Source organism: Oncorhynchus tshawytscha, linkage group LG19, assembly GCF_018296145.1.
Source record: "Oncorhynchus tshawytscha isolate Ot180627B linkage group LG19, Otsh_v2.0, whole genome shotgun sequence".
NCBI classification, from domain to species: Eukaryota; Metazoa; Chordata; class Actinopteri; order Salmoniformes; family Salmonidae; genus Oncorhynchus; species Oncorhynchus tshawytscha.
The window spans coordinates 44,905,025-45,013,914 of record NC_056447.1 but is presented as its reverse complement, the minus strand read 5'-3'; the positions used below and the strand labels follow the sequence as shown (position 1 = coordinate 45,013,914).

The 108,890-nt window shown below is 42.1% G+C and overlaps 6 protein-coding genes and 1 long non-coding RNA gene across 14 annotated transcripts; 5 read left to right on the top strand and 2 right to left on the bottom strand.

Annotated features, from left to right (window-relative positions):
- The first annotated feature begins 5,455 nt into the window (after positions 1 to 5,455).
- On the top strand, positions 5,456 to 34,129 carry gpia (glucose-6-phosphate isomerase a). Its single transcript, XM_024380029.2, has 18 exons — positions 5,456 to 5,685; positions 7,096 to 7,186; positions 11,429 to 11,497; positions 12,118 to 12,237; positions 12,899 to 12,982; positions 19,238 to 19,384; positions 19,677 to 19,748; positions 19,958 to 20,002; positions 20,118 to 20,171; positions 21,128 to 21,188; positions 21,404 to 21,447; positions 21,583 to 21,735; positions 22,310 to 22,439; positions 22,604 to 22,680; positions 22,950 to 23,078; positions 23,347 to 23,422; positions 33,493 to 33,559; positions 33,642 to 34,129. The coding sequence occupies exons 1-18, from the start codon at positions 5,567 to 5,569 to the stop codon at positions 33,763 to 33,765; spliced, it is 1,662 nt and encodes a 553-aa protein (XP_024235797.1). The 5' UTR covers positions 5,456 to 5,566; the 3' UTR covers positions 33,766 to 34,129.
- LOC121840084 lies at positions 17,482 to 19,231 on the top strand. 2 transcript variants are annotated; one of them, XR_006079379.1, is made up of 3 exons: positions 17,482 to 18,032; positions 18,428 to 18,550; positions 18,609 to 19,231. It is a non-coding gene; the product is annotated as an uncharacterized LOC121840084 (long non-coding RNA). The 2 variants fall into 2 exon arrangements; XR_006079378.1 differs by having other exon boundaries at positions 17,482 to 18,073.
- Positions 34,130 to 34,791: 662 nt separating the features above from the next.
- hsd17b2 (hydroxysteroid (17-beta) dehydrogenase 2) lies at positions 34,792 to 38,757 on the top strand. Of its 2 annotated transcripts, XM_024380030.2 has the most exons (5): positions 34,796 to 35,230; positions 35,480 to 35,692; positions 37,028 to 37,213; positions 37,497 to 37,634; positions 37,860 to 38,757. In XM_024380030.2, exons 1-5 carry the CDS (start codon positions 34,954 to 34,956, stop codon positions 38,219 to 38,221), a joined length of 1,176 nt encoding a protein of 391 aa, XP_024235798.1. In that variant the 5' UTR covers positions 34,796 to 34,953; the 3' UTR covers positions 38,222 to 38,757. The 2 variants fall into 2 exon arrangements, with proteins under 2 accessions (XP_024235799.1, XP_024235798.1); XM_024380031.2 differs by lacking the exon at positions 37,028 to 37,213 and having other exon boundaries at positions 34,792 to 35,230.
- mphosph6 (M-phase phosphoprotein 6) lies at positions 38,460 to 40,289 on the bottom strand. The gene is made up of 5 exons (XM_024380035.2): positions 40,018 to 40,289; positions 39,452 to 39,564; positions 39,160 to 39,250; positions 38,950 to 39,050; positions 38,460 to 38,861 (listed from the first exon to the last, which is right to left on the bottom strand). Exons 1-5 carry the CDS (start codon positions 40,063 to 40,065, stop codon positions 38,732 to 38,734), a joined length of 483 nt encoding a protein of 160 aa, XP_024235803.1. The 5' UTR covers positions 40,066 to 40,289; the 3' UTR covers positions 38,460 to 38,731.
- A 132-nt stretch (positions 40,290 to 40,421) lies between these two features.
- snx20 (sorting nexin 20) lies at positions 40,422 to 72,900 on the bottom strand. 5 transcript variants are annotated; one of them, XM_024380034.2, is made up of 5 exons: positions 72,542 to 72,900; positions 72,232 to 72,395; positions 71,185 to 71,673; positions 41,481 to 41,554; positions 40,422 to 41,349 (listed from the first exon to the last, which is right to left on the bottom strand). In XM_024380034.2, exons 1-5 carry the CDS (start codon positions 72,660 to 72,662, stop codon positions 41,268 to 41,270), a joined length of 930 nt encoding a protein of 309 aa, XP_024235802.1. In that variant the 5' UTR covers positions 72,663 to 72,900; the 3' UTR covers positions 40,422 to 41,267. The 5 variants fall into 5 exon arrangements, with proteins under 5 accessions (XP_024235802.1, XP_024235801.1, XP_042157665.1 ...); XM_024380033.2 differs by having other exon boundaries at positions 40,422 to 41,554; XM_042301731.1 differs by lacking the exon at positions 41,481 to 41,554 and having other exon boundaries at positions 72,542 to 72,899.
- On the top strand, positions 50,491 to 66,083 carry LOC112218827 (terminal nucleotidyltransferase 4B). Of its 2 annotated transcripts, none has more exons than XM_024380027.2 (12): positions 50,491 to 51,210; positions 54,656 to 54,779; positions 54,972 to 55,018; positions 55,135 to 55,264; positions 55,405 to 55,512; positions 60,006 to 60,134; positions 60,391 to 60,604; positions 60,944 to 61,070; positions 62,685 to 62,788; positions 62,869 to 63,041; positions 63,999 to 64,133; positions 64,264 to 66,083. In XM_024380027.2, exons 1-12 carry the CDS (start codon positions 50,552 to 50,554, stop codon positions 64,450 to 64,452), a joined length of 2,139 nt encoding a protein of 712 aa, XP_024235795.1. In that variant the 5' UTR covers positions 50,491 to 50,551; the 3' UTR covers positions 64,453 to 66,083. The 2 variants fall into 2 exon arrangements, with proteins under 2 accessions (XP_024235795.1, XP_024235796.1); XM_024380028.2 differs by having other exon boundaries at positions 50,493 to 51,210; positions 62,890 to 63,041.
- Positions 72,901 to 89,843: 16,943 nt separating the features above from the next.
- sall1b (spalt-like transcription factor 1b) lies at positions 89,844 to 94,387 on the top strand. Its single transcript, XM_024380025.2, has 2 exons — positions 89,844 to 93,075; positions 93,513 to 94,387. The coding sequence occupies exons 1-2, from the start codon at positions 89,929 to 89,931 to the stop codon at positions 93,936 to 93,938; spliced, it is 3,573 nt and encodes a 1,190-aa protein (XP_024235793.1). The 5' UTR covers positions 89,844 to 89,928; the 3' UTR covers positions 93,939 to 94,387.
- Positions 94,388 to 108,890: the final 14,503 nt, after the last annotated feature.

The following is a 108,890-nucleotide window of genomic DNA, read 5'->3' as shown; positions in this document are numbered from 1 at the left end:
ATACAGATATTATATTAATGTCCTAAAGCAAATATTTACACAAATAATACATTTTCTGAGGAAATTGCTTTGAAAGGGGCACAAGACAGGGATGTCCCCTCTCCCCCCTCCTGTTTTCACTGGCAATTGAATCTCCAAGACCCAAATGTAAGAGGTATGAGTAAATATGAATATAAACTAAACTTATTTGCAGATGATCTCCTGATATATCTGACTAATTTTAAAAACTCAATGCCTCCTTTGCTAAAACTATTTTCAGACTACTTTAAAATAGCAGGATATAAAATGAATGTGAAAAAATAATGGAAATAAGAAACATAAAAATAATAACTCACAATCTACAGCAATCCTTTTAAGTAGCACAAAATATATTAAATACTTAGGATTCTTAACAAGTGACAACAAATATATAAAGAAAATTTTATTCAAGTTCTGAATAATATGAAAGCTGTTCCATTTAATTAGACCTATCTTCTCATAAATCTTACAGGTGGAATAAACCTCTTCAGAATAGTATGGCTCCCAAAGTGAATACCTATTACCCCAGTGAAGTATGCTCAGTTATAACATACTTTTTATATGGGCAATTAAAATTCATAGAATAAAAAGTAAAGTTTTACATCTTCCTAAAATCTGAGGGTGGTTTTAACCTTCCAGACATTTAATTGTATCAACTTGCTACCCAAGGCTTTTACTTGCGACATACTGTATAGTTAAATGCACTAAAGAAGAACAATGGGTACACCTTGAAGATGCACATGCTCATCCCCAGAATCTGTTTGTGTCTATCTTCAAAGGATAAAGCTAAGAACATTAACAACTTCATAGTTAAGAACACTATAACAACATGGAAGAAAATGAAAATATTCTACAATAACCAATATCACTCCCTAAAAAACACAGGCCTATGGAACAATCATTGGATAGCTTTTCAGAATCCACTGAAAGTGGTCCACGTGGAAAACTAAAGGCATAGAAAAGGTAAATGACTTGTTAACAGGAAATGCATTTATTTCCATGACAGATTTAATAAGTAATAACGTTGAGGGAGAGGTTGCTGTCCTGGCACCACACTGCCAGGTCTCTGACCTCCTCCCTATAGGCTGTCTCATAATTGTCGGTGATCAGGCCTACCACCGTTGTGTCGTCAGAAAGCTTTTGTTAAATGTTTGTACTTTTACTCCTTTTCCCTCCCCAATTTCGTGATATCCAATTGGTAGTTACAGTCTTGTCCCATCGCTCCAACTTCCCTACGGACTCGGGAGAGGCGAAGGTCGAGAGCCATGCATCCTCCGAAACACGACCCTGCCAAGCCACACTGCTTCCTGACACACTGCTGGCTTAACCCAGAAGCCAGCCGCACCAATGTATTGAAGGAAACACAGTCCAGCGGGTGACCATTGTCAGCTCGCAGGTGTCTGGCCTGCCACAAGGAGTCGCTAGAGCGTGATGGGATTAGGCAATCCCAGCCGGCCAAACCCTCTCCTAACCAGGACGACGCTAGGCCAAATGTGCCGCCTCATGGTGTTGGAGTTGTGCTTGGCCACGCAGTCATGGGTAAACAGGGAGTACGGGAGGGGACTAAGCACGCACCCCTGAGGGGACCCTGTGTTGAGGATAAGCGTAGCAGATGTGTTGTTGCCTACACTTACCACCTGGGTGCGGCCCGTCAGGAAGTGCAGGATCCAGTGAAATTTAGTCAGGAAGTTTAGTCACAGTGTTCTTAGCTTAGGGATGAGCTTTGTGGGCACTATGGTGTTGAATGCTGAGCTGTAGTCAATGAAGAGAATACTCACATAGGTGTTCCTTTTGTCCAGGTGGGAAAGGGCAGTGTGGAGTGTGATTAAGATTGCGACATCTGTGAATCTCTCATGGCTACCAACGTGAGTGCTACGGGGTGGAAATAATTTATGCAGGTTACCTTCACTTTCTTGGGCACAGGGACTAGGGTGGTCTGCTTGAAACATTACAGACTCTGTCAGGGAGAAGTTGAAAATATCAGTGAAGACACTTGCCAGTTGGTCCGCGCATGCTCTGAGTACATGTCCTGGTAATCCGTCTGGCCCAGCGGCCTTGTGAATGTTGACCTGTTTAAAGGTCTTGCTTACATCGGCTACGGAGAACGTGATCACACAGTCGTCTGGAACAGCTGGTGCTCTCATGCATGCTTCAGTGTTGCTTGCCTCGAAGCAAGCATAAAAGGCATTTCGCCTGTCTGAGAGTCTCGCGTCACTGGGCAGCTCACAGACTACCTTTGTAGTCCTTAATAGTTTGCAAGCCCTGCCACATCCGACGAACGTCAGAGCTGGTGTAGTAGGATTCATTCTTAGTCCAGTATTGACGCTTTGCCTGTTTGATGGTTAGTCTGAGGGCATAGCAAGATTTCTTATAAGCATCCGGATTAGTGTCCTGCTCCTTGAAAGCATCAGTTCTAGCCTTTAGCTCAGTGCAGATGTTCCCTGTAATCAATGGCTTCTGGTTGGGATATGTATGTAGTCACTGTGGGGACGACGTCGTCGATGCACTTATTGATGAAGCCGGTGACTGAGGTGGTATACTCGTCAAATCCATTGGATGAATCCCAGAAAATATTTCAGTCTGTGTTAGCAAAACAGTCCTGTAGCGTAGCATCCGCGTCATCCGACCACCTCCGTGTCATCTGACCACTTCAGTATTGAGCAGGTCACTGGTAATTCCTGCTTTAGTTTTGGCTTGTAATCAGAAGGGTAGAATTATGGTCAGATTTTCCAAATGGAGGGAGGGAGAGCTTTGTAGGTGTCTGTGTGGAGTAAAGGTGGTCTAGAGTTTATTTATTTTTTCCTCTGATTGCAGATGTGACTTGCTGGTAGAAATTAGGTAAAAACAGATTTAAGTTTGCCTGCATTACTAGTGTTGCGCTGTTGGTGCACTGGGTTGGCAAAGTTTTCCCATTTTTAACCATTTAATTTGTCTTAAAAGACCGACTCTGCCTTCCACTCCTGCTGCAATGAATGAGTAGCCAAGTGTGTGAATAGCCCTGTGTTTGTATTATTATTAGCAGCTCCTCATGTCTGTTTTATATTGAGGAATATTTCACTTTCTCTTGTAATAAGGAGTTTCGTCATCAGGTGGACGACAGTGTCCGTTCTCTCTGGTCAGTCTCAACAGAGGAAAGGAAGGAGAGAGTCGGGACCGTGAGAGGCGGACCCTCTGCGCTCTCCCTCCCTCTGCTGAGACTAATTCCCCATTCGAAACAACTGGAAACTCTGGGGGGAAAAAACGTGAAAAATGTATTTGAACGGTCATCCAACTAGAAATTCCAACTCTGGCCTCTTTCTAGAGCTCCGACATTCCGACCTGAAGATCATTGACATCATGATTGGACCTCGTATTATTCAGAATTCCCAGTTATTTTGAACGCGGCATTATGCCTTGTTCAAAACAACTCAGGAATTATCCGAGTTCAGTGCGTTCAGGACAACTAGGAACTCAGAAAAAAATGTGATCTGATTAGAAAGAAACGGTTTGAATGGTCATCCAAACTCGGAATTCTAAGTCGGAAACTCCGGCATCTTTCTCGAGCTACGACCTGAAGATCACTCACGTCATGATTTGACCAATTTTTTTCACAGAGTTTCCAGTTGTCTTGAAAGCACCATGACCATCAGATGCAGGTATCATCAGTCCAGTGAAATAAAAAAAGCTAATTATTTGAAAAGGATTTCAATTTATGCTCAACAGTACCTCGCACGTCCTCACCAACTGATCTATTTTGTTGTATTTATTTAAAATATTTATTTTTATTTAACCTTTATTTAACTAGGCAAGTCAGATAAGAACAAATGCTTATTTACAATGATGGCCTACCCCGGCCAAACCATAACCCGGATGACACTGGGCCTATGGGACTCCCAATCACGGCCGGTTGTGATACAGCCTGGAATCGAACCAGGGTCTGCAGTGACGCCTCTAGCACTGATTAGATTCGGAAAGCTCAATTAGTGAAAGATTATGATCGTGGAGGTTTACAGGCTATTGATTTTGAGTCGTTAGTGGGTGCATTTAGAATTAAATGGTTGAAATTACATCTGTCTAATCCTACATCTGTGGTATCATATCCCTAACAGTTTGTTTAATAAACTTGGTGGACTTGAATTCCTAATGAAATGTGATTTTGAAGTTTCCCCCCCACAAAACATTGATTTGGAACAATAGAGTTATTAAATTAATAGAGGAAATCAATTTTAAATGGCGTTTGACAAGGGTATTAATTTTGTATGTGATTTGTTAGACAGCACAGGGGAGGTTTGCCATTTGATTTCATTGGTAAATTTCAGGTCAATATTACTCAGAGAGAATACATGAAGGTTTTCAAAGCAATTTCACTTCCTTTACTTGGACTTATTAAAAACACGTTGTTATATTATACAGTTCTTCCCTCTTTTCCAAGTTTACAAATTAATGACTTAAATATTTTGGATTAAAAAATCAACAATAAGTGGATACGATTGGCAGTTAAAGAAGTCATTTTTGGTGACTATAATTCAAAATATTGCTATGGAAGTGACCAACCCATGCTATGGTCAAAAGCGACTTCCTTTTACGTTAATTGTACAGTTAAAAGTTAGTTCAACTTGCTTAAAAATATTTTCTTCCATCTACCCTGTTAATGACTTCTGTCACAAAAAGGCATTTTGTAAAAATTGAATCTGTTTTTTTGTTCCTCTGATTCAGAATCCATATTTTTTTAATGCCGAAAAAATATTAGAAGCCATGTCTCAATGTCTCATCGCCTTGTCACATACAAATTATGTTCTGAATTAGGGGGTTCGCCTGGTGTTCTATTGTTTAATTTTTCATTGTATTCACAGAAATGTCCCTGTATTGATGTGTAATATTGTTATTATTGTTGCAATAAAAAAAAGTAGTAAATCTGACATTTTCGAGTTTCCTAGTCCCGGCTAGCACTTGAACGCGGCAGAGTTTGCCAATTTGTATTCCTAAAACCCGGAAATAAGTCACCTCTGGCTTTCCATCTCTATGGGAAACGTTTATGTGGAATTAATAGGGATTTGGAATAAAGTTCGAAAATAAGGTATGAGGTTAACACAGGTTTAAGAGATCGAATGCGTTTTGTTCTGAGATAATAGCTGTCAGTTAACATGACCTAAATGAATTATAAAGCCTTTATGTGCGTTTTTTTTTTACTATAATATACGTTCTTCAAAATTCACAAAAATGGATGTGAGGTGATGAGATCATATAACAAAAGGTATAAGATTTCCTAAGCCTGTGTTTACCACAGACGCTATTTTAGGCGTTTATATAAAAACCTTACAAAATCACAATTTCCCCATAGACTTTGTCCAACTACTAAAAAGACGCCATTGCTATCAAGACGACTGATTTAACTGAATTTGTCCGTCCCCACACGACACTCGCTGTGCGACCTACGTCATCAATTTGGGCAGCAGGCGTGTCCGCATAGCCCGTTCTTATTCCCCAGCCTCTCACACTGAATTGCCCTTTCATCCTACACGCACGGAAGTGGGGTTTTAACGCGATCATTATCAATTCAACCGCCACCATGGGGCTTTCAAGTGATCCACATTTCCAGAAACTTGAACAATGGTACAAATCCAAAGCTGGGAACCTCAACATGAGGGACATGTTTGAGGCTGACAAGGATAGATTCAGCAAATTTAGGTAAGTAAGCGTTCGATTGTTATTATGACCAATAGCCGATACTATACAGACATTTGGCACGGTATCTTGCATCAGTAACGGTATAGGTCAAACAATTGAAAACGGAGCTAACTACCTCAATAGAGCCAGTGCATGGGATGCGTTTTTTTGTACACCTTGGTACCAATCAAATGTGATTCCATAACTAACTTACAATGTAAGCAGGGAAGCAAGAATAGTAATTTGTCTTTTAGCTATGTAGTTATCCGGCTAATAGCAAGCGCTTCATACTTGCATGAGTACACAGTACAAGGTCATCGTTTGTGATCGATTGTTTTTCCAGTCTTAAAACAGCTTCGTATCTGCTTTGTGAATTGTTCATGTTCCATTTCGCTAAACTACACCCAGTTACATTATAACTAGCTATATTGTTATCGAGCTGTCAACTATATTCGTTTTATGTAGGGCCCCATTTAACTGGGTTAGCTTGCTAGGTAATGTTAGCCCCAACTAGCTAAAGCTGTATGCTCGCTTCCTTTCATTCAGCAGCTGGCGTTGGCTATCTACGTGCAGTTTTGCACATACATAGACTACCAGTAGGCGTTTTAAGTCTAGCTAACGAGGGACCTAAACCCGGTATAGACATCTTTTAGGTACCACTGACAAATTTACTGTAACAATGTAACCATCAAGATTGCTGTCACGGCGTTCTAACGGAGGGGTCTGCAGTCGCACGTACGCCAGCCGTTAAGCAACAAGGCTAGCTAGCTACGCCCCTACAATAAAACCTGCACCATCTTCCGTAATTAAATCCAACTTTATTTGTTACATGCGTCGAATACCACAAGTGTAGACCTTACCGTGAAATGCTTACTTGCAAGCCCTTAACCAACTGTGCAGTTCAAGAAGAGTTAAGAAAATATTTATCAAGTAAACCAATGTAAAAAGAAAAATGTTTTATTATATTTAAAATAAAGTTGCATAACAATAACGAGGCTATATACAGTGGATACCGGTACCAAGTCAGTGTGCGGGGTACAGGTTAGTTGAGGGAATGTGCTTTGAGGGAATGTGCACATGTAGGTAGGGGTGAAGTGACTATGCATACATTATGATAAACAGCGAGTAGCAGCATACAAAACAAATTGGTGGGGTCAATGTAAATAGTCCAGTGTCCATTTGATTAATTGTTCAGCGGTCTTGTGGGTTGGGGCAATACAATTGTGTACCTTGTCTCTCCAAGCCACACTGTAGCACTGCAACACATAGTCAGTAACATGTAATCTTGTTACAATTCAGTATAAATTATGTAATTGACACAGGAAGATGCATTTTATCACTGTACATAGAAATGATAAGTAATTTGTTAGAAACCCTACTTGATCATTCTAGATTATTACATTTGTTTTCTGTTATCTCTTTCCTTGGTAGCACAACCCTTGAGACAGACGATGGAGACATCCTGCTTGATTACTCCAAGAATCTTGTCAATGAGGAAGTCATGAGGATGCTGCTGGCCATGGTAAACATATCAATGTTATGTCTTCTCATAACTAATAAGAAAATGTTGTTTTTTACTCCATACATTTTCCCTGACAACCCAAAGTTCTCAAATCAAATTGTATTAGTCACATGCGCCGAATACAACGGCTGTAGACCTTACAGTGAAATGCTTACTTACGAGCCCCTAAACCAACAATGCAGTTAGAAAATATATAGATAAGAATAAAAGTAATAAGTCATTAAAGAGCAGCAGTAAAATAACAATACCGAGACTATATACAGGGGGATACTGGTATAGAGTCGATGTCCGGGGGGCACTGGTTAGTAGAGGTAATATGTACATGTAGGTAGACTATGCGTAGATGATGACAACAGAGAGTAGCAGCGGTGTAAAAGAGGGGGGGCAATGCAAATAGTCTGGGTAGCCATTTGATTAGATGTTCAGGAGTCTTATGGCTTGGGGGTAGAAGCTGTTTAGAAGCCTCTTGGACCAAGACGTTGCTCTCCAGTACCGCTTGTTGTGCGGTAGCAGAGGGTTGCTGGAGTCTTTGACAATTTTTAGGGCCTTCCTCTGACACCGCTTGGTATTGAGGTCCTGGATGGCAGGAAGCTTGGCCCCAGTGATGCACTGGGCCGTTCGCACTTCTCTCTACAGTGCCTTGCGGTCGGTGGGCGAGCCATTGCCAATTCCAGGCAGTGATGCAACCAGTCAGGATGGTGCAGCTGTAGAACCTTTTGAGGGTCTGAGGACCCATGACAAATCTTTTCAGTCTTCTGAGGGGGAATAGGTTTTGTCGTGCCCTCTTCACGACTGTCTTACTCGCTACATTTCGAATGATCCCTTAGCAGGAAAGGAAAATTGTGAAATTAACGCACTTATCAAGAGAACATGTGGTCATCCCTACTGCCTATGGTCTGGCGGACACACTAAACTCAAATGCAGCTTTTGTAAATAATGTCTTAGTGCTGGAGTGTGCCCCTAGCTTTCTGTACATTTTAAAGACAAGGAAATTGTGCTGTCTACTTTTATTTTTTATAAGGAATCTGAAATTATTTATACTTTAACATCTACTTTTGATACTTAAGTATATTAAAAACCAAGATTAAGTCCAAGTTCACCATCCAACAACTAATATATGGACAGCTTTCCTTTGGGTAATTCGCAACGCAAACTGCATAGCATTTCACAATGGATTTGCAATTCTTCCAATGCACTGCGTGCACAATCACACACAATATTATGTGAAATATTTTTACACATTTCCATATCAACAATAGAAATGACTGAAAAAGTTAAAACGTTAGTGTCTCATCAAAGTGAAATTCTAGCTTGATAAATCAAATGCATTCAATTGATGTCTTTTCTCATTAATCAACATTAGTCCAACCTGCAAATTTGATAAGGAAAATGCATTTAGGCCTGTCTTTACTTGTTAATTTTTGTCTGGTGAACCTCTGTGACAGCGCTGTAGAAGTCACAGCAGAGTCCCATGTCCATTATTTTATTCTGCATGGGTCATTCATTCAGAAAGCCATGACACCCACCATCTCAGATTGTTCTGAAATCATTTCTGTTGTTAGAAACATAAGATTAGCATTCCTGAAACATTATTTTGTTGAAATTATAATTTGATCTCTGAGAAATTAAGCTAAATGGGCCGTTTTCTTATTTTTAGGGTTCATATAATCCTCAATAAATATAGTACCTGACATTTTATTTGGACCATAATTCTTCCTAACATTGAGTAAGACATGAGGAATCTAATAAAATGATCAAAAGCCACCGCGGACCCCGGACCCAGTGTTTAGAGAAATTAGCCATTGAAGTCGCTTACATTATTTACCCTAAATTCGTGTGAAAGTATAATGTTTTGCCCACTAGATGCTGCTGTTCCTGCTACTACCACCACACTCTTTTATCCATTTAGCTGGTCGCTTGTGTTCATTAAATGTTTAACAACATTTGGTTAGAAAACCAATAGCTTTTGTTGCCTGGCTAACCAAACTCCTTGCGCCGGTCAAACGCTACTCCAATCCCACAGATGTTAGGTTCTTCTCCGCATTGAGTCTGGATCTGAGTACCTCCCTGACAGTTTCTAGAACGCAAACTCTTTCCAACCGTTCTGATTGGTCCCAGAAAGCGATGAGTTGGGCCAGAGCCAGAACACACACGGGTAAAGCTGCGTTTTGAAAATGTGTCATTGGCATTGATACTCTGATTGGTGATTTTACTTTATTTTGTACAAAACTCTTCATTTTGATGTCACCGCAAATAACCAACGATGGTGGTCTCAGACTGAAGTATGTAGCGAATATAGAGCAGTGGAAGAATTCAGTTTGAGTCATCAGGCAATAGCTTTTTAAAATTATGAAAATAAATTGTGTGGTGAAGTTAGTCCACCATAAAAGTAATTCAGTTTATCCTGCTCTTAGTAACCTAATGCTTCTCCTTGAATAGTCCAACAAATGGCGGCTCTCTGAGAGGACTATCGTAATGGTGCAATTCTCTATTTCAACTACATCGCACCAGTCCAGACCCACCCCCATCTCCAGTGCCATCATCACTCATCCGCCACATAGCTTCAAACTGCACAAGTTGGTTTCTCGCCGTCGCCCACGCACTTACAAAATTTGATAAAAAGCATTTGACCTTTCCATCGTCTTAGCGACAAGGGACGGGTTGATTTCCTGTTGATGGACGAGAAAATGATCGTCCAACCCTTCGGGTGTCTTACTGCGCCCTCATATGCAATGTCTTGAAATATGCAATTCTCATATTGAGACTTATCCTACAGGCCTGAACGTTTGGAGAAATGGGCTAGTGGCTAAAATGTTGTGACAACCCTAATATAATGATACAATTATTTGGCAGTTGTATGTTTTTCACAAAAGATATTAGAAAACATCTCTATATGTAGTGTGATTTTAATTAAATGTACCTTTTTTAAACCCAACACCATTACAAAACAGTGTGTTTGGTACTTTATTGGTTTGCTTGTTTGCCAGGAATGGTCTTATTAATCCAGACCTTTTAAGAGGGGCTGTTTCCTCAACACAAATAAAGCCCAAGAGAAGGACAAACTGAATTGCTTTCATATATATATATATATATATTTATTTATTTATTTATTTATTTATTTATTTATTTATTTATTTATTTATTTATTTATTTATTTATTTATTTATTTATTTATTTATTTATTTATTTATTTATTACTGGTCCTCCAACACCACTTCCAGCAGCATCTGGTCTCCACCCAGGGACCAACCCTGCTTAGCTTCAGAAGCAAGCCAGCAGTGGGATGCATGGTGGTATGCTGCTGGCTTGATCTCAGGTATCCTATGGAGAGGAGTCAACAGATAAGGTAGGACAGCCGTGAGTTGGTGAGGAATTTTGGCCGAGGTCAGATAAAGTGAGAACGATTTGAATGGCTGGAAAGGAATTCCCTGGCGCCTTTCTTTTTTTGTTTTTTATGCGGTTTTAGCAAAGTTATATTTTGAGCATAAAAACCACCACAATCGTAAAAAAAAAGCCTTAACACAAAATATATATATATTTTTTTTATATATAAAATTGTATTTTTTCATTTGACTTTTCATAACCGCTTTTTTATTCTATTATCACAGGTTAAGCACTACCCACCCTGACTGCACATCACTGATGTGAACGTATCATGCATGGCTCCAGCTGTCAATCCTAATCAACCTTAAGCCTCTTCGCTCTTAGTGAAAGTCTATTTATAGTCCTACCTCTGCATGTCAACTGATTATTGTTGTGCTAGCTACCAGATGGCTGTGAGAAATGTTGATAATGCAATGCATCTAGTAGCATTTAATACTTCAAATTGTCTCTTCATATTATAGTCACATCAGCAATACCGGTCCATTCCCCAACAATAGAACCCCTGAGAGTACACCGTTGACACACACATTTGACAGAAATGGAAAATGTCCTTGTAATTGGAGTTTGGCCAGCCCACCCACTTCTATTCATTCATCCAGAGTATTATGCTAGACTAGTACCCTGGGAATGTGGTGAAACGGACATTACATTCAGACCAACACTTCCTTCTTATGTTTAAGGAAGAAGGATTGCTAAAATCAAGACATTTCTAGTCCTACCGGTATATGCTGTCGCAAATGCTACGTATGTTGTAATAACCTGTTTGTGGGCATTGAGTGATTGCAGATGTTAGCAACAATGCTGCTATTCAATGATTGCAACAATTAACTCTCATTAAGTTTAATCTTTCTTGTGTAGGCCAAGTCCAGGGGAGTGGAGGAAGCCAGAGACAAGATGTTCTCTGGAGAGAAGATTAACTTCACTGAGGTACCAGGACTACCTGAGTTCTTTTCTCTCTATTGTGGTACTTTGCCTGAACATTTTAACTTTTTTAACACTGGCAGATATAGAAAATTAAAGTTGAGAAGTTCTGATTATACTGCGGTAACCTTACAAATATAATCATTGTATTGTAATAACACTATACTACCAACGAGATGAGAGGAGGCTACTCTGAAATTTGACAAAGTAGAACACTCTCACAATAACTCTTTTCTAAACAGTGGGCAGTTGTTGCACACTTTGTGGTCACTATTGCAAAGTCATTCAGGGAAATTGTGGTTCCCACCCACTCTCCAAACACCACTCATGACGCAATGACAACATTGTGCAGTCTCATTGAGGAAGTGATTGCACGTTATATACACATAGGTATATATACACATTCAATATGTTTGCACATGCGAAGAATGGTTTTCAGATTTTGATATCACTATTTGTATTGTATTGAGATGATTATTTTCTATTTCTTAGAGGCTTGGGCAAAAAAATGTTGCACTATCCCTTTAAGTAATAAACATCTTAGTCATGATTAATAAGGGTGTTATAATCAAGTTTCTTCCCCCTCCCCTAACTGTGTGTGTGTCTGCATGTCTGCGTGCGTGTAGGGCCGTGCCGTCCTCCACATTGCCCTGCGTAACCGCTCCAACACTCCCATTAACGTAGATGGCCAGGATGTCATGCCCGAGGTCAACAGGGTCCTGGACAAGATGAAGGCCTTCTGTCATGTGAGTGGAGTCCAGTTTCAACTGTTACCCCAGCATTTATGCAAGGGCATCTTTACATAGAGATAACAGCTTCTACCCCCAAGCCATAAGACTGCTGAACAATTAATCAAATGGCCACTGGACTATTACATTGAACCCCCCTTCACCCCCCCCACTTGTTTGCACACTGCTACTCAATGTTTATTATCTATGCATAGTCACTTCACCCCTACCTACATGTACAAATTACCTCAACTGACCTGTACCCCCGCACATTGACTCGGTACGGGCTTGTAAGTAAGCATGTCACGGTAAGGTCTACACTTGTTGTATTCGGCGCATGTAACATGTAAAGTTTGATTTGTTCCATCTCTATGCATCTATAGGGAAGTTTCCAGGACAACAGTGTCTGGGAAATTGCCATTTATATTTTTTTTATTGGGTGGTCTTAAACTAAATCTGAATGGATTAAAATGCAACACAGTCACTACACAAAAAAAATGTAAGATTTGTGAATAAATTAATTCATATAGTTAATTAACTGTATTGTAGTTGACGTTGTCAGCTAATGGCCGTTGGAAATAAGAGTATTTGAAAAGGAGGTAGATTCTCTCATTGTTCTTAAATTGAGATGTATGCACACATCTGTCATGTGCCTCTTATTTTTGTGTGTGTGTTGCAGAAAGTGCGTAGTGGCGAGTGGAAGGGCTTCAGTGGAAAGGCCATCACTGATGTTGTAAACATTGGGATCGGTGGGTCTGACCTGGTGAGTGTGTGACTTGTCAAACAACTATTTTCTTATTTCCAATCCATTGTATTTTCTAAAGCCCTTTTTACATCAGCAGTTGTCACAACGTGCTTATACAGATACTCAGTCTAAAACCCCAAAGAGCAAGCAATGCAGATGTAGAAGCACAGTGGCTGGGAAAAACTCTGTCTGTGCTGGGTGGAGATAAGAGTACATGGTCATTTAGACCAAATTGTTCTTCAAGACGTTCAAATGTTCATAGATGACCAGCAGGGTCTACAGTTCAACACCTTAGGAGTAAATGCGCCCTAGGGACGGCATGGGAGAGAGTGAGCGAGCAAGCCAGTGATTCAGCCCCTGCAATAGGATCCGAGGCAGACACTCCCAGTGACGAGTAGGAGCCGGCCAGGCATAGACCGCAAGGATGGTTTGTTACTCCAGTTTCTTGCCATTCACTTTCACAGGACCTCTCTTAAAAAAAGGTTTTGTAGTTTAGCAGATGCTCTTATACAGTGCGACTTAGAAGCGCAATTAGGGTTAAGTGTCTTTGCTTAAGGGCACGTCGGCAGATTTTTTTTCATCTAGTCGGCTCAGGGATTTGAACCTGCGACCGTCTTTTTGTCTCTCACGTGGATCGGCAGATCATTCAATAAAAAAAACAGCTCTATAGGAGAAATCCCTGCCTACAGCTGTTTGCTTAGAAATTCTCTGAGTAATAAGGAGGCCTGCGTCTTGTGAGCGTACGTTTAGGTATGTGCGGCAGGACCAAATCGGAGACAAGAATACCGGGAAGTCCATACAATGCTTATTTTCTTTTTTCTCTTTTCTTATTTTCTTCTCTTGTTCCCACTTATTTAAAACAATTCAAATGAAGATGTAGACGTGTCCTATTGTAGTGTGAGCTGTATTGGATGCTTGACTGAGTCATGCTGAATATTATAAACTGTAATGATTCATTATTTGAGTCAGATCCTCTGAGCTATTCAATAGTCTCACAGAGCCATACAGTGGGGCAAAAAAGTATTGTCAGCCACCAATTGTGTAAGTTCTTTAGTTTTTATACAGTGCGACTTAGAAGCGCAATTAGGGTTAAGTGTCTTTTTAAGTGTGAGAACTTGCACAATTGGTGCCTGACTAAATACTTTTTTTGCCCCACTGTATATGGCTTTGGTACAGACCTGGGGTAACTATAGTTTTAACTAAGCTTTGTGGAAAGTATTTTTTTGGTGGGAACAAATAGTTACGATTTTAATACAGATCCAACAAAAATATTACTTTTTTTAAAAACTATTTGAAATCAAATCTCAGAAAGTGACGACTTTTTTTTTTTTTAATTACTATTTGAGTACAAATATGAGAAAGCAACTACTTATTTGAGCAACTACTACTAAATATTTGAGTACAGATCATAGGAAATTACTACTTTTCTGAAAATATTGGATTGGCTGCCTTCAACTATGACAGGGCTATATCTGGAACTGCATGTTGAAGATATACTGTAAATATAATGAATAGAGCACACACAATCTCGTATACAATTCCAAAATGAGTGACGCAGCGGTCTAAGGCATTGCATCTCAGTGCTAGAGGTGTCACTACAGACCCTGGTTTGATTCCAGGCTGTATCACAACCGGCCGTGATTAGGAGTCCCATAGGGTGGCACACAATTGGCCCAGCGTCATCCAGGTTAGGGTTTGGCTGGGGCAGGCTGTCATTGTAAATAAGAATTTGTTCTTAACTGGCTTGCCTAGTTAAATAAAGGTTAAATACAAATAAAAAATGAAAGTCATATTTGATCTACACTAATTTATATCTGAACATTTTGTAAATGTTCAGTCTCCTGACTGTCATTGCCCCAGGGGTACATAATCAAATCAAACCAATTAATCAATGATATTATGTATAGATATAGTGCTTATAGACAGTTTACACTCCTTTTTTTCACATTCGTTACAAGGTGGCATTGAAATTTAAACACCCCTGAGTCAGTACATGTTAGAATCACCTCTGGTAGCGATTACAGCTCATCCTAATATTTATATATTCCTTCATTTCATTCTTTAACTTTTAGGTTTGTGAATTGTTAGATTTTACTGCACTGTTGGAGCTAGAAACACAAGCATTTCGAAACACCTGCAATAACATCTGCTAAACATGTGTATGTGACCAATAAAATTGAGTCTGTCTGGGTAAATCTCTAAGAGCTTTGCACACCTGGATTGTACATAAACATCTATGGTAAGTCATGAAAATGGCAGTCTAGCATTGATCAACAACCAACTTGACAGAGCTTGAAGAATTAAAAAAAGAATAATGGGCAAATATTGCACAGTACAAGTGTTTTGATTATATTGACAATTAAATCAATTTTAACCCCACTTTGTAACACAATAAAATGTGAAGAAATCCAAGGAGGTGTCGACTTTCTATAGGTACTGTAAGTATAAATACGTTGACGCTCAACTACTGTATGGCACTTTCAACATGCCACTGAAAAGTTTGAAAGCCACAATTTTGAATCTCTTTGTCCATCAGAGGGTAAGTGTTTTTGTTTTGAACACACACTATACCATATTTCAAGGGATAGTTTACTCCGAATACAAACTAGCGTGATTTTTCCACCTACCTTGGCTGTAGTTGATTCAACACGGCAGTTTGGGGATATTTTGTTTCCCTTTGACACTTCATAGCCATGTTTCTACTGTTAGCGTTTTCAGTAACACTTAACATTAAACTGTTCTTCTGCCTCTGTAATAATAAAACTGTAATTACTTTTGGAGCAACATTCCTTCTATCCCCCTTCTATGCGTTTTATTAAATTTTTTGCTGGTAACTGCTGTTGTATTTAGTAGTTGCATTATTTTTTTATTTCACCTTTATTTAACCAGGTAGGCTAGTTGAGAACAAGTTCTCATTTGTAACTGCGACCTGGCCAAGATAAAGCATAGCAGTGTGAACAGACAACACAGAGTTACACATGGAGTAAACAATTAACAAGTCAATAACACGGTAGAAAAAAAGGAGTCTATATACATTGTGTGCAAAAGGCATGAGGTAGGCGAATAATTACAATTTTGCAGATTAATACTGGAGTGATAAATGATCAGATGGTCATGTACAGGTAGAGATATTGGTGTGCAAAAGAGCAGAACAGTAAATAAATAAAAACCGGATGAGGTAGGTAAAAATGGGTGGGCTATTTACCGATAGACTATGTAAAGCTGCAGCGATCAGTTAGCTGCTCAGATAACAGATGTTTGAAGTTGGTGAGGGAGATAAAAGTCTCCAACTTCAGCAATTAAAAAAAAAAAAATTTGCAATTCGTTCCAGTCACAGGCAGCAGAGAACTGGAACGAAAGGCGGCCAAATGAGGTGTTGGCTTTAGGGATGATCAGTGAGATACACCTGCTGGAGCGTGTGCTACGGGTGGGTGTTGCCATCGTGACCAGTGAACTGAGATAAGGCGGAGCTTTACCTAGCAAGGATTTGTAGATGACCTGGAGCCAGTGGGTCTGGCGACGAATATGTAGCGAGGGCCAGCCGACTAGAGCATACAGGTCGCAGTAGTGGGTGGTATAAGGTGCTTTAGTAATAAAACGGATGGCACTGTGATAAACTGCATCCAGTTTGCTGAGTAGAGTGTTGGAAGCTATTTTGTAGATGACATCGCCGAAGTCGAGGATCGGTAGGATAGTAAGTTTGGCGGCGTGAGTGAATGAGGCTTTGTTGCGGAATAGAAAGCCGACTCTAGATTTGATTTTAGATTGGAGATGTTTGATAGGAGTCTGGAAGGAGAGTTTACGGTCTAGCCAGACACCTAGGTACTTATAGATGTCAACATATTCTAGGTCGGAACCATCCAGGGTGGTGATGCTAGTCGGGCGTGCGGGTGCAGGCAGCGAATGGTAGAAAAGCCTGCATTTGGTTTTACTAGCGTTTTAAGAGCAGTTGGAGGCCACGGAAGGAGTGTTGTATGGCATTGAAGCTCGTTTGGAGGTTAGATAGCACAGTGTCCAAGGACTGTCCGGAAGTATACAGAATGGTGTCATCTGTGTAGAGGTGGATCAGGGAATCGCCCGCAGCAAGAGCGACATCATTGATATATACAGAGAAAAGAGTCGGCCCAAGAATTGAACCCTGTGGCACCCCCATAGAGACTGCCAGAGGACCGGACAGCATGCCCTCCGATTTGACACACTGAACTCTGTCTGCAAAGTAGTTGGTGAACCAGGCATGGCAGTCGTCAGAAAAACCGAGGCTACTGAGTCTGCCGATAAGAATATGGTGATTGACAGAGTCGAAAGCCTTGGCAAGGTCGATGAAGACTGCTGCACAGTACTGTCTTTTATCGATGGCGGTTATGATATCGTTTAGTACCTTGAGCGTGGCTGAGGTGCACCCGTGACCGGCTCGGAAACCAGATTGCACAGCGGAGAAGGTACGGTGGGATTCGAGATGGTCAGTGACCTGTTTGTTGACTTGGCTTTCGAAGAACTTAGATAGGCAGGGCAGGATGGATATAGGTCTGTAACAGTTTGGGTCCAGGGTGTCTCCCCCTTTTGAAGAGGGGGATGACTGCGGCAGCTTTCCAATCCTTGGGGATCTCAGACTTTGGTAATTGCACAGCAATTAGCTGAGTTGGTGTCTGTTTCTTATTTGACTTATGTAATAACAATGTTGCTATTGTAAAGAGTTACACATGTATAGGAACTTGATGTCAAGTGTTACTGTATTACCTTGTCTCACTCATGAAAATATGTTAGTCATTTTGAAGCTGCAAAAGTAATCTACTCTAATGTTGAGGTGATTCCATGTCCCTCATGTATTTTAATTATAGGTTCTATAAAGATGAACATCTAAGAGCCATCCAAACTATGTGCTTATGATCATATATTTAGACTGATTCAACTAACTGTTATAGTTTTTGGTACTTCATCAAATATGTAGATGCCATCAAATACTTTTTAGGTTTCAAGTAACTTGCGTATATTAAAATACCTTAAAATATGATTTGGTTTTCTGAGAGGTATTCAAAATCCTTTGAAATATGATTGGGTTTTCTGAGAGGTATTCAAAATCCTTTGAAATATGATTGGGTTTTCTGAGAGGTATTCAAAATCCTTTGAAATATGATTGGGTTTTCTGAGAGGTATTCAAAATCCTTTGAAATATGATTGGGTTTTCTGAGAGGTATTCAAAATCCTTTGAAATATGATTGGGTTTTCTGAGAGGTATTCAAAATCCTTTGAAATATGATTGGGTTTTCTGATATTCAAAATCCTTTGAAATATGATTGGGTTTTCTGAGAGGTATTCAAAATCCTTTGAAATATGATTGGGTTTTCTGAAGGTATTCAAAATCCTTTGAAATATGATTGGGTTTTCTGAGAGGTATTCAAAATCCTTTGAAATATGATTGGGTTTTCTGAAATTCAAAATGAAATATGATTGGTTTTCTGAGAGGTATTCAAAATCCTTTGAAATATGATTGGGTTTTCTGAGAGGTATTCAAAATCCTTTGAAATATGATTGGGTTTTCTGAGAGGTATTCAAAATCCTTTGAAATATGATTGGGTTTTCTGAGAGGTATTCAAAATCCTTTGAAATATGATTGGGTTTTGAAATATGATGGGTTTTCTGAGAGGTATTCAAAATCCTTTGAAATATGATTGGGTTTTCTGAGAGGTATTCAAAATCCTTTGAAATATGATTGGGTTTTCTGAGAGGTATTCAAAATCCTTTGAAATATGATTGGGTTTTCTGAGAGGTATTCAAAATCCTTTGAAATATGATTGGGTTTTCTGAGACCTGTATTTGAAAATCAAAGAAAATAGTTGACTTTTAGTTTAAACTCTAAACTTTCTTCTACCTTGAGTATTTGGAAAGTTATTTTCAAACTACAAAATACAGCTGTTTTCTGCCCTGCTTTGGTATTACAGTAGTGAGCTATAAAGGAATTATTACTGTGCCGCTAAGCTCTGGTATAAGCAGAGCATGTTGATGCAAAGCTACAGTATGCTGTAGGTGGCACAGTAGGCCACAGAACAAAGAGTATGCTTGAGCTGTTGGCTTGGTACTTGTAGTTACTGGGATTTGATTCAAATAATTTTGTCATGTTGTCATATCTCATATTGTGTATCCTCTCTAAGGGCTCTCATGTTGACAGGCTCTGAAGTCCTAATGGATACAGAAAACGCAGTTACATTTTAATTGCACACAGGATAGAGGGAAGTTGAAATGGTAACACCGTAATGTTGTGCATCCTCCTCTCAGGGTCCTCTCATGGTGACTGAGGCCCTGAAGCCCTACTCTAAGGGTGGCCCCAACGTGTGGTTCGTGTCCAACATTGACGGTACACACATGGCCAAGACTCTGGCCCAGCTCAACGCTGAAACCACCCTCTTCATCATCGCTTCCAAGGTGAGACTGACTCAACACACACACCACCTCCTGTTGCCATGGTTACACACATCCTAAAGCCATAGGGCTCTAGATGCTTAAATAATTCAATGCTATAAATCAATGTCTCATTCAGTGCTATCGGGGTTAATAATCTGTGTGTACATTCTTGTGTTCTGGTAATGTGTGATTCATGTTTGAATAATAATTTATGGTTTGAAGCTGGAAAAGGTGGCAGGCTAATGATGCTCCTTCAGTGTCACACGCTGTGTACTACTTCCACCGGGACTCATGTCACACTGTCCTTTTTCAGACCTTCACCACCCAGGAGACCATCACCAACGCTGAGTCTGCCAGGGACTGGTTCCTCCAGACAGCCAATGACGTGAGTAGACTCCTGACAGCCAATCACAAGACACCTTTGTCTGTAACCAATGCCGTTATAAGTTCCGCTTAAATTCAGCCAATGATTTTAATAGTTTCTCTGCGGACAATACAGAATTTTAGCCACACAGGTCAGTTTAGAACAGTCCAAAGCGCAGCTGGAGTGTCATATCACATTTGGATCGACTAACTCTATTTTCTTCTTCACAGCAATCTACTGTTGCCAAGCACTTTGTAGCGCTGTCCACCAATGCAGTAAGTGGCCATTTTGAATGACACTTTCCACCTTACATTGTTACCTGCCTGCCGACCTATGTATTGCACAAGTCATTTGACTGTTACTCTTTTTGCTGTCTCCCTTCTCTTCCAGCCCAAAGTGCAGGCGTTTGGTATTGACACAAACAACATGTTTGAATTCTGGGATGTAAGTATACATTTCTATGCAGACTGAGTTAGCCGCTGACCCCCTATTTAATAATTGAATGAATCTGAACTAAAGTAAGGCTTTATTTTACCAATGGTTTGAATAAAAATCATTTCTGCATTTATTTTTCTGCTGGGAGATATTTTGACCACATTCTGGGTGTAGTATTTATTTCAAAATAATTTGGAATGCAACTGTTAAGCGTATGAATTTGTGGATATGGTATCGACACGTTACATTCTAAACCATAGACTCATGCGGTAAAGAGGTCATTTGAACTCGATCAAAACAATGGAAATGCCATTGAAACACATTGGGGAAAGATGCAGTGGAGGAAAGATCCAAAATATTCCTCATTGCTCTCCAGCAAAGTTGGCCTACATCTAGGGTATTGTTTGTGTATTTCACACTATGTTGAGGTAAAAATCAGAGTATAATGCTTGTATAAAAACCAGTCAACTGCATTACAGTTCAAAATGACTGACTACCACCACCGATTTCTCTATGCTACCAGCTTATATGAACCGGAGTTAGCATTTAGCAGTCACTTCTCAAACTGAAAAGGGACTACTTCTCAATGTTATGTAGCAAAAATAGTCAAATATATTCAAATCGTATTTTAGTAACCACATTGTGGGCCTGTTACAATACATCAATCATGATGAATATCCACAGATTTGTTGTATGGGTGCCAATCCGGCGTTCTTCTGTCCCCCATGGTCTGGTCATCTGTTGGAAATTAGCGATGTTGACGAATTGGTGTCTTTTTTTAAAGAAAGGGTGCATCGATTCTGTGTATAATTGCAGTATAGTTTGACTAGTACACTGTCGAGGTGATGGCCATTGTCTGTTTTTGTATAACTTTTCAAGGTTTTGAGTAAGAAAAAGGAACCTTGCCGCTCTGTAGTGGTTGATTTTTATTTTTTTTGACTGATGTCATGTTGGCTTTCTCTCAGTGGGTTGGAGGGCGTTACTCCTTGTGGTCAGCTATTGGGCTGTCCATTGCACTGCACATAGGTATGTATGTATGTATGTATGTATGTGTGTCTGTTTGTTAATATTAGAACTCTATGGATGTAGTGTATATTGCAGATTTGCGCTTTTTGTCAAATGCAAGAAGTTGTTATGTGAATTGAAATGTAATTCACCGAAAGCAGCATAAATACTACTAGTGATTTGACTTTCAGAATGGATTCTAACACTTTTTTTCTACCTCTCTTGTCACCATGCAGGGTTTGAGAACTTTGAGCAGCTTCTGGCTGGTGCTCACTGGATGGTATGCACATGTCTCCCTCACATAGTGTCAATTCAACCCAACTATTTATCCCCTCAGGGGCAATTGAAAATAATCCCAAACTAAATAAATTTAGAAATGGTAATATGTTAACAATGAATGGGTTGTCCTTCCCAGGACAACCATTTCCGCAGCACCCCCATTGAGCAGAACGTCCCAGTTCTGCTTGCCGTGCTGGGTGTCTGGTACATCAACTTCTTCCAGGCCGAGACCCATGCCATGCTGCCCTACGACCAGTACATGCACCGCTTCGCTGCATACTTCCAGCAGGTCAGGCAGGCGGCCGTACATGGGTTCAAATACTATTTGAAATCTTTAAAATACTTTTGAGCGTTTGGCACGCCAAGCATGTTGAAGCAGGTGGGTGGGGTTTGCACTTTGGAAATGTTATATTGGTTCCATTCAACAGACAAGTCCGAACAACCGCAGCTGAAGTGATTTGAAGTGATTTCATATTTCAACCCAGTTCTGAGTAATACAAGCAGGCAGGAGCCAGGAATGGCCATATGCTAGGGCTGTATGGACGGGGCATCTGTTTGGGCTAGACAAGAGAAACCAGGGACAGGATCATGTTGAGTAGACAATTTGAATTTAATTGGATAGGTGATAGTAAGTAATATGGTGAGAACTTGCTGAAGCTTTTACTTACACCTATCCAGTCTGTCAGATCTTCAAAAGGAAGGAAAACACTTTCTATTAACTGACTTGCAGGTGCACTAGAATATAAGAAGGGATTCATAATCATAGATTACCTTACACCGCTTCCTTTCAATGTTTCACCTTTTTTATTTATGAAGCAAACATTTCAGTCTAACCAACAACTTTAACTGTCTTTCATCCACAGGGTGACATGGAGTCCAACGGGAAGTACATCACTAAAGATGGAGCTCGTGTCAACTACCACACTGGACCCATCGTCTGGGGCGAACCCGGAACCAACGGACAGCATGCCTTCTACCAGCTCATCCACCAAGGTAACTGCCACACACATGTCCTGTCCTCCAGACCCTTGTTCATAATATAGACTGTTACAGTATATGAACCAGTTGTTATTATATCATTCCCTAATAACTGCTGAAATGAGATTAAAATAAAACGTGACCTCTCCATGTAACCTTTTGTGTGTTGACCCTTCCAGGCACACGTATGATTCCTGCTGACTTTCTCATTCCTGCCCAGACACAGCACCCCATCAGGGACAGCCTCCACCACAAGGTAGTGCACCCTCATGGCTCCCTAAATGTATTAGTACTCTAATGGCTAATCCAACATCCTCTACGCTTACACCCTCACTCTGCCACATAAGCTATTCTATCGTTCAACCATTGAAACTGTCAACTCTGACTTAATTTATTCAGACTTGAATTAATTTCTAGTATTCTTTCTCAGTAAAACCCAGAATTATGTGAAATGTACATACAGAGCTTGATTTAAAACAGTTCATTAATATGTATGTATTTGACTATACCTCTGGATCTCCATAGATCCTGATGGCCAATTTTCTGGCCCAGACGGAGGCCCTGATGAAGGGGAAGACTTCAGACGAAGCCAGGAAAGAGCTGGAGGCCACTGGCCTGGGAGGAGCAGAGCTGGAGCAACTGCTGCCACATAAAGTGAGTGGATTTACTCATCAGACACAGTTGCATTACTTTTGACCAGAGCCCTATGGGCCATGAGGAACTTATCAAAAGTAGTGCACTATAAAGGGAATAGGGGACACAGTAACTGCCGCACTTACCAGACAGACACTGGGCCAGTCTATAATCTATTGATAAAAAGATATGCACCATTTGATTGTTAGTGTTGTTTCTGGATTATGCTTTGATGTATAGCATTTTTGGTCAATTATTGTTAAACACTGTATTTTACCCTCAATGAAAGGTCTTCCAGGGGAATAAGCCCAGCAACTCCATTGTTTTCAAGAAGCTGTCACCCTTCATGCTGGGAGCACTGGTTGGTAAGTACTGTAGTAGCTGTTGTCATGTCAACAGCCAATCCCTGCCCAGAATGAAACCTTAGTATTTTATAATATTGATTTATAGAATCGTTAAGGAAGAGGTGCACATGTACGTACCGATAGGACACATGAGTGAGTAGCTCAATTTTGTACCACCAAAACTATGGTTATATGTAGAAGCCAGACAACCGTTTTTAAATTAATTATTTAAAATCGATAGATCAACATATCCCCAAGCAGCGTGAGCGGTCAGTTATGTACAACAGAGAACCAATCAGTTGGTAAAGCGACTAGGCAACACAACCCAAACAAGCCATGGCTTCCCTCAGAGGAAAAGACAAGGAACAACTTGGAGATGCAAATGAGAGTAATGAACAGCTAAAGGTTGTCATTTTGTTAAAATGCTCTCAATGCACACCAAAACAAACAAACTGTTACAATCAATTGTTAAAGTAGATTCGCTGGAAAATAAAGTAGATTCTATAGTTGTAAACATACAAGGTGTGCGCATGAATGAACAAGACAATGAAATTAGCCTTCCGGAAACAAGTTTGCGAACAGCAAGAAAACAGAATGAGACGAAACAACATGAGAATATTGTCCTTACCAGAAGATAAGGAAAAAGGAGACTTTTCCAGCTACGTGGTAAAACTGATATCAGAGGAGCTTGGCGTAGATATATCACAGAAGGATCTGGAATGATTCCATCGGCTCGGCGTGAAACGGAAGAACACTAAATGACCTCACATAGTTCCACAGCTTGAGGATTACCATCAGACCAAAGTCAACATTCTGAAGGTACAAGGGGAAAGGAGATTAAACTCCATGGCCAGTCCATTCGATTCGTCCAGGACCTGTCTGCTAAGCTGAGAAAAAAACGCAAGCAATTCATTCCAATCGGACAGTCAGTGGAGGAAAAAGGAATTGAGTCTCAACTCCGCTTCCCGGCAGTGCTGTGGGTATAGGAAGGAACACAAAAGATGGAATTCACAAGTGCCGATGAAGCCCGAAATAGGCTGCAAGAAACCATTCCAGTTGAAAGAGAGCCCAATGCCCTGAGAGAACTAAGCTGGGCTACACTAGTCTACATGCAGCGATGCCCAAGACCAGCTTATTGTAACTTGAGACAATATTTTTTAATTTAACTAGGCAAGTCAGTTAAGAACATATTCTAATTTACAATGACGGCCAGGAACAGTGGGTTAACTGCTTTGTTCAGGGGTAGAACGACAGATTTTTACCTTGTCAGCTCAGGGATTCGATCTACCAACCTTTTTTGGTTACTGGCCCAATGCCCTGCCCACTAGGCTACCTGCCACCCTCCCCCTAATACAATCTAAACTCTATTTTCCCCAACTGTACTTCTCTAGGAAGTAACAATAGACATAGCTGATACCAATGAGCTACATGGACACTGAAAAGATAATACAAAAGAGTGGGCGTGAAGGGGTGTGTATGTGTCTGCATGTGAATGGGAGGGTGAATATGTATAGGAGGGCTCGAGAGAATGGGTATGTGAATGCATGTGAATGGATAAGTCGATATATTGATGGGTGTAAATGTGTCTGAGAAGAAGAATGGGTGGGAAACAATGGGAGGTTGGGATAAACTTTACCTGGGTGGATAAGGGAGGGCAAAGATGGGAGGTGGTGATTGGCTTGGATGGTAGGTTGGAACAAGCTTGGTAAATGGGAGTGAACTGGGAGGGTGAGGTGGAGACAGGTTGGCTTGTGAAACAGAAGGAAGGATTTAACTATACTACAATGTATTTTGGTGACTTGCAAACCTGCTATAAAATGATTCAAAGTTCTGGACAGATTAGGAGAGGATGACAAGTCATTATTATTCCTTGTTTGTCATTTATAGTTAAGATTCAATGGTGATTATTAGTGAGAGTGGAGAGGGGCTTATGCGATTGGGACGGGTTGACTGGGAGGACATCAGACACTTCTGTATGTGGGGCCTCTACTCATCCCACTTCAGTCTCTCGGTGGACCCACTCTCCCCAAGTAGACCCCCAGCCACTATACTTTCATTTACAAGGTATTACAAACTGACCACAGTATGTAATTGGCAGTCTTCCTCCATTGTATGTACAATGACATAATCCACAGACTGTTGGTAAATTAAGGCCGAAAAAGGCATAGCGCCTCAAAGTTCAAAAGGTACTTTGCTTTATTTTTTGTGTTTTCTGTTAAATGTCTGCTCAGTTCACTCTCTCTTTTTTTATTATCATAATTATGTATTCATACTATGATATTTAATACATTTGTAACCTGTTTCTGCTTTGTCATTATGGGGTATTGTGTGTAGATTGACTGGGGGGGTAGAATCCATTTTAGAACGTAATAAAATGTGGAAAAGGTCAAGGGATCTGAATATTTTCCTAATGCACTGCATACACTGAACAAAAATATAAACGCAACACGCAAAGTGTTGGTCCCATATTTCATGAGCTGAAATAAAAGATCCCTGAAATGTTACATACGCACAAAAAGCTTATTTCTCTCAAATTTTGGCCAATAATTTGTTTACATCCCTGTTAGTGAGTATTTCTCTTTTGCCAAGATAATCCATCCACCTGACAGGTGTGGAATATCAAGAAGCTGATTAAACAGCATGATCATTACACAGATCCACCTGGTTTTGGGGACAATAAAAGGCCACACTAAAATGTGCAATTTTGTCACAATACCACAGATGTCTCAGGTTTTGAGGGAGCGAGCAATAGACATGCTGACTGCAGGAATGTAAACCAGAGCTGTAGCCAGAGAATTTAATATTAATTTCTCTACCATAAGATGCCTCCAAGGTCGTTTTAGAGAATTTGGCATTACGTCCAACTGGCCTCATCCGCAGACCACATCAGCCCAGGACCTCCACATCCGGCGGCTTCTCCTGCGGGATCGTATGAGATCAGCCACCCAGACAGCTGATGAAACTGAGGAGTATTTCTGTCTTTATTAAATACCTTTGGTAAAAATAGAAAAGAGTAGAGGGCCTAGAGAGATGCCCTGCGGTACACCACACTTTACATGTTTGACATTTAGAGAAGCTTCCATTTAAAGAAAACCCTTTGAGTTCTATTAGATTGCCATACCGTGGATTCAGAGCTGAGGTTGAAGAACTCTACGTTTTTTTTCAACTACAGGTTATGGCCAATAATATCAAAGGAACTGAAATCTAACAGTACAGCTCCCACAATCATCTTATTATCAATTTATTTCAACTAATCATCAGTCATTTGTGTCAGTGCAGTGCATGTTAAGTCCCCTTCTTTATAAGCATGCTGAAAGTCTGTTGTTAATTTGTTTACAGAGAAATCGCATTGTATTTGGTCATACACAATTTTTTCCAACAGTTTGCTAAGAGCTGACTGCAATCTTATAGGTCTGCTGTTAGAACCAGTAAAGGCCGCTTTACCACTCTTGGGTAACGGAATTACTTTGGCTTCCCTCCAGGCCTGAGGACAAAGACTTTCCTCTAGCCTCAGATATAAAATTTGACAGATAGGAGTGGCTATAGTCAGCTACCATCCTCAGTAGCTTTCCAACTAAGTTGTCAATGCCAAGAGGTTTGTCATTATTGATCAATGATAATTTTCCCACCTCTCCCACACTAAATTTACAAAATATTATTTATTTGTTTTTTTATGCATGAATACAATTGCTCACTGTTCATTGTTGGCATTTCCTGCCTAAGTTTGCCCACGTTGCCAATTAAATAATCATTAAGGTAATTGGCAACATCAAATGTTTTTGTGATGAATAATCCATCTGATTCGATGAAAGATGGAGTTGAATTTGTCTATAGTATTAGTAAAAATGTGATTGATACATGTGGATGCTTGTTCCTGTAGTGTTTGTAAACACCCTGGTAGGTTGATTAATAACCTGAACCAGATTACAGGCACTGGTTACAGTAAGAAGCTTCCTCTTGAGTGGACAGCTTGATGGAAACCAGTCTAGATTCAGGTTCCAACGGAAGTAGACCTCTCTATTTACATCACATACACTATCAAGCATTTCACACACATTAGTTAGATACTGACTGTTAGCACTTGGTGGCCTTTAGCAACACCCCAAAAGAAAAGGCTTTAGATGTGCCAAGTGAACCTGCAACCACAACACTTCAATAACACTTGACATAAGATCTTCTCTTAGCATGACAGGAATAAGTCTCTGAATATATACAGAAACACCTCCCGCATAAGCATGTATTCAGGACATAAAGTTAATTTCTTAGCCATATTTTTTGCAGTTTTACTTTTGTGCCATATTCCAAACAGGATGCATGTTTTGGAATATTTGTATTCTTTACAGTCTTCCTTTTCACTCTCATTTAGGTTAGTATTGTGGAGTAACTACAATGTTAATCCTTTCTCAGTTTTTCTCTATCACAACCATTAAACTATAACTCTTTTAGTGACCATTTGGCATTATGGTGAAATCCCTGAGCGGTTTCCTTACTCTCTGGCAACTGAGTTAGGAAGGACACCTGTATTTTTGTAGTGACTGGGTGTATTGATACACCATCCAAAGTGTAATTGAATATCCCTTTGAGCATGGTAAAGTTATTAATGTCGGCTTTTTTTTTAAATGTATTTTTTTACACCCATTTACCGATACATGCCCTTCTTTGAGAGGCATTGGAAAACCTCCCTGATCTTTGTGGTTGAATCTGTGTTTGAAATTCACTGCTCGACTGAGGGACCTTACAATTACCTCATCTCTGTATCCCACACATAGTCATTCAAAAATCATGTTACACTATTATTGCACATGCAACTTATGTAAATTTTTACTCCTGAATTTATTTAGGCTTGCTATAACAAAGGGGTTGAATGCTTATTGACTCAAGACATTTAATCTTTTCATATTTTATTAATTTGTAAAAATGTCTTAAAACAATTCCACATTGACATTATGGGGTATTGTGTAGAGACCAGTGACACAACATCTCAATGTAATTAATCCATTTAAAATTCAGGCTGTAACACAACTACATTTGGAAAAAGTGAAGGGATGTGAATACTTTCTGAAGGCACTGTAACTAATGAAATTACAGTTCGTGAAAATGTACACTTAGTCCAGTATAAAGTAATGTATAGAATTTATTATACAAGAGACAAAATTCACAAATTCTACAGTACAACGGCAGTCATGTCTTAAGTGTAAAACTAACAATGACTCAATAATCCATGCCTTTTGGGAATGCTATAAAGTCAGTTATGGGCGGAGTTAGAAAGTAATACAGAAGTATTACAATGTAAATGTACTTTTAATCCAGCAAATCAAATTTATTTATATAGCCCTTCGAACATCAGCTGATATCTCAAAGTGCTGTACAGAAACCCAGCCTAAAACCCCAAACAGCAAGCAATGCAGGTGTAGAAGCACGGTGGCTAGGAAAAACTCCCTAGAAAGGCCAAAACCTAGGAAGAAACCTAGAGAGGAACCAGGCTATGAGGGGTGGCCAGTCCTCTTCTGACTGTGCCGGGTGGAGATTATAACAGAACATGTTATTATTATTATTTGACCCTGCTGGTCATCTATGAACATTTCTACATCTTGGAGAACATGGCCAAGATGTTCAAATGTTCGTAGATGACCAGCAGGGTCAAATAATAATAATCACAGTGGTTGTTGAGGGTGCAACAGGTCAGCACCTCCAGGAGTAAATGTCAGTTGGCTTTTCATAGCAGATCATTCAGAGTATCTCTACCGCTCCTGCTGTCTCTAGAGAGTTGAAAACAGCAGGTCTGGGACAGGTAGCACGTCCTGTATACAGGTCAGGATTCCATAGCCGTAGGCAGAACAGTTAAAACCGGAGCAGTAGCACAGCCAGGTGGACTGGGGACAGCAAGGAGTCATCATGCCAGGTAGTGCTGAGGCATGGTCCTAGGGCTCAGGTCCTCAGAGAGAGAAAGAAAGAGCAAATTAGAGAGAGCATACTTAAATTCACACCGGATAAGACAGGGGAAGTACTCCAGATATAACAGACTGACCCTAGCCCCCCGACACAAACTAATGCAGCATAAATACTGGAGGCTGAGACAGGAGGGGTCAGGAGACACTTTGGCCCCATCCGATGATACCCCCGGAGAGGGCCAAACAGGAAGGATATAACCCCACCCACTTTGCCAAAGCACAGCCCCCACACCACTAGAGGGATATCTTCAACCACCAACTTACCATCCTGAGACAAGGCCGACTATAGCCCACAAAGATCTCCGCCACGGCACAACCCAAGGGGGGGCGCCAACCCAGACCGGAAGATCACATCAGTGACTCAACCCACTCAAGTGACGCACCCCTCCTAGGGACGGCATGAAAGAGCACCAGTAAGCCAGTGACTCAGCCCCTGTAATAGGGTTAGAGGCAGAGAATCCCAGTGGAAAGAGGGGAACCGGCCAGGCAGAGACAGCAAGGGCGGTTCGTTGCTCCAGAGCCTTTCCGTTCACCTTCACACTCCTGGGCCAGACTACACTCAATCATATGACCCACTGAAGAGATGAGTCTTCAGTAAAGACTTAAAGGTTGAGACCGAGTCTGTGTCTCCCACATGGGTAAGCAGACCATTCCATAAAAATGGAGCTCTATAGGAGAAAGCCCTGCCTCCAGCTGTTTGCTTAGAAATTCTAGGGATGATTAGGAGGCCTGCGTCTTGTGACCGTAGCGTACGTGTAGTTATGTACAGCAGGACCAAATCAGAGAGGGGGGTACGAACAAGCCCATGTAATGCTTTGTAGGTTAGCAGTAAAATCTTGAAATCAGCCCTTGCCTTGACAGGAAGCCAGTGTAGGGAGGCTAGCACTGGAGTAATATGATCACATTTTTTGGTTCTAGTCAGGATTCTAGCAGCCGTATTTAGCACTAACTGAAGTTTATTTTGTGCGTTATCCGGGTAGCCGGAAAGTAGAGCATTGCAGTAGTCTAACCTAGAAGTAATAAAAGCATGGATGAATTTTTCTGCATTTTTGGACAAAGTTTCAGATTTTTGCAATGTTATGTAGATGGGAAAAAAAGCTGTCCTTGAAACAGTCTTGGCATGTTCGTCAAAAGAGAGATCAGGGTCCAGAGTAACGCCAAGGTCCTTCAGTTTTTTTTTGAGACAACTGTACAACCATTAAGATTAATTGTCAGATTCAACAGAAGATCTCTTTGTTTCTTGGGACCTAGAACAAGCATCTCTGTTTTGTCCGAGTTTAAAAGTAGAACGTTTGCAGCCATCCACTTCCTTATGTCTGAAATACAGGCTTCTAGCGAGGGCAATTTTGGGGCAACACCATGTTTCATTGAAATGTACAGCTGTGTGTCATCCGCATAGCAGTGAAAGTTAACATTATGTTTTCGAATGACATCCACAAGAGGTAAAATATATAGTGAAAACAATAGTGGTCCTAAAACGGAACCTTGAGGAACACTGGAATTTACAGTTGATTTGTCAGAGGACAAACCATTCACAGAGACCAACTGTTATCTTTCTGACAGATAAGATCTAAACCAGGCCAGACCTTGTCTGTGTAGACCAATTTCGGTTTCCAATCTCTCCAAAAGAATGTGGTGATCGATGGTATCAAAAGCAGCACTAAGGTCTAGGAGCACGAGGACAGATGCAGAGGCTTGGTCTGATGCCATTAAAAGGTCATTTACCACCTTCACAAGTGCAGTCTCAGTGCTATGATGGGGTCTAAAACCAGACTGAAGCATTTCGTATACATTGTTTGTCTTCAGGAAGGCAGTGAGTTGCTGCGCAACAGCCTTTTATACATTTTTAGAGAGGAATGGAAGATTTGATATAGGCAGATTTTTATTTTTTTAAATATATTTTCTGGGTCAAGGTTTGGCTTTTTCAAGAGAGGCTTTATTACTGCCACTTTTAGTGAGTTTGGTACACATCCGGTGGATAGAGAGCCGTTTATTATGTTCAACATCGGCGGGCCAAGCACAGGAAGCAGCTCTTTCAGTAGTTTAGTTGGAATACGGTCCAGTATGCAGCTTGACGGTTTAGAGGCAATGATTATTTTCATCATTGTGTCAAGAGCTATAGTTCTAAAACACTTGAGTGTGTCTCTTGATCCTAGGTCTTGGCAGAGTTGTGCAGACTCAGGACAACTGGGCTTTGAATGAATACGCAGATTTAAAGAGGAGTCCGTAATTTGCTTTCTAATAAACATTATCTTTTCCTCAAAGAAGTTTATGAATTTATTACTGCTGAAGTGAAAGCCATCCTCACTTGGGGAATGCTGCTTTTTAGTTAGCTTTGCGACAGTATCAAAAATTTTGGATTGTTCTTATTTTCCTCAATTAAGTTGGAAAAATAGGATGATCGAGCAGCAGTGAGGGCTCTTCGATACTGCACAGTACTGTCTTTCCAAGCTAGTCGGAAGACTTGCAGTTTGGTTGGCGCCATTTCTGTTCCAATTTTCTGGAAGCTTGCTTCAGAGCTCGGGTATTTTCTGTATACCAGGGAGCAAGTTTCCTATGAGAAATGTTTTTAGTTTTTAGGGGTGCAACTGCATCTAGGGTATTGCGCAAGGTTGAATTGAGTTCCTCAGTTAGGTGGTTAACTGATTTTTGTCCTCTGGCGTTCTTGAGTAGGCAGAGGGAGTCTGGATGGGCATCAAGGAATCTTTGTGCTGTCTGACTTTTGATGCTCCTTGGTTGTGGTCTGAGCAGATTATTTGTTGTAATTACAAACGTAATAAAATGGTGGTCCGATAGTCCAGGATTATGAGGAAAAACATTAAGATCCACAACATTTATTCCATGGGACAAAACTAGGTCCAGAGTATGACTGTGACAGTGAGTAGGTCCAGAGACATGTTGGACAAAACCCACTGAGTCGATGATGGCTCCGAAAGCCTTTTAGAGTGGGTCTGTGGACTTTTCCATGTGAATATTAGTCACCAAAAATTAGAACATTATTTTCTTTGACTACAAGGTCCGATAGGAATTGTGGGAACTCAATGAGGAATGCTGTTTTTGGCCCAGGAGGCCTGTAAACAGTAGCTATAAAAAGTGATTGAGTAGGCTGCATAGATTTCATGACTAGATGCTCAAAAGGTGCAAATGTATTTTTTTGTGTGTAAATTTAAATTTGCTATCGTAAATGTTTGCAACACCTCCGCCTTTGCGGGATGCATGGGGAATATGGTCGCTAGTGTAACTAGGTGAGGCCTCATTTAACACAGTTAATTCATCAGGCTTAAGCCATGTTTCAGTCAGTCCAATCACATCAAGGTTGTGATTAGTTCATTGACTATAACTGCCTTTGAAATAATGGATCTAACATTAAGTAGCCCTTTTTTGAGATGTGAGGTATCACGATCTCTTTCAATAATGGCAGGAATAGAGGAGGTCTTTATCCTAGTGAGATTGCTAAGGCGAACACCGCCATGTTTAGTTTTGCCCAACCTAGGTTGAGGCACAGACACGGTCTCAATGGGGATAGCTGAGCTGACTACACTGACTGTGCTTGTGGCAGACTCCACTAAGCTGGCAGGCTGGCTAACAGCCTGCTTCCTGGCCTGCACCCTATTTCATAGTGGAGCTAGAGGACTTAGAGCCCTGTCTATGTTGGTAGATAAGATGAGAGCACCCCTCCAGCTAGGATGGAGTCCATCACTCCTCAGCAGGCCAGGCTTGGTCCTGTTTGTGGGTGAGTCCCAGAAAGAGGTCCAATTATCTACAAATTCTATCTGTCTGCATATTTCAAGATATGACATGTGAGGGTGCAGTGGGATACCTGATGGGTTGGACAATACTTTTCTCGTCAATCATCTTGAAAAAAAAATATACTCAACAGGAAATCGACCAGTCCTCCGTCTTTAACAAAATGGAAAGGTCAAATGCTTTATCATATAAATGTTGAAAGTGTGGAGAGAAACAAAATGGCCGTTTTGAGGCCATGTGGCAGAGAGTGATGCGGGCGCTGGCGATGGGAGTGTAAGTATGTGGCTCTGGGAAGGTGTGATGTTTGTTGTATTTGTATGTTTTTTTTTTTTTTTATACGTTACGTTTTCTATTTACATTTACCGGTACTAAGTTTTCTTTTCTGTTTTCCAGCCATGTACGAGCACAAGATCTTTGTGCAAGGAGTCATCTGGAACATCAACAGCTACGACCAGTGGGGGTAGGTTTCAGCGAGAAGCATATATTTAATTCTAAATATATATGTTTGCGTATATTTGTAATATTCTCCTTCCTACCCTCAGAGTTGAGCTGGGCAAACAGCTGGCCAAGGCCATTGAGCCGGAGCTGAGGGACAGTTCCGAGGTCCACACTCACGATTCCTCTACCAACGGGCTCATAAACTTTCTCAAGAAGAACTCAGCCTAATTCCTTCTCTTCTTCATGGCTGACCTTTGACCTTTACCCCCTGGCTGATCCCTATTGGAACCATACTATTGCCTGAACTATTCCACATTGTAGTCCTGGCCCCAACTTATAGCCCCTTGACCCGCATAAAGGAGCACTTTACAATTGTGATCACCAGTCTGTTTGAGTGTTTAAGTGAATTGTAAGATTTAACTGTATAATTAAATGTGTATTACAGCTCACCTAATAATGGAATCAATCACTTTTGGGAGGAGGGGAAACTCTTGCTTAATATTAGAATGTGCCGATATTACTGTAGGTGACAAGGCCACCTCACTCTAACCTAGTCAACACTGACTTACCAAATAAATGTAAATTGTCACTACACGGTTGTCTTGTTAATTTTGAGTAAATTAGGGTTTTATATGCTACGTACACGAGAATGATTTTCTGAAGCAACGTCCTATCTGTTTAAAAGTAAGGCCTACTTCATTTAATGGCAAACCAACTACATATGAAATGTTATTTCAGTTGATATTTAAATATTTAGGTTTAATGAGTTTGTCTTGACTAGATGTTATGAGAGAATTTAGGGAGCGTAGTTTTTTTCAATGACATGTTTTATACTTGAAATGGATTGTAGCCCCGACCCCAGCAATAGTAACAGCACCGTCAGATACATTTTGGGGAAAAAATAGCAAGCCATTATACGTTTTGTATAGACCCTCAGGTGAGTATAAATAACTCCATTATCAGTGGTGAGTGAACTGGAACAGACACACCTGCTGATGTTATGATAAGAACAGGACAGTAGGCGTTTGCTGTTATCACACATCTGGGATGTATTCACCAGAAACCAAACTAGCAAATGGGCCAAGACGAGGAGGGGCTCACCCAAACTTGTCCAATAAGAAACTAATGAATACACCCCCGACGTCTGGTTTAGAACAGGTTTCATTCAGAGCCATGCCTGTTTCCACATGTACTAATGTAACAGTACTGTTGATTGGCGGTGTCGGCTGGCAGTGACCGAGGGGTGGGGTTAATGTTTCTTTAAAGGTTACAGACAGAATGCTTGGGTTTTTCAGTTGAGGATACACTTGATATGCACATGCCAAAGAGCCAAGGGGATATCCAACCAAGGGGACAGGATATTGATACCTCTGATATCAGGAAAGTAAGAGCAAGACCAACCTGCCAGTGGATAGAATGGAGAGTGTTGACATTGAATTCTGGTATTTCTCTTCTCTGTATACAATAGTTACAGCCCTATACATTGGGGCAATTATAACTAAGGCGAGAGGGAGTCATGATAGGGAATACTGGACCTTTGCACTTTTGGCTCTTGGGGGGCCTCTGTGCTTTTTGGCCCTTCCAGGCTACCGCAGTCTGCTCTTTCTGACCTGCAGCCTCTGGTTGTGCTATGTGGTTCTGGGCAGACGAGTGGACATGCTGACGATGCATGGAAGAGCTGTGCTGATTACAGGTAGGTGATGTGGGTATATGGGTGCCATACACTGACATTATCATACCAACCACTGTCAATCAAACATGACTGATACTAGTCTATTCATAACATAGTCATGATGGGGGCCCATTAAATCTTCTGTACAATGTTCTTGAATGTGGTTTCAATACTGCTGAGTGCTTTGTGTACTCATGAATGAAGTACATGTGAACATTGGAACAGTATGCTCTGGTGTCCCATTTATTTGTTTCTCTTCAACATGAACAGGTTGTGATACAGGTTTTGGTCATGCCCTAGCGAGAAGGATTAGTGACTTGGGAGTGACTGTGTTTGCTGGGGTTCTGGATGAGACCAGCCCAGGAGCAGTGGAGCTGAAGAGACTGGGGTCTGAGGGGCTACAAGTCCTTCAGCTAGATGTGACAGACGCTGCGCAGATAGAGCGGGCTCACCACTACATTTCCACTCAGGTTGGGGACGCAGGTAACGTGTTGTTCACTACAAGAACTATAAGGCACTGAGGACACAAGGTGCATTTCCACTAAGGATTTACCCCAGTGTTGAACCCAAAAGGCATACTTTCCTGTTTCCATCTATGCGTGCCAGCACCCTTGTCTCACTGGGCCATGGCTCCGGCAAACTGGCTCTGACGTGGAACCCGAGGCAATGCCCACTCAGTGGCCAGTTTATTAGATACACCACCCAGTTCACAAAAATGGTTTGATCCTATAGACTGTAAGTCAAATGGCCATGGCTTGCTATATAAAGCAGGCAGACAGGCATCGAGGCATTCAGTTACTCTTCAATTGAATGTTACAATGGGCAAAACGAGTGACCTAAGCGACTTTGAGCGTGGTATGATCGTCGGTGCCAGGCACGCCAGATCCAGGATCTCAAACGGCAAGCCTTCTGGGCTTTTCACGCACGAGTGTCTAGGGTTTAATGAGAATGGTGCGACATACAAAAAATATCTAGTCAGTGGCAGTCTTGTGGGCAAAAACAGCTAGTTGATGAGAGGTCAAAGGAGAAAGACTAGAATTGTGCAAGCTTATACGCGGGCCACAAACAGGCAAATAACGGTGCAGTACAACAGTGGTGTGCAGAACAGCATCTCGTAATGCACAACTTGTCAGTCTTTGTCACAGATGGGCTATTGCAGCAGACGACCACACTGGGTTCCACTCCTATCAGCTAAAAATAAGAAGCAGCAGCAATAGTGGGCACGTGATCACCAACACTGGGCAATTGAGTAGTGGAAAAACATTGCCTGGTCATGATGAATCCTGGTTCTTGTTGCATCATTCTGATGGCAGAGTCCATTGCCCTATCCTACCTGGTGTCAACGGTACAGGCTGGTGGCGGTGGTGTAGGGAATGTTTCCCTGGTACACGCTAGGTCCCTTGATACCAATTAAGCAACGCTTGAACGCCACAGCCTATCTGGATATTGTTGTTGACCAGATGCATCCCTTCATGGCTACAGGCCATGAAGGGATGCAGTACGTAACCATGGCTAACTGAACTTTAACACCTTCTCACAAAGAAAGTCTTGCATGATGCAGAGGTTGTTAATCTGCCTGCCACAAGTCTTTAGTGTCAGACTCCTAATGGAAACACCATAACAGAGCTTACATTAACATAAAACACCGGTGACGCACTAGTTTGGGGGTAAGTCTCAGTGGAAAAGCACCAATAGATGTCATTGGAAAAGGCACCAAACTTAACATATAAGGACAAAGAAGTGATCCTTTTCTGATCAAAATAATGCTATAATGCACATGACATGGAATGTCTCAAGTTCACACTCCCTTTGACTCAGGTCTTTGGGGGATTGTGAATAATGCGGGAGTCCTGGGCTATGTGGCAGATGGAGAGATTATTCCTGTGAGAGTATACAGGAACTGCTTGGCAGTGAACTTCCTTGCTGCAGTAGAGGTCTCTCAGGTGTTTCTTCCACTGCTCCGACACTCCAGGGGCAGGCTAGTCAACGTCTGCAGTATGGCAGGTAACATATCTGGACTGATTATTGTCAAAACAAAAGGGTTAGGATTGACCTTGAGCAGTCACTTGCAAGTTATACTGGCTACTATCCCACTTATGACACCAATGCAATTTCAAAGCAAGTACAGTTGGCCAAGAACCCCCACTACTACTCAGACAGCCTTTATTAGGTGAGGAAACTGTAAATATAACTAATATTCTATCCGTAGCCAGCTTGACTTGCAACTCTGTGCTCAAGGTTAATCCTATCCCTTTCCTGATGATAAACCTAAAATCTGTTTGTGCAGGTGATGTGCCCGTTCCTGGGTTTGTGGCCTATGGAGCATCCAAAGCAGCCCTGAACACCTTCTCTGGAGTGATGAGACTAGAGTTGGCCAGATGGGGTGTCAATGTATCCACAATTCAACCTGCAGGCTTCAGGACAAGTATGTATAATAAATAATGATTATTCAGTTATATGACAGTTTAAAATGAAAATGCTATGACCTGAGACAGCGAAGAACTTCAGCGCTCTTAGTTGTTGAGGAAATTGACCCTCTACTGCTGTTGACTTTGTGTATTGCTAAGTCTACTGTACCTTTCATTGTTTTCCCCCTTTTGATTTACTTAATCAACAAACAGACTTGTCTATCATTTGGTTGAAAACGCAGATATTTTCGGTAGCAGTGATGACTGGAGCCGTTACCAAGAGGAGATCTTCACCTCTCTATCCCAGGATGTCCGGAAGGACTACGGCGAGGCCTACATCTCCTCGCTCCAGGCACGCTTTGCCAAGATGGCCGTCATGTCCTCAGAGGACCTGCGTCCCGTGCTAGATGACATGTGCCACGCCCTAATGTCAGTGGCCCCCAGACCCGTCTACACCCCTGGCCAGTCTGCCTGGCTCATTCCCTGCCTCCACCGCCTCTGCCCCACACGGTTCTATGACATGATTATTACAAGTCTGTTTCAGTTCAATAGCAGTCTGCCAGCTGGGCTCCAGGCAGGAGCCTCAGTGGGTTCGAAGACTTGATAACATGTGAGATAACTGATATGTGATGTTGGGCTATTCTTTCCCAAGGTTGTTTACGGGAATGCTTCCGTAGATTAGTATCTCTCCATCTTCCCTCATGCTTGGTTGGCAGAGAAATGTGACTGTTGGCTTTGTACTTTTTTGGCAGCTTCATAAGCAAGGCTATTGAAAACCCTTGTTATTGTTTGAATTTAGTATGTTTTTGTCAATTTCTCACAAAACAAGACAAGCCACCACATCGGGTAACAGTTTTAATTAAACTATACCCTGGTCCATGGTACAAGGATGTGGGCTTTATTTCCTGTGTTCATAACTCTCAATGCATCTTGAAGAAATGTACTTTTAAAAAGAGGATATATAACATCCATTCAACTTTAAAATATATGTCTAACATCTTTGGAAGTTACCTACGGTTCATGAAAACACAGCAGTAAAAATAAAATAAAAATTGTTGCACATAAAAACATTGTACAGTCCTGACATACTTCATTTAAATAAAAAAGCATGCCCTCAGTCCTGAGGCTTCAAAAAAGCTATTTTTTTGTGTGTCTCAGTTGCGTTTTGATTAACATCCTCAATTGCAGACCTCTCCCGCTTCTTAGCAAACTTCTTCTTCATGCTTCCCACTAAGCTCTCGTACCTACAAGGTAGAGAGAAAAGTTAATCAGACGACGATGTAACAAAACAGTTTGAAATCACGTCAAAATAAATCTAGAGTTGTTTCCTACCTTCTAGCCATGTCTTCATCTGTGATATCAGTCTCCATTCTGCTAATTTCCTCCTCTTCCAACTCTTCCTCATTTGGAGCATTCATGATGATCATTAGTTTCTGGATGGAGAAAATATATTAACACCAATGAAACAGTCACATCGCATGTAAATGTATCCAATCTTACTTTGATAAACCTTAAAAGGTGCAATTGTAAATTAATAAGTACCTCTACTTCTGTATTGAACCCCTTGAATGACATTCGTCCATACTTCAGGTCTTCACAAGGCCCAAAACTTCTTTCTTCTATGATGAAATTCCTAACCAAAGACAGGAAAAACAATATAAAATATGCCAACATTTGAGCCGAGGACACTAGAGAGAAGACTGTCATTATCTTTAATGTCCGATGGTATGTTGCTGGACATTAGAAAAGGATGGCAGTTCTGTGTCCTCAAACTAGTCTACATCCTTATGTAATTACTCCAATATGAGCAGGTGGACAGTGAAAGGGGTCATACTCTTTAGCTTTGAGTTCTGGCAGGTCCAGATACCAATGCTCATCACTGATGATCCTCCTCTCCTCTTCTTCCAGTTGCTTCTTTGTATCTGCATCCAGGCCTCTTTGCATGAACTAGTAGATAGAATGGCAATTGTAGAAGTACAGTACAAGACGTGCAGGACCTTCTACACTGCATCAGAGTTGCTGAGACATTGCTGAGTAACTTCAACTTATGAATCACTTACAAATGAAATGTTATTGGAGAGAACCCATAGCCATAGGTCTGAACTAGCTACACAACACAAGATTAATCTAGTTCATTTACGAAAAGTGTGTTGACAAAGATGTCCCAGCTGACAAACCAAGCAAGTTAGCCAACAAAGCTAGCCTGGTTGCTCAAGCCAAGTTAGCTAGGTTACTTGGCTAGCTAGCTAGAATCGGATACGGTTTTAGTTGGATGCCACTTTTACCATCCATCAACAGTTCTATCCGTCTCTGAGGTTTAGCAACGTGCCTACTAGCAGGCGCAACATTCCTAGCGGCTAGTATGATAACTAACTATTGTAGTTAGCATGCATTTCTTACCTTCATACGCAAGAGGTTTTTGGAGAGTTTCGCGTTGTCATTCGCCATTTCAATTGGAGATTCTGGTAACGTTACTGTTGACACTAAACTATATGTCCGTCTTCTGGGTGACTGCAATAAGGTTTGTTTTTCAGTAAGCTGTGACTTTGAATCCTAAATGTTCCACGAGCTCGTTTCCACGCCGTGTGGTATAATACTCAGACTCGATCAATCGATCAAAGATTCATCTCTCTGCAGCGCTCAGATTGGAGAGGAAGTTACCACTAGACACTGTTCTACGATCATTTTTACATGTTACTCCCTCACGGTCAAGGGTAGGATTTGGGATAAGTAATCTGATCGTAGAGCTGTGGTTATAAGGCTGGGTAACTAACTTCAGTGGAAGAAAGCACTCTTGAGGGATGTGGATTTCAGTGGTTATTATTACTGATTTAAAAACTATATTTAACCACCTAAATAATTGTATTGGCACAGCCAAAAACAGTGATGTTAAACTCCTGTGTGGCTCAGTTGGTAGAGTATGGCTCTTGCAGCGCCAGGGTTGTGGGTATGAGTCCCACGGGGGACCAGTACAGGGAAAAAGCACAAAAGTATATCCACTCACAACTGTAAGTCTGCTAAAGGACTATAATGTACATTTTGGAAACGCACCTACCTCAAGTCTACTGAGTTTTGTCTAGACGGGATACAGCTTTTGTCAAAATGGACTTTTCATAGAAGGTTTAGGAGAACAGGATAATTAGGTTAAGGTTAGTTAAAGGGTTAGGGTTAGCTAAAATGCATAACATTTTTTTTTATCAGTCTACCTCCAAGAGTGGCGTTTGAGCAGAGAAGAAGAGGAAGGTTCGGATCCAGAAGAAGACAGGTGGTTGATCAGTTTGAATGAAACAGCATGTCGAGTACATTTGGTGAAGACAAATGTTCTGAATGGACAACAGTTATATCGAAAACTGGTACAAAAAGGAAATGGTCTAAAATTGGAGTGGAGGATACGTGTGTAAATGATAATGAATCGCTTCTTGTTGGGATGCGGTTGTTGAGTAAGGATGCATATGTAGGAAACCTCTATGAGGTGTTGAAAATGTTGTATGTGCTTGAAAAAGTGTAGTCTGTCAGAGTTACCAGGAGTGGTCTTATTTTGATTAATTATATTTATGACGAGCAGAGAAAGATTGCAGTGGGCCTCAAAAGAATCCGGACAACAGAAGTTTTGTGTTTTGAACTTTGGAGTAGAGCACCCGTCAAAGGAGTCATCTCAGGGGTGACGACGGATGTTCAGGTTGAATACGTGAAGAGAATTCCGGGTGGGGTTGGTGCCCAGCGTCTGACCTGCTGGGTGAATGGAAAAAAAGAAGAAAGTCTGTCAGTCCTGTTGTTTTCGATAAAGAGCAATTACCATTGCAGTGTAAGAATTGTAAAGGATTTGGCCATGTTTCAAGTGTGTGCAAACAAACAGAGTATACTGAAGAATGGTGTGTAGAAGGACAACGGTGTTGCAATTGTGGTGGGGATCATGATCCTGAGTTCCTGGAGTGCCCTGTAAGGGGTAAGGATATTGAGGTAGCAAAAGTTAGAGCGGTCAATTGAATCTCCTATGCAGAGGCAATCAAAATAATTGAGGATACAAGAGATGCCAGTGAAGAGATGGTAGTGGATACACCACAGCCTGTAGTAAATGTTTGCTGCCAAACAAAATATACCCTGTGTGTTAAAAAGGTGGATTTGTTGCATTCATTGCCACAGTTATAAACTGTACAGCAGAAGTCTCAAAGAAGTCAAAGAAACTAGACATTATTTTGGCTGCAGCAGAAAAGTTTTTGGGACTCAAGGATTTTACAACAGAAGACTTGCAAGGGGTAATGACGCCGGAAGACCCACACTCCCAGGTTCCCCTTGAGCCTATATAGGGATCAGATCTTTTTTATTGATTTATTTTTAACAGAAGAGCTGTTTGATTTAAAACAAAATATATATATATATATATATATATATATATACCCTACTGTTCAAAAGTTTGGGCACATTTTTTGTCCATTAAAATAACATCAAATTGATCAGAAATACAGAGCAGACATTGTTAATGTTGTAAATGACTATTGTAGCTGGGAACGGCTGATTTTTAATGGGATATCTACATAGGCCCATTATCAGAAACCATCACTCCTGTGTTCCAATGGCACGTTGTGTTAGCTAATCCAAGTTTATCATTTTAAAAGGCAAATTGATCATTAGAAAACATTTTTCAAATTATGTTAGCACAGCTGAAAACTTTTGTGCTGATTAAAGAAGCAATAAAACTGGCCTTCTTTAGACTAGTTGAGTATCTGGCGCATCAGCATTTGTGGGTTCGATTACAGGCTCAAAATGACCAGAAACACTTTCTTCTGAAACTCGTCAGTCTATTCTTGTTCTGAGAAATGAAGGCTATTCCATGCAAGAAATTGCCAAGAAACTAAAGATCTCGTACAAAGCTGTGTGCTACTCCCTTCACATAACAGCGCAAACTGGCTCTAACCAGAATAGAAAGAGGAGTGGGAGGCCCCGGTGCACAACTGAGCAAGAGGATAAGTACATGAATCTGCTAAATTGTAATTACTTTGCTACCATGGTTATTGCCTTACCCCCTCATGCCATTTGCAAACACTGTATATAGACTTTCTTTTTTTTCTATTGTGTTATTGCCTGTACGCGTGTTTATTCCATGTGTAACTCTGTGTTGTTGTTTCTGTCGCACTGCTTTGCTTTATCTTGGCCAGGTCGCAGTTGTAAATGAGAACTTGTTCTCAACTAGCTTACCTGGTTAAATAAAGGTGAGAAAAAAAGAAAACAAATGAGGGTGTCTAGTTTGAGAAACAGACGCCTCACAAGTCCTCAACTGGCAGCTTCATTAAATAGTACCTGCAAAACACCAATCTCAACGTCAACAGTGAAGAGGCGACTCCAGAATGAAAGTTTCTTCAAGTTCAGTCGCAAAAACCTTCAAGCGCTAGAGTTACCAGCCTCAGAAATTTCAGCCCAAATAAATGCTTCACAGAGTTCAAGTAACAGACACAGAAGAGACTTGTTGGACCAAGAAACACGAGCAATGAACATTAGACAGGTGGAAATCTGTCCTTTCGTCTGATTTGGTTCCAACCGCTGTGTCTTTATGAGACACAGAATCAGTGAACGGGTGATCTCTGCATGTGTGGTTCCCAAGGTGAAGCATGGAGGAGGTGTGATGGGTGCTTTGCTGGTGACACTGTCAGGGATTCATTTAGAATTCAAGGCACACTTAACCAGCATGACTACCACAGCATTCTGCAGCGATACGCCATCCCACCTGTTTTGTGCTTAGTGGGACTATCATTTTTTTCCCAACAGGACAATGACCCAAAACACACCTCCAGGCTGTGTAAGTGCTATTTGACCAAGAAGGAGAGTGATGGAGTGCTGCATCAGATGATCTGGTCTACGCAATCACCCGACCTCTGCCCAATTGAGATGGTTAGGGATGAGTTGGACCGCAGAGTGAAGGAAAAGCAGCCAACAAGTGCTCAGCATATGTGGGAACTCCTTCAAGATTATTGGAAAAGCATTCCAGGTGAAGCTGGTTGAGAGAATGCCAAAAATGTGCAAAGCTGTCATCAAGGCAAAGGGTGGCTACATTGAAGAAACATCTTTTGAGTTGTTTAACACTTTTTTGGTTACTATATGATTCCATAGGTGTTATTTCATAGTGTTGATGTCTTCACTATTATTCTACAATGTAGAAAATAGTAAAAATAATGAAAAGCCCTTGAATGAGTAGGTGTGTCCAAAGTTTTGACTGGTACTGTATAATTTTTTGGGGGGTTGTTTTTTAGTAGTTCCGTTTTTTGGGGGAATCCTGTTTCCATCCCGCATAGTAAGTGGCAGCATGCACATAAAATTGTGTAATTGCCCATTATAAATTGGGTGGTTTGAGCCCTGAATGCTGATTGGCTGACAGCCGTTGTATATCAGACCGTATACCACGGATATGATGAAACATTTATTTTCACTGCTCTAATTACATTGATGAGCAGTTTATAATAGCAATAAGGCACCTCTGGGGTTTGTGGTGTATGGCCAATATACCACAACTAATGGCTGTTACCAGGCACTCTGCGTTGCGTCGTGACTAAGAACAGCTCTTAGCTGTGGTATATTGGTCATATACCACACCCCTTCGTGCCTTATTGCTTAAATATAGCATAGAAGAGGAGGATCACTGAGAAAACCCATGTCAAGAGGACCTACACCCAGACCACAGCATCACCAGCCACACCCCAACCAGCTAAGACCACCTCAAGCAGACCCTGGCCACACTCTATATAGGCCCCCCCATATTAGACCTATGCCCCCCATATTAGACCTATGCCCCTTCTGCCAACCTCATGCCGCCCGCCCCTGCGGCAAGGGCCTCAACATGACAGTAGGAGATATGCCCAGGCCATGAGCAGAGCAACAGGCCCAACCCCCATTATTACACCCGCCCAAGCCCCATCCTGCGACCTAAGAGATATGTATCAGATGCTCAACATGCTCTGCTCACACCTACTGTGACGGTCCGAGCCTAAACCACACAAAAACAACACTAGACACTTTGGAACACAAAGCTTTTACTATCTCATCCTGAAATATACAAGTTCTAAGGTCATCTGCCTTTGGCCTAAAGAGCAGAAACCTAGACTTCATCAAAGAAATTGGAAAAACAGACTGTCATCCTACAAGAAAAATTATATAAAGGAGACGGACCCACTGGTTTCCCTCTTGGTTACAGAGAGCTGGTAGTCCCATCAACCAAACTACTCGGTGTGAAACAAGGAAGAGACTCAGGGAGTATTCTAATTTGGTATAGAGCAGACCTAACCCACTCTATTAAATTAGTCAAAACAGGAACATTTTACATCTGGCTAGAAATTAATAAGTAAATTACCTCAACATCCCCCCAATAGAATCCCCATACTTTAACAATGACAGCTTCACCATCCTACAATTTCCAGGCCCAGGGACATGTACTAGTCTGTGGCGACCTAAATGCCAGAACTGGACAAGAACCTGACGATTTCAGCACACATGGGGACTAACACCTGTCTGGAGTTGACAACATTCCCTCCTCCATAATCCCCCCTAGACACAACTACGACAACATCAAATCAAATGTATTTATAAAGCCCTTCTTACTTCAGCTGATATCTCAAAGTGCTGTACAGAAACCCAGCCTAAAACCCCAAACAGCAAGCAATGCAGGTGTAGAAGCACAGTGGCTAGGAAAAACTCCCTAGAAAGGCCAAAACCTAGGAAGAAACCTAGAGAGGAACCAGGCTATGTGGGGTGGCCAGTCCTCTTCTGGCTGTGCCGGATGGAGATTATAACAGAACATGGCCAAGATGTTCAAATGTTCATAGATGACCAGCAGGGTCAAGACACAACAGACATAACCAACAAAAATGGGTCACAACTCCTGCAGCTCGTTTGGACGCTGGGTATGTACATAGTCAATGGTAGGCTTTGAGGGGACTCCTATGGTACACATATAGCTCATCTTTTGGCAGTAGTACTGTAGACTACTTTATCACTGACCTCAACCCAGAGTCTCTTTAGAGCGTTCACAGTCAGTCCACTGACAACCCTATCAGATCACAGCAAAATCACACTCTACTTGAACAGTGTTACTCAATTTTATTTATTTTTAACTTTAAAAAAAAAGTAACCTTTATTTAACTAGGCAAGTCAGTTAAGAACAAATTCTTATTTACAATGATGGCCTTCACCAGACAACATGCGCCGCTCAATGGGACTCCCAATCACGGACGGCTGTGATACAACCTGGATTCAAACCAGGGCGTCTGTAATGACACCTCTAGCACTGAGATGCAGTGCCTTAGACCGCTACGCCACCCAGGAGCCCGAAATGGCTCAATCATGAGGCATCAAAGCCAAAGGAGTTGAATAATATTAAGAAATGCTATAGATGGAAGGAGAGTAGTATGGAAATCTACCAAAAAACAATTTGACAAAAACAATTTCAATCCCTTCTAGACAATTTCCTGGACAAAATGGCAGTAGAAAACCTAAATTCAGATTCCAAGAACACAGGATGAGATGTTTACTATCCTTTGTGCAAGCACTTCCAAGAGTTAATGAACAGTGAGCGTGGTGAAATTTGGGGAGCGCATCGTCAGTAGTGTACCTTTGGTTCCTAGGGTGTTTCGGCCTTTCACACTATACACCCTCCCCAAAGGTGGCCAGCGACAGGGTGATCAATCCTACGCTTGCGTCCCATTCCCAATTAGTCATAGGAGTTGCCTTGTTGTTGACAGCCAACATCCCATGGGACTATGCATGGCAGGGGCGTCCTCCTCCCTGAGTCAAGCATTGTTGACCACATACCTCCTGGCCCTCTCACTTCGGGGACCAGCTGAGGTCTTTCCTCTTCATCCAGAGCCACTGACTGCTGCCTTCTGCCGCCTCCGATACAGCTTTGATTGCCGAACGCTGGCTCTGGCCCTTAATTCCCAGGTCTCTAAGCAGTCTGGTTGTAGATGTTGCCACAAAACCTCTGCAGCCCACCTCCACTGGTCGGACTTCTGTGTTCCAGCCATGATGCCGTGCTTCGGCAGCTAGATCAGCATAGTGCAGATGTTTTCGCTCATAAGCCTCATCTACTGAGTCCTCCCAGGGTACTGTGAGCTCAATGATGAAGACCTTATTGAGCGAACGTGACCAGAGCACCATGTCAGGTCTTAGGGTGGTGGTTGTGATCTCCGGAGGAAACACAAGTTGCCGGCCAATGTCAGCTAGCATTTTCCAGTCACGGGCCAAGCGCAGCTGGTCTCGCTCTAATGGTGTAGAGCCGCTCTTCGGTGGTTTAGCCCCTTCGCGGACAAAGTTTGTCCGTAAGGAGTGTGATGCTGCTGTGGGTGGTAGGGAGTTGGTGGCAGCTCGCTTGTCCTCCAGGGCGGACGCAAGGTTTTTAAGGACTTGGTTGTGACGCCAAGTGTAGCGTCCTTGGGTGAGGCTTGTTTTACACCCTGTGAGAATGTGCCTGAGGTTGGCTGGCATGGAACAGAGGGCACAGTCCGGATCTTCACCATACCATTGGTGAAGATTAACTGGTGTTGGAAGGACGTCATATGTTGCTCTGACAGAAAAGCTCAACCGCCTCGCTTCCATGGCCCACAGATCCTTCCAACTGATCTTCCTCCCTCTTCTCCACACTGTCCCATCGAGTCCACTGTCCCTGTTTGGCAAGAGAGACTGCCTTGGCCCACCTTGCAGCCTCCTCCTGATGGCGTACTTCCTGCACTACCATCTTCCGCCGCTCTGGTGCAGTGGCCTTACTCCAAGCAGCACGGCTAGTTAGCCCAAGGCCTCCTCTCCCTTGCTGAACATGACCCACAATGTCAGCATGTCTGAGGGCTGCTGTTGCCTCCTGGACTGCTTTTCCTGGCCTCCATTTGCGCCCAGTTGCCAAGGTCGGCGCGTTGTTGCTCACCACTGGTTCTCGAGATTCATTCAGTGTCATCTGGAGCCTGGTTTTTGCACACTTGAATTCCTCTGTTAGACTGGTGAGGGGCAGCTTGAGGACACCATCTCCATAGAGGCCTATGGTGGTAAGGCATCATGGAACTCCGAGCCACTTCTTTAAGTAGCCTGTGACTCCTCTTTCCATCTTCTCCACTGTTGAGATTGGAACCTCATACAGTGCTAAGGGCCACAACACCCGGGGTAGGAGACCAAACTGCAGACACCAGGCCTTTAACTTTCCAGGTAGCTGGGTGTTGTCGATGGACTGTAGGCTACCACTGATGTCTTTGCGCAGCTGTTGCACCTGGTCTTTGTCCTTCAGGCTTGCATCATACCACCTTCCAAGGCTTTTTACCGGCTGCTCAGACACTGTTGGGATTTGATCATCTCCGATGAAGAATTTCAGGTCAGAGAGTACTCCCTTCACATCGAGATGCTGCGTGACTTGGATGGTTTAAACAGTATATTTGACCGCTCAACTTCCCTATCAAATGAAAAAATGTCAAGCAGACAAGCTAAGAAAGTTAACAACAATGACAAATGGTTTGATGAAGAATGCAACAACCTAAGAAAGAAATTGAGAAACCTATCCAATCAAAAACAGAGACACAGAAAACCTAAGTCTACGCCTTCACTATGGTGAATCACTAAAACAATACAGAAATACACCACAGAAAAAGAAGGAACAGCACATCAGAAATCAGCTCAATGTAATTGAAGAATCCATAGAATCTAAGCACTTCTGGGAAAATTGGAAAACTCTAAACAAACAACAGCACGAAGAGTTATCTTTCCAAAACAGAGATGTATGGATAAACCACTTCTCCATTATTTTTGGCTCTATAACAAAAATCAAACATATACATGATCAAATACAAATCTTAGAATCAACTACCAGAACCCACTGGATTATTAAATTACATGTAAGAACTACTGGACAAAATACAAACCCTCAAACTCAAAAAAGCCTGTGGCATTGATGATATCTTAAATTAAATGATAAAATATACAGACCACAAATTCCAATTGACTATACTTAAACTCTTTAACATCTTCCCCAATATTTGGAACCAAGGACTGATCCCCCCCCCAATCCACAAAAGTGGAGACAAATTTGACCCCAATAACCACTGTGGGATATGCACCAACAGCAACCTTGGGAAAAGCCACTGCATTATCATTAACAGCAGACTTGTGCATTTCCAGAAATCCAGAAAAGACCTGTTAAATTCTACAACCACCTAAAAGGAAACAATTTCCAAACCTTCCATAACAAAGCCATCACCTACAGAGAAATAAACCTGGAGAAGAGCTCCCGAAGCAAGCTGGTCCTGGGGCTCTGTTCAGAAACACAAATAGACCCCAAAGAGCCACAGGACAGCCAACACAATTACACCCATCCAAATCACGAGAAAACAAAAAGATAATTACTTGACACATTGGAAAGAATTGACCAAAAAACAGAGGAAACTAGAATGCTATTTGGCCCTAAACAGAGAGTACACCGTGGCAGAATACTTGACCACTGTGACTGACCCAAAATTAAGGAAATCTTTGACTATATACAGACTCAGTGAGCAAAACCTTGCTATTGAGAAAGGCCACCTAAGGGAGACCTGGCTCTCAAGAGAAGACAGGGTATGTGCACACTACCCACAAAATGAGGTGAAAACTGTGCTGCACTTCCTAACCTCCTGCCAAATGTATGACCATATTAGAGACACATATTTCCCTCAGATTACACAGACCCACAAAAAAATCCCAAAATAATCAAATTTGGATAAACTCCCATATCTATTAAGTGAAATACCACAGTCTGCAATCACAGCAGCAAGATTTTTGACCTGTTGCCGCAAAGGGCAACCAGTGAAGAACAAACACCATTGTAAATACAACCTATATTTATGTTTATTTATTTTTCCTTTTGTACTTTAACTATTTGCACATCCTTACAACACTGTATATATACACATAATATGACATTTATATGTCTTTATTTTGGAACTTTTGTAAGTGGAATGTTTACTGTACATGTTTTATTGTTTATTTCACTTTTGTTCATCTATTTCACTTGCTTTGGCAATGTAAACATACGTTGACCATTCCAATAAAGCCCTTAAATTGAAATTGAATGGCCCAATTTGGCGGAAAGTCTGCCACCCTCAAGCAGGTAATTTTTTTTCGTTGATCCGCAATTATTTTTTGTATGGAGGCCATAAATGGTAGTTTCGAATTTGGTCAATACAAATGTATGATTTATTGGCTACGTGAGGATTATTTAATCGAATTTACTTTCGTAATGCTTAAAGTTGTTAGTGGACTGATATAGGTAGGACACGTGACATCCCGGCAACTTTGAGTAAAAAACAATATCGGAGTTGTCTCGAGATGGCTATGGATATTCATGGCATGATGCTAGTAGCATATCGTCTGTCTCCATTGAATACAGGCCGTTTAAAAAAATGACAACAATAATGACATATCCACCAATCCTACAAATAGGCGGGAGCTAGACATCTCGCCGTTCCTCTTTGTGGAAATCTACTCCCATTGTTAGGGCGAAGAGACATGCATCTTGTATATCCATCATATTTGTTTTGAGCAATACTGTCATTTCCGCCATTGATGGAGTGTCTGGAGAAAACTAGTTTGTCACGTTTTGTTCTTAAGAAATACTCCACGTCTGTATTTCCACAATTTAATTTGGTGTCGTGTTAATACAGACTGTTGTTTACATCTACATGATTGGATTTGTATATACTGTACGCATAACTTGTCAATTCTCCTTTTTTTTTTTTTTTTTGAATTTTACCCCATTTTCTCCCCAATTTCGTGGTATCCAATTGTTTTTAGTAGCTACTATCTTGTCTCATCGCTACAACTCCCGTACGGACTCGGGAGAGACGATGGTTGAAAGTCATGCGTCCTCCGATACACAACCCAACCAAGCCGGACTGCTTCTTAACACAGCGCGCATCCAACCCGGAAGCCTGCCGCACCAATGAATTCTCCTCTTTCGTTAGCAGCTCAGTGTAGCTACCTCTATCGTGACAGTGCCAGTCACGCAAACCTAGCGAGCGTGCCGTGCACGGGTGCGTGGATCCAATATTCTCCTGGTTCCCAACCCAGCAGCGCGTGGTTGAAGATTTGGATAACGACTCATGTTCTGCGCAATTTGTGTTTGAATAATCATAAGAACCACGGCTCTTCTACCTCGAACACGCCCACCACCAAGACTAGTTCTGGTACAACTGTATCGGTGAACGGGGTCACGGGGAACGTGATTCAGGACGGAGTACCCGACGGTGGCACGAGCAGCAGTGAGGCGAGAATGCAAGGGACGATTAATCCGAAAGGCGATAATAAAATAGAACAGCTATCCGATTCATTGGAGGAAAATATCAACCAGCATCCTGCGGGGAAGGGCAGTAGTGGTGCCGGGATTGTGGGTGGCACTGCATTCGGTAGCTGGAGAGGAAGAGAGAGAGAATACGAATTTGGGAACAGACGGAGGAGAGACAACCGAGCGAGCACTTTCGGTTTTAACCGCAGTTTATTGAGTATTAGCTGCAACTCTACGGTGGACGAAACTGGATGCGGTAGAGTTGGTTACACGGACACGCCTTGGAAAACTAGAAACTACACTGCAGGGATTTTGGGGTAAGGAAGGATGCCTGAGGCAGCATAACTGCTCTAACTTGTCATGTTTGAACTGTCTGGCTGACGATTTATTACAGAGCACAGGGAGGGACTTCTGTGTGTTGGCAAGGATTTGTACCTGATAAATTGATCAACATGAGATGATTTCTCATACAGAAGGATCCCACGTTGTCTTTTTTTCCTAGCCTGAGTGACCTCTCAAACCACAGATTATCCATTATATTGACCAGATACCCTAGTGGCCGCTCTAACGATTAAAATAAATGTCCTCAAAAATGTAAGGCAGTCCCGAGGAGGAAATATCAGATGGGACCATTGTAGCCAATGTGACTATATCGTAAAAATGTATGTGAACACAAATGTGCTTTTTGGTCTTAATTTAGGTTAGCATTGTGGCTAGGTTTAAGATCACATTTTAAGAATAGAAATGGTATACATATGCAGGGTTTATTACTTTTTGGCTGTGGTAACTAGTGACGACCCTTCCTCTCTGCTCAAACTAAATCAGTCAATCAATAACATTTATTCATGAAGCCCTTTGTACATCAGCAGACATCACAACGTGCTCATACAGAATACCAGCCCAAAACACCAAAGAGCAAGCAATGCAGATGTACTAGCACAGTGGCTAGGAAAAACTCCCAAGAAAGGCAGAAACCTAGAGAGGAACCAGGCTCTGGTGCCGGTGGAGATTGTGTAAATGGCCATTAAGGCTGGATCGTTCATCATAGATGACCAGCAGGGTCAAATAATAATAAGTGGTTATAGAGGGTGCAACAGGTCAGCACCTCAGGAGTAAATGTCAGTTGGCTTTTCATAGCAGAGCATTCAGAGGTCGAGACAGCAGGTCTGGGATAAGGTAGCCAGTGAACAGGTCAGGGTTCCATAGCCACAGGCAGAACAGCAGATACTGGATTAGCAGCACGACTAGGTGGACTGGGACAGCAAGGAGTCGCAAAGCCAGGTGGTCCTTAGGCATGGTCCTAGTGCTCAGGTCTTGAGAGAGGCTATTGCAGCATAAAGTGCCTTTGGAAAGTATTTAGACCCCTTGACTCTTCCCACATTTTTGTTACATTACAGCCTTATTCTAAAATGTATTAAATAAAAAATCCTCATCAATCTACACACTACACAATGATGATGAAGTGAAAACAGGTTGTTAGATATTTTTTTTGTGCAAATTACAAGACCCTTTTCTATGAGACTCGAAATTGAGCTCAGGTGCATCCTGTTTTGATTGATCATCCTTCCCAATTTTTCTACAACTTGGAGTCCACCTGTGGTAAATTCAATTGCTTGGGCATGATTTGGAAAGGCACACACCTGTCTATATAAGGTCCCACAGTTGACCGTGCATGTCAGAGAAAAAAAACAAGTCATGAGGTCGAAGGCATTGTCCATAGAGCTCCGAGACAGGATTGTGTCGAGGCACAGATCTGGGGAAAGGCACCAAAAAAAATGATGCAGCATTGAAGATCTCCAAGAATACAGTGGCCTCCATCATTCTGAAATGCAAGAAGTTTGGAACCATCAAAGACTCTTCTTGGAACTGGCCACCCGGCCAAATTGAGCAATCGGGGGAGAAGGGCCTTGGTCAGGGAGGTGACCAAGAACCTGATGGTCACTCTGACATAGCTAGAGTTCCTCTGTGGAGATGGGAGAACCTTCCAGAAGGACAACCATCTCTGCAGCAGTCCCCCAATCAGACCTTTATGGTAGTGGCCAGACAGATGCCACTCCTCTGTAAAAGGCACATGACAGCCCACTTGGAGTTTGGCAAAAGGCATCTAAAGACTCTCAGACCTTGATGGGAGAAACTCTCCAAATACAGGTGTGCCAAGCATCCAAGAAGACTCAAGGCTGTAATTGCTGCCAAAGGTGCTTCAACAAATTACTGAGTAAAGGGTCTGAATACTTATGTAAATGTGAGATTTCTAGTTTTAATTTCAAAAAAATAATTACAACAAACCCCCAAAGTTTTTGGTTTGTCATTATTGGCTATTGTGTGTAGATTGAGGGGGGACCATTTGAATCAATTTTAGAATGCGGCTGTAACCTAACAATGGAAAAAGTCAAGGGGTCTGAATACTTTCTGAAGGCACTGTAGATACTGGGGACTGAGACAGAGGGTTGGGGGACAGTGGCAGGATATAACACCACCCAAGTCTGGACAGGAAGATAATGTAATTGACTCAACCCACTCAAGTCGAGTATAGCGAAAAAATCCTGGCTAGACATTATACACCACTCCTAGGGACGGCATGGGAGAGCACTAGCAAGCCAGTGTCTTAGGATCAGAGTTAGAGAATGCAGTAAAGACTGCAAACTAAATTCTTCCACTGCTCTGTCTTTTGAGAAGAAACTAAAGTCTGTGGGTGTGGCGTAGTGTTTGGCTAGCCAGGCAATGTATTTTCTAGCTCATCATTGATAAAGATGACTTTCCCTGAACTTCATATTTCTATTCAGCAGCAGTTGGTTAGAATATGAGCAGTCTTATCAAAAGGCTAGTGCATAGACACATTTGGGCTCATGTGAGTTGAAAGAGTAGGGGTCCACGGTGTTATCCTCTCATTAGTTCTTCTTCAGAACCTGACCAGGTAGATCTGGACTGGTGCCACACAAGGCTAGACCAGCTCTGATACATTCCAATGCCTCATCTGGTCAACACACCCCTTCTTACTTGACATACTGAGAAGATGATGGTACCTGTGTTAGTCAGTGTAAGGCATGTATTCCTACATTTTCAATGTGAGATTTTATAATAGTTTGGGCCCCATAAATTACAGATATTTTATTGCTATAATATATAGTTTCAGAATCAGAAATGGGGCCTATACCCAAAACTATCACAATTGCCGAGGGCCTATACTATGAGTTTTCAGTTAAACCCACCACTGGACTGAGACCTGTACATGCAGAAACATTCATTTGAACTGTATCTCCTCCTCTACTGTATTTAAAGCCTAGTGTGATGCAGCAGATAGCCTTGTCCCATGAACCATTGAGGGTTATTCTAAAGCACTTTATTACCCTCTGAATGACGTATTGAAAAGCAGCTGGCTGGGCTGGCACATGTCATGTTCTCCTGGGAATACACACTGCTGCTCTTTAGTATAGTGTCATACTTACCCACTAGTGTATTTATAGTAACTCCCTGCTCAGTAATCACAGGCTACATAGTACACTGGCAGACTGAAGGCCACTGCTGGTCTACGCACTGTAGTGCTATGTGATTAGTTTGCTATAACAGAACATATTAAATGTAATAGGTATTTAGCCTACTTGTTTGTCAATAAGCTCGAGACTTGATAAAAAGACATTTAATGAATCCATGTTTCAAGTGTCAAATCTACCAGGGAACCCCTGACTGCATTACTATTGGAGTATTTCAAACGTGTTCTAGAACACAACATTCTAACCACGCTGTGTGTCTCTTACTCTGCAGGCTCCATGAGGAGATCCAGGACTTCTATGCCTACATGTCTCCGCGGCCGGAGGAGGAGAAGATGAGGAGGGAGGTGGTGGAGAGGATAGAGAGGGTCATTAAGGACCTTTGGCCCACTGCTGATGTAAGTCAATCACCTTCACTGTAGTCGGAGATGTAAAGCCATTGACTTCCTTGTCTAGTTATTTATAGAATTTGAAATGGTGCAGTAATTCTTATTAGCATACATACTGATATGATAATTTTATAGCTTATCATTGTTGTCATGGAGTTTTATATGCAATCTCATTACTCATGGTGTGAACTTGCTTTGCAGGTTCAAGTATTTGGAAGTTTCAGCACGGGTCTCTATCTACCCACTAGGTAACCTGTCGTTGAATTTCAAGTCCTTTCCTTACTGAAAAAGTATTTGTAACCTTTATTATCACCAACTTACGCCAAGGAGGAATATAATGTGATTCTTTGTGTTGATGTTGCAGTGACATTGACCTGGTGGTGTTTGTGAAGTTCAGGGAAGGAGACACCCTCCCTCTGTGGAGGTTAGAAGAGGCGCTGAGGAAACACAAAGTGGTGGAGGAGAATTCTGTCAAAGTGCTGGACAAGGCCACGGTAATGGGTAGTGTGTGTTTTGTGTGTCTGTCTGTGGAGGGAAGCCTTGTTAAGTGTGTGTGTGTGTTGTGAACATAATTCTGGACAGGGAATTATCGGTGTCTGTATGCCAGTCAAATCTGATCTTGTCTGGTCTTTAGGTGCCAATCATCAAACTGACAGACTCTCTCACGGAGGTCAAAGTTGACATCAGTTTCAACATGAAGAATGCTGTCAAAGCTGCTGCCCTCATCAAAGATTATAAAAAGGTACAATGCTCCCTGTGTGTGTCAAATCAAAATTAATTTATTTGTCACATGCTTTGTAAAGAAAAGGTTTAGACTATTAGTAAAATATTTACTTACTGGCCTTTCCCAACAATGCAGAGACAAATTAAGAAATAATAGAAAAGTAATCACATATAATAATAATAATAATAACTTGGTTATATACAGTGGCTTGTGAAAGTATTCATCCCAGTGGCATTTTTCCTATTTTGTTGCCTTATAACCTGGAATTAAAATGGATTTTTGGGGGGTTTGTATCATTTGATTTGCTCAACATGCCTACCACTTTGAAGATGCAATTTTCATTTATTTATTGTGAAACAAACAAGAAATAAGACAGCAACAAAAAACAAATTGAGCCCTCCCCCAAAGTCGATATTTTGTAGAGCCACCTTTTGCAGCAATTACAACTGTAACACGGAACCCAAACTGGCTGCGCGCGTGCGCAATTGTGCATACATTTATATTGTCCCCCTACACCAAAAGTGATCACGACACGCAGGTTAAAATATCAAAACAAACTCTGAACCAATTACATTAATTTGGGAACAGGTCGAAAAGCATTAAACATTTATGGCAATTTAGCTAGTTAGCTTGCTGTCGCTAGCTAATTTGTCCTGGGATATAAACATTGAGTTGTTATTTTACCTGAGATGCACAAGGTCCTCTACTCCGACAATTAATCCACACATAAAATGGTCAACCGAATCATTTCTAGTCATCTCTCCTCTTTCCAGGCTTTTTCATCTTTGAACTTATATGGTGATTGGCATCTAACTTTCATAGTGTTACTACACCGAATGGCAACACAGATGGTCTTTAAATCACCTACGTGGGTATAACCAATGAGGAGATGGCATGTGGGTACCTGCTTCTATAAACCAATGAGGAGATGTGAGAGGCAGGACATGCAGAGCGATCTGCGTCATAAATAGAAAGGAGTTCTATTTTAGCCCGTGGCAATGTAGACGCTCGTGAGCAGTGTGGGTGCAATAATTGATTAACATAGATTTCTACATTTATTTTGCAACGCTCGCGCACTCTACGTAAGTGGTGTGGTCAGCATATTAGTCTCTTGGGGTATGTCTCCATAAGCCTGGCACGTCTAGCCACTGGGATTTTTGCCCATTCTTCAAGGCAAAACTGCTCCAGCTCCTTCAAGTTGGATGGTTTCCGCTGGTGTACAGCAATCTTTGTCATACCACAGATTCTCAATTGGATTGAGGTCTGGGGTTTGACTAGGCAATTCCAAGACATTTAGTGTTTCACCTTAAACCACTAGAGTGTTGCTTTTAGCAGTATGCTTAGGGTCATTGTCCTGCTGGAAGGTGAACCTCCATCCCAGTCTCAAATCTCTGGAAGACTGAAACAGGTTTCCCTCAAGAATATCCCTGTATTTAGCGCCATCCATCATTCCTTCAATTCTGACCAGATTCCCAGTCCCTGCTGATGGAAAAACATCCCCACAGTATGATGCCGCTACCACCATGCTTGGTGTTCTCGGGGTGATGAGAGGTGTGTTGGGTTTGTGCCAGACCAGGCATTTTCCTTGATGGCCAAGAAGCTACATTTTAGTCTCATCTGACCAGAGTACCTTCTTCCATATGTTTGGGGAGTCTCCCACATGCCTTTTGGCAAACACCAAACATGTTTGCTTATTTTTTTCTTTAAGCAATGGCTTTTTCCTGGCCACTTTTCCGTAAAGCCCAGCTCTGTGGTCCTATGGGCAGATACTCCATCTCCGCTGTGGAGCTTTGCACCTCCTTCAGGGTCATCTTTGTTGCCTCTCTGATTAATGCCCTCCATGCCTGGTCCATGAGTTTTGGTGGGTGGCCCTCTCTTGTCAGGTTTGTTGTGGTGCCATGTTCTTTCCATTTTTTAATAATAGATTTAATGGTGCTCCCTGGGATGTTCAAAGTTTCTGATATTTTTTTATAACCCAACCCTGATCTGTACTTCTCCATAACTTTGTCCCTGACCTGTTTGGAGAGCTCCTTGGTCTTCATGGTGCCCCTTGATTAGTGGTGTTGCAGACTCTGGGGCCTTTCAGAACAGGTGTATATGTGTGTGTATATATATATACTGAGATCATGTGACACTTAGATTGCACACAGGTGGACTTTATTTAACTAATTATGTGACTTCTGAAGGTAATTGGTTGCACCAGATATTATTTAGGGGCTTCATAGTAAAGGGGGTGAATACATATGCACGCACCACTTAAACTTCACTTCACCAATTTGGATTATTTTGTGTATGCCCATTATGTGAAATCCAAATGAAAATCCATTTAAATTACTGGTTGTAAATGCAACAAAATAGGAAAAATGCAAAGGGGATTAATATTTTTGCAAGGCACTGTACAAAGGCGAGATCCGGAGGCCCATTAATGTTTTTAAAGGTATCTGGGACCAACGGATGCATATCTGTATTCCCAGTCATGTGAAATCCATAGATTAGGGCCTTATTTATTTCAATTGTTTGATTTCCTCATATGAACTATAAGTCAGTAAAATCTTTGAACTTGTTGCATTTTATATATTTTTTCAGTATATTTGGCAGTCTTCTGGTTTGGGGGTAGAATCTGTTCATGGTCCTGTTGGTTCCTGATTTGGTGCATTGTTACCGCTTGCCGTGCGGTACGAAAAGGAACCGTCTATGACTTTGGTAGCTGGAGTCCTTGACAGTGAGGTACTGGGCCATACCAGGGTTTCCATTAGAAAAAGGTGGTGCCGGACATTTTACCTGCAAAATTTAGATTTACCGGCTCCATATGCATTAGGTGGGTAACCAGATTAGTGCGTCCACCCACGGTGCTCAGAATGACAGAAATCACATTTAGATTATGGTAATAGAACATGCAATGATGTCCGGTCCTTACCCAATTCTGATGTGCTCTTTGAACATGTTAGAATAACTGTCCACGTTTACTTTTCCTCAGCCAACAAGATGAGTAACGAACAGCAAAATCGCTAGCCTATCTCAATCTACTATAGTAGAAGAGTTTAGGCTACATATTCAATTGGTCAGCTTGTCAAGAAAGAAATAGCCTTTTCCAAACATACTCTGAGACAGTTGTGGGATGATGGATCCTAAATTCATACAACCAGTAGGCCATGGCTACATAATTTGTTTTTGTTAAAAAGCAATGAGTGATGCAAGAGGTCAGAACATTTAGCTTAAAATGTTGATAAACATTTGTTTCTTCACATTTATGAGTACAGTAATGCGCACAAGGCAGTAGGCTACATGCGAATGTTCATTCCATAATGCACTTAGGGGAAAAACACTGTTATCAAAAGGGCACTGCACAGGCCTCCGGAGTGGCGCAGCGGTCTAAGGCACTGCGCTGCAGTGCTAGAGGCATCAATACAGACCCGGATTTCGCTCCAGGGCTGTGTCGGCCGGCCGCGACTGGGAGACCCATGAGGCGGCACACAATTGGCCCAACTTCGTCTGGGTTAGGGGAGGGTTTGGCCGACTGGGAAAATTTGAATTCCAGTCGTTCATCCAACTCGGAATTCCAACTCGGGAACTCGGTCCCCTTTCCAGAGCTCCGACTTTACAAGCTGAATATCACTGACGTCATTATTTGACCTCCAGATCGACACTGATGTCGAGTGGCTGCAAATACTTTGGGCCATCTGCTTTTCTTCCCTCTGAAAGCTTTTGTTGTCTTTCTGCACTGAGTCAGTTCCTCACGCTGCTGTTTCCAACGTCTTATCATCGACTCATTAAGTCCAAGCTCCCATGCAGCAGCTCTATTTCCTTTTCCAACAGCCAGATTCATCGCCTTCAACTTGAAAGCTGCATCATATGCATTTCTCCGTGTCTTTGCCATGATGAGGGTGACAAAATTACTACCGTAATCAGAATGATGGGAAGTTTGAGCGCGCTCGATTTACATCACATTATGTGACGGTGCTCAGTTTTTTGTCGGCATGAATCTTGTGAAAGCGGGAAAAATCCATAAATTAGCCGCGTCATTGTATAAACCGCGAGGTTCAAAGCGTGGGAATAAAGTGGCGGCTTATAGTCCGGAAATTACGGTAGTCATTTAAACAGGTTAGCTTGGCATTCTTGGGCACAGGGACTATGCCAGTCTGTTTGAAACATGTAGGTATTACAGACAGGGACAGGGAGAGGATGATCATGTCAGTGAAGACACTTGCCAGCTGGTCAGTACGTGTCCGTCGTCCTGGTAATCCACCTGGCTCAGCGGCTTTGAACATTAACCTGTTTAAAGGTCTTACATCTCCTACGTAGAGCGTGATCAGAAAGTCGTCCGGAACAGGTGGTGCTCTCATGCATGGTTCAGCGTTACATGCCTTGAAATGAGCATGGAAGGCATTTAGCTTATCTGGTAGTATGTGTCTGTTTCTTTCTAATGATTGAGCGTCATCTGAATTTAGGCACAATCCTCATAGTGTGAACTACTGTTCTCTAAAGTTTTCTCTCCATCTGTTTCTCCTCAGAAATATCCTGTGCTTCCGTACCTGGTGCTAGTCCTGAAGCAGTTCTTATTACAAAGAGACATGAATGAAGTGTTTACAGGAGGCATCAGTTCCTACTGCCTCTTCCTTGTCGCTGTCAGCTTCTTACAGGTGGGTCGGTGCCCGTCATCCTTGTATTATTGTCATTGAGAGTATAATCTAGTATTCTAATTAAATGATTATATGATGCATTTGTCCGGCCTTTCCTCAACCGTTGAGAGTGAGGAGATATACATTTTGTACCATTGAATAAACTTTATTGATCCCTGAGGGCAAATTGTATTTGTCACCAGCAGCATAGTGTTCTTACTACTACGTGTTCTTACGATGGAAGCAAGTAATAGACAATAGAGTGTGTGCGTTTCAGCTCCATAGCAGGGAGAACGCCTGCAGTCCCAACGCCAACACTGGTGTCCTACTCATAGAGTTCTTTGAGCTGTACGGCCGCCATTTTAACTACCTGAAGACGGGGATCCGGATCAAGGATGGGGGCTGCTACCTCTCCAAAGACGAGGTCCAGAAGGGCATGCTGGATGGATACAGACCTTCCCTGCTCTACATTGAAGACCCAGTGCAGCCAGGTGAGCCCGGGTTCACACCTTTGTACTTCATCCGAGACTCCTTACTGCATATGCTGGTTACAGTATGGTAGCTAGCTACCTATATGATGCGTCTCTGACCTACGCCTCTCCCGAGTCCGTACGCGATGAGACAAGACTGTAACTACCAATTAGATACCATGAAAATGGGGTTAATAAAATTAATTCAATGTAGTGGCTTGTGCTTCTGACTTCTGCCATAAATAAAACATCAGATGCAGTTGTTTTATTGAGATGTTTGAGAACTCCTGCAATAAGCACCTGCCAAGTCTAAGCATGTACCTGACCTTGAGAGTTTGGTGTCTGTCCTGTGTTGTCCAGGTAATGATGTGGGCCGTAGCTCATACGGGGCCATGCAGGTGAAGCAGGTGTTTGAATATGCCTTCATGGTGCTGAGCCACGCTGTGTCGCCCATCGCTAAGTACCACCTCAATAACCACGGCGAGAGGTATTGGGCAGGGCCGGGACACATGGGGAGGGTTACAGTCACATAATTCTGAGTGATGCGTTCGCTGGAGCTGACTGCCAGGAATGGAACTTTGAACAATACAGTGCATTCGGGAAAGTATTCAGACACCTTGACTTTTTCCACATTTTGTTACGCCTTATTCTAAAATGGATTTTTAAAAATGTTTTCCCCTCAACAATCTACACGTGTGTATGTGTGTGTGATATGTAAATATGTTTTTGTTTATATATATTTATATATATATAAGTATTCAGACCCTTTGCTATGAGACTCGATATTGAGCTCAGGTGCATCCTGTTTCCATTGCTCATCCTTGAGATGTTTCTACAACTTGATTGGAGTCCACCTGTGGTAAATTCAATTGATTGGACATGATTTGGAAAGGCACACACCTGTTTATATAAGGTCTCACAGTTGACAGTGCATGTCAGAGCAAAAACCAAGCCATGACATCGAAGGAATTGTCCATAGAGCTCCGAGACAGGATTGTGTTGAGGCAGAGATCTGGGGAAGGGTACCAAAACATTTCTGCAGCATTGAAGGTCCCCAATAACACAGTGGCCTCCATTATTCTTAAATGGAGAAAGTTTGGAACCACCAAGACTCTTCCTAGAGCTGGCTGGAGGTGACCAATAACCCGATAGTCACTCTGAAAGAGCTCCCGAGTTCCTCCGTGGAGATGGGAGAACCTTCCAGAGGGACAACCATCTCTGCAGCACTCCACCAATCAGGCCTTTATGGTAGAGTGGCCAGACGGAAGCCACTCCACAGTAAAAGGCACATGACAGCCTGCAGTAAAAGGCACCTAAAGACTCTCAGACCATGAGAAACAAGATTCTCTGGTCTGATGAAACCAAGACTGAACTCTTTGGCCTGAATGCCCAGTGTCATGTCTGGAGGAAACCTGGCACCATCCCTACAGTGAAGCATGGTGGTGACAGCATTATGCTGTGGGGATGTTTTTCCGCGGCAGAGACTGGGAGACTAGTCAGGATCGAGGGAAAGATGAAGGAAGTTTCACCTTCCAACAGGACAATGGCCCTAAGCACACAGCCAAGACAACGTGGGAATGGCTTCGGGACAAGTCTCTGAATGGCTGGGCCATTCAATGACAGAGGCCTGACTTGAACCCGATCAAACATCTCTGGAGAGACCTGAAAATAGCTGTGCAGCGACGCTCCCCAGCCAACCTGACAGAGCTTCAGAGGATCTGCAGAGAAGAATGGGAGAAACTACCCAAATACAGGTGTGACAAGCTTGTAACATCATACTCAAGGTTGTAATCCATGCCAAAGGTGTTGCAACAAAGTACTGAATACTTAGGTGAATGTCATATTTCAGTATTTTATTTATAATACATTTGCGAAAGAAATTCTAAACCTGATTTTGCTTTGATATTGTGTGTAGATTGATATGGGGGGGGGGGATGTATCCATTTTAGAATAAGGCTGTAAGGTAACAAAATGTGGAAAAAGTTGAGCGGTCTGAATACTTTCCCAAATGCACTGTATATTTTCAACAATATTAAGTGGAAAAAAATATTGTGTCCACTGTTCCAACTTGTAGTAATATAAATGATTGTGTGTCTTGCAGTATACTGGGCAGAATCATCCGGGTGACCCAGGAAGTTGCTGAATACAGAGACTGGATCACCATGAAGTGGGCTGCCCTATCACTGAACTCCCTGACCTTAAAAGGTAAGGAGAGGAGACATTTTAGAGCCCAATTATAGCGCTATATCAAAACAGTATAAAATTGTCGAACCCCACATTTTTAGCCTTCCCCTTTGATGTCACAGGTAATGTCACGTTGCTGGTGGAGCTTCAGGAGATGGACGAATGCATCAACAATCTCTCTGAGGAAGGGGCAGAGTCCCCCAGCTCCTCCTCTCCTCCCCCCTCTTCGTCATTCTCCTCGCCACATTCTTCATCAGCTAGCTCCAGTGACGCTGTGAGTGCCTTGTGAAACAGAGTTCTCTCCACACACTTTGCCCTTCTCCACACACTTTGCTCTTCTCCACACACTTTGCTCCTCGGAAAGTATTCAGACCCCTTGACTTTTTCCACATTTTGTTACGTTACTGCCTTATTCTAAAATTGATCAAATAAAACATTTTCCTCAATCTACACACAATAATGACAAAGCAAAAACAGGTTTTTAGAAATGTTGCAAATGTATTAAAAAAAATGGAAATATCTTATTTACATACATTTTTAAAAACGATGTAATACATTTTAGAACAAGGCTGCAACATAACAAAATGTGGTAAAAGTCAAGGGGTCTGAATACTTTACGAATGCACTGTATGTATCAAGTGATACTCTGGCGCGTAGATCTGAGACGCTTGATAACTACAGCCCCAGTGTTGGCCTTTCATTCGCACCTGTGATTTAAAGCTCTAAAATATTTAATCTATCAGAAAGGTCACTTAGGGGCCTTCTGAGTGGCGCAGTGGTCTAAGGCTGTGCCACTAGAGATTCTGGGTTAGAGTCCAGGCTCTGTCGCAGCTGGCTGCGTCCGGTTGACCCGTCCGGGTTAGTGGAGGGTTTGGCCGGCAGGGATGTCCTTGTCCCATCGCGCACTAGCGACTCCTGGCGCCAGGTGCACAGTGTTTCCTCCGACACATTGGTGCGGCTGGCTCCCGGATTAAGTGGGGATTGTCAAAAGCAGTGCGGCTTGGTTGGGTTGTGTTTCAGAGGACACACGGCTCTCGACCTTCGCCTCTCCCGAGTCCGTACGCGACAAGACTTTAACTACCAATTGGATACCACGAAATTGGGGAGAAAACAGGGTTAATAAAAAGAAAGGTCCCTTAGGTAATCTACCCTTTCATGCGTTAAAACATTGAGATGCCTGTCGTTAAATCATATTTTGCCCTCGCTCGATTGGTTGCTATGATCCCTCCAGGATTCGGACGGAGTCTCCTGTAAACCGGTGACCTCGACGCGGGGTAGGCGAGGCTCATCTGCACCCAGTGCTGGATTGACCAATCACAGGGATACAAGTTTCTCTTCCAGCAGCCACGTAAGCCAGTCGAGCAAGGTAGGTGACTATAACAGACACGTTTTAGTGTTAAATTACCACACCAAATTATGATGTCACACTAAATGTTGTTCCAAGGAAAAATGGGACAGTAAAGTTAATCTTACCCTATATGTTTTCCTGGCAACAGGTGGACAGAGCGAGTTTGATGTCTTGTCAGAACAGCAATGCCAACATACAGCCAAGCACAGGAACAGGACAGTCATCAGGCAGCAACAGCAGGAGCCACCGAGACAGAAAGCAGAGCTGTCCAGGCAGGAGGAGGAAACTCCAGCCAAAGCGCCAATGTAAACCTGTAGTGCAGGACCTCTGTAGATAGGGTGCGCTATGTCACGGAACTCAACTCCACTCTCAGCCGCTTAAACGGGAGGATCGAGGCAATCTTACCAGGGCTTTTGGTAGTGATATTTTTTAAGCCAAGTTGGAAGGAGATTTCTCCTATTTCTGTCAGTTGAAAGGGCAGATTGACTTTGACCTCGTCTTGAGGGTATAGTCTTTCTGTAATATGAATATGGAGGAAGGTTGTCAAGCCTGAACTTTAGCATTGGCAGTACACCCTGGTTTATTGGACTAGCAGTTAGTTGGGTCTCTCTTACTTACTGGCAATTCAACTTTACAGCAGAAATTACAAGGAAAAATGTATGGTTAAACTGTGGATATTATTACTATATTGGGTCAAATGTTTGCACTGACAAAACGAGTCATTGATCATTTAAGCTTTTCAGCAACTCCTTTGTTTGTGATTTTCAAAAGGCAAAATGGTGGGGAAAGGAAGAAAAAATTACAATGATTAGGGATTGTATTGTTATTATTTTTTTAACAAGCTGAATGAATATGGTTTTGCCATCTCTTGTGGACTGGGCCAAGTGTGGGTTCTATGTGGCAACTCCAACCATCAGCAGAATACATCCTTGAGTTGCTACAGCCCAAATGGACCTGTTTCCTTGCATAATGGGGATGGTTTTTGTAATGATCTGTTCAATGGCTATTTCACAATACTGTTTAATCGCATAATGGCGAACAGTTTCATGTTCCTACTGGTAGAATAGACAATATCTGTAGTTTGCAAACTTCCTAATATGAAAATATCAGTACTCAACTATTTTTGCCTATTACAAAATGATTTGTATTTGTTTCTGTATTTATTTTTGTAGTATATTTATATGAATCTATAATGTGAAGGGGGTATGCATGGAACGCTTAGCAATAGCCTGTATGCCTGTTTAAGAGATGGTTGTGATGCACATTTTGTACTGAATATCTCAGACAGGCTGTGTCCTAATAGTCATACAATTTCCTTAACTTATCTGGGCTGGAAGGTGTCCAACACTTTGCTTTCTCTTCCTGTCTAGGCCTTAGCCCTTTAGCGTTCACAGATCTAAATGGATCGGACTAGATGTAAGCAATATGGTGATGGGACCTCCTAGCTTTTAAAGAGGCTGAGTGCAGCTTTTGCCAAGTTGCTTTCATTCATCCAATCCTTTCAGATCCATAAAAAGAATATGGGCCTAATTTTGACATTACAAATATATTGTCATAATGTTAATTGACAATATAATACACATTTTGCTCGTAACTGTATTTATTTAAAAGTTACTGAATGTTTAGAAGGCACTTTTTCTGTTGTGGAAATGCCACCATATAAGGGTAGGGCCGGGCCACTGCTTGTCCTGGAGTTAGCAAGTCTCTTTGACATCTCTCTCCACGATTAATACGTTCCCAAAATTTCTCCTCACAAAACATTTTGTATGCAGTTCAGTTGTATCCAGACATTTGTTCCAACCTTCAAGATACTTTTGTATATAAAGTGTATGTGGACACTCCTTCAAATGAGTGGCTTTGGCTATTTCAGCTACATCTGTTGCTGACATGTGTATAAAATTGAGCACACAGCCATACAATCGCCATTGTCGTGTCTTCACTACCATTAAACTGAATACTTTGTTTTTATCAAAGATTCTTTGTAATTAGTTTCTCGGTTAAACTGAATAATCATGTAACTACTTAACTAGGAAGTTGGGGCACCAAGGAAAGTATTCAGATTACAAAGTTATAATTTCCCAATATAACGTTTCAGATATTTTCATATCTGATCAATAGTCTTCTGATTAATGATTTATTTACTTTACCTCACGTTATGTCGTAAATTGTTGGTTATCTGCAAAAACCCAGTCTTTACTATGAGTCATCCATACATCAATTGTCTTAAATCATTTATTTATTACTAATTAAGTAATTCACAGAAATGCATAAACAAACAGTAAATATGGTTACATGAAATGATAGAATGTGCCCTTGTGGGCTAAACCGGCATGGCAGCTTTTTAGACAAACGGGGAGTGGGGGTTTTACCAAGAAGTCACTACAGAGTTAATTATAACAATTAAAATGCTAATCCTTTACACATGAACACTCACTCATTCGGGAACAATTGCAATCAATATATATATTTACGCTCAGTGTGTCGTCTTGATCGCTGGTGAAAAGTATTTTGTAGAATTGTCCGTCTCTCCCTCTCTGTCTTGGTTAGAGGGGATAGTTTAAAGTGACATTCATTATAGAATGGGTGTTTCGGCGGTTGTCGTTCTTCGCGTTCAATGATGCGGAATTCCTAGCGGCAGACTAGTAAGCAATATCAAAGACTTGTTCTTATTCTGTCGGTATCAATAGTCTTAAGAGTTTAACCACGTGGTATGGTTAAAAGATTCTACAACCTTTAGCCATCTCGTAATTGAGGTAAGCTTGGTCTGGTGATAATTTCTCAAAGTTGGGTTTTATTCGGAATGGCAGAAAAGGGGCTGTCCCAGGATGTCTGACCCTAACTGGGCTCAGGGGCGGTCCTCTGATATAGTTAAAATCAAAAGGGAATTGTATTTTTCTTAATTAAACAGTCCACAATCATATTACACAATTATACAAACAGTATCATACTCACTCATTCATCTCATACAACAATTAGACGTAAACCTCATATCTGAGGCTATCATATAAACAGTGTTATGGTAATGTGGCCACACAGTCTCTCTTGAGCTTCCCAAGTTGTGCCAAACGCACCAGTTCGTAGCTGGATTCTTCACCGGTCTTTTACACTTTCTCTGGAACATGAAATTTGTTTGTACCTCAAGTTCTGTGAGGTGGAAGGATTTCCTTTGTCTCCATGAAAAACTACTCTATAACTGTGTGTCCATGAGGTCTTCTCAGGAATTTACGACCTCTGACCACAGCAGTCTGGTTGTAGAAGCAGAGAGCGGGGGATGGTGTTCGCTGTACTCAAAGAGGGCAACGTCATGACACCATAGACAAACATTGGCAGTTGAATGGCCTTACTTGAGCTCAGTGACTTTCATCATGGAACCGGAATAGGAGGCCACCTTTACAAGAAGTCAGTTCATCACATTTCTGCCCTGCTAGAGCTGACCCGGTCAACTGTAAGTGCTTTTATTGTGAAGTGGAAATGTCTAGGAGCAACAACGGCTCAGCCGCGAAGTGGTAGGTCACACAAGCTCACAGAACAGGACAGCGAAGTGCTGTAGCACGTAGAAATCGTCTGTCCTTGGTTGCAACACTCACTACCGAGTTCCAAACTGCCTCTGGAAGCAACGTCAGCGCAAGAGCTGTTCGTCGGGAGCTTCATGAAATGGGGTTCCATGGCCAAGGAGCCGCACACAAGCCTATGATCACAATGCCAAGCGTCGGCTGGAGTGTTGTAAAGCTTGCCGCCAATGGACTCTGGAGCAGTGGAAACACGTTCTCTGGAGTGATGAATCATGCTTCCCCAACTGGCAGTGGGATCGAAAGATCTGGGTTAGGCGTATGCCAGGAGAACGCTCCCAGCCCCATTGCATAGTGGCAACTGTCAAGTTTGGTGGAAAAGGACTAATGTTCTGGGGTTGTTTTTCATTGTTTGGGCTAGTCTCCTTAGTTCCAGTGAAGAGAAATCTTAATGCTACAGCATGCAATGCCATTCTAGACGATTCTGTGCTTCCAACTTGTGTGGCAACGGTTTTGGGAAGGCCCTTTGTTTCAGCATGACAATGCCCTCGTGCACAAAGGGAGGTCCATACAGAAATGGTTTGTTGAGATTGGTGTGGAAGAACTTGACTGGCCTGCACAGAGCCCTGACCTCAAACCCATCAAACATCCTTGGGATGAATTGGAACGCCGTCTGCGAGCCAGGCCTAATCGCCCAACATCAGTGTCCGACCTCACTACTGCTCGTGGCTGAATGGAAGCAAGTCCCTGCAGCAATGTTCCAACATCTAGTGGAAAGCCTTCCCAGAAGAGAGAAATTTATTTATTATAGCAGTAGAGGGGGACCAACACCATATTAATGCCCATGATTTTGGAAAGAGATGTTTGACGAGCAGGTGTCCACATACTTTGTCATGTAGTGTAGCTTGTTATTTTACAAGTGATAATATGGATCAATGAGAGGATGTTGTGAAATAAATGAAATTTCCCAGTCTGTAGCTGTTATTGTGTAAAGTACTACCGCTCTGAACCATTGAGTTCTTAAAAATTCTTTATTCTATGCGATTAGAATAGAACAAACGATGACTAAACAATGTTATGTTCACAGAAAATGTATTTGATGTGCTCACTGGTCATTCATTTCAACACTGAATTAGTTTTTTTTCGGGCAGCCAAGCCACAAACATGCATCTTAATTTAACAAAATGCTTAAATTTGATAAAAATATTTATTCAGTATGTTGATGCCATTGCCTAATGTCTATGCCAATTCAAAACCAGTCAACATTTCATGCAAAACAAAAAATGTCACTTTCCAACCAATTTGAAATGGAATAGGAAAACATGTTTATTTTATTGCTCTGAACCTTTTTGTTTCGTTGAATGTCATTTTGTTTTGTTTTTCTCCTCATTCTCAACAGGAAATGTACAATTCCTTCATTGAATTGTATTTTCATATTATTCACATTGATAGTTTTCATTTAGCTAATTCTATTTTGGTGGAATGTAGATGAATGAATATAAATATATATGAGTGTGCGTGTCTGTGTACACACACACAGTACCAGTCAAAAGACACCTACTCATTCAAGGGTTTTTCTTTATTTTGACTATTTTCTACATTGTAGAATAATAGTGAAGACATCAAAACCATGAAATAAAACATATGGAATCATGTAGTAACCAAAAAAGTGTTAAACAAATCAAAATATATTTTAATATTTTATAAATGATATATTTTATAAAGTCACCCTTTGCCTTGATGACAGCTTTGCACTCTCTTGGCATTCTTTCAACCATCTTCATGAGGTAGTCACCAAGAATGCATTTCAACTAACAGGTTAATTTGTGGGATTTCTTCCTTTGTTAATGCTTTTGAGATCGGAATGGTATACAGAAGATAGCCCTATTTGGTAAAAGACCAATCCTTATTATGGCAAGAACAGCTCAAATAAGCGAAGAGAAACGACAGTCCATCTTTACTTTAAGACATGAAGGTCAGTCAAGAATTTAAAAAGTTTCTTCAAGTGCAGTTGCAAAAACCATCAAGCGCTATGATAAAACTGGCTCTCATGAGGACTGCCACAGGAATGGAAGACCCAGAATTACCTCTGCTGCAGAGGATAAGTTCATTAGAGTTAACTGCACCTCAGATTGCAGCCCAAATAGATTGCAGCCCAGCTTCACAGAGTTGAAGTAACAGACACATCTCAACATCAACTGTTCAAAGGAGACTGCGTGAATCAGACCATCATGGTCAAATTGATGCAAAGAAACCACTACTAAAGGACACCAATAAGAAGAAGAGACTTCCTTGGTCCAAGAAAGACAAGCAATAGCCATTAGACCGGTGGAAATCTGTCCTTTGGTCTGATGAGTCCAAATTTGAGATTTTTGGTTCCAACGGCCGAGTCTTTGTAAGATGCAGAGTATGTGAATGGATGATCTCCGCATGGGTGGCTCCCACCGTGAAGCATGGAGGAGGAGGTGTGATGGTGATACTGTAGGTGATTTATTTAGAAGGCACACAATCAGCATGGCTATAGCATGGTTTGAACTTAGTGAGACTATCATTTGATTTTCAACAGGACAATGACCCAACAGACCTCCAGGCTGTGTAAGGGCTATTTGACCAAGAAGGACAGTGATAAGATGACCTGGCCTCCACAATCCCCCAACCTCAACCCAATTGAGATGGTTTGGGATGAGTTGGACCGCAGAGTGAAGAAAAAGCAGCCAACAAGTGCTCGGCATATGTAGGAACTAATTCAAGACTGTTGGAATGGCATTCCTTATGAAGCTGGTTGAGAGAATGCCAGGAGTGTTCAAAACGGTCATCAAGGCAAAGGGTGGCTACTTTGAAGAATCTTAAATATAAAATATATTTTGATTTAACACTTTTTGGGGGTACTATATGATTCCATATGTGTTATTTCATAGTTGTGATGTATATACTATTACTCTACAATGTAGAAAATAGTAAAAATAAAATCCCTTGAATGAGCTGTTGTGTCTACACTTTTGATTGATACTTATATATATGTTAAGACCCTGGTGGTGTAAGTGGGAAAATGTAAGTTGTATCTTTCATTATTAAAATACAGTTTTGAAAGAAAACAGTTGGGTGGGGCAGGGGGACATGTCTGCATTTACATGTTCAAAAGAGTGCTCCAACATAAATGTTATTGAAAAGACCCTTGAATTGGAATTTCTACTTCCTGAATTGATTGAATTTAAATGGAATTGGCTCAACCCTGGTAAAGAAGGCTAGGTCTAGAATTCCTGAATAAAGTCTATACTTTAAAGGACATGTTCTCCCCAGTGGAAGTGTTTGCACAACCACTATTGATGTCATTGGATAATTTAAAGTTGTGCATGCTTATCTCAACTGAATCAGGCCTAGGTAAACTCCTGCACCACCAACTCCTTAAGGGAGCGAAAAGACACCAGTCCCCTCTCTGCATCCCTAACTTGAACCAACTCCTCCTGCAGCTGAGCCACAGGTCGCCCTAACTGGTATCCCAGATCCACCATCATCTCCAGCAGTGGCCCTCTATAGCGCTTCAGCCCATAGCGCCTTACCGTGGGCAGCGCCCTCTGGCCCATGGTGAACGCAGACTCTGGCTCTTCCAGGTCTCTCTGGCACACTGTGAGGGCACACAGCGTAGGCACCAGCAGAACAGGACTCTGCCACCCTCCCATCTTCTCCTGAAGCTCCAGGACAGTCTCTAGTAGAGCGACAGCTGGCCCAAACTGCCCTGCTCGGAGCAGGCCGTGCGCTCGTCTTTGCTCGGGCTCAGTGAAGAAATCCAGGAAGTGGTGGGAATGTCGGACGCAACGGACTGCATAGAGCTGGGCCAGGTAGTCCCGCAGAGCCAGGCGGCGTTCCCAGATGGTCTCAGGGTTAAAATTTCCAGTTAGGAGTTTCCGGGGAAGTATGACCTCCTCAAGCTCCTCGCTGAAGTCTTCAAGGAGCTGCTGGTGGAGGTGGACAAAGTCGCTATAGCGACGCTCGACAGACACACGCTTGGAGTCGTAGCTGCCTGACCGGATCAACACGATCTGGTACACCTGGAGAACACAGGAACATTGGGACAAACTTCTTACTTAGAAAACCTCATATCTTGCAACTTTATTATTAAAACTCACTCGACTATCTTCCAATAAAAGACAATAAAATATGGAATTGTCTTTCCTGCAACACTGACTAACTACGGTGAAGAATTCACAAAGTATGTTTTTCCGTGCCCTAAACTATATGCCAGGGATCATCAACTAGACTCAGCGCTGCTTTTTCTTGAGCGGATAGTCAAGGGGCAGAACATACAGTAATTATAAATCATTTGTACTCTGCAAATTGACACAAGCCTAAACAGATTATTGTGTTTGACAAAAACATTATTTCCAACCTTGATTACATTGGTACACAATCTCATATGCTTCTATTTCTGAGTGGAACATTTTAAGGTGAATTCCTAGTCATTTTACAGCCTTTTATATCCAAAAACTAGATCCAATTTTAGAAATTGGGCATAGAAAACTTTGGGGGGGGGTCAAATAAATTGAATTTGGACTGCGGACCACCAGTTGACAATCTTTGCTGTATGCTGTACATAAAATAGAGCTCACAACGTATTTGGACAGGTGCTGCGCTATGGTGCGTGCAGAAGGAATCTCAAACAACAGCTTGACCGGCTTCAGTCTGTGCTTCACCGCGCCCCAGTGCTGCTGCAGCTCTTTGGTGGTCATACAGGATGAACTGGGGCCTGGACACAGGTCATACACACACGCGCCTATGTACAGAGTAGACAGGCAGACAGACACATAAAAATGTCATATTACTGTTTACACAAGCAGAGTCAAACACATGCTTTGCTCAGCTACTTATTTAAAGTACCATTTGAAGGAAAATTACTGAAAGCAACCAGGTGCTTCTTACCCTGTTGATGCGAATCCTCAAGGTCCAGACACTCAGCTGTGGCTTCAGGGTATGGACCATTGGACTGTTGGATCCCTGTATTGATCCCTGTGTTCTCTTGTGGCACTGCCCTCTCCGCCATCCGGGCTTGTCAGCATACAGTAGTAGTTCTGGGGAAGATGATTGAAATACTCAGTCCGAAATCAGCTGCTAGCTCTGCACAAACAAGCCACACAAACACACACTCGGTATAACTAAGGTTGTTGACATGCCCTGTTTGAAAAAATAAATGGAAAAATACAGAAAGAGGGAGTGTGTGAATATATAGTAGTACACGCAAGACTGAAGCAAGAGATAGCAGAGAGACCAATGGGGAAGTGAAACTGTAGTGCAGTGGGGGGATGGTGGGAAGGGTGTGTGTAATGATGAGTTTGGCCAATCTAACCACCATCTCTATACTTCCCCATTACATGTACTGTATTTTTCTGTCTGTTTATGGTTGATGTGAACTATGGCTGAATCTCAATAGTCTTAACAGGCATCCTATCCTCGTCTCCTGGTCTTGTATCTGTCATCTGCACTGACCTGATAAACATCGGACAGAAGAAAGCATGTCGCTTCACTATAAGGAATTCCCCTGTCATGTCTTCTCTTTTTCTTCTATGATATCATGGCGGTCAGCAAACAATCGTTTAAGTGCATGCTGCTGCCTACTGTGCTGGAATGTATAATCAATCATGATCTGCTCAATTCTGTACTACCATGAAAATAAAATAAAGACCAAATAAATCCCTACTAATTTCTTCCTATTTACAAAAGTATTCAGACCCTTTGCTCTGAGACTCGAAATTGAGCTCAGGTGCATCCTGTTTCCATTGATCATCCTTGAGATGTTTCTATAACTTGATTAGAGTCCACCTGTGGTAAATTTAACTGACTGGACATGTTTGGAAAGGCACATACCTGTTTATATAAGGTCCCACAGTTGACAGTGCATGTCAGAGCAAAAACCAAGCCACGAGGTCGAAGGAATTGTCAGTAGAGCTCCGAGACAGGATTGTGTCGAGGCACAGATCTGGGGAAGGGTACCAAAAAATGTCTTCAGCATTGAATGTCCCCAAGAACACAGTGGCCTCCATTATTCTTAAATGGAAGAAGTTTGTGATCGAGATGTGACTGAGAACCCGATGGTCACTCTGACAGAGCTCCAGAGTTCCTCTGTGGAGATGGGAGAACCTTCCAGAAGGACAACCATCTCTACAGCACATCATCAATCAGGCCTTTATGGTAGTAAGACATCCGACATATATGGCAGCTCTGCTTCTAGCTCCTAAGCAACTTTGTGGTATACATATTTCTTGCACCATACTCTGTTTCATGGAAACATGGCTATCTCGGGAAATACTCTCCCCATCCATTATGGCATCTGGGTTCTCAGTATATCGTGCAGACAGGAATAAATAACTCTCAGGGAAGAAGAAATGCGGGGGTGTATATTTCATGATTAACCACTCATGGTGTGATTGTGATTACATACAGAGTCCTTTTGTTCACCCAACCTAGAATACCTCACAATCAAATGCTGATCGTATTACCTCCCAAGAGAATTATCTTCGGTTATAGTCACAGCCGTATGTATTCCCCTTCAGGCTGATACCACAACGGCCCTCAAAGTACTACACTGGACTTTATGCAAACTGGAAACCACATATCTTGAGACCGCATTTACTGTAGCTCGGGATTTTAACAACGCAAATTTGAGGAAAATTCCACGGAACTTCTACCAACCCATTGACTGTAGTACTCGCGCTGGTAAAACATTGGACAACTGCTACCCAACAGTTGCTACTCAACTTCCCTCCCTTCAGGCAAATCTAATCATGACTCCATTTTACTCTTCCCTTCCTATAGGCAGAAACTCAAACAGGAAGTATACGTTTAAGGTCTATTTAACGCTGGTCTGACCAATTGGAATCCATGCTTCAAGATTGTTTTGATCACGTGGACTGGATATGTTCTGGGTAGCCTCTGAGAATAACATCGACAAATACACAGATACAGTGACTAAGTTCATCAGGAAGTGTATTGGAGATGTTGGACCCACAATGACTATTAAAACCTACCCAAACCAGAAACCGTGGATAGATGGCAGCATCATCGCAAAACCGAAAGTGCAAACCACCGTATTTAACTGGAAATATGGCCAAATTCAAACAGTGTAGTTATTCCCTCCATAAGGATTCAATTCAAAGGGTCTACAGACAATCACGGACTACAAACGGAAAACCAGCCACGTCACGGACACCAATGTTTTGCTTCCAGACAAGCTAAACACCTTCTTTGCGGATCCTCTTTGAGGATAACACAGTGCCACCGAGGATAACACAGTGCCACCAACGAGGCTTGTTAACCCTCGCAAGGCTCCCGGCCCAGACGGAATCCCTAGCCTCGTCCTTAGAGCATGTGCAGACCAGCTGGTTGGAGTGTCCACCATTGTTCCTGTACTCAAGAAAGCAAAGGTAACTGAGCTAAATGACTATTGCCCCGTAGCACTCACTTCTGTCATCATGAAGTTCTTTTAGAGGCTAGTTAAGGATCATATCACCTCTACCTTACCTGACACCCTAGACCCACTTAAATTTGCTTACCGCCCCAATAGATCTACAGAAGATGCAATTGCCATCGCACTGCACACTACCCTATCCCATCTGGACAAGAGGAATACCTATATAAGAATGCTATTCATTGACCATAGCTTAGCATTCAATACCATAGTACCCTCCAAGCTCATCATTAAACTTGGGGCTCTGGGCAACTGGGTCCTGGACTTCCTGACAGGCCATCCCCAGGTGGGGAAGGTAGGAAACAACACCTCCACTTCACTGATCCTCAACACAGTGGTATATGCTCAGCCCCCTCCTGTATTCCCTGTTCACCCATGACTTCCAGGGGGTAAGCTCTACTCTCATGTCTGGAAATAGAGGGGTGTTACCCGGATGGTGAGTCAGGGCCTAACTGCCTGTATGTGTACTCTCATGCCCAGAGAGAGGCCTGTTCCTGGATAGGGAGTGAGGGCCTTTATGCCTGTATGTGTACTCTCATGTAAGCTCTACTCTCGCCAGACAACTTTGAAAAAATGTGAGCGACCGAATGATTCACAAAGTTAAATCTGCATCTGGGGAATTACTCTCTTCCCCCAAAGACATCAATGACAGATTCCGTCAGTTTTATGAGACTCTACATACATCTAAAGCGGATCCTAAGCCCTTAATTATGCAAAACTTTTTGGAGGACTGTAATCCTGCCTGGATCTGGAAGATCTTACTAATTTTCCACCATAGTTTGCAAATAAAATCATTAAAAATCCTACAATGTGATTTTCTGGATTTTTCCTAGTGGTTAGAGCGCTGGGCCAGTAACCGAAAGGTTGCTGGATCGAATCCCCGAGCTGACAAGGTAAAAATCTGTCATTCTGCCCTTGAACAAGGCAGTTAACCCACTGGGCTGTCATTGTAAATAAGAATTTGTTCTTAAAACCTGTTTGGGCGCATGAACCACTAGTGGGACACCTACAACAACATCCGATGAAATTGCAGAGCCCGAAGTTCAAAATACAAAAATCCTAATTTTAAACATTCATGAAAATACAAGTGTCATACATCATTTAAAAGCTTAACTTCTCGTTAATCCAACCTCATTGTCAGATTTCAAAAACGCTTTACAGCGAAAGCATACCATCTGAGGACAGCGCCCCAAACCAAAATACTTTTTCAACCAGCACAGGCATCCCAAAATCACAAATAGCGATTAAATAAATCACTTACCTTTTGAAGATTTTCCTCTGTTTTGCAACCCCAAGGGTCCCAGCTACACAATGAATGGTTGTTTTGTTTGATAAAGTCCTTTGTATCCCAAAAATGTCAGTTTAGTTGGCGCGCTTGATTCAGTAATCCACTCGTTCAACATGCATACAAACGAATCAAAAGAGTTACCAGTAAAGTTTGTCCAAACAAGTCAAACGATGTGTCTAATTCATCCTCAGGTACTCTAATATCTAAATGAACTAATATTTAAGATGGAGAATAGTATGTTCAACAGGGAAGATAAATAACGAAGAGCGCGCACCTCATTCACACGCCAACAAGACTAGATTTCTAATGAGAGACACCTTGTAGTTTTTCCAACTATTTGCTAATTTTTCAAAAAACAAGCCTGAAACCCTTTCTAAAGACTGTTGACATCTAGTGGAAGCCATAGGAACTGCAATCTGGGTCCTATCTATTTGTATATCCCATAGGCAAGCATTGAAGTGACCTGTGACCTCAAACAAAAAACATTTCCGGATGGATTTCCCTCGGGTTTTCGCCTGCCATATCAGTTCTGTTATACTCATAGACATTATTTTAACAGTTTTAGAAACTTCAGAGTGTTTTCTATCAAATGCATATCCTAGCTTCTGGGCCTGAGGTACAGGCAGTTTACTTTGGGCACGTCAGTCAACCGAAATTCCGGACAAAAAACAGTATGCTAATGAAGTTTAACTGACTTGCCTAGTTAAACAAAGGTAAAGAAATAAATAATAATCCAGTGTCCTTTTAGGGAGTGCACTTTCCCTTCCCCTTTAGTGAGTACACACATTTTCATACTTTTTTCATGTAAAAGCAGCTGCACCGGATTCAGCTGCCCTAAGCGCCGGGTAGTCGTAGTGTTTCCGATTTAGAGCCATTTAATGTGTCTGAAGGTACAAATCCGCCTTACCTGCAGCACTGACACCAAATCAACTGCACTATAGGCCTACCCCTGGCCAATTGGATTGCTCAGATTTTGTCTGCAGTAGCGTAGCAGCCGTAAAAAAAATTGATACTCTGAGATTTGAAAACTTTTAAAACCATGTTCAGAGAGAGACTGTCAACGAATACAGCAAAGAGATGTTGTTTTTGTGAGTGAGTTCATGTTTAAGTTCTTACTCAGCACTGTCAACACTTTTTATTCAACACTTCAACACTGTATAAACCAGAAAATGTGTGTTCTACCTACTTCCACTCACGCATCTACCAACACTGCAACTGTAATGAATGAGTAGGAAAGGGTATCAATAGGCTCGGGTATTATTTTAATATTGAGGAATATTTCTCTGAGTAACAACATGAATTTGTGCATGAAGCAGAAATAATGTGGTGCGACTGGAGTTTTGCCATTAGCTGGAAGACTTGTCTCTTTTTGGTCAGTGTCAATGGAAGAAAGGGAGAGCAGAGGGACGTTGAGAAGTGTACCCTCAGTCTGCTGCTCTCTCCCTCAGCTGAGACTGACCATCAGATGCAGGCACCATCAGCCCAGTAAAATAAAAAACACATTATTTAAATGTATGCCTCACAAGTAATACAACAACTGATCTATTACCAGTGTGATCATATAGCCTACCTCAAATTCTGAAATGTATTTTTTTTAAATGGTCCGAACAACAATACATTGACAAGGCTATTCAAGCAAAGCCAATACGCAGTGATAATGTATTGGGCCTTTAACCTCCTGCACAAACCTAATTGCTACAGTAGTGTTTTTAATAGGTTAATGTTGTATAGGCTTAAGTTTAAGTCATGTTCCAAAAAAATCTGAGCAGTAGATCTCGACTTGAATTTTGACTCAGAAAGTGATCTTGACTCAGAAAAGGTTGGTACGAAACGGGTTAGGTTTTGTATCAGTTCCGATAGTACCAGTTATGTCCTCTGGGTGGAGACTTATTCAAAGGATTGCAGTATAGGTTGTCCTGGGTATTTTGCAAACAGCAATCAGTCAGTATCATGGGTAGCCTACTGGTATTGCTAAAATTGTTTTCTTCAGGTTTGTTTCAGGACCTCAATACGCTAAAGCAGAGTGAATATTAAACAATGAGCACAGCTATATATACATACATCCCTATACATGACCTTATACATGGACAGCACATTTGTTCTGTTTGCAAAAGAGAATACATGCACAGGGGTGTCTGGACCATTTCATTGTTTTGTAGACAATGCCATTCACTCTACCCTTCACTTTCATAGTGCATTTTTTGAATTACATCATACAAAGAAAAGTGCATATCTATTCTATATAGAGAATACAAAGACAGATACTGTATGGACATGCCATATGCATGTGTGTACCGAGCACTCCTCCATCAAACTTTACAGCTGTCATTATGCATGGGGCAGGTAGCGTTCTCCTGGCATCCGCCAAACCCAGATTTGTCCATCGGACTGCCAGATGGTGAAGCATGATTCACCACTCCAGGGAAAGCGTTTCCACTGCTCCAGAGTCCAATGGTGGTGAGCTTTGCACCACTCCAGCCGATGCTTGGCATTGCGCATGGTGATCTTAGGCTTGTGTGCGGCTGCTCGGCCATGGATACCCATTTCACGAAGCTCTTAAACGAAGAGTTCTTGTGCTGACGTTGCTTCCAGAGGCAGTTTGGAACTCGGTAGTGAGTGTTGCAACCAAGGACAGACGATTTTCAGCACTCGGCGGATTCTTATTTACAATGACGGCCTACCAAAAGGCAAAAGGCCTCCTGTGGGGATGGGGGCTGGGATTACAAATAAAAATAAATTAAATAAAAATATAGGACAAAACACACATCACAACAAGAGAGACAACACAACACTACATAAAGAGATTCCTAAGATGACAACATAGCATGGCAGCAACACATGACAACACAGCATGGTAGCAACACAACATGCCAGCAGAACAACATGGTAGCAGCACAAAACAGGGTACAAACATTGTTGGGTACAGACAACAGCACAAAGGGCAAGAAGGTAGAGACAACAATACATCACACAAAGCAGCCACAACTGTCAGTAAGAGTGTCCATGATTGAGTCTTTGAATGAAGAGATTGAGATAAAACTGTCCAGTTTGAGTGTTTGTTGCAGCTCGTTCCAGTCTCTAGATGCAGCGAACTGAAAAGACGAGTGACCCAGGGATGTGTGTGCTTTGGGGACCTTTAACAGAATGTGACTGGCAGAATGGGTGTTGTATGTGGAGGATGAGGGCTGCAGTAGATATCTCAGATAGGGGGGAGTGAAGCCTAAGAGGGTTTTTATAACATGATTCCATATGTGTTATTTCATAGTTTTGATGTCTTTACTGTTATTTTACAATGTAGAAAATAGTAAAAATAAAGAAAACCTCTGGAGTGAGTAGGTGTGGCTACCCAGACGATTTGCATTGCCACCCCCCCCCCCCTTTTTAATGCTGCTGCTACTCTCTGTTATTATCTATGCATAGCCACTTTAATAACTCTACCTACCTGTACATAATTATCTCAATTACCTTGACTAACCAGTGCCCCTGCACATTGACTCTGTACCGGTACCCCCTGTATATAGCCTCGCTATTGTTAAGATTTTATTTTATTTGATTTGAAATTAGTACAAATAAGAAAATCCCTTGAATGAGTAGGTGTCCGAACCTTTGACTGGTACTGTATGTACATATATTTTATTTATATATTTGCTAAATATATTTCCCCAATATATTTAAATATATTCATATTTTATTGAAATATTTTATTTTTCGTATGGGCCAGGTTGTAACATCATATCCATCTCCAGCTCAGATATGAGCCACAGTTCCAGTCAGTGTATAAACTGTGAGACTGACACCAACCAGCATCCCTTTATGAAACGATGCAGTGTCTGTCTGTCCAATACAGCCATAAGCACATAAATCAATGCTTGTGAGGAAAACAATGGCATTTCAGGGTCTATTGTTTCACCAAGCAGGCCGTGAATGCTTTGGATTTAATTATTAGATTTGATGATACATTTCTCTCTGTTTGTACCAGTGACAGTATAATTCACTGTTTGTTCTGAGGCCAGTGTGTACAGTGTCCAATAAAGACAGCTGCGAGAGATGAGTCTCTCATTGTGATTGTTAGCCTGCCAGCTGTGCTACTAATGCAAGCTGCCATTTGAAATCAGCTATCAGTAATGGGTTATTACTAATAGGGTATAAGTTGTGAGCAGTGCGCAATACTCAAATGTAAGCAGTTATAATCAATAACAGCTTTTTCAACTATATTTGTCCACGTAAACTGTAAGATCTGATATAGATCTTCATCTCATCTTGAGTTAGCTGTCTGTTGAGAGATAATAATAATGATAATAAACTATTAGTTATGTCAGAGTAGGATGATTTTACATGACAGTTATAAGCTTCTGCCAACTGATGGGGTTAAGCCTGTGAAATCAATCAAATCTGATCTCTGGCCAGTCTCTCTGGGTGCTAAAACATTCCCTTTATTATTAACCAGAAATGTCAGACCCATTTTGAAAATGATTGGTGTTAAATTGAATACATTTTATGTTTATGAACACTGTAGGCCAATTGCTAATGGATAAGGCCTTCACCAGAATAAATGTGCACGTTGGTGCTTGCCATCTGTATTCATGGGAGTCTTGTGTGTTAATTCAAAACAAAAATCTATCAACAGTTTCTAGTGTGGGCTGTATGAAAAATGTCATGGTCAACTGTTAAGAGAAATGTCAAAGTAATTAGTGCAGTCAATGGGAAGCCATCTTGTCTCTTAGGCCTGTGGTGTATGATGAGTTATATGCGGCAAGCTGAGCGATTCTAAGGCTTTCTTGGCTAGTAAAATTTCTGACTAGTAGCACAGCTGGATGAGGAGTTTATCAATGTATAGAGACCATTTTTTATCATAGGGGAATTAGGTTAGTGTTTGTCATGTGTATTAAAACGTGTATGGTTTGATATGGCTCTATCTCTGCATGGCAATGTGAATGGTGTGTCACTCATAAATTGTGTAAAGACGTACTTTTCCCTGGCAGGGCGATAATTTACTCCAGTTGAGCACATATCTGTGGAGTGCTCGTATCTGGGGCTTAGTGTTGTAAACATGGTGGGTTTTAAGACCTGACTGTCAGAGATTGACAGGATAGTATAAACTCCACCGGTCATTTAAAGGAAGCATTTGGTCTTGTTTGTCTTCCTTCCTTTATTTTAATGGCATGATTTACTATGTCACAAACTCCATGTTTACCTTTAAAACAAAACTGTAAATTTGGTGAGCATTATGCTAGGAGGAGCTACAAAATACCCTGGGTGTTTAGGTTGGGGAGATGGTTCAATTTGGTATATTTATAAACAGGAAGACCAACTTGACCAAGGTTGTTGTGTTGTCAGCATCAATCTCCAGCTGTCAAATGACATCATCGCTATGGAAACAGAGCTCCTGTGGAATATTTTTCAGAGGGATTATGTGATCATATTTTTTATGATCTTTTCTCACTTTTTTCTAACTATTTGACCCTTCTGACTGCCATCTTAGTCTTTTCAATTTTGTTTAAATTGAACTTTACAGATCTCTTTTGTGCTTCTTGTCCATTCAGATGCAGTGATATTCCAAAGAGCCTGTCACAACCACATTTAACTCCCTTTCTAAACATCAAGGCCAGATTAGGTTAAATAACTAACATTTTAATCAGCAGAGAGCAGGAAACGCTCGAACAATCGCTTGCATTGTTGCACAAAAATCATAGGAACATGAAGCAATGAATGATTGAGGATGAAATCAGCAAGCTGGGTTTAATACATCTTTCTGTCGACCACATACCTTGTATCACTAATCTGACATCAATGTTTTGAAACATTTGTTTTTCTCTCAGCTTTACAATCATTTCTTCCAGAGGAAAATTTGGTTTTAGTTTGCTGGAGAGAAGGAACAAATGATTGAATATATTATTAAATAAATTAAATAAATTATTGAATATATATATATATATATATATATATATATATATATATATATGTGTGTTTTATTTTACTCCACCTAAGAAGAACTCAGAGACTTTCCTTCTGAGAACTTTGTGAGACAACAAGAGATTAGGGTTTGGCGGCTGCACCTTTCAGAAGAGAAGGGGGACAGAACTAGAAACCTTAACTTTTGAAAAGCCATGGAACCCAAAGGATTCTGCCTGTCATAGTTGAGGCAGGGGAAATATGGGGGAAATGTACAAAAATAATAGAATATTTCAGTCATCCAGTCTTCAAAATTAATGATTGTCCCTATTTGTTTATTAAATGTCTCTAGAAGCAGATTTCAGGGGGAATTGTAATGGTGTTCAAGGGATGTCTATAGGGAACAGTGTTGACCACCACCAAGGAATTCCACTTTTACCTCAGTATTCAGCACTTAGGCCAAAAATGCATCCTTACATAAAAGCAGAATGACTCAAGACATTGTTGTCTGTTGATTCATACACTGGCTCAAAGTTGTACCTGGGACATACAAAGGTAGCCTGCACAGCGTTGGTCACAGGAAGGTAGCTAAGGTGGGCAAGAAACTGTTTTTTTGTTGTTTACACGACTCACTGTGCTGTAACCGTTTGGCCCCTGAGTCTGTTGCTAAGGCCCTGGGGCCTGGGATGTTTGTGTGCTATCAGGCCCCTTCATACCTAATGACGGCAGGTGGGTGAGTCATAGGATGAGGCAAGGAGCACCTGGCACGCTCCCTGTCAGCCCCTACCTGTGAAAAAGGCAGACCAGACAGATATGTATTTGTGTATTTGAGCTGTGAAATGAATCAGACATGACTCAAAGGATCCAGTGTCAGTAATTGTCATGTTCATAGAGCTTCAAAGGGGGAGGTGAATTCCAAACCTCTAGGGTAGTTGGTTGACTGACTCAGGTCATCCATGTTTTTGTTCATGAGAACACTGAAAAAAGGTGCCAGTTAATGATAATGTATGGGAATAGTAGGCTACACAAAAAAATGGAAACAGACTTATAATTTTAACATGAATGAGTTACCAATGAGTGTGATACTCATTGAAACTGTTTCAGCCAATTGATTGCACACACTCACAGACATTGATGTGTGACATTGCACCAGCAGATAGCCTACACACAATCCCACACTGATCGGTACAAACACTCATACTCACTCTCTTCCGCCACCCTTTCAGTTTTGATACAATAGCTTGGTAACCAATAGCATTGCTGGCCAGCATTGATGACTTCAAGTCATGCTGGATACTAGAAACAGACTACAATATCAAACACTTAACAGTGAACTGTTGTGGATCTTAATGTTTTTCCTCATAATCCTGGACCATCGGACCACCATTTTATTACGTTTGCAATTGCAACACATAATCTGCTCAGACCCCAACCAAGGAGCATCAAAAGTTTTGTTATAAATTCACAACACAAAGATTCCTTGATGCCCTTCCAGACTCCCTCTGCCTACCCAAGAACGTCAGAGGACAAAAATCAGTAAACCACCTAACTGAGGAACTCAATTTAACCTTGCGCAATACCCTAGATGCAGTTGCACCCCTAAAAACTAAAAACTTTTCTCATAAGAAACTAGCTCCCTGGTATACAGAAAATACCCGAGCTCTGAAGCAAGCTTCCAGAAAATTGGAACGGAAATGGCGTCACACCAAACTGGAAGTCTTCCGACTAGCTTGGAAAGATAGTACCGTGCAGTATCGAAGAGCCCTCACTGCTGCTCGATCATCCTATTTTTCCAACTTAATTGAGGAAAATAAGAACAATCCGAAATGTATTTTTGATACTGTCGCAAAGCTAACTAAAAAGTAGCATTCCCCAAGTGAGGATGGCTTTCACTTCAGCAGTAATAAATTCATAAACTTTTTTGAGGAAAAGATCATGATTATTAGAAAGCAAATTACAGACTCCTCTTTAAATCTGCGTATTCCTTCAAAGCTCAGTTGTCCCGAGTCTGCAAAACTCTGCCAGTACCTAGGATCAAGAGAGACACTCAAGTGTTTTAGTACTATATCTCTTGACACAATGATGAAAATAATCATGGCCTCTAAAACGTCAAGCTGCATACTGGACCCTATTCCAACTAAACTACTGAAAGAGCTGCTTCCTGTGCTTGGCCCTCCTATGTTGAACATAATAAATGGCTCTCTATCCAACGGATGTGTACCAAACTCACTAAAAGTGGCAGTAATAAAGCCTCTCTTGAAAAAGCCAAACCTTGACCCAGAAAATATAATAAACTAATCGGCCTATATCGAATCTTCCATTCCTCTCTAAATTTTTAGAAAAGGCTGTTGCGCAGCAACTCACTGCCTTCCTGAAGACAAATAATGTATACGAAATGCTTCAGTCTGGTTTTAGAACCCATCATAGCACTGAGACTGCTCTTGTGAAGGTGGTAAATGACCTTTTAATGGCATCAGACTGAGGCTCGCATCTGTCCTCGTGCTCCTAGACCTTAGTGCTGCTTTTGATACCATCGATCGATCACCACATTCTTTTGGAGAGATTGGAAACCCAAATTGGTCTACACGGACAAGTTCTGGCCTGGTTTAGATCTTATCTGTCAGAAAGATATCAGTTTGTCTCTGTGAGTGGTTTGTCCTCTGACAAATCAACTGTAAATTCCGGTGTTCCTCAAGGTTCCGTTTTAGGACCACTATTGTTTTCCCTATATATTTTACCTCTTGGGGATGTCATTCGAAAACGTAATGTTAACTTTCACTGCTATGTGGATGACACACAGCTGTGCACTTCAATGAAACATGGTGAAGCCCCAAAATTGCCCACGCTAGAAGTCTGTGTTTCAGACATAAGGAAGTGGATGGCTGCAAACTTTCTACTTTTTAACTCGGACAAAACAGAGATGCTTGTTCTAGGTCCCAAGAAACAAAGAGAGGTTCTGTTGAATCTGACAATTAATCTTAATGGTTGTATAGTCGTCTCAAATGAAACTGTGAGGACCTTGGCGTTACTCTGGACCCTGATCTCTCTTTTGACGAACATATCAAGACTGTTTCAAGGACAGCTTTTTTTCCATCTATGTAACATTGCAAAAATCAGAAACTTTCTGTCCAAAAATGATGCAGAAAAATGAGTCCATGCTTTTGTTACTTCTAGGTAAGACTACTGCAATTCTCTACTTTCCGGCTACCTGGATAAAGCACTAAATAAACTTCAGTTAGTGCTAAATACGGCTGCTAGAATCTTGACTAGAACCCCAAAAATGGATCATATTACTCCAGTGCTAGCCTCCCTATACTGGCTTCCTGTTAAGGCAAGGGCTAATTTCAAGGTTTTACTGCTAACCTACAAAGCATTACATGGGCTTGCTCCTACCTATCTCCCTGATTTGGTCCTGTCGTACATACCTACACGTACGCTACGGTCACAAGACGCAGGCCTCCTAATTGTCCCTAGAATTTCTAAGCAAACAGCTGGAGGCAGGGCTTTCTCCTATAGAGCTCCATTTTTATGGAATGGTCTGCCTACCCATGTGAGAGACGCAGACTCGGTCTCAACCTTTAAGTCTTTCATGAAGACTCATATCTTCAGTGGGTCATATGATTGAGTGTAGTCTGGCCCAGGAGTGTGAAGGTGAACGGAAAGGCTCTGGAGCAACGAAGCGCCCTTGCTGTCTCTGCCTGGCCGGTTCCCCTCTTTCCATTGGGATTCTCTGCCTCCAACCCTATTACAGGGGCTGAGTCACTGGCTTACTGGTGCTCTTTCATGCCGTCCCTAGGATGGGTGCGTCACTTGAGTGGGTTGAGTCACTGATGTGATCTTCCTGTCTGGGTTGGCGTCCCCCCTTGGGTTGTGCCGTGGCGGAGATCTTTGTGGGCTATACTCGGCCTTGTCTCAGGATGGTAAGTTGGTGGTTGAAGATATCCCTCTAGTGGTGTGGGGGCTGTGCTTTGGCAAAGTGGGTGGGGTTATATCCTTCCTGTTTGGCCCTGTCTGGGGGATATCATCGGATGGGGCCATAGTGTCCCCTGACCCCTCCTGTCTCAGCCTCCAGTATTTATGCTGTAGTAGTTTGTGTTGGGGGGCTAGGGTCAGTTTGTTATATCTGGAGTACTTCTCCTGTCTTATCCTGTGTCCTGTGTGAATTTAAGTATGCTCTCTCTAATTCTCTCTTTCTTTCTTTCTCTTCCGTTCTCTCTCCCGGAGGACCTGAGCCCTATGACCATGCCTCAGGACTACCTGACATGAGGACTCATTGCTGTCCCCAGTCCACCTGTCCGTGCTGCTGCTCCAGTTTCAACTGTTCTGCCTGCGGCTATGGAATCTTGCCCTGTTCACCGGACGTGCTACCTGTCCCAGACCTGCTCTTTTCAACTCTCTAGAGACAGCAGGAGTGGTAGAGATACTCTTAATGATCGGCTATGAAAAGCCAACTGACATTTACTCCTGAGGTGCTGGCTTGCTGCACCCTCGACAACTACAGTGATTATTATTATTTGACCATGCTGGTCATTTATGAACATTTGAACATCTTGGCCATGTTCTGTTATAATCTCCACAGCCAGAAGAGGACTGGCCACCCCTCATAACCTGGTTCCTCTCTAGGTTTTGGCCTTTCCAGGGACTTTTCCCTAGCCACCGTGCTTCTACACCTGCATTGCTTGCTGTTTGGGTTTTTAGGCTGGGTTTCTGTACAGCACTTTGAGATATCAGCTGATGTAGGAAGGGCTATATAAATAAATTTGAACACAATAACTTATTTTTAAGTACTTCTTATGAGCTTTTCGAGTTTCAAGTGATTTACTTGAATGTAAAATATACATTTCAGTATTATCAACATCATTTCAATAAAACGGTGACGTTTGTTACATTTCAAAATATGTTTATTAACTTTTTCCAAGGATTGGACAGTTGGAATATGGACACTACCCACAGCGGATTGCCTTGACATAAACTGTAAATGTGCGTGCGTCGTCAACTCTGCGCGGGCTGTCAAGTGCCTTCTCCTCCACGAAAGCGAAAACGGTGGTGCGCGCTCTGTCAGCTGGCAATAACTACTACAGAGTTAATTGAACACAACAAACTGTATGAATGGATTCAGCTTCCATAACTCCGAACTTCCAAAGCATATTTCTTTTGACATTTTCCCTTCTGTCTGAATTGATGTGTGGAACTGGGACATCATCATGTCGCGCAGGAAACAAGCAAAGCCTCAACATGTACAGTCGGATCATATTTTGGCTTCATCGGAACGCATAGGTAAGTTTGGGACGAAACTGTCGTGAACATATGATGCAATTGAAAATTATATGAAGATAATTTAATAGTTGTGTGAAATTCTGTACTAGGTTTAGGGCAATTTTAGGCTTACAGAAGTTGCAAATGATTACTTTTTTCATTGTGTGATGATTCACAATGGAGGCTTCCATTTTTTTAGAATGTCAAATATTATTGTTAGTCTAATTGTCCATAGCCTTCATTTTATTACTAATAATGTCTCAAAAACAGTAATCACAATTCAATTTACATGTCAGACATGAAATCTGTGTGTCTGCCCCTTTCAATTGAACAGAAATTATGTAGTCATAAATTACGAGTTAAAACACTTTCTACTATTCCTGGCTAAATAGGTAATACATATTTTTTTATAGTCAATAATTCATTGCATTTAACGTATTAGTTTATTTAGAAATTGCAGTACTATTTATTGGTGGGAAAAGTACCCAATTGTCATACTTGAGTAAAAGTAAAGATACCTTAGTAGAAAATGACTCAAGTAAAAGTGAAAGTCACCCAGTAAAATCCTACTTGACTGTAAAAGTATTTGGTTTAAATATACTTAAGTATCAAAAGTAAATGTAATTTCTCAAATATACAGTACCAGTCAAAAGTTTGGACACACCTACTCATTCCAGGGTTTTTCTTTATTTTTGCTATTTTCTACAATGTAGAATAATAGTGAAGACAACAAAACTATGAAATAACACATATGGAATCATATAGTAACCAAAAAAGTGTTAAACTGTCAAAATATATTTTATATTTGAGATTCTTCAAAGTAGCCACCCTTTACCTTGATGACAGCTTTGCACACTTCTTGGCATTCTCTCAACCAGCTTCATGAGGTATTCACCTGGAATGCATTTCAATTAACAGGTGTGTCTTGTTAAAAGTTAATTTGTGGAATTTCGTTCCTTCTTAATGCGTTTGAGACAGTCAGTTGTGTTGTGACAAGGTAGGGGTGGTATACAGAAGATAGTCCTATTTGGTAAAAGACCAAGTCCATATTTTGGCAAGAACATCTCAAATAATTGAAGAGAAACGACAGTCCATCATTACTTTAAGACATGAAAGTCAGTCAATGCGAAAAATTTCAAGAACTTTGAACGCTTCTTCAAGTGCAGTCGCAAAACCGTCAAGGTCTATGATGAAACTGGCTCTCATGAGGACCGCCACAGGAAAGGAAAACCCAGAGTTACCTCTGCTGCAGAGGATAAGTGAATTCGAGTTACCAGCCTCAGAAATTGCAGCCCAAATAAATGCTTCACAGAGTTCAAGTAACAGACACATCTCAACATCAACTGTTCAAAGGAGACTGCGTGAATCAGGCCTTCATGGTCAAATTGCTGCAATAAACCACCACTAAAAGGACACCAATAAGAAGAAGATACTTCCTTGGGCCAGGAAACACGAGCAATGGACATTAGACCGGTGGAAATCTATCCTTTGGTCTGATGAGTCCAGCGGCCGAGTCTTTGTAAGTGAACGGATGATCTCCGCATGGGTGGCTCCCACCGTGAAGCATGGAGGAGGAGGTTTGATGGTGTGGGGGTGCTTTAATGGTGACACTGTCTGGGATTTATTTAGAATTCAAGGCACACCTAACCAGCATGGCTACCACAGCATTCTGCAGCGATACACCATCCCATCTGGTTTGTGCTTAGTGGGACTATCATTTGATTTTCAACAGGACAATGACCCAACACACCTCCAGGCTGTGTATGGGCTATTTGACCAAGAAGGAGAGTGAGGAGTGCTGCATCAGATGACCTGGCCTCCACAATCACCCGACCTCAACCCAAAGCAGCCAACAAGTGCTCAGCATATGTGGGAACTCCTTCAAGACTGTTGGCAAAGCATTCCTCATGAAGAATGCCAAAAGTGTGTGAAGCTGTCATCAAGGCAAAGGGTGGCAACTTAAAAAAAATGTGTTTAACACTTTTAGGTTACTACATGATTCCATATGTGTTATTTCAGAGTTTTGAAGTCTCCACTATTATTCTACAATGTAGAAAATAGTACAAATAATAAAGAAAAACCCTTGAATGAGTAGGTGTGTCCAAATGTTTTACTGGTACTGTATACATATAAATAACCTTTACCTCCTTCTTGTCTGTTTCAGGGGGCACCCATGACAGTTTAGTGACTCCCCCCATTTTGGTCTCTTGTACTCATGTCTGCAGCAGATGCTGTTCTGAGTTTGTTGAACTATCAGATCTGGAACTACATGTCAGGGATTGCTCTCCCAATCATTTAGTCCTGATCGTCAATGATAATGAAGATCCAGTGTCGTCTGCTGAAATATTCCATCTAGCCTTGTCGCCTCGTAAAGCAGTGGAACCAGGCGAAACAGTCAACAACTCTGAAATGGAAGAGTGCGGTGATCTGTCGGAGGAGAAGTCAGAAGTGAAGGAAGAATCCATGAATGTTTCAAGAACTAAGAATAGCCATTGCCGGCTAGATAGCCCCAGTAGCATCAGTAGCAGCCGGAAAAGCAGTACTGACAGCAAGACTGACATTGTTTCAGTTACCTCAGTTCTCCCAATTTCACTCCCTCAACCTGGCAGCGATCTGTTGGAACATCAGGGGACATTCTCATGGTTCAACGGCAATGTCATCATTGAAAACCTAGAAAGCACTAAAGTGGCAGTGGCCCAGTTTCCCCAGCAGAGCCGATCGGACACCGGCAGCAGTGGCAGCAGTAAGATGGCTGTCTCATCTCTGATGGAACAACTCCTGGCCTTGCAGCTGCATCAGATTCACCAGCTGCAGCTGATTGATCAGATTCGTCACCAAGTCTTACTATTTGCTTCCCAGAGGTCTGAGGTATCAGAGACACTGACACAAACACCCATCAGCTGCCCTCAGGTTAGTCTAGCATCAACGCAGGCCAGACAGTTGACAACCCTCAGTTCCCATCTCTCCCAGCAGCTAGCTGCAGCTGCTGGGTTAGCCCAGAGTCTCGCCAGCCAGTCTGCCAGCATCGGACACTTTAAACGATTAACAGCAAAAGTACAATTACCACAGAGCCCCTTTGGAAGGAGTATTGTACACTCTAGCACTGAACCCTTGCAAAGTATACGTAAACACATAGCTTCAGCAGTTAGCAAGCCCCACTCTAGAAAGAAGTACACTCATGCTAGCGGTCTGTACCCTCAACTCAATTTTTCAGGCCAAACCATAAGGAACTCACCGGCACTTGGCACAGGTAGCTTGCTAAACCGATCAAATACACCACGTCTACCTCCGCCACCACCCAGCAATCAAACACTCTCTAGCGCTGGACCAAGCATTGGCACAATTGTGCAGGACCTGAATGCCTTAAAGGCGCTAGCCGCACAAAGGAAAGGAAAACCATCCAATGTGACTTCTTTCGAACCCAAAAGCTCTTCCAAAGAGGCCTTCTTTAAACATAAATGCAGGTTTTGCGCTAAGGTTTTTGGGAGTGACAGTGCCTTACAGATCCATTTGCGATCCCACACTGGGGAGAGGCCATACAAGTGCAACATCTGCGGGAATCGTTTCTCCACTCGTGGGAACTTGAAGGTACACTTCCAGCGGCACAAAGAGAGGTTCCCCCATATCCAAATGAACCCTTACCCTGTTCCAGAACACCTGGACAACATCCCAACCAGCACAGGAATCCCTTATGGCATGTCTATACCACCAGAAAAAACAGTTACATGCTGGCAGGATACTAAACCATCCCAAGCCACCTTGACTACTTCTGTTGGCCTGTTGCTCCAAACTGGATCACCCAACATACCCTTTCTCATCAAGAAAGAGGAGCAGCCTGTTTCAATAACTGCATATTCCAGTCCAGTTGTTCGTGATTCATCTAGTGCAGTAAAGAGCGTAGACTTGATAGAGGCTGGAAAAGTCCCAAAGTTCCACACCATGAATCTGAAAACAGACAACGTTATACCTCCCTTGACCTTCAGCTCGAAGATGAGCTCCACAACAGAAAGATCAGCTGACTATGTATCCGTCAATGTCACTTCCATCAGCACAAATCCCATCAAGTTGGAGCAGTTCAAGACCAAACATCCCTTCAGAGGAGGAGTCCTTGATCCCATGCAGACATCAGAGACCTTGAAACTCCAGCAGCTGGTTGAGAACATTGACAAGAAGGTGACAGACCCCAATGAGTGTGTCATTTGCAACCGCATACTCAGTTGTCAGAGCGCCCTCAAGATGCACTACCGCACCCACACAGGAGAGCGGCCCTTCAGATGTAAAGTGTGCGGACGGGCGTTCTCCACCAAAGGGAACCTGAATACGCACCATGCGGTTCATCGCACCACACCGTCACTGAGGGTCCACCACTCCTGCCCTATCTGCCAGAGGAAGTTCACTAACGCTGTTGTCCTTCAGCAGCACATCCATATGCATATGGGTTGCCAGATTCCCAACACCCCTCTCTCTGAACAGAACTACCCAATGTCAATGGAGTCTGATGGAGGTTCAATAGATGAGACGAAATTAGAAAAGTTGGAGAACCCTTCTGATGATTTAGACTTCAATGACAGTGAGATCGCAGGCATGTCTAGGTTTAATAACTCATCGTCCGGCAGCATGTCTTCCTCTCCATCTGATAGTACAGGAGCAGGCTCCTCTGATCCCGAAAGGACAACTAACTATCATAGGCCAGTGGAGGAGAAGCAGGTCAACTGGTTTAAGACGAAGGTCTATGACTCGTCATCTCTTGGAGGTGACCGAAGTGGTGGGAGCCTTGCTGTTTCTGAGAATACCGTTGACAAGCAGTCTCTTTCCCAAAGCAAGGGTGTTCCAGTATGTTCTAGCCCCACAAACTTTGAGGAAATGTACCAGAAAGCTTTATCCCAGGCACATATCAATCCAAACCTTTTGCAGTTCACTGCCACTGGTCCACTGGTGTCCCTTGACCATCTAAAATCTTTAAACCCACTGAAGGATCCCACTAACATGGTCTACACTTTCCGTGAACAACTAGGCATATTCAAGAACACTGAATGTGATATTTGTGGTAAGACCTTTGCCTGCCAAAGTGCCTTGGACATCCATTATCGAAGCCATACCAGGGAGAGACCATTTATTTGTACAGCTTGCAACAGAGGGTTTTCCACCAAGGGGAACCTCAAGCAGCACATGCTAACACATCAGATGAGGGACCTGCCATCCAAGTTGTTTGAGCCCACCACTCCCAGCATGGCCTCATGCCCCAACAACTCTGTACATCCTCTGAGCACCCAAATGATCAAGCAAGAAGTGAACAGATTCCTGCGTAGTGCCCGCTATGGGGTACCAAGGGATCTTCTAGGCAGTTTGCGTTTGAGGACGTCCTCTGCCTCTTCCTCCCCAGCGCTTGCCACCCCGCCACCTCGACGGACTCCCAAGCAGCATTACTGCCACACTTGTGGGAAAACCTTCTCTTCTTCTAGTGCCCTGCAAATCCACGAGAGGACTCACACTGGGGAGAAGCCGTTTGCCTGCACTGTCTGTGGTCGGGCATTCACCACCAAAGGAAATCTGAAGGTACATTCCACTTTTACACTTATGAGATAGGGTTTAGAGAGATTGTCAAGAAACAAAATGTGAAAACTGTGAAAGAGATGGACACTTGATATAAAATCATGCCAAGTTCAGCTTTTTTTTTTCTTCATTAATTCAGTATATATAATTTCGAAAACCCAGAACAGAAATCTTGCGCCAGTTACTCGATTCAAGTCTATGGGCCAAATGTCCCCTCCCGTTCTGAATTTCAAAAGATGCTCACACCTGCAAAATCTTGATTTTTACAACTAATCAGTGGCGAAAAACCAGTTCACCGGAACAACTGTTGCTTGTTAGTCTTCTGACAGATGTTACGATACCATTTATGTTACGTACTCTGTCCACGAGAAATGTAGTATATCGAACCATTTGTCTTCATAAAAGGAGTGTGACTCACCATTGCTCTCTTCCCCATGTAGGTCCATATGGGAACTCACATGTGGTGTAGCACCCCCACCAGGCGAGGACGCAGACTGTCTGTGGACGGACCATTGATGTTTATGGGAACTCATCCTGTGAAGCTACCAGAGCCTCCCCAGAGGCCAGACATTAGGTCCAGTAATGGAGACTCCTTTTTTATCTGGAACCACTGTACAGACTCCTTCTCTAAGAACTTGGCCATGAGGACCAGTGATATCTCAGTCGGAGGTGGGCCTCACCTCTCTGGACCAATGGGGCATGGGGCCAGCTCACCCATAGGGGGCGTAAATGTTGGTCAGGACAAATTTCACCATACAGAACACAATGCTGCTCTTGCGCTGCCTGGTAAAGATGATACTAAAAGAGCGACTCACTTCTGTTTCACTCGTTTGATAGAAGAGAGGAAAGAAATGATTATAAATTAAAGAGTCTGAATATTATCTTAGGAGGAAATTAACTGCGATGTTGGAATAAACAGAGTTCTTTGGAGTTTGTATATAAATGATAATAACCTTATTTGGAGTCAAGTGGCTAGGAAAGTCTCTCTGATTTTCAGTGTGCTTATTAGAGTTGGACTCAATTTTTATTACCTATTCACATGGGTAGAGTAGCCTACTGGTTGTGTACAGATGTAGGGTCTTAATTTGAGCCAGTTTGCTTCCTGCAGCAACAGGAAATGTGGATTATAATTCATGGACATTTTTGTTGATAGGGCAAAAACGTTCAAATAGCTCTTCGTTAACTGTTGCTTGGTGTTATCAACCTTCATCAGCACCGGTCTGTTTCATTCCCCCCGCCCCGCTACAAAGCTCCTGCCTGCAGGCGGTCACTGAGTCCAAGGTGCTAAAGGAGCTCCTTAAACTTGACCCCCAAAAAACATCTGGGTGTAGATGGTTTAGACCCTTTCTTCTTTAAGGTTGCTGCACCTATAATCGCCAAGCCTATCTCTGACCTTTTTAACCTGCCTCTCCTCTCTGTGGAGGTTCCCATTGCTTGGAAGGCAGCCACGGTTCGTCTTTTATTTAGAGGGGAGATCAAGCTGATCCTAACTGTTATAAGCCTATTTCTATTTTGCCCTGTTTATCAAAAGTGTTGGAAAAACTTGGCAATAATCAACTGACTGGCTTTCTTGATGTCTATAGTCTTTTCTCTGGTGTACAATCTGGTCTCCGCTCAGGTTATGGATGTGTCACTGCAACCTTAAAGATCTACAATGATGTCACCATTGCCCTTGATTCTAAGCAATGTTGTGCTGCTATTGACTTGGCCAAAGCTTTTGATACAGTAGACCATTCAATTCTTGTGGGCCGGCTAAGGAGTATTGGTGTCTCTGAGGGGTCTTTAGCCTGGTTTGCTAACTACCTCTCTCAAAGAATGCAATGTATAAAGTCAGAACATCTGCTGTCTCAGCCACTGCCTGTCACAAAGGGTGTACCCCAAGGCTCGATCCTAGGCCCCACGCTCTTCTCAATTTACATCAACAACATAGCTCAGGCAGTAGGAAGCTCTCTCATCCATTTATATGCAGATGATAGAGTATTATACTCAGCTGGCCCCTCCCCGTATTTTGTGTTAAGTGCTCCACAACAAAGATTTCTTAGTGTCGAACAAGCTTTCTCTACCCTTAACCTTGTTCTGAACACCGCCAAAACAAAGGTCATGTGGTTTGGTAAGAAGAATGCCCCTCTCCCCAAAGGTGTGATTACTACTGCTGAGGGTTTAGAGCTTGAGGTAGTCACCTCATACAAGTACTTGGGAGTATGGCTAGATGGTACAATGTCCTTCTCTCAGCACATATCAAAGCTGCAGGCTAAAGTTAAATCTAGACTTGGTTTCCTCTATCGTAATCTCTCCTCTTTCACCCAAGCTGTCAAACTAACCCTGATTCAGATGACCGTCCTCCCATGCTAGATTACGGAGACATAATTTATAGATCGGCAGGTAAGGGTGCTCTCGAGCGGCTAGATTTTCTTTACCATTTGGCCATCAGATTTGCCACCAATGCTCTTTATGGGACACACCACTGCACTCTTTACTCTTCTGTAAACTGGTCATCTCTGTATACCCATCGCAAGTCCCACTGGTTGATGCTTATTTATAAAACCCTCTTAGACCTCACTCCCCCCTATCTGAGACATCTACTGCAGCCCTCATCCTCAATATACAACACCCGTTCTGCCAGTCACATACTGTTAAAAGGTCCCCAAAGCACACACATCCCTGGGTCGCTTGTCTTTTCAGTTCACTGCAGCTAGCGACTGGAACAAGCTGCAACAAACACTCAAACTGGACAGTTTTATCTCAATCTTTTCATTCAGACTCAATCATGGACACTCCTACTAACAGTTGTGGCTGCTTTGCGTGATGTATTGTTGTCTCTATGTTTGTAAACTGTGCTGCTGCCATATTGTGCTGCTACCATGTTGTTGTCATGTTGTGTTGCTACCATGCTGTGTTGTCATGTGTTGCTGCCATGCTATGTTGTTGTCTTAGGTCTCTCTTTATGTAGTGATTTTGATTTAGATTTTTAACTGACTTGCCTAGTTAAATAAATTAAATAAAACATTTTTTAAAAGTCTGACATTTTAAAGTGGAAATTACAAACTTTAGAAGCGCTTTATAAAACCTTGAATACACTACACGTTTGCGTTTCCTGCTGAGCAGGAGAATTCTCAGCAACAAAAGGGTGATCAAATTAAAATCCTATAATCTGTAATTATGTTTTTTTTAATCGTTGAGGTATTGATGTTATTGAAGAGGAATTCAACTTGTAACATATAGTATCTTGTCATATCTATGTAAAATACATGGATAGATCATTTATGTGTGTCAATATCAATGTTCTATTGTAATTCGTTTTAGTTTGATATTTCTCAAAACAACAACATATGAATAGTATGTAATAATGATGTTCAACATAAAATAAGGAGGCAACAGGTTTTCAGAAAATGAGTGGCCATTATAGAACAATATTATTTCACAACTTCTGTACCTCAGTGGTTGTAGAATCCTATTCTATGATATGCTGTGGACACTTATCGCATTTCCCCTGTTCAGTAACAATTGATATACAGGTTAACGGTAAAGCTGCACCTCAAAATATACATTTTGAGATTGAGATGGGATATAGCTTTGAATTATTGTCCTTCTAGATGCTCCTTCTAGATGCCCCTGTTTCTGTACTGAGGTGTATGGTCACCACATTTAGAATTCAGGTGTGTGTGTGCTTGCACACCCGCATCTGATGCCCTCTGCTGAAGATACTCTGTGTTCATTTGATATGACATATCACTTTCCAGGTAACAGCTAATGCAGACATGCTGCCCTAAAGCAGATGAATTTTCAAAGTGACTTGTTGTCTTTCCTGTTGTGTGCTACACCGTGTCACTGTTAAATTGGAGACAATGCGATGTCAGTCACTTGGGATCACCTCAGGATATTATGTGTGGTTATCTTGACACCTGGACTCAACATTGTCTTGCTGTCATATTGTCAATTTGTCAGTGTTTAAACGAAGACCAATGACCGTATTATGGCTTTGGTTTTTCAAACATTGCTGCAAGTTTAATTTCACATTTTCAATAAATTCTGAAACGTTTTCTGTTTGAATATTTTCATGTTGATACAATAACTCACCAAATGTAGATTTGAGCCAGGACTGTTGTCTCCTGTTCTACACTAGGGAATAAACCTGTTATAAAATGCACCACCAGTCTGACTTCCCGCTGGTTGTGAAACACTACCCCATTGAGTCATCTATGCAGCCTGTATGGCTGTAGCAGGAGCCCAGTGAAAAGCTGAACGAAATGCACAACACCTCTGACTAATAATGGCCACTAATATGTCCATTGACAGTAACCACATTCATCCCACATATCAAATCTCCTGTGAAAGAGACATGGTCCCTGTGCCACTGTCACAACCTATTGCACATATGTCACAGTCCCACTGACCAGCTGACAGGGCTGAAACCTTAAACCAGCCCTCTGTCATTAGCATTAGAACATGAGTAATCAACTGGAATGAACCATCGCAGAGCCCTAAACAAAGGCCAGTTGGTCTGAAGCTTTTCAAAGATATATATCTGATAGAGACAGAGATGAATCAGTCACACGCATGCGGACACACACACACGCACACACACACAATACAATTTGTTCAAGTGTGTTATCACTTGAGATATAACTTAAGTCACAAGCCATGTTAAAATTTGAAGAATTTTGAAGTTCTCTTTCTGAGAAATTAGATACTGGCACGTTGAAAGGTTTTCAACGATATGTATTGATTGTCAGACTGAGTTTGCCCTTGACTTGTCAATAAATAACAGATAAAGTCGAAACAGTTGGTTAACTAGTTCACATTTTATAATCTTCTGAATGTGAGTCTGACACCGCAGAAAATATCTCTGGTGATATCAATCTTACAAATGAATGGTTTGTGTGGGTGTGAGTGAGTGAGTGAGTGTATGTGCTTCACAGTGGAATAATGTCCTTGGTGTTGACTTGTTCCACAATAGAACCATAGAATACTCTGGACTGAAGTGTCAGAATACATTACAAAGTGATTATATCTCTGTCCAGGTTTCCAGTGGATTTTTTAAATATTTTAGTGTTTTTCAGAATACATTGAAGTGGAACAGACAGAGGAGTAAGGCAGGTTGGGGTTTCAGAAGCGGCACACAATGAACCCAACAGTGAACTTTTTAAACTCATCGCAGGAAAACAAACGTGCCTTTCTAATCATTGCATATTTCACTTCAAAACTGCAGAGGTCAGCATGCTGTTTGCAAGATGGCATTTCCTTTGTAAGCATTTGAACAGTGATCATCACACTTTTGTTGCAGTGACAATGGAAATATTCAATAACAGAAGACCTGCCAAATCTCCGGCAGGGTGAAAATCTAACCCCCCCTTCCCCGAACCAGAGCGTTGTCAACATTGTTCTTATGCTTTTGTGTCTATCTGACGTGCCTATTGCACAGATCATTTCTGATCATAAACTTGCATGGGTCAACTGTTTCATGGTGACCCGGCCGGGCCGGCACTGTTTATGCCTGTGTTTCTAGAGCGAGGTTGGCAGCAGGCAGCTTAGGCCTGGTACATATTTGTCAACCTTCTGATAGCTCAACGCTCATAGCTGGCTTAGTTCTGTCACCTAGTACTGTATAGCCTCTCAATTTGAACATGACAAGAATTGTGTTATTATCTGAATAGAGTTATAGGTCCCACTTTAAATGAACTGCAACTCGTGAATGTCATCTTTACAGGCATTAAGGGTCTATGAAGGTTTATTGTGGCTTCATGAAGCCTTAACAGTATTACTTTGTTGAAAGTATGACTAGAAGGGTGATTCCATACTAATAATAATCAGTTATTTAAAATGACTTGGTGGGCTACTTTTTTGTAAATGTTTTCTGTTAGCTGCACTTTGCATTTTTCTACAAATAACCTCATGTATGAAATCTTTAATAAATGAAGCTGTTCTTCCATCCAGACATTTCTCTCCTCGTCCATTAGTAAGGGCTGGGGCCTCATAACTGACACTTAACGTTAACATAATCTTTCAAGTCTGCTTGATTTTATACAGGTATGTATTTATCAGTCACTGTCTGAATCCATAAGACCACATTGTGTGGATGTAGTTAGTTAACAGTGACAAATAGCATTGTGTTGATGCGTCTGTCATCAGTCATACTGTATGATCATTTCTTCTTCCATTATCAACGAATCACACCATTGCCCTCATCATAGGATAACAGCCCATGTCTGTGATATTAGTAGATATGGATTTAGTGGTGTGTCAGTAATACTATTGTTTGTGTCCTCACTCCTCTCACTGCTGTAAGCTGCCCTCTCCTTTTACAAGCTCACTGTTTATCATACCTGTATTAAATCAATCAATATATTTCATCTCTCAATGTTGCATTGAGGCATATGCCAAAAACAGAGAGCCATCCAAAGTACCTTTCTTATTCAGTATGTCCTATACAGTGGGGTAAGCTCTACTTTGAGTGACATTTTATCAGGTGTAGCGGTGTATAAGTTATCCTTCCCTCAGGGTTGGCTAGTTCTCTGTCTATCCTAATATCACTCAGCACCTGTCATCTTAACCTCATATCCTCACTAAACACCTGATCTCCACTTTGTCACAGACAGCAGCCCCCTGCTTATATGTTTTAATTCATTATTATGGTAGCCTGTGGCTAGGAGAGTCTGCACCTGGGCTGCATTCCTCTAGGGCTACTGGACTGCGTTTGTTTTCTAGTAATCTTGTATATTTTCGGCCCAGTTGATGTACAAAAGACATGACAGTATTTCATTCTGACCAGCAGGCCTCTGACCTCCAATACATGGGATGTGTCCCAAATTGCACTCTATTCCCTATATAGTGCATTACTTGGGAGTTTTAGAAAAATGTTTCAAGTTGATAATTGACAGGGACAGCCCTTTACAAATCCTGCTGAGAGAGATGGGTAACCCTAAAAACAACCGTTGGATGCGCCCCAAATGGCACCCTAGTCCCTGTATAGTGCACCACATTTGACCAGAGCCCTATGAAGTACGCTACACAGGGAATCAAGTACCATTTGGGACACAGACCTAGTGTGGCGTTTCATTCAGTGAGAGAGCTGTGTGCTTTCTGAATAGTAGCTGGGTGCTGCTGTGGTGTCTGTGTCACAGAGGAGAGACGAAGGATTTGAGCAGGGTGGTGGGGGTGAGGGTGGACATGGAAGAAGATAGTGAGAGAGGTGAAACATTGCCGTTCACAAAGTTTTGATCCACCCAAGAGGAGCAAGAGAGAGATCACCTGAGCTTTACTGAGATTAGTAGGGGGAGAACGGGGAAGGAGAGGATAGAGAAGGAGAGAGAGAAAGAGAGAGAGAGATACAGCATATATCCCCCCATTCACTCCCTATTCTGCTCTTTAACTTGACACATAGTAGAGGAAACTGTCATTGTAAATAACAGCATTACCCATGCATTGTGAATAATGCCTGTATAATAATAATTAAAACCTGATAGGGTATAGCCTACTAGATCCATCTGAAAATCTTAGTAAGAATCCTGTGTTGTCCAAGCAAGTGGTTAATACCAGTTCAGTTAAGGTGAATGACAAACACATGCATCTCCTACTATCTGCAGCTATACCTTTTATCAGTAACCTATAATATAAATATGCAAATCTACTGCTCAGTCATTACAATCTTCACTAGAGGCTATTCACCTCCTAATAGATTTAATTTGCATTGGTAGAGGGACCATGCATCATTGCGTGACACTTTTGAAACCAAATATTAATCAACTGTGAGACTGAGGCCTGAATTGGCCCAAAGTTGGCAGGCTGATGTACACACAGCAATGCTATGGACTTAAAACTCTGATGTACATATTCACCCCTATAGTGGGGACAAACGTCAGATGATAATTCATTATTAAGGAGCAAGAACTGCCATTATCAAATCAAATCTTATTGGTCACATGCACATGGTTAGCAGATGTTATTGCGAGTGTAGCCAAATGCTTGTGCTTCTAGTTCTGACGGTGCAGCAATATCTAAGATGTAATCTAACAATTCCACAACATCTACCTAGTACACCCAAATCTAGTGAAGGAATGGAATAAGAATATATAAATATAAATATATGCATGAGCAATGACAGAGCGGCATAGGCAAGATGCAATAGATGGTATAAAACACAGTATATACATATGAGATGAGTAATGCAAGATATGCAAACATTATTAATAATATGACGAGTGATCCATTTGTTAAAGTGGCCAATGATTTCAAGTCTGTATGTTAGCAGCAGCCTCTCTGTGTTAGAAATGACTGTTTAACAGTCTGATGGCCTTGAGATAGAAGCTGTTTTTCAGTCTCTCGGTCCCAGCTTTGATGCACCTGTACTGACCTCGCCTTCTGGATGGTAGCGAGGTGAACAGGCAGTGGCTCGGGTGGCTGTTGTCCTTGATCATCTTTTTGGCCTTCCTGTGACATCGGGTGCTGTAGGTGTCATGGAGGGCAGGTAGTTTGCCCCCGGTAATGCGTTGTGCAGACCACACCACCCTCTGGAGAGCCCTGCGGTTGTGGGCGGTGCAGTTGCCATACCAGTCGATGATACAGCCCGACAGGATGCTCTCAGTTGTGCATCTGTAAAAGTTTGTGAGGGTTTTAGTTGACATGTGTGCCAATCCAGTTGTTGTACAGTCAGTGGTTGCGTCCCAAATAGTACCCTATGCCCTATATAATGCACATAGGTAGTGCACTATATGACACTGTCCAGACCACTGTAACACAGCTGGTCTGGACAGTGTCATTTTCTCATGATGTCAGCACAGAAAAGACCAATGAAACAGAAATAGAATGATAGGCCTCTAATGGCAATGCTAACTTTGAACAGAATGCTGACAAATGATTTCAAATCAGGTGCGTGCTCAGTCCCCTCCTGTACTCCCGTGTTCACTCATGACTGCACGGCCAGGCACGACTCGACTCCAACACTATCATTAAATTTGCCGATGACACAACAGTGGTAGTCCTGATCACAGACAATGTCGAAATAGCCGATAGGGAGGATGTCAGAGACCTGGCCGTGTGGTTCCAGGACAACAACCTATCCCTCAACGTGACCAAGACAAAGGAGATGATTGTGGACTACAGGAAAAAGAGGACCGAGCACACCCCCATTCTCATCGACGGGGCTGTCGTGGAGCAGGTTGAGAGCTTCAAGTTCCTTGGTGTCCACATCATCAACAAACTAACATGGTCCAAGCATACCAAGACAGTTGTGAAGAGGGCCTGACAAAACCTATTGCCCTCAGGAGACTGAAAGGATTTGTCATGGGTCCTCAGATCCTCAAAAGGTTCCACAGCTGCACCATCAAGAGCACCCTGACTGGTTGCATCACTGCCTGGTATTGCAACTCCTCGGCCTCCGACTGCAAGGCACTACAGAGGGTAGTGCGAACGGCCCAGTACATCACTGGGGCCAAGCTTCCTGCCATCCAGGACCTCTATACCAGGCGGTGTCAGAGGAAGGCCCTAAAAATGGTTAAAGACTCCAGCCACACTAGTCGTAGACTGTTCTCTTTGCTACCGCACGGCAAGCGGTACCGGAGCGCCAAGTCTAGGTCCAAGAGGCTTCTAAACAGCTTCTATCCCCAAGCCATAAGACTCCTGAACATCTAATCAAATGGCTACCAAGACTATTTGCATTACCTCCACTCTCTTTACACCGTTGCTACTCTCTGTTTGTTGTCATCTATGCATAATTACGTCAATAACTCTACCTACATGTACATACTACCTCAACTAACCGGTACCCGTCTGTATATAGTCTCACTATTGTTGTTGTACTGCTTCTCTTTAATTACTTGTTACTTTTGTCTCTTATTCTTGTCCGTATTTTTTTAAACTGCATTGTTGGTTGTGGGCTCTTCACTGTAAGATCTACACCTGTTGTATTCGGTGCATGTGACTAACACAATTTGATTTGATATGGTCCCACATTTGACAGAGCATGTCAGAGCAAAAACAAAGCCATAAGGCCTGAAGGAATTGTCCGTGGAGCTCTGAGACAGGATTGTGTCGAGGCACAGATCTGGGGAAGGGTACTTAAAAATGTCTGCAGCATTGAACGTCCCCCAGTGGCCTCCATCATTCTTAAATGGAAATAGTTTGGAACCACCAAGACTCTTCCTAGAGCTGGCCGCCCGGCCAAACTGAGTAATCCACGGAGAAGGACCTTGATCAGGGAGATGACTAAGAACCTGATGGTCACTCTGACAGAGCTCCGGAGTTCCTCTGTGGAGATGGGAGAACCTTCCAGAATAACAGCCATCTCTGCAGCCCTCCACCAATCAGGCCTTTATGGTAGTGGCCAGATGGAAGCCACTCCTCAGTAAAATGAACATGACAGACTGCTCGGAGTTTGCCAAAAGGCACCTAAATGACTCTCAGACCATGAGAAACAAGATTTGAGAGATTGAGGGAAAGATGAACAGAGCAAAGTACAGGAGGAGCAGGAGTGGCTTCGGGACAAGTCTTTGAATGTCCTTGAATGTGCCCAGCCAGAGCCCGAACTTGAACCCGATCAAACATCTCTGTGCAGCAAAGTTCCTATCCAACCTGACAGAGCTTGAGAGGATCTGCAGAGAAGAATTGTAGAAACTCCCAAAATACAGGTGTGCCAAGCTTGTAGCGTCATACACAAGAAAACTCAAGGCTGTAATCGCTGCCAAAGGTGCTTCAACAAAGTACTGAGTAAATGGTCTGAATGCTTATATAAATATGATATTTCATCTTCAATCTAAACCTTATTTCGCCTTTTCATTGTGGGGTATTGTGTGTAGATTGATGAGGGGGGAAAACTACAATTTAATACATTTTAGAACAAGTAACTTAACAAAATGTGATAAAAAGGGAAGGGGTCTGAATACTTTCCAAATGCACTGTATCCTACCACTAAACCCAATTAGCATTTCCCCCTTCAATTTCTCCAAGGGTTATTGAAATGTGTAATACTGTACTTTACAATGGTCTGCATTAGTAATAATTTCAACAAGCAATGGGTCTTTTATGTTGATTTCTTTTCTATGCTGGGTTTCTATTTAAGCTGCCAATCCTAATGATGTAGGATCTTAATTTGATCACTCTTTTGTTGTTGAGAATTTTACTGCCCCTCAGGGAATGCAGATGAGCTTCCTGATTTACATAAATTCACTGAAAACCCACACTAACAGATGTTTATATACACTGCTCAAAAAAATAAAGGGAACACTTAAACAACACAATGTAACTCCAAGTCAATCACACTTCTGTGAAATCAAACTGTCCACTTAGGAAGCAACACTGATTGACAATACATTTCACATGCTGCAAATGGAATAGACAACAAGTGGAAATTATAGGCAATTAGCAAGACACCCCCAATAAAGGAGTGGTTCTGCAGGTGGGGACCACAGACCACTTCTCAGTTCCTATGCTTTCTGGCTGATGTTTTGGTCACTTTTGAATGCTGGCGGTGCTTTCACTCTAGTGGTAGCATGAGACGGAGTCTACAACCCACACAAGTAGCTCAGGTAGTGCAGCTCATCCAGGATGGCACATCAATGCGAGCTGTGACAAGAAGGTTTGCTGTGTCTGTCAGCGTAGTGTCCAGAGCATGGAGGTGCTACCAGGAGACAGGCCAGTACATCAGGAGACGTGGAGGAGGCCGTAAGAGGGCAACAACCCAGCAGCAGGACCACTACCTCCGCCTTTGTGCAAGGAGGAGCAGGAGGAGCACTGCCAGAGCCCTGCAAAATGACCTCCAGCAGGCGTGTGTGTCTGCTCAATGTGTCTGCTCTCCATGTGTCTGCTCAAACGGTCAGAAACAGACTCCATGAGGGTGGTATGAGGGCCCGACGTCCACAGGTGGGGGTTGTGCTTACAGCCCAACACCGTGCAGGACGTTTGGCATTTTCCAGAGAACACCAAGATTGGCAAATTCACCACTGGCGCCCTGTGCTCTTCACAGATGAAAGCAGGTTCACACTGAGCATGTGACAGACGTGACAGAGTCTGGAGACGCCGTGGAGAACGTTCTGCTGCCTGCAACATCCTCCAGCATGACCGGTTTGGCGGTGGGTCAGTCATGGTGTGGGGTGGCATTTCTTTGGGGGGCCGCACAGCCCTCCATGTGCTCGCCGGTGGTAGCCTGACTGCCATTAGGTACCGAGATGAGATCCTCAGACCCCTTGTGAGACCATATGCTGCGGTTGGCCCTGGGTTCCTCCTAATGCAAGACAATGCTAGACCTTATGTGGCTGGAGTGTGTCAGCAGTTCCTGCAAGAGGAAGGTATTGATGCTATGGACTGGCCCGTCCGTTCCCCAGACCTGAATCAAATTGAGCACATCTGGGACATCATGTCTCGCTCCATCCACCAACGCCACGTTGCACCACAGACTGTCCAGGAGTTGGCGGATGCTTTAGTCCAGGTCTGGGAGATCCCTCAGGAGACCATCTGCCACCTCATCAGGAGCATGCCCAGGCGTTGTAGGGAGGTCATACAGGCACGTGGAGGCCACACACACTACTGAGCCTCATTTTGACTTGTTTTAAGGACATTACAACAAAGATGGATCAGCCTGCAGACTGGTTTTCCACTTTAATTTTGAGTGTGACTCCAAATCCAGACCTCCATGGGTTGATACATTTGATTTCCATTGATAATTTGTGTGATTTTGTTGTCAGCACATTCAACTATGTAAAGAAAAAAGTATTTAATAAGAATATTTCATTCATTCAGATCTAGGATGTGTTATTTTAGTGATCCCTTTATTTTTTGAGCAGTGTATATTAATAGTATTGCACGTTTCATGTAGGCTACTTTTGGCCAGATAGTAGCCCAGGGGTATTAAACTCCTACCCTACGACAGGCCTGGACAATTCCAGTCCTCGGGGGCCTGATTGGTGTCACACTTCTCCCCCAACCTAGCATACATACCTGATTTAAACAAATTAGATTTTTAACTGAAGATCATGATTAGTTGATGGAGTCAGGTGTGTTAGCTGGGGCTGGGGCAAAAGTGTGACACCAATCAGGCCGCCGAGGACTGGAGATGCCCAGACCTGCCCTACGAGGTCTGGAGCCTGCTGGTTTTCTGTTCTACCTGATAACTAATGGCACACACCTGGAGTCCCAGGTAAAACTGCAGTGGAATTGGGTTCGAGGTCCAGAGTTGAGTTTGTAGGTAATAGCCTAACCACTGATCATGCACCATTATGAACTAAACATAAAAATCCAGTTGCTGCAGGAATATTTTCCTGCGACAATATAGGTCAAATGAAGATCCTACATCTGTATAACAGACACATCAAATCCATAGAGGGAGCGATGCTATGTACAAATGTATTTAAAAGGTGAATATCAACATTAAAATATAAGGATGAGAGTGCTGTCGCTCTGTGACACTCACAACCTCATGCAAATAACATTTTGTAGCACAGTGGCAGGTGCAGTTTGAGTGCCAAAAGGTATCTGACTTGATTTGAAGACACCAAAGTGTCTGGGAGGACATGGAGAATTAAGAGAGACATCTTGCCTGAGTTTAGGTCACAGTAGTACAGTAGGAGAAAAAACAGCATGATGCTTTTTTACCATGAGCCAATCATGTCTTACTATCACTCTTCAGGAAGTACATAGGGCCATTGACAAATCTCCATCACATTCTGTTCTGGGCAGTCTTCTCCAGCTCGCTCCACCCTATGCCGGTTTTCTTAGTATCTGCCTCAAGCTGACGCCTCCATGTGTTTCTTGGCCTATTCTCTTGTGGGTTTCAGGTTAAGGCTTGACAGCATGGAGTAAAGGCAAACAAAAAGTGTACTAATTTAATAAATGATTGGGCGTCATTTAGACAGTTCACCTTTTGAGTAGGAGCAATTAATTACCTGACCCCAGAAAAAAACCTTAAAACATATCTTAGAAAAGAAGCCAAAGGCACGGGAGGTAGAGCTTTGGTGTTCTTTCAGGAAGCATCCAGCTTCAGTGGGGGAGAAGCACAGCTCAGGAGTCTTTTTTGTTGTTGTTGTTGCTAATTTCTCCTCAATTGACCAATAAACCATGAAATGAATGAGCTTCTTTTCCAATCACAACTTTATATAAGAGCCAACACTTTGTCTCCAACAAGACCAACAGGGGGATAGTTACATATTCTGCTCCAGCCACCCCCAGAACCACCAATTGAGAGAAGACTGGATCTACTCCACATCTGCCCACTAAAGCTAAGTTTACACAGGCAGCCCATTCTGATCTTATTGGCAAAAGAGCTGATCTGATTGGTAAAAAGACCAATTAGTGGAATAATATCAGAAATGGGCTGCCTGTGTAAACACAGCATTAGTGGCCCAGATCCTGCCAAATGTAAAAAGGTGGAAAATTGAAGCAGCAGCATGAAGTAGAAGCTAACACAAAAGAGTACACATTTAATAAATAATAGAATGGTTTATACAGTTGTTCACCTCTCAGCCGGGGAAATTATCTGAACACATTCACACATTCTCAGAAACAAGCATTCAATAAACCATGCAAATAAAACAGTTCAAAAGAAAATAAGTGAAAAGCACAGGAAGTGGTGCAGCCCAGGAAGCAGCCGTCTGCTTTCCTTGTAGTTTTTTTGTCTGTCAAATACACTCACCACTTTCTCAACAAGACAGAACAAAGGGTTAAATATAGTACAGATGACCACTTAAATAGTCAATTAATTAATTTAGATTACAGGCAATTAGTTACATCTGTGACATAGCCAGAGTCCCATTTTGTTGTGTGAATGCCTTTTAGTTGGGTTTATTGAATGTATCTTTTACCCAGGTATCTTTGCTGTGGACAGAGCTTTGTCAAAGTCACAACATAACACACCACTGTCCCTGTTGTGATTATCGTAACCGTGACATATTTCAGTTCAAGAGCAGGAACAGGTTGCTTTGTATTCTGTACCATTGAAGTTAAGAGATGGGATCATGGCACATTGCTTATTTATATTTGAGTCATTTAGCAGACATTCTTATCCAGAGCGACTTACAGGAGCAATTAGGGTTAATTGACGTTGCTCAAGGGCACATCGACCAAATGTTCACCTAGTCAGCTCGTGGATTCAAAACAGCAACCTTTTGGTTACTGACCCAACGCTCTTAAAGAGCTATGCTCCCTGCTGCTTATGACCTAGTCAGGTTTCAGCCCTGGCTATCTTCAACAGCTGCGGCCGGACTGTCCCCCTTACAAATCAGATGTTATGTAGAGAAAATGCTTATTATTATGATCTGATAAACTATTGGCTCATGGTATTCCCAGACAAAAGCACTAGCAACACAAGAGAAGGAACAACATTGACATATGTACATGTGGAGACGGTTGAATGCCTAATTGAAAAAGTAACAACAAAGACGTTCACATAAAGCACAATCCCTGTCCTCCTGTATACTTCTCACACATTATAGAAGTCTACAATTACAGACAATACAGATTACTTGAATGGCCCATTTGGCACGAGCCACTGAACTATGGTGTTGACATAGTGATTCTGTACTTTATAAAGACCTCAGGTCTTCTCACCATAGTATTTTACTACTGGATATACATACAGCACCATCTAGTGGTGAGTTTACTGACAATCACAAACATAACATCTTGTGATGAATTAAGGGCACTTATGTATGGTTCCTAAGTAGATCTTTTTATTTCCAAGGATGATTATTTTTAAAGGAAAGACAATTTAAACAAAGACATGTACAAGTACTACATCGCTTAAATTAATTGCTTCGGAAACGGATAAAGGCACTAATCACACTGCCTACGATAAAATAATATGCTTTATTTTATTTTTATTTTACAACAATGCT

What these genes read in the sequence shown, in the direction of transcription:
- sall1b (XM_024380025.2), top strand. Translation starts at nt 89,929, where the DNA reads ATGGAAGAGTGCGGTGATCTGTCGGAGGAGAAGTCAGAAGTGAAGGAA. An exon ending in CCACCAAAGGAAATCTGAAG is followed by an intron (nt 93,076 to 93,512) that starts GTACATTCCACT and finishes TTCCCCATGTAG; the next exon opens with GTCCATATGGGAACTCACAT.
- LOC112218827 (XM_024380027.2), top strand. Translation starts at nt 50,552, where the DNA reads ATGAATTCTCCTCTTTCGTTAGCAGCTCAGTGTAGCTACCTCTATCGT. An exon ending in TACACTGCAGGGATTTTGGG is followed by an intron (nt 51,211 to 54,655) that starts GTAAGGAAGGAT and finishes CTTACTCTGCAG; the next exon opens with GCTCCATGAGGAGATCCAGG. An exon ending in ACGTAAGCCAGTCGAGCAAG is followed by an intron (nt 64,134 to 64,263) that starts GTAGGTGACTAT and finishes TCCTGGCAACAG; the next exon opens with GTGGACAGAGCGAGTTTGAT.
- mphosph6 (XM_024380035.2), bottom strand. Translation starts at nt 40,065, where the DNA reads ATGGCGAATGACAACGCGAAACTCTCCAAAAACCTCTTGCGTATGAAG. An exon ending in AAAACCTCTTGCGTATGAAG is followed by an intron (nt 39,565 to 40,017) that starts GTAAGAAATGCA and finishes TCTATCTACTAG; the next exon opens with TTCATGCAAAGAGGCCTGGA. An exon ending in CCAGAACTCAAAGCTAAAGA is followed by an intron (nt 39,251 to 39,451) that starts GTATGACCCCTT and finishes GTCTTTGGTTAG; the next exon opens with GAATTTCATCATAGAAGAAA.
- hsd17b2 (XM_024380030.2), top strand. Translation starts at nt 34,954, where the DNA reads ATGGAGAGTGTTGACATTGAATTCTGGTATTTCTCTTCTCTGTATACA. An exon ending in CAACGTCTGCAGTATGGCAG is followed by an intron (nt 37,214 to 37,496) that starts GTAACATATCTG and finishes CTGTTTGTGCAG; the next exon opens with GTGATGTGCCCGTTCCTGGG. An exon ending in ACCTGCAGGCTTCAGGACAA is followed by an intron (nt 37,635 to 37,859) that starts GTATGTATAATA and finishes TTGAAAACGCAG; the next exon opens with ATATTTTCGGTAGCAGTGAT.
- snx20 (XM_024380032.2), bottom strand. Translation starts at nt 72,662, where the DNA reads ATGGCGGAGAGGGCAGTGCCACAAGAGAACACAGGGATCAATACAGGG. An exon ending in TGAGGATTCGCATCAACAGG is followed by an intron (nt 72,396 to 72,541) that starts GTAAGAAGCACC and finishes CTCTGTACATAG; the next exon opens with GCGCGTGTGTGTATGACCTG. An exon ending in AGCACCTGTCCAAATACGTT is followed by an intron (nt 71,674 to 72,231) that starts GTGAGCTCTATT and finishes TGTGTTCTCCAG; the next exon opens with GTGTACCAGATCGTGTTGAT.
- gpia (XM_024380029.2), top strand. Translation starts at nt 5,567, where the DNA reads ATGGGGCTTTCAAGTGATCCACATTTCCAGAAACTTGAACAATGGTAC. An exon ending in CTACCAGCTCATCCACCAAG is followed by an intron (nt 22,440 to 22,603) that starts GTAACTGCCACA and finishes TGACCCTTCCAG; the next exon opens with GCACACGTATGATTCCTGCT. An exon ending in CATGCTGGGAGCACTGGTTG is followed by an intron (nt 23,423 to 33,492) that starts GTAAGTACTGTA and finishes TCTGTTTTCCAG; the next exon opens with CCATGTACGAGCACAAGATC.